Below are 144,179 nucleotides of genomic sequence, written 5' to 3'. Positions count from 1 at the left end.
AGATGTGAAGTATTGGGCCGCATCTGGGTTATCGCAGAAGCGTGGATGGGGCGCAGGAGCGGACGTGTGCAGATGCACGTTTGTTAATGCACCTGCGATGTCGCAGGATCGGATGAGTTTCCGCAGGTGCGAAGAGCTATTTCTCCAGTTGATTCCCAGAAGCAACGCCGCAGAAGTGGGTAAATTATTTCCATAAGCAAGCACGCCTGGGCAGATCTATATATTGAGGTTTTGGAGTCTTTTACCATATTTGGAGACGTGAGACTCGGATTGAGACGATTATTGAAGCAAAGTACATCACAAGGATTGGGGTAAGTGTTCTACACTCGGTTTTGATTATATTTCATGATGTTATCTTCATTTTTGGTAATTGGTTATGAGTTTTAAAAAGTAAATTGGGGATTTAGCCTAAAGTTCCATGTAGTCAATTTTTGAGTTTTGAACATCGATTTGGAGTCGGAATTGAGTGAAACTAGTATGGTTGGACTAGTAATTGTATGGGTTGTCGGATTTTGTGAGTTTTGTTGGGTTCCGAAGCGTGGGCCCGAGTTTTATTTTTGGGTTGATTTTGGGCTTTTGATTAAGATTCGATCTTTATCAATTGGGTTCGCTCCCTTTGCATTAATTGTTGTATTTGAGTTTCTTTTGACTAGTTTCGAGCCGTTTGGAGGTCGGTATGCGCGGGATGGCATTTTTGGAGCATTGCTTGGCTTCCTCGGTATTGGATTTGGCTTGTTCGAGGTAAGTAACACTTCTAAACTTGGTGCTGAGGGTATGAAATCCCGAATTACGTGTTATGTGTTATGTGTTGAGGTGGCGCATATGCTAGGTGACGGGCGTATGGGCGTGCACGGGTGAATTGTAACTCAGTAATTTTTGGGGTACTGTGTAGTTACCTGATCTTATCTGTAACCATGAAATCTCTACGTACTAGAGCTATTGAGTTGTTATCCATGTTAGAAACCATGTCTAGGCTACATGTTTATTATGTTGGGACCCACTGAGGTCATTTTTTATGTTAAGTTATTTGCTTACTTGCAATTTCTGATGGTGGTTTCGGTAAAAGATTTGCGTTTTCACTGATATACTTGAAAAGCAGGCCTATTTTTCTGGAACTGTAAACAAGCTGAGCATTTTATCTCTGAGCTACTTCTTTTATTACTTCCATTATGTTATTATGAATTGTTATTGGCTATTGGTGTAACGACCCGACCGGTCGTTTTGAGTATTAGCGCTCTGTTCAGTGACTTAAGGTCTCGATCAGCTCCGTATTATGTGTTATGACGTGCGTGCGTAGTCGAGTTCGGACTTTGAACTTCGGATGATTCGAGATTGATGTGGAAGAAGAATTCATGTTTTAGAAGCTTAAGCGGTAAGAGTTGACTGAAATTTGACTTTTGTGTAGATGACTCCGAAATAGTATTTTGATAATTCCAATAGCTTCGTATAGTAATTTTAGACTTAGGCGTGCGTCCGGATTTGTATTTGGAGGTCCGTAGAGTAATTTAAAGCATTTTCGGCGAAAATTTGAAAGTTGAAGTTTTTGGAAGGTTGAGAGATTTGACCGAGAGTTGACTTTGGATATATCGGGGTCGGATTTTAATTCTGAGAGTTGTATTAGCTCCGTTATGTCATTTGGGACTTGCATGCAAGATTTGACATCATTTCGGGTTGATTTGATGTGTTTCGACATGAGTGTTAGAAGTTGGAATATTCGAAAGTTCATAAGTTCGATTCATGGTGCGATTCGTATTTCCGACATTGTTTGATGTGATTTGAGACCAGGTAGGTCTGCATTATGTTACGGGACTGGTGGGTATATTTGGATGGGGTTCCGAGTAGCTCGGGTGAGTTTCGGATGAGATTCGGATCGAATAGAGCATGTTGAATGAAGCTGGTTCTAGGCAGAACCTAGTGCAATCGCACCTGCGAAATTTTGACCGCAGATGCGTGGCCGCTTTTGTGATATTCTGGCCTCTTCTATGACAACTGCAACGTCCATGTCTTACCGCTTATGCGGAGATTTTCACACAGGCGCGATGCCGCTTCTGCGGCTAAAAGATCGCACATGCGATGAGCCTCGCTTCTGCGGCTTCATTTGCGCTTCTGCGCAGTCGCAAATGCAACGTGAAGTTCCACAGGTGCGGTTCTTCGCCTGGCTACCTTGCATCGCAAATGCGAGCTTGCAGATGTAGAACTTGAGTCCGCATATGCGAAAGTGCTGGGCAGAATCACATATATGTCGAGGGTTTGATATTGTTTAACATATTTTGAGTTCTACACCTCAGTTTTGGGAGATTCTTTATGCTTATTTCAAGCAACTCATTGCGTATTTCATGAATCCATTGTTATTTTCATCATTTAATTAGTGAATTAAGTTGGAAATTTTGTAAATTTTATCGGGTTCCGAGGTGTGGGCCCTGGGTTTGACTTTTTAGTTTTAATTAAAAAATCAAAGCTTTATTATCCAGAATTATTTCTATGAGTTTAATTTATGAATTGAAGTTGTTTTTGCTAGATTTGAGTCGTCCGGAGGTTGTTTCACACAAGCAGGTTATTGTGCTATTGTTGTTGTTGTTGTTGTTACTATTGTACTCAGTTTGTTGAGCCGAGGCTCTACGCGGTTGTGGTATTGACACTGCTTAGATAAAATGTTGTGGTATATAGGTACATGTTGTGAAAGTCATTTTATCGTGATGTTGTATTTTTGACACGTGATATTGTTGGGAGGATTGTTCGGGTGTTTGCACGAGGTTTCTGCCATTCTATTGTTACTATTGATATATGCACATGTGGCGTGATAAGGCGGGCTATATATGTGGGTTTGCACATATGGCGAAACAAGGTAAAAATATAATTATGCGTGTGAGGTGAGACAAGGCGGGCGTTTACTTTATTATTGCGCACGCGGCGAGACAAGGTGGGCTATGTCGGGGATTGATTTGTGATGACTTGTGATGGCCTGGGGTAGTGTTATTGTTGTTATTTGTATAGTGGTGTGTCTACCCTGTGTGAGTTATACCGTGTACATTTCATGGTGATGGTTTCTTAGGTGCTATTCATTGTCTCTACTCTTACTTGTGACTTGAGTTGTGGCAGAACACTTGCATAAGCATACATGTACTTTATCACCCTATAGGTTTAAGAATATGAACACTGATGTTATCGATCATTTGTACGTACTCCGTCTACTTATCTTATATGTAAGAATTGTTCTATTGGCACGTGAGTCGTTCGTGCAGTTATCAGTTGTAATGAGGGCACACGATGCCAAGTGATTAGAGTTCATAAATTGGGACCCATGAATTGTGTGAGTTTTGAGGTTTGGTACCTCGTGGAGATTATTGAATAAACCTAGTGCAAAAGCAGTTATTCTTATCAAGTTGCTACTTGTCTTTCCTTTATTTGTCTTTCACCGGATTTTAACTTTGTCCAGCTTACTCTACTGTGTTATTACTTTTGGTGTGCTCATACTATACTTCTGTATATTTTTGTGCAGATCCAGGTAATTCGAAGTCAGTCGATCGCTAGCTAGTTGTACGGATCTTGCTTTGGAGACTCAAGGAAAAACCTATTGTTGCGTTCACAGACCTCAGAGTCACCTTCTGTTATTGTACTTACATTGTTCATCTTTATTTCAAAATAGTTGTATTTAGAGGTTTTTATAGCAAAATTCAGTAGAGCTTATGACTTGTACTACCGGTTTTGGGAATTGTAAGTTGTGTAATAAGGTTCTATTTACTAATTATTAATTGTTGGTCAAATTCTTCTATTAATTCAGTAAGTGTTAGGCTTACCTAGTATTAGAGACTAGGTGCCGTCACGACATCCTACAGAGGAAACTTTGGGTCGTGACAAGTTGATGTCAGAGCTCTAGGTTCATAGGTTCTACAAGTCATAAGCGAGTTTAGTAGAGTCTTGCAGATCGGTACGGAGATGTCTATACTTATCTTCGAGGGGCTACGAGACTATTAGGATAGTTTCACTTCTTTCATTCCTATCGTGCAAGCTTATTGATCTCGGAGTTTGAGCTTTTATCATTCTATTCTCTCACAGATGGTGAGGACATGAGCTGCAGTTACTGATGACGCTACCCCCGGAGCAGGTGTCGATAGGGGCAGAGGCAGGGTCCGAGGAGGAGCACGTGCTACAGCTAGAGCACCTGTCAGAGCAGCAGTTGAGGAGCCTCTAGTAGCTCATATTGGGGGAGAGGTACCGGAGGCGCCTACTGTTACCCCCAAACTCCAGGAGACTTTAGCATAGTTCCTGAGCATGTTTGGTACATTGGCTCAAGCGGGGTTGATTCCGGTTGCACCACCTACTTCAGGGACCGGGGGAGGAACTCAGACTCCCGTCGCCCGTATTCCATAATAGCGAGTCCACATTGGTCAAGTTCTAGGTGTCATGGTGACTCATCCTGTGGTCCCAGTTTAACCCATGGTTAGGACCGCAGCATCTGAGGAAGAACAGCTCAGACTTGCAAAGTTCAAGAAGTATGACCCTCCTACTTTCAGTGGTTTGGCTTTAGAGGATGCACAGGGTTTTCTAGAGTAACAACGCATTCTCTGCACTATGGGTATTGTGGAGACGAGTGGGGTTGCTTTTACTACGTTCTAGCTTAAGGGAGTGGCATATCAGTTGTGGCGAGCATATGAATTAGGTAGCCCGGCCTATGCAGCTTCACTTTCATGGGTTTGGTTTTCAGAGATGTTCTTGAGAGAGTGTGTTCCTTAGACAGTTCGGGATGTATGGCGCACGGAGTTTGAGCAGCTACACCAGGGTACTATGTCCGTGTCAGAGTATGCCGTTAGATTCAGGGATTTGTCCAAACATGCACCCGCTTTGGTCTTTACAGTTAGAGAGCGAGTCTGTAGATTCATTGAGGGGCTCAGACATGATATCCGATTCAGCATGGCTCGGGAGTTGGAGTCAGATATTCCATTTCAGAAGGTGGTAGAGATCACTCGCCGATTAGAGGGCATGTGGGACAAGAAGATAGAGTACAGGCAAGGCCAGGAGAGAAAGGACAGGGGGGTCAGGAGAGAGAGGACAGGGAGGGTAGGAGGTCTCGGAGACCGGAGAGATCTACTGGTCCTTATTTTGGAGGCAGGGTACGACATGGTAGAGGTTTGGTGGGTCAACCAGTTCAGTTTGTACTTCAGAATTCGCATGGTATTTCAGGTACCCATGGGTCTTAGAGTACCCTTACCACATAGTTTCCACAGCCACGTCAGCAGAGAGGTTTCTTTGAGTGTGGAGATACCATCCACATGGCGCGAGATTTTCCCACACTCCGGACAGATATGACAGAACGGGGTAATCAGGCTAGGAGTTCGATTTCAGCTGCTAATATCCCTACACCGTCAGCTTGGGGTACAGGTCAGGCGAGTAGAGGGCTCCCAAGAGGGGGAGGCCCGGCCCGTTGATGTGTTTCCTATAGTAGGTTTGAGGCCGCTGCACCAGATGATGTCGTACAAGTATGGTTTCGATTTATATAGAGGAGCATCATCTTATTTTATTTTGGTTCTGTTTATCGGGATGAGTCCTCCTATATTGCTTCACATGTGAGTGAGTTTCATGATTTAGTACTCTGCTTATATGTTTATCCCTGCTAGGAGATTCTATAGTGGTAGCCTGTGTCTAACAGTTTGTTTTTATTCATTATTGAGAGTTATGAGATTTTGAGTGACTTTTTGTTCCTTATTTCGGTAGTTTTGATGTGAATTCTGGGTGATGGGTTATGACTTGTGATTTAGATGCTCTACCGGTGTGAGAATTCAGTATGTGTGGTGATTTCGTCGGCAGAACTGAATTAGCGAAAGGTTTCAGTTGGTATGATGTGTATTCGACTTATGCTTCAGAGTTGAGGGTGAGACCCTCGCGGTGTCATGTGTTTCGAGGTATTTGAACCGGGTTGCGTGCCGCAGTGGAGTTATATCATGATGAGATCCTTTTGATTTGTTCATATACTTTGATTCTTCCTTGTTAAATTGTTTCGTATAATGGTACTGATAGGGAGTTGTGTATGTCGGGCTTGTTTGATATTTCTCTTATGTGTTCCTCCTTGCATATTTAGCTGTATTCATGTTGTGCTTATTGAGTTTTAGCTTGCGAGGTGTATGCCCCGGTGGTGTTATATGTGACTTGTTGATTCAGGTGAGTGGTGATTAGGTCTTCATATTTATTGCATCGTTGTCAGTGTTGTAAAGATTTGACACTAGGTTCTAACGGATGTTAGGCTAATTGCCGGTGTTGGATTTGATTATGGGCAGCTGTTGTGGCTAAGGTTATTTATAAAGGGCATATGTATGATGTTTTACGTCATGTGGTTATACCTGGTGGGTGTAAGCATAACTCGTTACAGCTGGTGGAGGCTGATACCGGGTGTGGATGTAAGAATGAGGTCTTTAGGAGATGATCGGGTGGTGAGAATTTTGGTTCTAAGGCTAATTATTGATATTGGTGGGAGGGGTAAATTTCAGTTGAAGAGGTATCAGTGGGCTTATGTGGATTGGGGTGACGTGGGGTCACCGCGGGTGTATGTATGGTAAGTTCACTCAGTGATTTGATGACTTCGGAATGGGTCCTGACACGTTCGAGGACGAATATTTGTTTAAGAGGGGAGGATGTAATAACCCGACTGGTCATTTTGAGTATTAGCGCTCCATTCAGTGGCTTAAGGTCTAGAGCAACTCCGTATTATGTGTTATGACGTGCATGCATAGTCAAGTTCGGACGTCGGATGATTGATGTGGAAGAAGGATTCGTGTTTTAGAAACTTAAGCAGTAAGAGTTGACCGGATTTTGACTTTTGTGTAGACGACTCCGAAATAGTGTTTTTATGATTCCAATAGCTTCGTATGGTTATTTTGGACTTAGGCATGCGTCCGGATTTGAATTTGGAGGTTCGTAGAGTAATTTAAAGCATTTTGGCGAAAATTTGAAAGTTGAAGTTTTTGGAAGGTTGAGTGGTTTGACCGAGAGTTGACTTTGCCGATATCAGGGTTAGATTTAGATTCAGATAATTGGATTAGCTCTGTTATGTCATTTGGGACTTGCATGCAAAATTTGACGTCATTCCAGGTTGATTTGATGTGTTTCGGCATAGGTTTTAAAAGTTGGAATATCCGAAGATTCATAAGTTCGATTCATGGTGCAATTTGTAGTTCTGATATTGATTGATGTGATTTGAGACCATGAGTAGGTCCGCGTTATGTTACGGGACTGGTGGGTATATTTGGACGGGGTTCCGAGTGGCTCGGTTGAGTTTCGGACGAGATTCGGATTGTTTAGAGCGTGTTGAATGAAGCTGGTTATGGGCAGAACCTAGTGCAATTGCACCTGCGAAATTTGACCAAAGATGCATCGCCCTTTTTGTGGTATTCTGGTCGCTTCTGCGACAATGGCAATGGCCATGTCTCACCGCTTCTGCGTAGATTTTCACACAGATGTGATACCGCTTCTGTGGCTAAAAGATCGTACATGCGATGGGCCTCGCTTCCGCGGCTTCATTTGTGCTTCTGCGCAGTCGCAAATGCGACGTAAAGTTCAGCAGGTGTGGTCCTTTGCCTGGCTGCCTGGCATCACAAATGTGAGCTTTCTCTCACAAATGCGAGCTCGCAGATGCGGAACTTGAGTCTGCAGATGCAAAAGTGCTGGGCAGAATAACATATATGTCGAGGGTTTGATATGTTTTAACGTATTTTGAGTTCTACACCTCGGTTTTGGGAGATTCTTTGTGAGTTTTTCAAGCAACTCATTTGGGTAAGTATTCTCTATCCGAATCTTGTTATATTTCATGAATCCATTGCTATTTTCATCATTTAATAAGTGAATTAAGTTGAAAATTTGGGGAACATTTGTAAAACCCTTTCAAAATGTAAAATGATGATTTGAAGGACGAATTGATGTCGGAAATTGATAATTTTGGTATGGTTGAACTCGTATCGGAATGGGTGTTTGGGTTTTGTAAATTTCATCGGGTTCCGAGGTTCGGGCCCAAGGGTTGAATTTTGGGTTGTCTTTTTAGTTTTAATTAAAAAATCAATGCTTTATATCCGGAATTATTTTCTATGAGTTTTATTTATGAATTGAAGTTATTTTGGCTAGATTTGAGCCGTCCGGAGGTTGTTTCACTCGACCGGGTCATTTAGAGTAAAGGCCTAGCTTCTTTAAGATAAGTATCTTGCCTAACTTTGTGTGGGAGAAACTACCCCTTAAGTATTGAGTCTTTGGTGCCAATTGTGTCATGTGAATTCCGTGTGCGCGAGGTGACGATTACGTGCTCGGGCTTATTTGGGGACAGTTGACCTTTTAGGGCTCTTAGGTTCTTATGCTCATTAGATATGAAGTTGTTTTGTTATGTTATGTTCCCTATTTACTAGTTTCATCTCTATAGGTTGTAATTAAAATTAATTGTTTCATGTTTGACCCTTATTGCCTATTTGACTCTTGTGTGCCTTAATTGAAATTGTTGTCCCTTCGACTACCATGCTATCCTTTCCGTTGCTTATCCTTAATTGAGTTTGTTGCATCTCTTCGTAATTGCTCAACCCTAGATGAAGTTTAGTTATCCTTTGTCGTAGTTGCCTCATCCGTATTTAGAATAACTTGTTACATATAATTTCCCCCCTGTTAAGCCATTCTTATTGAGGCTACTATTCTCTATTGTGTTTATTCTTTGTAAGCTCGTTCTATTGCTTCTTTGTGATCCAAAGCTCTTGAGTTGATCTACTTATCGTATTCTCGTGCTATTGTTGTTGTTATTTTGGATTACTGTTGTACTCAGTTTGTTGAACCGAGGGCTATGCGCAGTTATGGTATTGACACTACTTAGATGAAATGTTGTGGTATATGGAAACATGTTGTGAAAGTCATTCTATCGTGATGTTGTGTTTTTGGCATGTGATATTGTTGGGAGGTTTGTTCGGGTGTTTGCACGAGGTTTCTGTCGTGCTATTGTTACTATTGATATATGCAAATGTGGCGTGACAAAGCAGGCTATATATGTGGGTTTGCGCATGTGGCAAGACAAGGTGAAAATATAATTATGCGCGTGCGGCGAGACAAGGCGGGCATTTACTTTATTATTGCGCACATAGCGAGACAAGGTGGGCTATGTCGGGGATTGATTTGTGATGACTTGTGATGGCATGGGGGTAGTGTTAATGTTATTATTTGTGTAGTGGTGTATCTACCCTGTGTGAGTTATACTGTGTACATTTTGTGGTGATCGTTTCTTATGTGCCTTTCATTGTCTCTACTCTTACTTTTGAATTGAGTTGTGGTAGAACACTTGCACAAGCATACACGTATTTTATCACCCTATAGGTTTAAAAAGATGAACACTGATGCTACCGATCATTTGTACGTACTCTGTCTACTTATCTTATTTGTAAGAATTGTTCTATTGGCACGCGAGTCGTCCGTGCAGTTATCAGTTATAATGAGGGCACAAGATGCCAAGTGATTAGAGTTCATGAATTGGGACCAATGAATTGTGTGCGTTTTACGGTTTGGTACCTCTAGGGGATTATTAAATAAACCTGGTGCGAAAGCGGTTATTCTTATCAAGTTGCTACTTGTCTTTCCTTTATTTGTCTTTCACCGGATTTTAATTGTGTCCTTCTTACTCTATTGTGTTATTACTTGTGGTGTACTCATACTATACTTCTGCTCATTTTTGTGCAGATCCAAGTAATTCGGAGTCAGTCGATCGCTAGCTAGCTGTACGGATCTTGCTGTGGAGACTCAGGGAAAAACCTCTTGTTGCGTTCACAGGCCTCAGAGTCACCTTCTATTATTGTAGTTGCATTGTTCATCTCTATTTCGAAACAGTTGTATTTAGAAGTTTTTGTAGCAAATTCAGTAGAGCTTATGACTTGTACTACCGATTTTAGGAATTGTAAGTTTTGTAATAAGGTTCTATTTCCTAATTATTAATTGTTGGTCAAATTCTTCTATTAATTCAGTAAGTGTTAGGATTACCTAGTCTTAGAGACTAGGTTCCATCACGACATCCTACGAAGGGAAATATGGGTCATGACAATTAGTGTAGGACCCCAACCTGTGTTCTAGCTCGTCACTACTTTCAACCTAAGGTTAGGTTTGTTACTTATCGAGTACATAGGGTTGGTTGTACTCATACTACACTTCTGCACCTTACGTGCAGATGTTGGATAATTGATGTTGTTATGATCAGCAGGAGCTAGATTTGAAGATATACCTGCGTTCCGATTGTAGATACCTCTTGTTCATGGTAGCCTTAGATTTATAAAAATCTGTTTATGTACATTTTGAATAGATGATGTATTTATTTCATACCAGCTTTGTAAATTCTAATCTTAGAAGCTCATGATTTGTACTACTAGTCCTTGGGAAATTGTTTATATAAAAGCGGTGTATTATCATTTCTTTTTTTAATAAATCTCATTAAATTGGATAGTTGCTAATTGGCTTACCTGGCAGGTTGGGTTAGGTGCCATCACGACTTGGTGGATTTTGGATCGGGACAAGGTGGTATCAGAGCTCTAGATTCATAGGTTCTACGAGTCATGAGCAAGTGTCTAGTAGAGTCTTGCGGATCGGTATGATGACGTCCATACCTATCTTCGAGAGGCTACAGTGCATTTAGGATAAACTTCCCATATTTCTTTCCTTATCGTGCGTCATTGATTCAGCTTGAAATGTAACTCTTTGAATTCCTTCCACGCATCTGTGTGCGCATGTGAGCTATCAGTATCAGCTATGCATCGACGGCTTGTGATTCCATGGATGATGTGCGAGATGTGATTTATGTGTGCTGATGATGGGCCGGTCTGGAGGATTTGAGGTCGGGTTTTGACCGTAGCTTGAGCATGAGGATTTCGGTTGTGTGAGCACGTGCTTTTGGACTTATAAGTCCGGTAGTGTCCCTATTAATGAAATTTGTGGCTCGATGAGTAGTTGGATGACCATATGGTGAGTATGACGTGATAGCGGGATGTGTTCAGATGGTTTGAGTGTGACGGGAAGAGTTTGGTTTGAGTGTGACGGGAAGAGTTTGCTTGGGATGTGAGAAGGACTATTGGGTGCTTGATTTCCGTCTTGATATGACATATAGTCTCGAGTTATGAGTGTGTTGAAAGATTTTGCATGCTGTTTAATTGTGGAACGAAGTACATTTTCTGTCTTATTGTGAGTTCAGGCTCAGGAAGATTAAGTGTTGGCGTAGTAATCGTGGCTGCATAAGGGTATAGCAAGATGCCAATTTAAGGCTAAATAGGTTGGTTATCTCCTACGAAGTAATATATGGAGGTGTGATCCTTATGATGTTGTGTGGGGAGTTTCTTTTCTACTAGCGGGGTCTATGTGTTGAGCTTTGAATTTGAATTTGGTTGAGAAAGTTGACCTGATCGTCATGTGGGTGTCTGCGAGCTTAGTAGATGATTTGAGGTACTATATGGTTTGTGTTGTGTAAGCTTATGAAGGATTTAGTTGAACTTTGGTGCTGGATTATGGCAGTAATAGAGTATGGGTATTATGAGTTATAGAGTGTTTGGTTCTATGTCTTTGAGCCAAGTGGGAGAGTCTGCTATCGACGATATGATTGTGTGGTTATATGTTGTACTGGTTTCGGTTTGTGGCATACTTGTGAATCAGATATGACTTGCAGAGATTAAGATCGAGGGTGACTCGAGTAAAGGAATTTTGGATACGGGTTATATTATACTGTATGGGTATATGGAAATTATGGAAATGATTGAGTTGTTATGTGTGAAGGATGTAGTGTGCATGGAGTATGAATTTAATCGGTTGTGTTGAGGCAAGGTTACTTCCTTGGGTGTTGTTGTGCTAATGGGGCACATGTTGTTTGGCCCGTTTGGGCAGCACAATTGAGATTTGAGCAGAATAGATGACTCTCGAGAAGGTTCTAATGGATTCAAGATTAATATGTAGCAATTGAGAATGTTGCGGATTTGTATGTCGCTAGAATCTGAGATTTAAGTTGAATGGTGTCGAGACTTGTATCATTTCTATATCGATATGGATTCTACATTTCAGCATCAGTAAGGTGAAGGATACGACTTTAGATTCATGGGAGGTCTTTTCAGAGTGGGTGTCTCGGTTGTAGTACTTTTGCGGTGCTTGGGAGGGAATACAACGGCTTATGGGCCTTTGGGCAGTGTGGTTTTATTTTAGGATCTCGTGGGGTGAGGTTTGGCTAAGGATCATGGTGTTCTAGAAAGGAGAAGTATCAACTGGAAGGCAATTTAGAGGAAACTCGGAGAAATAGGACAGATTGATAGTAGGTTGGATCAGCACAATAATGGATACAATCGGTTCTTTGGGTACTTACGATGTGGTGAGTCTCTACAGGTGTTTTGTGGCAATACTCTTGGGTTTGGCGACCGGCGTGGCTTGGTTGAGTTAAAGAGACTCAATTTTGATGGTCTGGTTATGTGCAAATGGATTTCAAAGTGTTCTCAATGGTTTCTACCACGGTTCAAGGTGTATATTTCCTACTGGCATGAGGAGCATGTTGCGTGTTGTGATTTTCTCCTGGGTGAGAACAAATGGAAGGTTTCTGCTGATCGGGTATGTATTTTTCTTGTGACTTAGAGTTGATTATGAGATTCTCCTACATTTCATATGATGGCATGATAGATGCGGTGTGTTATGTAGGATTGAGTTTTGCATGTGCAAGGTCACGGTTCATAGTTGGAGGGAAGGTTATGAATTTTGGACAGCATGGACAGTTTCAGATATATAGATGTATGTTATAACCGCTTCGTAATTCCTGAGAAGGGTGCGTATTTCAGAAGGCACACTCAGTGTTGATTTACGGATGCTTCATTGGGTATTGTGATACTCGCCCGGTTGACCGACTGCTGATATTCAGATTTTTCTATGTAGCACGAAAGAATTATAGAAGTATTACTCATGGGGTGATCGTTTATGATAGATTTGTTAGACATTCAGGCGGTGGAGATGGGACCAGATATGGTGATTCGTGTGTTCTACGGATTTGGAGACCAAAAGTTCTCAGAAGCAGATTGTTTCGTGGTTGTGGACTGTGAAAAATGTGGCCAAGGCTAGCCAGAGAATAGTTTGTGTTATGATCCTGTCATTGTGGACTTTCGGAGGGTTAGTGACTAGAGTTGATTTGGGGTCCATTGGTAGGCCTAATAAAGATGTGTATTCTACACCGGGTCGAATTGGTTGACTTCGTACTGCTATCGTTGAGGGATGTGCCATTCAGTTTGAGTGAAGCTTATTCGATTTTTGATAGGATCCATGTGTTGATCCTCTATACTATGAGGGGTTTTGATTTGTCGGTTATAAGAACACATGGTGCGGTTCTATTGGGCCTTATAGCAGAATTTGAGCGAGATGGGTATTTGGGTGATGCATTATTGATTTCGCCTTGGTTTTGTTCTTTCGGGTTTGTGTGGTATTGTGTCATTTTTTTCCCCGTGGTTATGGTCATACACTTAGGGTATTTGATGTCGAATTGCATGTAGTTATTGACTTTGAGCATGGTGGCTTGAGGTATTGCATACAAACCCCTGCCTGGGTGGGGTGGGGTCATGCATTGCAGCGGGGGCTATGTTGCGATGTGATCCTTTGTGTTATATTGTTGTTTCTTGGTTATACTATGTAAGATGGCTTTGTAGCATTGCGATTGTGGTAGTACTTGCTGAACTTGCGTGATGGTTCTCTCGTTTGAGTCATTTTCCATTTTTTGGGGTACATTTAAATTGTTGCTTATTGGTGCATAGATTGCACGGTTTGTTGCTCTAGCCTGAATTGGTGTGACATGTCATTAAAGCGGCTATATTTGATAACGTGAGTTCGTTGGACCTAGAATGGGTGCTATCGAATTTGTTTGCAGTATATTTGCAAGGATAATGTCGCTGATCGACTTAGAAATTTGGCTTTAATTCTTGTCGAAGGAGAGGGAGCTCCATGGCTTGTTGATCTGATAAGTGGGTATGAGTTTTTGCGTGTTTCTTCCATCATTGGCAGTGTACAAAGGTTTTAGAATGAGGTTTTGTTTGATACGAGGTTTATTACCAGTACCAGGTTTACTTCGAGCAGTTATTGTGGTCAGAATTTTTGTTATGAGTATTTGAGTTATGTGGTATATCATGTGATTCCATCTTGGGTTATTGTTGTGGATTAATACAACTTGTTCACACTTATACATTGTGTAGATGTGAGATTCAGATCTTATAGAAATTCTAGTTGTTGGGAATTTGATTGTGTGATTCAGATCTTAAGTTATGCTGCTTTGTCGGGCCTATATAAAATAGGGTGACGTGGGATCACCCCCGGGTATGCGCATGGTAAGATTACACGGTGATTTGATGGCTTGGGAACAACTCTTGGCACGTTCGAGGACGCGTTTGTTTAAGTTTTGGGGGGGAGGGGGATGTAACGACCCGACCGGTCATGTTAAGCATTTGCACTTCGCTTAGTAGTTTGAGGGCATGAGTAGCTCCATATGATTTATTATGACTTATACGAATCATCGGTTTTGGTTTTCGGGTTATTCGGAATCGACTTGGAAGAATGTATTTCATGGTTTAAGCTTTAAGTTGGAAGAGTTGACCAAGTTTGACTTTTGGTGAATTTGATCCCGGAAGGGAGTTTTGATAGTTCCGTTAGGTCTGAATGGTGATTTTGGACTAGAGCATATGCCCGAATTTGCATTTGGATACTTCTAGAAGGTTTCGACGCTAATTGGCAAAAGTTAGAAATTTGAAGGTTTGGAAAGTTCATAAGTTTGATCGAAAGTTGACTTTGATGATATCGGATTCGAACTGTGGTTCCGGGAATTGGAAAAGCTTCGTTAAGTCATTTGGGACTTCTATAAAAAACTTGGGTTCATTCCAGGTTGATTTAATATGTTTCGCCGCGAGTTTTAGAAGTTGAAAGTTCAATTTCATTTAAGTTTGGTTTGAGGTGCGATTTGGCGTTACGATTTTGTTAGGTGTGATTTGAGGACTCGAGTAGGTCACTATTATGTTATGTGACTTATTGGTATATTCGAACAAGGTTCCCAGTGGCTCGGGTGAGTTTCGGACGGGGTTCGGATCGATGGAAGCCTTGTTAAAGTTGCTGGAAATTTTGGGTTACTGGTGCAACCGCTTCTGCGGAAGCTTGAACGCAGAAGCGACTTCGCAGAATCAAGCAGCCCATCGTAGAAGCGGAAAGGGCTATGTTTGAAAGCATCGCAGATGTGAAGTTTTGGGTTGCATCTGCATTATCGCAGAAGCAATGGATGGGGCGCAGGAGCGGACGTCTGCGCAGATGCGCGTTTGTTATCGCACCTGTGATGTCGCAGGAGTGGATGAGTTTTCGCATGTGCGAAGAGCTATTTCACCAGTTGATTCCGCAGAAGTGTGCTTCAGGTCGCAAAAGTGATACCGCAAAAGCGAACACGCTTGGGCAAAACTATATATTGAGGTTTTGGGGTCTTTTACCATATTTTGAGATGTGGGACTCGGATTGAGATGATAGTTTCATCAAATTTCGTCACAAGGATTAAGGTAAGTGTTCTACACTCGGTTTTGATTATATTTCGTGATTTTATCTTCATTTTTGGTAATTGGTTATGAGTTTTAAAGAGCAAATTTGGGGATTTAGCCTAAAGTTCATGTTACACCCTATATTTTCGTACGTAAAAATGCATCGTAAGCAAACTAATGTAGGACCAAAAATGAGATAATATTTAAAAGTATATAAATTAAGTTAATCATGTTACCTCTGAGGTTACAAATATTGAAGATCATGAACAACAAGTACAAAGAGGGTTGGACAGTTCAGAAGCTAAAGCAATTGAATGAAACAATGTTTCGTCGAAAGTCGACAAGTTGGGAATGTTATAACATGTACCTTTGGGGTGAGACTAGGGTGCTTAACATGATAAGGAGATTATGTTATGATTTATATTAGTCGTATGACTTCCGTGTGTTATGTTTTGAAGTCAAGCGAGTTGTGGAACAAAAGTCGATGAAAGTCATCACAAGTTACATTCATAAGTTTTACTGAAATATTGGGTCAAATGTAACTGCAATTTTCTCCCAATATTCTTAGAGTTATGGGGTGTTCCACCCATCAAATTAAATATCTATGAGTCTATTTTCCAACTCATTAAACCGTTTGTCAATACGACATCGGAGTAGAGAGATATGGGCATTTTGCGATACTGCGCAAGCTGCTAGGTGACAAGTAGGTGTGTCACCTACTTGCTTAAATGAAAGCCCAAAAATGGGCCATTTCGGGTCTTCCAAAGAGGCCTTTTAAAGGCCTATTTTCTTCATATATTAGACATAAAATAGAGCATAATAACTAGACATAAGCTCTGCAAAAAATCCTCCCAAAAATTTCCCACAAACCCTAATTGATTTTCTCTCCCTTTCAAGTTCTAATTGGAGGTAAAACCTAGAGTTTGAAGAACCAAGAAAGGAGCTGAGTTATCCAACAAATAAGGTGAGTTTACTGCTCTCTTTCATCCAGTTTTTCTTCTGTAAATTCATGGTAAGTCGTTCTATACTTGTAAGAACTCACGGGACGGTGATCGGAAGCCGTGAGTTCGAGTTATTCACTTGTAGCGGACTGTTTTGTGGACTGTTTTGTGTTGCTGTTGGGCTGCGTGTTTTACTACTGTTTTGTGGAGTTTTGGAGGAGGAAGGGGGTGTAGAAACACCATATAAATGTAGGGTGGTTGGCTGGTCGTTCGTCATAACATTTCTGGGTCGTTTGACACTACTACGGTGGTCGTTTTGTGTATGAAGAGATTGGGGTGTGTTGGGCTGTTTTTAGTATTTGATGGCGTATATAGGGCTGGAAAATGATGTATATATGTTGTTATTGTTCTGTTCTTGTATTGTTGGTGTTATCTTGAATTTGGAGGAGGTAAGGATTATAGGGGAGATACTGCCCGTTTTAATACAAAATAAGTTTGTCGTTCGTTGTGCGATAGTTGTACCTTTTGTAACTTAACGATAGTATTATTATCATTCTTGTAGATTAAGGTGCGAAGAGGTGAGTTCAACTTGGTGATTGGAAAGATTGTGATAAGGTATGTTAAGGCTAAGCCCTTCCTTCATTTCGGCATGATCTCGTAGCTACATGTGTTAATAATGAGACATAAAGAGAAGTTCGTATTCATGAATTTATTCACATTATTCTAGTCTCATAAGTTACAATATTATTCCTTATCTGACTTCATATTCAGTTTAGTTTTGTCTTTATTCAGTCAAGAGAGCAGAGGGTCTATATATATATACAGTATTGCACTATTTTCACCACCATCGAGCTATAATCGGTGGGCAGGCCCCTATTGGGCAACCTCTGATCAGATGGTAAGTTATATATACCGAGCCTACTGTGGCCGAGCGCCTATGAGCGAGCCCAGGATGGCCGATATACAGAGCCTAGTATGGCCGAGCGCCTATGAGAGAGCCTACTACGGCCGAGCAGTTACACGTACCGAGCCTTATAGGGCCGAACATTTATTTTACTTACTATATTGAAGGAGTTTAGTCACTATCAGTAGGTAAGTATATCTCCAGATCATCTTTGACTCCCAGTTACTTCCAGTTATTATATTGTCAGTTCAGTCTCAGTTTTCAGTTATGTTATTGCCTTACATACTCGGTACATTATTTCGTACTGACGTCCCTTTTCCAGGGACGCTGCATTTCATGCATGCAGGTTCAGATAGATAGACGAGTAGACCTCCTCAGTAGGTGTTTCCAGAGTTTAGCCTGATCGATAAGCTCCACATCCTTCGGAGTTATCGGGTCTAGGTTTCCGTGTACATCTTATGTATGTATTTATATATATATATATTATGTGTAGGTTGGGGCCCTGTTCTGATCACAATATATCTATCAGTAGAGGCTTGTAGACATATCCTGTTGGTTAGTGCAGTATGTTGGGTTTGTAGGCCTGGTATGTATAATTTGGTGGTTTGTCAGCTGTAGTAGCTATGACGGCCTTGTCGGCCTAGCTTTATATTGATGTTTAGTTAGCGCTAGTCTCCATTCAGTTTTATATTTTGCTTCGCAAATTGTCTTGCAAGGTGGCCCCATGGCCAAAGTATGACATTATATGTTAAGAGTCCCTTAGTCGCAATTTGGTACGCCAGATTAGGTGAGGCACCGGGTGCTGGTCTCGTTCCTAGGTTCGGGGCGTGACAGTTCAATGGAGTGAGTTTTTTGAGTTTTGAACATCGATTCGAAGTCGGAATTGAGTGAAACTAGTGTGGTTGGATCGTAATTGTATGAGTTGTTAGATTTTGTGAGTTATGTCGGGTTCCGAGGCTTGGGTCCGGGTTTGATTTTTGGGTTGATTTTGGACTTTTGATTAAGATTTGATCTTTATCAATTGGGTTCGTTCCCTTTGGCATTAATTGATGTATTTGAGTTGCTTTTGGCTGGTTTCGAGCCGTTCGGATGTCGGTACGCACGAGATGGAATTTTTAGAGCATCTCTTGGCTTGCTCAGTATTGGATTTGGCTTGTTCGAGGTAAGTAACAACTTTAAACTTGGTGCTGAGGGTATGAAACCCCGAATTACGTGTTATGTGTTTGGTATTATGGTGACGCACATGCTAGGTGACGGGCGTGTGGATGTGCACCAAGTGAATTGTGACTCTTATTTTTGGGGTACTGTGTAGTTACCTGATCTTATCTGTAACCATAAAATCTCTATGTACTACAGCTATTGAGGTGTGATCCATGTTAGAATCTATGTCTAGGCTACATGTTTATTCTATTGGGACCCGCTGAGGTCATTTCTGTTGTTAAGTTATTTTCTTACATTGCAATTTCATACTCAGTCATGTTCATTCATTTCATATCATATCTCAGTCTTCGTTGCTATATATTGACATATCATATCATCACTGCTGGGCTAGTTTCATGGCATTGTGAGCCCAAGAGACTGGAGAGATTGATGACTGAGTGAGACATAGGGACTTATTGTGAGCGATATTATGGGATCGGGCTGCACGCCGCAGCATGTTATATTGATTTATGCCTGGATCTGGCTTATTATGGCGCTTGGGCTGAAGGAGCCCCTCCGGAATCTGTACACACCCCAGTGAGCACAGTTGATTATATTGAGGGATGGATCTTGCCCGAAGCATTTATATTTGGGGATGGATCTTCCCCGGGTTGGATTGGCCTTATACAGTACTGAGCGACTTACTGTCAGTCGATATATATAAATATTTGGGATGGATCTTCCCTGGGCTAAATTGGCCATATATAGTACTGAGTGACTGAGCGTGTCGAGTGATTTAGCTTGATGAGTGAAAAGTGTGAGACAACTAGATTGAGTATTCTGAGAGTGTGAGTACATGAGTTCATCACTGAGATACATTGCATTTGACATACATACTTGATATTCATGCTTAGAGATGCATTTCTTTCTACCATTGGGGTTATTCATGATTTCACCTGCATATTGACATGTAGGGATAAAGATGCATTTTCCTCATGTCGTTTGATAATGAAACATCTTATCTATTGTTGAAAAGTTTTTTTGGGAAAAATCACAGTTTTCAAACATACTCATATATTTGGTGGTTTCGATAAAGATTTGGGTTTTTACTGATATACTTGAAAAGAAGGCCTACTTAACTGTGAACGAGCTGAGCATTTTATCTCTGAGCTACTTCTTTTATTATCGATTATGTTGTTTTGAACTGTTGTTGGCTATTGTTGTGGGACCTCAACTTGTGTTCCAGCTCGTCACTACTTTCAACCTAATGTTAGGTTTGTTACTTATTGAGTACATGGGGTCGGTTGTACTCATACTACACTTCTGCACCTTGCGTGTAGATGATGGATGTTGATGTTGCTGTGATCCATGGGAGCTGGATTTGAAGACACACTTGTGTTCCGGTTATAGCTGCTTATTGCTCATGGTAGCCTTAGATTTATAAAAATTTGTTTATGTACATTTCGAACAAATGATGTATTTATTTCATACCAGCTTTGTAAATTCTAATCTTATAAGCTCATGATTTGTACTACCAGTCCTTGGGAAATTGTTTGTATAAAAGCGGTGTATTATCATTTCTTTTCTCAATAAATCTCATTAAATTGGATAGTTGCTAATTGGCTTACCCGACGAGTTGGGTTAGGTATCATCACGACTAGGTGGATTTTGGGCCGTGACAATACGGGGCCTAAAGCCAAAGTTTAATATGAGGCCTAAATTTTTAAAAGAAAGTTATAAGATATGTTTTTATTTGAAGTCTGTTCTTCTAACTTTTTGAGATATAAAGTTGTTAATAATTTTTTGTTATAGTCGATTTTCTCTAATAATTCTTGCTCGATTGATAATATAGCCAACCTATCTAATTTTCTTGAGATATTGTTGATCTTATATATATAAGATTTTACAAGGCAATAGAAGTAAAGAACTATTGGAAGCTTAAAAGTATTGATGAACACTTGAACTAGTGAAATCTTGGAGAAAGAAAGTGAGTAATGAAATCTTAGAGAAAGAAGTGAGTAAGAATATCAAAGTGAAACACAAAAAATATGTAGGGTTTTCTAAAATATAAAAAAATTGAAGAAAAAAGAAAGAAAGATTGACGTGGACAAATTAAGGAAGAGAGAGCAAATTTTATAATGAAAGAGTAAAATATGAAAAACTAAAGGTTATGAAAACTATTCATCTACACATTTTTAAGTAAGTCAAATTATTATTTTATTTATATATCTAAAAAGTTTTCTTTCCTTTATATTAAAAACTCTAGTTTTATATTAAAAATACTAAATATTATTTTTTAAATACCTATAAATGTAATGACATGACCGGTCGTTTGGCTTTCTAGAATCCTGTTCCCTTTAATAAGACTCTCCGTATATGCTTTTACTATTTTATGACTTGCGGGGATGGTTAGATTGGGTTTTGGAAGGGTTCGGGTTCAAATCAAAACACTTAGTTCCTTAATATTGACTTAAAAGGGGTTAAGTTTGACTTGGGTCAATATTTTTAGTAAATGATCACGGAACCGGGATTTGATGGTCCCAATAGGTTCGTATGATGATTTTGGATATAGACGTATGTTCGGATCGGGTTTTGGATGACTCGGGAACGTTTAGGCGCTTAATATTGGAAGTTGGCACATTGAAGGTTTTTCAAGTTCGTTAAATTTGGTTTTGGATTAGATTTTGGTGTTATCGAGGTCCGTTTGGGATTCTGAGCCAGGGAATAGCTCCATATGGTGAATTAAGACTTACACGCAAAATTTGGTGTCATTCCGAGTAATCTAAGTATGATTCGACGCATTCCGAGCAAGTTGAAAACTTGAAGTTCATTATTCTTTTCAATTTGGTTTTGGGGTGTGATTCTTAGTTTCGATATTATTTTATGCGTTTCGAGAGTCCGAACGCCTCGGCAGTATAATAGATGCATCTATGGTTCGTGCCTCGGTAGTGTACACATTATTTTGGATCGGGTCGTATGACCTCGGTATAAATCGTGCGTGTTAATGCTTGAAGCCCGAATACACATGATATTATTTTTGATGAATTGAGAGGTTATAATTTATCTATTCATTCAGAATTTATTTGGAAATAGCACAATGTTAGTGAAAGACTTTTGGAATTTCCTATTAGTTAGAGAATCATTTAATCATTGTTGCTACTGTGTAAACATTATGATTCACATATTCTATTTCTAGTTAGCATTCCTGTATTTTATTGTTTGTTAGCCCATAGTAAGTGTCGACGTCGACCCCTCGTTACTACTTCTTCAAGGTTAGACTAGATACTTACTGGGTACATGTTGTTTATGTACTCGGGCTACACTTCTGCACTAATCGTACAGGATCTGAGGCAGATGCATCTGGTAGTTATCCCGGTGTGCACCCCCATTACCCAGAGGCCTAGTGGTGAGCTGTTTCCTGAGCCTGTTCTGCAGCACCTAGAGTCTCTCTTTTGCATATATTTTATGTCTACTCTATTTCAGACAGTAGTGTAGAGTTTTGTATATTTCACTAGTTGCTCATACACTATATTTCACTAGTTGCTCATACACTTGTGACACCGGGTCTTGGAAACCTGCTAGTAGACACTTTAGGGCTTTTGGATATTTATTTCACTGTATTTGCACTTTCATGAGTTTACGCTTTACTTATTAAATTTTCCCACTTCTTATTTTCTTAATAAATAAAACTCAACTATCTTAGAAATTTATTAAAAAGAATAATTACATGATTAGTTCACCGTTGGCTTGCCTAGCGGCGACGCTGGGCGCCATCACGACCTATAGGAAAAATTGGATCGTAACAATGAAACTATTATTTTTTAAAAATGGGCCCCCCTAAATTTGGGGCCTAAGGCACACGCCTTACTCCACATAAGGTTGGAGCCGGCCCTGGATTAAGGTTTCTTTTGAATCTAATAAGGTCGTGTTGACCAAGAATAATAATTTTGTTGGCCAGGGGTATTATAACCATCGCTTGTTTGTACTCAATGTTACGAATGAAAATGCTAGTTCTTCTGCTAAGTTGATGTAACGATCCGAACTATCGTTTTGAACATTTATTCTATTTTCAATTATCTAAAGTCTTAAATAGCTCCATATGATGCATTATGACGTGTATGAATCGTCGGTTTTGATGTTTTATGTGTTTCGGGATTAGTTCGAAAGAATAAATTTCATGTTGGAAGCTTAAATGAAAAGGGTTGACCGAAGTTAACTTTTGTGAAAATAACTCCGGAATAGAGTTTTGATAATTCCAATATCTCCGTATGGTGATTTCAAACTTAGGAGCGTGTCCGAAAAATTATTTGGAAGCCCGTAGCTAAATTAGACTTGAAATAGCTAAAATAGGAAATTTAAGTTGGAAGTTTGGCCGGGGAGTTGACTTTTTGATATCGGGGTCAGAATCTAGTTTTGAAAATTGAAATAGGTCTGTTATGTCATTTATGACTTGTGTGCAAAATTTGAGATCAATCGGACTTGATTTGATAGGTTTCGGCATCGAAAGTAGAAGTTGGAATTTCTTAGTTTCATTAAGCTTGAATTGGGGTAGGATTCATGGTTTTAGCATTATTTGATGTGATTGGAGATTTCGACTAAGTTCGTATGATATTTTAGAACTTGTTGGTATATTTGATTGAGGTCCCGTAGGCCTCGGGTGAGTTTCGGATGGTTAGCGAATCAATTTTTGGACTTAGGGATGTGCTGAAGTTTTCTGGTGCACTGTCTGGTTTTCTTATACGCGATCGCATAGGCTTAGCTGCGCAGTGGAGGTTTTGTGCTATGTGGTCGCTTGGGGAGGTACGCGATCGCGAAGCTTGGAATGCCACTGCATCGCGAACGCGTGAGACATGTCGCGTTCGCGAAGAGGAATTGGAGCAGGAGCTGGTCACGCGAAGTTATTCTTAGCGATCGCGTGGACAAGCCCGCGATCGCGTAGGTCTGTGGAGCCAATGCTTCACGATCACGTGTAGTTATCCGCGATCGCGTAAGGTTAAAATGGTCAATGGGGAATCTGTTCTTCACGATAGCGTGAGAAGGTCCGCGATCGCGTAGAGTAAATGACTAGGCAGCAGAACTTAAGTTCTGAAAATGGGACATCATCTCATTTTCCATTTTTGGCGATCTAGAGCTCGAGAGAGGCAATTTTCGGGAGATTTTCAAGGGAAACATCGGAGTAAATGTTCTTAACTCAATTTTTGTCAAATTACCCGAATCTATTGATTTTTTTAGCATTTAATTGGTGTTTTAAGTTGGAAATATTGTGAAAACCCTTAAGGTTAAATTGAAGATTTGAGGGTCGAGTTGATATCGGAATTTGGTAAATTTGGTATGGTTGGACTCGTGGTTGAATGGGGCTTCATATTTTTTAATTTTTTTTGGGTTCCGAGACATGGTCCCCACTGGCAATTTTTGAGTGTAATTTCAGATTTTGTGGGAAAATTAGTATTTTCATATGGAATTAATTCCTATAATTTGTGTTGACTATATCGCATTAATTGTGACTAGATTTGAGGTGTTCGGAGGCCGATTCGCGAGGCAAAGACATCTTGGAATAAAGAATTATACGGCTTGACGTAAGTAACATTTCTAAACTTGGAGTTGACGGTATGAATCGCTAAATTACGTGTTAAATGAATTGTTTGGAGGTGACGCACATGCTAGGTGATGGGAATGTGGGCGTGCACCGTGGAAATTTGTGACGTAATTGATTCGGTAGAATTTTGTAATCAAATAATCTTGGCATTATCCATGTACTTTCATATGTTAAAGAAATTGAGCTGAGAATCATGTTAAAAATCATGTTGAGGCTATATGTCGTTATTATTGAGACCAACTGAGGTCATATTATTGTTGAATTATTTGTTTAAATTGTAATTTAATACTCAGTCATGTCCATTTATTTCATATCATATCTTAGTCCTGTTGCTAATTATTGATATATCGTATTATTATTTTTGGGCTGATTTTCATGACATTTTGAGCCCGAGAGACTGGAGAGATTGATGATTGAGTTAGGCCGGGGGCCTGAGTGTGAGGATATTTATGAGATCGGGTTGCACGCCGTAGCAGGCCATATTGGCTTTATATATATTATTATTATATGGATCCAGGCTACACGCCGCAGCATGCCTTATAGACTTTATTATTATGGGATCGGGCTGCATGCCGCAGCAGACCAGATTGGCTTATTATAGCGCTTGTGCTGAATGAGCCCCTCCAGAGTCTTCACCCCCCACAGTAAGCGCAGTTGATTTTATATTGAGGGATGGATCTTCCATAGACATGGATCTTGTCCGAATTACTTATATTTAGGGATGGATCTTCCCCTGAGCATGGATTTTGCTTAAATCATTTATATTGAGAGATGGATCTTCCTTGGACATGGATCTTGTCTGAATCATTTATATTTGGGGATGGATCTTCCCCTGGGCTGGATTGGCCCTATACAATACTGAGTGACTGAATTCCAGTTATTATGTATATATATTTGGGATAAATCCTCACTGGCTGGATTGTCCATATACAGTACTGGGTGACTGTGTGCAAGTTGTCATTTACATTTGGGCTGGATGTGCCCTGTACAGTGCCGAGTGACTGAGTGTGTTGAATATTGAGCATGATGAGTGGAAATGTGAGACAATGAGATTGAGTACTCTGAGAGTGTGAGTACATGAGTTCATCACTGTGTTGCACTGCATTAGACATGCATACTTGATATGTAGGCATAGAGAAGTATTTTTCCTCGTGCTATATGATAATGAAATTTCGTGTCTGTCTTTAAAGTTTTGAGAAAAAATAACAGATTTCAGACTTACTCATATTTTCGGTGACTTTCGGTAAAGGATTTGAGTTTTACTATTATATTGAAAAGGAAATATTTATTTTCTGGAATCTTATACGAGCTGAGCATTTTATTATTGAGTTATTACTTGTGCTGCTTTATATAATATTGTTATGAACTATTGCTGGTTAATAGAGTTGGACTCTTACCTGTGTACAAGCTCGTCACTACTTTCAACCTAAGTTTAGGTTTGTTACTTATTGAGTACATGGGGTCGATTGTACTCATACTACACTTCTTTACCTTGCGTGCAGATTTCTGATGCTGATGTTACTGCGTACGACGGGAGTTGGATCTAAAGATGTACCTACGTTCCAGTCATTTGCTGCCTCTATATCATGGTAGCTCCAGAATTATTAATCTGTTCATATATATTTCAAACAGATGATGTATTTTTATTTCACACCAGCTTTGTAAACTCTGAATCTTAGAAGCTCATGATTTGTACTACCAGTCCGTGGGGAGTGTATTAGAGTCAGTTAAATGTTATTGAATCGGATATTTGTAAATTGGCTTACCTAACGGGTTGGGTTAGGTGCCATCACGGCTAGTTGAATTTTGGGTCGTGACAAGTTGGTATCAGAGCTCTAGGTTCATAGGTTCTACAAGTCATGAGCAAGTGTCTAGTAGAGTCTTGTTGATCGGTATGATGACGTCCATACTTTTCTTCGAGAGGCTACAGGGCATTTAGGATAATTTCCCATATTTCTTTACTTATCATGCGGAATTGATTCAGATTTAAACATAACTCTTTGAATTTCGTCCACGTATTCGTGTGTGCATGTGAGCGCTCGGTATCAGCTATGCATCGCTGGCTTATGATTCCATGAACGAGGTTCGAGATGAGTATTCTGTGTTTTTGGTGATAGGCCAGTCTGGAGGACTTGAGGCCACGGTTAGACCGCAGCTTAAGCTCGGTAGTTTCGGTTCTGAGAACTTGTGCGTTTGGACTTATGCGCCAGGTAGTGTCACTATGAGTGAAATTTATGGCTCGATGAGCGGTTGAATGACTATGTGATGGTTTGAATGTGACGAGAAGAGTTTCTCGAGATGTAAAAAGGGCCATTGGGTGCTTGATGTCTTTCATGATTTGATGTATTTTCTCGAGTATGAATGTGTTGAAGGATCTTTCACGTTGTTGAATTGTGGGACAAATTAAATTCTCATGTCTTGTTAATGAGTTTGAAATCGGGAAGATTAAGTGATTGCGTAGTAATTGTGGCTGCGAAATGGTATAGAAAGATGCCAATTTGAGGCCATGCAGGTGGGTTATCTCCTGCAGCGTAATCTACATATGTGTGTCCCTTATAATGTTGAGTAGAGAGTTTCTTTTCTACCAACGGGGCGTATGTGTTAAGATTTAAATTTGAATTTGGTTGAGAAAGTTGACGTGACTATCAAGAGAATAAATGCGAGCTTAGCGGATGATTGAGGTACTTTATGGTTGGTGTTGCATGAGTTTGAGAAGAATTTTTATTGAACTGATTGCAGTATTATGGCAGTAATAGAGTATGAGTATTGTGAGTTATCGAGTGTTTTAATCTATGGCTTTGAGCCAAGTGGTGGAGCCCGCTATTGACAATGCAATTTCATGGTTATATGTTAAATTTTATTTTTGGTCTGAGACATACTTGTGGATCAGTTATGACTGTAGAGGTTGAGATTGAGGATGACTCGAGTAAGGAAATTCTTGGATACGGGTTATATTGCACTTTATGAATATATGAAAATCATGGGATGATTAGGTTATTAATTTGAAGGATGTAGTGTGCACGAAGTATGAATTTGATTGGTGGTGTTGAGGCAAGGTTACTTCTTTGGGTGTTGTTGTGCTAATGGTGCATGTGTCTTTCGGCCCATTTGGGCGGTGCAATTTAGATTTGAGCAAAGTGGTGACTTCCGAGAAGGTTCTAATAGATTCGAGATTTATATATAGCAATTGAGAATTTTTTCGGACTTGTGTACGGATAGAACCTGAGATTTACAATTGATGGTGCCGGGACTTGTGGTAATTATGTATGACTGTGGATTCTACATTACATTATAAGAAAGGTAAAAGGAACAAATTTTAAATTCACATAAGGTATTTTCAGAGTGGGCGTTTCGGTTATGGTATTTATGGGGGGTTAATTATGATGTGGTGAGACTTTACAGATGTTTTGGTGGAAATAATCTTGGGTTTGATGACCTGCATGGCTTGGTCGAGTTAGAGGAATTCAGTTCTAATAGCTTGGTTATGTGCAAGTCTATTTCAAAATGATCTTCATGCTTTCCACCATGGTTTGAGCCGAATATTTTCTACCGGTGTGGGGAACGTGTTGTGAATTTTAATTTCCTCATGGAAGGAAGCAAATGAAAGGTTTCTAACTGACCAGGTATGTAATTTGCTAGCTACCCAGGGTTGATAATGAGATTCTTGTGCTTGTCACATGATGGCATGATAGATGTGGTATGTTGTGCGGGATTAAGATTTACATGTACAAGGTGGCAGTTCATTCTTGAAGGGAAGGTCACAAATTTGGACAGAATGGTCAGTCTTAGATATTTAGATGAATGTTATAACTGCTCGTTAATCCCTGAGAAGGGTGCACATTTCAGAAGGCGCATTATGTTTTGACTTACTGATATTCATTGGTATTGCAGTACTCACCTGTTTGATAGACTGCCGGTATTAAAATTATTTCTATGTGGCATGAAAAAATTATGAAAGTATTCCTAGTGGGATGATCGTGCATGAAGGATGTGTTAGTCATTCGAGTGCTGGAGTTGTGATCAGTTACGGTGGTTCATGTGTTTTATGAATTTGGGGACTGGGAGTTCTCAGAAGTAAATTATTTCGGGGTCGCGGACTGTGAAGATGAGGCCAAGTTAACTAGATAATAGTATATGTTATGGTTAAGTCATTGAGGACTTTTTAGAGGGCTATTTATCCATGCTCAGATTGCGTTTAGGCTATAATAAGCCTAGAATTGACTGTTAAGCTTTAAGCTATGATGTTTGTCATATCTATAACATTGCGTGAGCAATTTGAGCCGTGTTTGAGGCTACATAGGGGTTAAAATCCCTGAACAAACTTGATAAATGCCTCGGTGATGAAAGATTTCCGATTTGAGCTACGATGGCACACTTTGTACATGCCTACACTTTAGCATATCATTTATACCAGTTCAGGAACATGAGAATATTATCTCTCTCATCATATAACTGTATACCTGTTTAAATTCTCCCATGTGATATGTTTAAACTGGAGGCCTAGGACGATACTGGGCGGATTATGTTATTGGCACGTGAGTTATCCGTGCGGATTCATATATTGATATTATTGGCATGTGAGTTGTCTGTGGGGGTTCTATTGTTAGCACGTGAGTTGTCCGTGCAACGTGTGGAATTTGCGTTTCCTTGATCGTTTATCTGATTAATTGTTTCTTTCCACTTCATGCTATGATATTGCCTGATCAGGGCAATTTGAGAAAATTGTGCACATGTACACACAGATATTCTTCTCACGGAATTTGATGAGTTGGTTTTCAATAATGTTCTGTGGCAGTTTTTTTAAAAAGAAAAAAAAGGGCAGGATTACACCGGAATAGCTAGAATAGTTGTGTTTGGTGATATAAGGTCATTGGACCTAGAAAGGATACTATCAGGTTTGATTACAGCATGTTGAAAGAATAATTTAGAATTCGGCTTAAACAATTGGCTATGGTACTTGTTGAACGAGTAAAAGCTCTGTGACATGTTGATCTGGTGAATGGTTGTCAGTGGTAAGGTAGAACAGTTATATAAGGGCTTAGGAACAACTCCTGCCACGTTCGAGGATGAATGTATGTTTAAGTGGGGGAGAATGTAACGACCCGACCTGCCATTTTGAACATTTATGCTCCTTTCAACTATCTGAAGTCTTGAATATCTTTATATGATGAATTATAACATGTGTGAATCGTCGGTTTTGATGTTTCAGATGTTTCGGGATTAGTTCAGAAGAATAAATCTCATGTTGGAAACTTAAATGAAAAGGGTTGATCGGAGTTTGACTTTTATGTAAACAACTCCAGAATAGAATTTTGATGATTCCAATAGCTCCCTATGGCGATTTCGGACTTAGGAGCGTGTCCGAAAAATTATTTAGAAGCCCGTAGCTAAATTAGGCTTGAAATGGCGAAAATAGAAAATTTAAGTTGGAAGTTTGACCGGGGAGTTGACTTTTTTATATAGGGGTCAGAATCTAGTTCTGAAAATTGAAATAGGTCTGTTATGTCATTCATGACTTGTGTGCAAAAGTTTAGGTCAATCGGACTTAATTTGATAGGTTTCGGCATCGAAAATAGAAGTTGGAATTTCTTAGTTTCATTAAGCTTGAATTCGGGTAGGATTCGTGGTTTTAGTATTGTTTGATATGATTTGAGGTTTCGACTAAGTTCGTATGATGTTTTAGTATTTATTGGTGTATTTGGTTGAGGTCCCAGGGGACTCGGGTGAGTTTCGGATGGTTAATAGATCAACCTTTGGACTTAGGGATGTGGTGAAGTTTTCTGGTGCACAGTTTGGTTTCCTTCTACGCGATCACGTGAGAAGGTCCACGATCGTGTTGGCTTAACTAGGCAGTGGAGGTTTTTTGATATGCAGTCGTGTGGGGAGGTATGCGATCGCGAAGCTTGGGATGCCAGTGCATCGCGAACGCGTGAGATATGTCGCGTTCGCGAAGAGGAATTGGAGAAGGAGCTGGTCATACGAAGTTATTCTTTGCGATCGCGTAGACAAGTCCGCGATCACGTGGGTCTGTGGAGTCACGATCGCGTGTAGTTATCCACGATCTCGTAAGGTTAAAATTTCCAATGGGGAATTTGTGCTTCACGATAGCGCGAAAAGGTCCACGATCGCATAGAGTAAATGACTATGCAGCAGAACTTAAGTTCTGAAAATAGGACTTCGTCTCATTTTCATTTTTTGGCGATTCAGAGCTCGGGATAGGCGAATTTCGGGAGATTTTCAAGGGAAACATCGGGGTAAGTGTTCTTAACTCAATTTTGGTCAAGTTACCCGAATCTATTGCTATTTTTAGCATTTAATTGGTGTTTTAAGTTGGAAAAATTCTGAAAACCCTTAAGGTTAAATTAAAGATTTGAGGGTCAAGTTGATGTCGGAATTTGGTAAATTTAGTATGGTTGGACTCGTGGTTGAATAGGCATTCATATTTTGTAACTTTTGTCGGGTTCTGAGATGTGGGCCCCACTGGCGATTTTTGAGTGTAATTTCGAATTTTGTCGAAAAATTAGTATTTTCATATGGAATTAATTCTTATAATTTGTGTTGACTGTATCGAATTAATTGTGACTAGATTCGAGGCGTTCGGAGGCCGAATCGCGTGGCAAAGGCATATTGGAATAAAGAATTACACAGCTTTAGGTAAGTAATATTTCTAAACTTGGAGTTGAGGGTATGAATCCCTAAATTACGTGTTATATGAATTATTTGGAGGTGACGCACATGCCAGGTAACGGGCGTGCACTGCAGAAATTTGTGACGTAATTGATTTCGTAGAATTTTGTAATCAAATAATCTTGGCATTATCCATGTACTTTCATGTGTTAAAAAAATTGAGCTGAGAATCATGTTAAAAATCTTGCCGAGGCTATATGCCGTTATTATTGAGACCAACAGAGGTCATATTATTGTTGAATTATTTGTTTAAATTGTAATTTCGTACTCAGTAATGTTCATTCATTTCTTATCATATCTCAGTCTTTATTGCTAATTATTGATACATCATATTAATTTTTTGGGCTGATTTTCATGACATTTTGAGCCCGAGAGACTGGAGAGATTAATGACTGAGTGAGGCCGAGGGCCTGAGTGTGAGGATATTTATGGGATCGGGCTGCACGCCGCATCAGGCCATATTGGTTTTATATATGTTATTATTATATGGATCGGGGCTGCACGCCGCAGCACGCCTTATAGGCTTTATTATTATGGGATCGGGTTGCACGCCACAGAAGGCCATATTGGCTTATTATAGCGCTTTGGCTAAAGGAGTCCCTCCAGAGTCTGCACCCCGCACCCCCCACAGTGAGCGCAGTTGATTTTATATTGAGGGATGGATCTTCCCTAGACATGGATCTTGTCCGAATCATTTATATTTTGGGATGCATCTTCCCCTGGGCATGGATCTTGCCCAAATCATTTATATTGAGGGATGGATCTTCCCTGGACATGGATCTTGTCTGAATCATTTATATTTGGGGATGGATCTTCCCCTGGACTGGATTGGCCATGTACAGTACTGAGTGACTGAATGTCAGTTATTATGTATATATATTTGGGATGGATCTTCCCAGGGCTAGATTGGCCATAAACAGTACTGGGTGACTGAGTGCAAGTTGTCATTTATATTTGGGTTGGATCTTCCCTGTACAGTGTCGAGTGATAGAGTAAGCTGAATATTGAGCGTGATGAGTGGAAATGTGAGACAGTGAGATTGAGTACTCTGAGAGTGTGAGTACATGAGTTCATCACTGTGCTGCATTGCATTGGACATGCATACTTGATATGTAGGCATAAAGAAGTATTTTTCCTCATGCCATCTGATAATGAAATTTCTTGTCTGTCGTTAATGTTTTGAGAAAAAAATCACAGATTTCAGACTTACTCATATTTCGGCAAAGGATTTGAGTTTTACTGTTATATTGATAGAGAAAATATTTATTTTTCGGAATCTTATACTAGGTGGGCATTTTATTATTGAGTTATTACTTGTGTTGCTTTATATAATATTACTATGAACTGTTGCTCGTTAATGGAGTTGGACTCTGACCTAGGTACAAGCTTGTTACTACTTTCAACCTAAGGTTAGGTTTGTTACTTATTGAGTATATGGGGTCGGTTGCACTCATACTATACTTCTTCACCTTGCGTGCAGATTTCTGATGTTGATGTTGCTGCATACGGCAGGAGCTGGATCTGAAGATGTACCTGCGCTCCAGTCATTTGCTGCCTCTTGTTCATGGTAGCTCCAGAATTATTAATCTGTTCATATATATTTCAAACAGATGATGTATTTTTATTTCACACCAGCTTTGTAAATTCTGAATCTTAGAAGCTCATGATTTGTACTACCAGTCCTTGGGGAGTGTATTAGAGTCAGTTAAATATTATTGAATCGGATATTTATAAATTGGCTTATCTAACGGGTTGGATTAGGTGCCATCAGGGCTAGTTGGATTTTGGGTCGTGACACTTGATTGATTCTTTTAATTTATAGAATGCTAGATTAGGACATATTAGTTTATCTTATATTAAGAAAATGGATCTCGTAGATCTCATTTCAAATATTAATTATTCAAATATTGATAAGTGTGAAGTTTGTACCGAAGCTAAACAAACTAAGAAATCATGTGCTTCTGTGTTTAGAGAATCTGAATTGTTAAGTTTAACCCATACTCATTTAGGAGACTTGAAGCAAACTATGACTAGAGGAGGGAACAATATTATTTGACTCTTATAGACGATTTTTCTATATATAAATAAGTTTATTTGTTGAGAAATAAAGATGAAGCTTTTGATAAGTTTTTATTTATAAATCTGAAGAAGAAAATCAAAAGAGTTAGATCCGATAGAGGTGGTAAATTTATTTTGTTGAATGATTATTGTGTCTCCACAATCAAATGGTGTAGCAAAAAGGAATAACAGGATATTAAAGAAAATGATGAATAGCATACTTGTTAGTTCTGGTGCCCTGGATAATCTCTGGGGTGAAGCCATTTTATCTGCTTGTCATTTATAAAATAGGATTGCCTATAAGAAAACAGGTAAACCGCCTTATGAGTTGTAGAAAGGCTATCCCCCTAACTTGAAATATTTGAAAGTGTGGGAGTGCCTTGCTAAAGTTATGTTACCTGATCTTAAGAAAAGAAAAATAGGATCTAAAACATCTAATTATATGTTTATTGGGTATGCTGAAAGTAGTGCAGCACATAGATTTTTAGTAGTCAAAAGTGATGTGCTTGAACACAATACTATTATTGAAACAAAAAAATGCTGAATTGTTTTGAAAATAGTTTTCCTTTAAAATTTGAGAATATTTCTGATGGTCCTATTATTTCAAGTCATAATATTACTTAGGTTCCTATTATTCAAAATGATTCTTAAAGTGAGGAATTAAGAAGAAGAAAAAGACAAAGAAAATAAAAATCTTTTGGTAATAATTTTTATACTTATCTTGTGGATGACATATTTTGAAGCAATTTCTTTGTCTGATGCCTTATTTTGGAAAAAGGCTATTGATGTAGAAATAAATTCAATTTTACAAAATAAAACTTGAATTTTAGTTGATTTACCTCCGGGAGCTAAACCCATTGGTTGTAAATAGATTTATAAGAAGAAACTCAATCGAAATGGTTCTATTGACAAATACATAGCTAGACTAGTTGAAAAAGGTTTTACTCAAAAGTAAAATATTGATTATTTTGATACTTACGCTCTTGTAATTAGAATTTCCTCAATTCGTATTTTACTTGCCTTGCTTCTATTTATAAACTTTTTATTCACCAAATGGATGTTAAAACTGTATTTTTAAATGGTGATTTAGAAGATGAAATATACATGGAGCAACCTGAGGGTTGTATAGTGTCTGGCCAAAAAAACAAAGTATGTAAATTGCTAAAATCTTTGAATGGTCTAAAGCAGGCACCTAAATAGTGGCATGAAAAATTTGATCAAGTATTGATTAATGATGGTTTTTTAACAATTGAAGTAGATAAATGTATTTATACAAAATGTGTACATGGTACATGTGTTATTATTTGCCTTTATGTGGATGACATGCTATTTTTAATTCTAGTCTTGATTTGGTACATAAAAAACCTAAATTTTCTTGTCTTCTTATTTTGCGATGTAAGACATGGGAGAAGCTAGTGTTATTTTAGACATGAAAATTATAAGAGATGGCAATAGCTTGATGTTGACTCAAGAACATTATATTGAAAGAATTCTTTAAAAAATTGATAATTTTGATGTGGTACCTGTAAGCACTCCTTATGATGCTAGTAGTCGATTAAAAAAAAATAAGGGAGATGCAGTAGATCAAAATAAATATGCTCAAATTATTGATAGCCTAATGCATTTGATGAATTTTACTAGACCTGATATTGCATATGTTGTGTATAGATTGAGTAGATGAAATGACACGGCCGGTCGTTTTGAGAGTTAAAACCCAGTTTCCCCCATTTCTTCTTCCTTTTGTGCTTTTCAGCTATATTATGTTATACCGGATTATTTGGTTCGGGTCCGGAGTAGTTTTGGAGTGGATTGAGACACTTAGTCTCTAAAGTAGAAGCTTAAGTTGGAAAAAGTTAATCGGATGTTCATTTATATGTAAACGATCTCGGAATTGAATTATGATGGTTCCATTAGCTTCGTTAGGTGATTTTGGACTTAGGAGCGTGTTCGGGATGTGATTTGAAGGTCCGTAGTGGAATTAGGCTTGAATTGGCGAAAGTTGAAAATTTGGCGATATCGGTCGGCAGTGAAAAATTTGATATTGGGGTCGGAATGGATTTTCGTAAGTTGGAGTAGGTTCGTTGGTGTCATTTGTGACGTGTGTGTAAAATTTGAGGTCATTCGGACGTGGTTTTGTTGGTTTCGGCATCGGTTGTCGAATTTGGAAGGTTAGAAGTTCTTAGGCTTGAATACGAGGGTATTTTAGTGGGTTTTGATGTTATTTTGAGTGATTCGATGATTTGTCTAAGTTTGTATGTTGATATATGACTTATTGGTATGGTTGGTTGAGGTCCTGAGGGGCTCGAGTTGAATTCGGGTGGTTAACGGACTTGGAAGTAAGTTCAGGAAGCAGCTAAAGTTTTGCTGTTGCTGTAGTAATCGCACCTACGGAGTGGGAACCGCAGGTGCGAGCCCGCAGAAGCGGGAAGTAGCCCGCAAAAGCAAACAGTAGGAGGCTTGGCAGTGGCCGCAGGTGCGAGGTTCTTTCCGCACCTGCGAGGCCGCAGATGCGGACCTATTGCGTAGAAGCGTTTTCGCAAAAGTGAAAATGAGTACGCAGGTGCGGTAGCTGGAGAAGTTAGTGATTTCCGCAGAAGCAGACTTTCAACCATAAAAGCGGGACCGCAAAAGCGGGATTTAGGCCGCAGGTGCGGAAGACCTGGGCAGAACACATAAATACGAGATTTCGTGATTTTTCACCATTTCTAACATTTTGAGCTCGGATTTTAGAGATTTTGAGAGGGTTTTTCAAGGGGAATTCTTAAGGTAAGATCCTTGTGTCTATTTTTCTTCAATGATTATGTTTCCCCACTGAATTTACACATACTCTATGAGTTTTTGAGGTGAAATTTGGGGGTTTGAGGCTAGGGATTTGGAGAGTTAATTTTGGGGAATTGAATGGCCATTTAATGTCGGATTTTGGTAAATTTGGTATGGTTAGACTCGTGAGAAAATGGGCTTTCGGGTTTTGTGACTTTGGTTGGATTTCGAGACGTGGGCTCAGGGGCCGGGTTTGAGCCAATTTCGGGTTTTGAGCCTAATTTGGTATTTTTCTTGTGGAATTCGTTCCTTTAGCATATATTGATGGTATTGTACTGATTGTGAATAGATTCAGAGCATTTGGAGACCGAATCGAGGGGCAAGAGAATTCCGGAGTAGGAGTTCTACGCTATTGAGGTAAGTAACATTTTTAAATCTAGTTTTGAGGGTATGAAACTCGGAGTTTGGTATGATGTGACTGTTTGGAGGTGGCACCCATGCCAAGTGACGGCGTGTGGGTGTACGCCGTGAGGGATTGAGACTTGGTCCGTCCCGGGAGACTGTGAAGTCTAATAGCCTTTAATTGTGTTTATATGCATTCCTCTCTACTAGAACTTGACTGTTTTCATGCTAAAAATCATGCTTAGGTTATATTCCTGCTCATGGTAGTTATATTCAGTCATGATGATTCCTGTACATGTTTACCTCGGTCTCTGTTATTTGTTTTCCCTGATGATATACTGTAACACTTTGATTTGGGCTGCTTTCCCTTTCTTTATTGAGAGCTGTGAGACTAGAGAGGTTCATGACTGAGTAAGGCCGAGGGCCTTATTGTGGGGTATTGTTATATGGCACGTGAGTTGGCTGCGCGGATCCTTATGTTTATACTATGGCACGTGAGTTGTCTGTGCGGATCCAGATATGATATTATAGCATGTGAGTGGTCTGTGCAGCACGTGAGTTGTCCGTGCGAATTAGTGCTTGGGCTGTAGGAGCCCCTCATGAGTCTGAACACCCTCAATGAGTGTAGGTACCTATTGAGAGTGTGTGTTGAGGGCTGAGAACCGAGAGTGTGAGCTGTTAAGATGGGTTGAGTGACTGCTGCCTTGAGAGGCTGTATTTACTTTTATTTATTGTTGTACTCAATTGTTATTTTTTGTTGTTGCAAAATTTCTGAAAGATTCATATATGTTTTACATGAGCACGAACTGATTTGACTTATACCATAGGATTTGAAAGCATGTTCACTCTTTACTGAAAACTTTTAAAATGAATTGTAATGTACAGCTCGTCACTGCTTCTCAGTTCCTTATTTATTTCTGTTACATGATGAGTTGGTTGTACTCATGCTATATCCTACACTTCATGTGCAGATCCAGGTGTGTTTGATCACGGAGGTCGTTGAGTTCGGGCGTGATCGAGTACCGGAGAGTATGAGGTAGCTGCCGGCGTTCGCAGGACCTTGTCTCTCCTTCTATATTTCTTTTTGTCCTGTATTGATACTTAGACACTGGTTGTATTAGTTTGGTTATCTAGTTGCTCATGAATTAGTGACACCCCGATGTCGGGCTATTTTTCCGCACTTATGTTTTTCTTTGGGTCTTACCCCGTATTTATGAAAAACTCTGGATATTTTAAATATCTTAATTCACTTATGCTAAATTTTGAAAGTGTTTTGGAAAGGTCGGCTTGCCTAGTACCACGATAGGCGCCATCACGACGGGTTAGGTTTTGGGTCGTGATAAGTTGGTATCAGAGCTCTAGGTTACATAGGTCTCACGAGTCATGAGCGGGTTAGTAGAGTCTTGCGGATCGGTACAGAGACGTTTGTACTTATCTTCGAGAGGCTGCAGAACCCTTAGGAAAATTTCACATTCTTGGATTCTTGTCATGCGAGTCTGTTTATTCTGGTAATTAAACACCTATTATTTTATTCTCTCACAGATGGTGAGGACTCGTGCTACCAGTCAGGAGGGCCAGCCACCAGTACCACCAGCTAGGGCCGCAATAGGCCGAGGCCGCGGTAGAGGCCATGGTAGGGGCATAGGTGCAGCCCGTACAGCATCTGGGGCAGTACCTTTAGATCCACCAGTTGTCCCAGATCAGGACCAGGTTCCAGTTGTTGATGCACTAGCTCAGGCACCACCTGTGCCTATTGTGATTCCAGGCCTTCAGGAGGCCCTAGCTCAGATTCTTACAGTGTGTACCGGCCTTGCTCAGGCAGTCTCTATCTCGATAGCCACAGCCACTTCTCAGGCCGGGGGAGGCACTCAGACTCCTGTCGCTCGCATACTCGAGCAAGTTGTTCAGGGACTCCAGACACCGGAGGCACCACTAGCCCAGCCGATTGTAGTTGCTCAGGATTATGTGGTTCTTGTTATGCATGAGGATGATCAGCGTAGGTTGGAGAGGTTTGGGAGACTCCGACCTCCACCTTTCAGTGGAACAAAGAGAGATAATGCCCAGGACTTCTTGGACAGACATCAGAGGATACTCAATACAGCTGGTATTCTGGAGACTTGTGGGTCTCATTCACTACTTTTAAGTTTTCTAGGACTGCAGTCAGATGATGGGAGACTTACGAGAGGCGTAGGCCTGTTGGCGCAGCACCCTTTACTTGGCAGCAGTTCTCCGTGGTCCTTTTGGAGAAGTTCGTGCCTCAGTCCCGCAGAGAGGAGCTGCACAGACAGTTTGAGCAGCTTTGCCAGAGCGATATGTCTATGATGCAGTATGAGATGCGATTCTCGGAGTTGGCCCGTCAGGCTATCTGGTTGGTTCGCACAGACAGGGAGAAGATCATGAGGTTTATATATGGTCTCACTTTTCAGCTATGGTTGCTCGTGACTAGAGAGAGGGTGTCTGGTGATACCTTTGATGAGGTTGTCGACATTGCTTGGCATATTGAGATGGTTCGCGGTCAGGAGAGGGTTGAGAGGGAGGCAAAGAGGCCTCATGGTCAGGGTGGATTCAGCGGTGCTCCTTTTGGGGCTCTATTCCAACACGGTAGAGGTCATCATTTCAGACAGGCTCAGTCAGCTCGGCCATTTCACCGTGGTGCATTATCTGGCCATGGTTCACACAGTCATCAGTAGGGCCAGTCATCATTTAGTACACGACCAGCGCAGAGATCTCATCATGCCCCGCCTGCTCAGGTGTCCTCGGGTAGTTCTTCTGGGCATCAGGAGTAGCCATTTCATCAGAGGAGGGGTTTTTTCGAGTGCGGATATTTTGGTCACATTATGAGAGATTGCCCTAGGCTATTGGGTGGGACTCCACAGTGGAGCACTTGGCCGATGGCACCAGCACCAGTTCCACCACCACCCGCCCAGCCAACTAGGAGTGGAGCTCAGTCAGCTAGGGGTCGCCCGAGAGGGGGAGGCAGATCAGGGGGTGGTCAGGCCCATTTCTATTGCCTCCCTGCCAGACCAGATGCTATTGCTTCAGATGCTGTGATTACAGGTATTGTCTCAGTTTGTCACAGAGATGCCTCTGTATTATTTGACCCTGATTCCACGTATTCATATGTTTCCTCGTATTTTGCCCATTTTCTGGATATGCCCCGTGGGTCTTTAGTTTCATCTGTTCATGTATCTACTCCTGTGGGCGATACTATTTTTGTGGACCGTGCATATCAGTCATGTGTGGTGACCATTGGAGGTCTGGAGAGCCGAGTGGACCTTTTGTTACTTAGCATGGTTGACTTTGATGTGATATCGGGTATAGATTGGTTATCTCCATGTCATGATGTTCTAGATTGTCACGCAAAGACCGTGACGCTGGCGATGCCGGGATTTCCGAGGGTTGAGTGGAGCGGTTCTATAGATTATGTACCTAGTAGGGTGATTTCATATTTGAAGGCTCAGCGTATGGTTGAGAAGGGTTTCCTATATTATTTGGCGTTTGTGAGGGATGTTAGTGCAGAGACTCCTACCATTGATTCTGTTTCGATGGTACGTGATTTTTCGGATGTGTTTCCTGCAGACCTACCGGGCATGCCGCCTGACAGGGATATTGACTTCGGTATTGACTTGGTGTCGGGCACTCAGCCTATTTCTATTCCCTCGTATCGTATGGCACCGGCGGAGTTGAAGGAACAGCTTCAGGAACTCCTTGATAAGGGGTTTATTCGACCTAGTGTGTCACCTTGGGGTGCACCGGTTCTATTTGTAAAGAAGAAGGATGGTTCCATGAGGATGTGAATTGATTACAAGCAGTTGAACAAGGTCACAGTCAAGAACAAGTATCCTTTGCCTCGTATTGATGATTTATTTGACCAGCTTCGGGGAGCGAGGGTGTTCTCCAAGATTGATTTGAGGTCCGGTTATCACCAGCTGAAGATTCGGGATTCGGATATTCTTAAGACAGCTTTCAGGACCCGATATGGCCATTATGAGTTCTTGGTGATGTCTTTTTGGTTGACCTATGCCCTAGCAGTGTTTATGCATTTGATGAACAGTGTATTCTAACCCTATTTGGACTCATTCGTTATTGTATTCATTGATGACATCCCGGTGTACTCTTGTAGCTAGGAGGAGCATGCCCAGCATTTGAGGGTTGTATTGTAGAGATTGAGGGAAGAGAAGATTTATGCAAAGTTCTCTAAGTGTAAGTTTTGGCTCGGTTCAGTAGCATTCTTGGGGCACATGGTGTCCAGTGAGGGTATTCGGGTGGATCTGAAAAAGATAAAGGTGGTGCAGAGTTGGCCTAGACCGTCCTCAGCCACGGAGGTTAGGAGCTTTCTTGGTTTGGCAGGTTATTACTGTCGCTTTGTGGAGGGATTTTCATCTATTGCATCGCCCTTGACCAAATTGACCCAAAAGGGTGCTCCATTCAGGTGGTCGAATGAGTGTGAGGAGAGCTTTCAGAAGCTTAAGACTGCCTTGACCACAGCTCTAATGTTAGTTCTGCCATCAACTTCAGGTTCTTATACCGTGTATTGTGATGCCTCGAGGGTAGGTATTGGATGTGTTCTGATGCAGGAGGGTAGGGTGATTGCCTATGCCTCGCACCAGTTGAAGACCCATGAGAAGAGCTATCTTGTCCATGATCTTGAGTTAGCAGCCATTGTTCATGCCTTGAAGATTTGACATCATTATTTGTACGGGGTTCATTGTGAGATCTATACGGATCACCGGAGTTTGCAGTATCTGTTGAAGCAGAAGGATCTTAATTTGCGTCAGCGAAGATGGTTGGAGCTTCTTAAGGACTATGATATCACTATTTTGTACCATGTGGGGAAGGCCAATATGGTGGCCGATGCTTTGAGTCACCGGGCGGAGAGTTTGGGGATTTTAGCGTATCTTCCGGCAGAAGAGAGACCTTTGTCATTGGATGTTCTGGCCTTAGCGGGCCAGCTTGTGAGATTGGATATTTCGGAGCCGAGTCGGGTGTTGGCTTGTGTGGTCTCTAGGTCTTCTCTTTATGACCGTATTAGGGAGCGTCAGTATGATGACCCCAACCTGCTCGTTCTTCAGGATAGGGTTCGAAGAGGTGATGCTAGGGATATGACCATTGGTGATGACGGCGTGTTGAGGATGCAGGGCCGGATATGTGTGCCTAACGTAGATGGGCTCAGGGAGTTTATTCTTGAGGAGGCCCAGAGCTCGCGGTATTCCATCCATCCGGGTGCTGCGAAGATGTACCAAGATTTGAGGTAGCACTATTGGTAGAGGCGGATGAAGAAGGATATAGTTGGTCTTGTGGCTCGGTGTCTCAACTGTCAGCAGGTTAAGTATGAACATCAGAGACCGGGTGGCTTGCTTCAGAGGTTAGAGATTCCAGAATGGAAGTGGGAGTGGATCACCATGGACTTCGTAGTTGGGCTCCCATGGACTTCGAGGAAGTTCGATGCTATTTGGGTTATTGTGGATCGGCTAACCAAGTCCGCTCACTTCATTCCAGTTGGTACTACTTACACTTCAGGGCGGTTGGCTGAGATTTATATCCGAGAGGTTGTTCACCTGCATGGTGTTCCCGTTTCCATCATTTCAGATAGAAGTACTCAGTTTGCATCGCAGTTTTGGAGGGCCGTACAGCAAGAGTTGGGTACTCAGATTGAGTTGAGCACATCTTTTCACCCTCAGATGGACGGACAGTCCGAGCGCACTATTCAAAAATTGGAGGAAATGTTACGCGCTTGTGTCATTGACTTTGGGGGTTCATGAGATCAGTTCTTTCCGCTCGCGGAGTTTGCAGATAACAATAGTTATCAGTCAAGCATTCAGATGGCTCCGTACGAGGCTTTATATGGGAGGAGGTGTAGATCTTCGGTAGGATGGTTTGAGCCGGGTGAGGCTAGGCTCTTGGGTACAGACTTGATCCAGGATGCATTAGATAAGGTGAAATTGATTCTGGAGCGGCTTCGCATGACACAGTCTAGGCAGAAGAGCTATGCGGACAGGAAGGTCCGTGATGTGTCTTTTATGGTTGGGGAGAAGATTTTGCTAAAGGTATCACCCATGAAGGGTGTTATGAGGTTTGGAAAGAGGGGCAAGTTGAGCCCCCAGTTCATTGGGCCTTTTGAGGTACTTCAGAGGATAGGGGAGGTGGCTTATAAGCTTGACTTGCCACCCAGCTTGTCGAGTGTGCATCCAGTGTTTCATGTTTCCATGCTCCGAAAGTATGTTGGCGATCTATCCCATGTTTCGGACTTCAGCACAGTTCAGTTGGAGGGTGATATGACTTATGATATGGAGCTGGTGGCCATTTTGGATCGGCAGGTTTGGAAGTTGAGGTCAAAGGACATAGCTTCGGTGAAGGTGCAGTGGAGAGGTCAGCCTGTGGAAGAGGCCACCTGGGAGACCGAGCGGGAGATGCGGAGCATATATCCACGCCTATTCAAGACTCTAGGTATGTTTCTAGATCCGTTCGAGGATGAACGGTTGTTTAAGAGGGGGAGGATGTAATGACCCGGCCGGTGGTTTCGAGAGTTATAGTCTCGTTTTCCCTATTTCTGCTTCCTTTTGAGATTTTCAGCTATATTATGTTATATTGGGTTAGTTGGTTCGGGTCCGGAGTGGTTTCGGAGTGGATTGAGACACTTAGTCTCTAAAGTAGAAGTTTAAGTTGGAAAAATCCAACTGGATGTTGACTTATATGTAAACGATCTCGAAAATGAATTCTGATTGTTCCATTAGCTTCTTTAGGTGATTTTGGACTTAGGAGCGCATCTGGGATGTGATTTGGAGGTCTGTAGTGGAATTAGGCTTGAATTGGCGAAAGCTGGAAATTTTGTGATTTCGGTCTACAGTGAAAAATTTGATATTGGGATCGGAATGGATTTCCGGAAGTTGGAGTAGGTTCATGGTGTCATTTGTGACGTGTGTGTAAAATTTGAGGTCATTCGGAAGTGGTTTGGTTGGTTTCGGCATCGGTTGTCGAATTTGGAAGGTTAGAAGTTCTTAAACTTGAATACGAGGGTAATTTGGTGTTTTGATGTTGTTTTAAGTGATTCTATGATTTTCCTAAGTTTGTATGTTGATATATGACTTGTTGGTATGGTTGGTTGAGGACCTGAGGGGCTCGGGTTGAATTCGGGTGGTTAACGGACTTGGAAGTAAGTTGAGGAAGCAGCTGAAGTTTTGCTGCTGCTGTAGTAATCACACCTGCGGAGTGGGAACCGCAGGTGCGAGCCCGCAGAAACGGGAAGTAGCCCTCAGAAGCGAAAAGGAGGAGGCTTCGCAGTGGCCGCAGGTGCGAGGTTCTTTCTGCACCTGCGAGCCCACAGATGCGGACCTATTGCACAGAAGCGCTTTCGCAGAAGCAGAAATGAGTGTGTAGGTGCAGTAGCTGGAGAAGTTAGTGATTTTCGTAGAAGCGGACTTTCAACCGCAAAAGCGGGACCGCAGAAGCGGGATTTGGGCCGCAGGTGCGGAAGACCTGGGCAGAACACATAAATAGAAGGTTTCGATATTTTTCACCATTTCTAACATTTTGAGCTCGGATTTTAGAGATTTTGAGAGGGTTTTTCAAGGGGAATTCTTGAGGTAAGATCCTTGTGTCTATTTTTCTTCAATGATTATGTTTCCCCACTGATTTTACACCTAGTTGGTGAGTTTTTGATTTGAAATTTGGTGGTTTGAGGCTAGGGATTTGGAGAGTTAAATTTGGGGAATTGAATGGTCATTTGATGTCTGATTTTGATAAATTTGGTATGGTTAGACTCGTGAGAGAATGAGCTTTCGGGTTTTGTGACTTTGGTCGGATTTCGAGACGTGGGCCCGGGGGCGGGTTTGAGCCAATTTTAGGTTTTGAGCCTAATTTGGTATTTTTCTTGTGAAATTCATTCCTTTAGCATAAATTGATGGTATTGTACCGATTGTGAATAGATTCGGAGCATTTGGAGACCGAATCGAGGAGCAAGAGCATTCCGGAGTAGGAGTTCTACGATGTTGAGGTAAGTAACAGTTTTAAATCTGGTTTTGAGGGTATGAAACCCGGAGTTTGGTATGATGTGACTGTTTGGAGGAGGCACCCATGCCAGTGACGGGCGTGTGGGTGTACGCCGTGAGAGATTGAGACTTGGTATGTCTCGGGAGACTATGAAGTCTAATAGACTTTAATTGTGCTTATATGCATTCCTCTCTACTAGAACTTGATTGTTTTCATGTTAGAAATCATGCTTAGACTATATTCTTGCTCATGGTAGTTATACTCAGCCATAGTGATTCCTGTACATGTTTACCTTAGTCTCTGTTATTTGTTTTCCCTGATGATATACTGTAACACTTTGATTTGGGTTGCTTTCCCTTTCTTTATTGAGAGCTGTGAGACTAGAGAGGTTCATGACTGAGTAAGGCCGAGGGCCTGGTTGTGACGTATTGTTATATGACACGTGAGTTGTCCGTGCGGATCCTTATGTTTACACTATGGCACGTGAGCTGTACGTGCAGCACGTGAGTTGTCCGTGTGGATCCAGATATGATATTATAGCACGTGAGTGGTCCGTGCAATACGTGAGTTATCCGTGCGGATTAGCGCTTGGGTTATAGGAGCCCCTCATGAGTCTGAACACCCTCAGTGAGCACAAATACCTATTGAGAGTGTGTGTTGAGGGCTGAGAGCCGAGAGTGTGAGCTGTTGAGATGGGTTGAGTGACTGCTGCCTTGAGAGGCTGTACTTGCTTTTATTTATTGTTGTACTCAGTTGTTATCTGTTGTTGTTGCGAAATTTCTGAAAGATTCATATCTGTTTTACATGAGCGCGAATTGATTTGACTTATACCACAGGATTTGAAAGCATGTCCACTCTTTACTGAAAACTTTTAAAATGAACTGTACTGTATAGCTCGTCACTGCTTCTCAGTTCCTTATTTATTTCTGTTACTTGCTGAGTTGGTTATACTCATACTACACCCTGCACTTCATGTGTAGATCCAAGTGTATTTGATCACGGAGGTCGTTGAGTTCGGACGCGATAGAGTACCGAAGACTATGAGGTAGCTGACGGCGTCCGCGAGACCTTGTCTCTCCTTTTATATTTCCTTATGTCCTGTATTGATACTTAGACATTGGTTGTATTAGTTTGGTTATCTAGATGCTCATGACTTAGTGACACCCCGATGTTGGGCTATTTTTCCTCACTTATATTTTTATTTGGGTCTTACCCCATATTTATGAAACACTCCAGATATTTTAAATGTCTTAATTCACTTCTGCTAAATTTTGAAAGTGTTTTGGAAAGGTCATCTTGCCTAGTACCATGATAGGCGCCATCACGACATATTAGGTTTTGGGTCGTGACAGTAGATATACTCAAAACCCGAGTCATGATCATTGGAATGCATTACTAAAAGTAATGAAATATTTGAGAGGTACCATGAACTATGGTATCAAGTATAATCAATTTCCCATTGTATTAGAAGGATACAGTGATGCTACTAGATCTCTAATTTAGATGAGAAAAAATCCACTAGCGGTTATGTGTTCACCCTTGGAGGGGGTGTTGTGGCATGAAAATCAGCTAAACAAACAATAATAGCTAGATCTACCATGGAATCTGAGTTTGTAGCATTAGAATTGGCTGGCAATGAGGTCGAGTGGTTAAAGAACCTTCTGGCAAGTATTCCACTAGGAATAAAACTGACACCTTCTGTGTCGATGCATTGTGATTGTCAGGCTGCAATAGCCATTGCTAAAAGTCATAATACATCATACTGTATTTTGAACTCACGTGTATGCCCGGATTTGCATTTGGATACTTCTAGAAAATTTCGGCGCTAATTGGCGAAAGTTGGAAATTTGAAGGTTTGGAAAGTTCATAAGTTTGACCGTAAGTTGACTTTGATGATATCGGATTCGAACTGTAGTTCCGGGAATTGGAATATTTTTGTTAAGTTATTTGGAACTTGTATGCAAAATTTGGGTTCATTCCAGGTTGATTTAATATGTTTATGTGGGAGTTTTGGAAGTTGAAAGTTCAAGCTCATTTAAGTTTGGTTTGAGATGTGATTCGTCATTTCGATGTTGTTAGGTGTGATTTGAGAACTCGAGTAGGTCAGTGTTATGTTATTTGACTTATTGGTATATTCGGACGAGGTCCCGAGTGGCTCGGGTGAGTTTTGGATGGGGTTCGGATTGATTGAAGCCTTGATTGAAGCTGCTGGAAATTTTGGGTTGCTGATGCAACCGCTTCTGCGGAAGCTTGGTCGCAGAAGAGAGCAGCCCATCGCAAAAGCGGAAAGGGATACGTTTGGAAGAATCACAGATGCAAAGTCTTGGGTCGCATCTGCGTTATCGCAGAAGCGATGGATGGGGCGCAGGAGCGGACGTCTGCGCAAATGCGCGTGTGTTATCACACCTGCGATGTCGCAGGAGCGGATGAGTTTCTGCATATGCAAAGAGCCATTTCTCAGTTGGTTCCGCAAAAGGGGGCTTCAGGTCACAGAAGCGACGCCGCAGAAGTGGCTAAATTGTTCGCAGAAGCGAACACGCCTGGGCAGATCTATATATCGAGGTTTTGGGGTCTTTTATCATATTTTGAGATGTGGGACTCGGATTGAGATGATTTTTGAAGCAAATTTCATCACAAGGATTGGGATAAATGTTCTACACTTGGTTTTGATTATATTTCGTGATTTATCTTCATTTTTGAGATAATTGGATTATGAGTTTTAAAGAGAAAATTGGGGATTTAGCCTAACTTTCCATGGAGTGAGTTTTTGTGTTTTGAACATCAATTAGGAGTCAGATTTTTCTGAGACTAGTATGGTTGGACTCGTAATTGAATGGGTTGTCACATTTTGTGAGTTTTGTTGGGTTCCGAGGTTGCGAGCTCGGGTTGGAATTTTGGGATGATTTTTGGGATTTGATTAAAGATTCAACCTTTATCGATTGAGTTTGTTTCCTTTGGTATAATTTGATGTATTTGAATTACTTTTGGCTAGTTTCGAACCGTTTGGAGGTCCGTACGCACGGGATGGCATTTTTTGAGTATCGCTTGGCTTGCCCGGTATTGGTTTTGGCTTGTTCGAGGTAAGTAACACTTCTAAACTTGGTGTTGAGGGTATGAAACCCTGAATTACGTGTTATGTGTTTGGTGTTGAGGTGAAGCACATGCTAGGTGACGGGCATGTAGGCATGCACCGTATGAATTATGACTCTGTTATTTCTATGGTATCATGTAGTTACCTGATCTTATCTATAACCATGAAATCTCTACGTACTAGAGCTATTCAGTTGTGATCCATGTTAGAAACTATGTCTAGGCTACATTCTTATTCTATTAGGACCCACTGAGATCATTTCTGCTATTGAGTTATTTGCTTACATTACAATTTCATACTCAGTCATGTTTATTCATTTCATATAATATCTCAGTCTCTGTTTCTATATATTGACACATCATATCATCATTTTTTGGCTAGTTTCTTGGCATTGTGAGCCCGAGATACTGGAGAGATTGATGACTGAGTGACGCTGAGGGCCTGATTGTGAGTGATATTATGGGATCGGGCTGCACGTCGCAGCATGTTATATTAATTTATGCCTGGATCCGGCTTATTATGGCGCTTGGTCTGAAGGAGCACCTACGAAGTCTGTACACACCCCCAGTAAGCGCAGTTGATTATATTGAGGGATGGATCTTCCTTGGGTATGGATCTTATCCGAAGCATTTATATTTGGGGATGGATCTTCCCTGGGCTGAACTGGCCATATACAGTACTGAGTGACTGAGCGTGTCGAGTGATTGCACATGATGAGTGGAAAGTGTGAGACAATGAGATTGAGTACTCTGAGATTATGAGTACATGAGTTCATCACTGAGATATATTGCATTTGACATACATACTTGAGATACATGCATAGAGATGCATTTCTTTCTTCCACTCCGGTTTTGGTGTCATTCATGATTTCATCTGCATATTGACATATAGGCATAGAGATGTATTTTCCTCATACCATTTGATAATGAAACATCTTATCTGTTATTGAATAGTTTTTGGAACAAAACACAGTTTTCAAACTTACTCATATATTTGGTGATTTCAGTAAAAGATTAGGATTTTTCACTGATATACTTGAAAAGCATGCATATTTTTCTAGAACTGAGCATTTTATCTCTGAGCTACTTCTTTTATTACTTTCATTATGTTGTTATGAACTATTGTTTGCTATTGGTGTTGGACCCCGACTTGTGTTCTAGATCGTCACTACTTTCAACTTAAGGTTAGGTTTGTTACTAATTGAGTACATGGGGTCGGTTGTACTCATACTACACTTCTGCACCTTGCGTGCAGATGTTGGATATTGATGTTGTTGTAGCTAGATTTGAAGACGTACCTGCGTTCTGGTTGTAGCTGCCTCTTGTTCATGGTAACCTTAGATTTATAAAAAAAATTATTTATATACATTTCGAACAGATGATGTATTTATTTATATACCAGTGTTGTAAATTCTAATCTTAGAAGCTCATAATTTGTACTACCAGTCTCTGGGAAATTCTTGTATAAAGGTAGTGGTATTTTCATTTTTTTCTTAATAAATCTCATTTAAAATGGATAGTTGTTAATAGGCTTACTTGGTGGATTGGGTTAGGTGCCATCACGACTAGGCGGATTTTGGGTCATGACAAGGTGGTATCAGAGCTCTAGGTTCACAGGTTCTACAAGTCATGAGCAAGTATCTAGTAGAGTCTTGCGGATCGGTATGATGGCATCCATACCTATCTTCGAGAGGCTACAAGGCATTTAGGATAAACTTCTCATCTTTCTTTCCTTATCATGCGACATTGATTCAGCGTGAAACATAACTCTTTGAATTCCTTCCACACATTCGTGTGCGCATGCGAGCGCTCAATATCAGTTGTGCATCGACGGCTTGTGATTCCATGGATGATATGCGAGATGTAATTTCTGTATGCTGATGATGGGCTGGTCTGGAGAACTTGAGGCTGGGTTTTGACCGTAGCTTGAGCGCAAGGATTTCGGTTGTGTGAGCACATTCTTTTGGACTTATAAGTTTGGTAGTGTCCCTATTAATGAAATTTGTGGCTTGATGAGTGGTTCGATGACCATATGGTGAGTATGATATGACTACGGGATGTGTTCAAATAGTTTGAGTATGATGGGAAGAGTTTGCTTGGGATGTGAGAGGACTATTGGGTGTTTCATTTTCGTCTTGATGTGATGTATAGTCTCGAGTTATGAGTGTGTTGCAAGATTTTATATGTTGTTTAGTTGTGGAACGAAGTAGATTTTTATGTCTTGTTGTGAGTTCAAATTCAAGAAGTTTAAGTGGTGGCGTTGCCAGTTTGAGGCTAAGCAGGTGGGTTATATCCTGTGAAGTAATCTATGGAGGTGTGATCTTTATGATGTTGTGTGGAGAGTTTCGTTTCTACCAGCGGGGTATATGTGTTGAGATTTGAATTTGAATATGGTTGAGAAGGTTGACCTGATCGTCATGTGGGTGTCTTCGAGCTTAGTAGACGATATCAGGTACTATATAGTTTGTGTTGTGTGAGCTTATGAAGGATTTAGTTGAACTTCGGTGCGGGATTACGGCAATAATAGAGTATGAGTATTATGAGTTATTGAGTGTTTTGTTCTATGGCTTTGAGCCAAGTGGGTGAGTCTTTTATCGACGATTTGATTGTGTGGTTATGTATTGTACTGGTTTCGGTTTGAGGCATACTTGTGAATCGGATATGACTTGTAGAGATTAGGATCGAGGGTGACTCGAGTAAAGGAATTTTGGATACGGGTTATATTATACTGTATGGGTATATGGAAATCATAAAAATGATTGAGTTGTTATGTGTGAAGGATGTAGTGTGCATGGAGTATGAATTTACTCGATTGTGTTAAGGCAAGGTTACTTACTTGGGTGTTGTTGTGCTAATGGGGCACATGGAGTTTGGCCTGTTTGGGCGGCACAATTGAGATTTGAGCAGAATGGATAACTCTCGAGAAGATTCTAATGTATTCAAGATTAATATGTAGCAATTGAGAATGTTGAGGATTTGTATAGGGATAGAATCTAAGATTTAAGTTGAATGGTGTCGAGACTTGTGTCATTTTTATATCGCTATGGATTCTACATTTCAGCATCATGAATGTGAAAGAAACGACTTTAGATTCATTGGAGGTCTCTTTAGAGTGGGTGTCTCGGTTGTGGTACTTTTGGGGTGCTTGGGAGGGAATACAGCGGCTTATAGGCCTTAGGGAGGTGTGGTTTTATTCTAGGATCTTGTAGGGTGAGTTTTGGTTAAGGATCATGGTGTCCTGGCAAGGAGAAGTATCAACTGGAAGGCAATTCAGAAGAAACTCGGAGAAATAGGACAGCTTGATAGTAGGTTGGATCAGCACAGTAATGGATACAATCGGTTCTTTGGGTACTTACGATGTGGTGAGTTTCTACGGGTGTTTTGTGGTAATACTCTTGGGTTTGATTGAGTTAAAGAGACTCAAATATGATGGTCTGGTTATGTGCAAATGGATTTCAAAGTGTTCTTAATCGTTTCTACCACAGTTAGAGGTGTATAGTTCCTGTTGGCATGAGGAGCATGTTGCGTGTTGTGATTTTCTCCTGGATGAGAACAAATGGAAGGTTTCTGACTGATCGGGTATGTATTCTACTTGTGACTTAGAGTTGATTATGAGATTCTCGTATGTTTCATATGATGGCATGATTGATGCGGTGTGCTGTGTTGGATTGAGTTTTGCATGTGCAAGGTCACGGTTCATAGTTGGAGGGAAGGACATGAATTTTGGACAGCATGGACAGTTTTAGATATATAGATGAATGTTATAACCTCTTGGTAATTCCTGAGAAGGGTGCGCATTTCAGAAGGCGCACTGAGTGTTGATTTATGGATGCTTCTTTGGGTATTGTGATACTCGCCTGGTTGACCGACTGCTAATATTCAGATTTTGCTATATAGCACGGAAAAATTATAGAAGTATTCCTCGTGGGGTGATCGTGTATGATAGATGTGTTAGACATTCGGACGGTGGAGTTGGGACCATATATGGTGATTCGTGTGTTCTACGGATTTGGAGACCATGAGTTCTTAGGAGCATATTGTTTCGTGGTTATGGACTATGAAAAATGTGTCCAAGGCTAGTGAGAGAATAGTGTGTGTTATGATCCTGTCATTGTGGACTTTCGGAGGGTTATTTATCTATTTGTGGGTGACCAGAGTTGATTTGGGGTCCATTGGTAGGCCCAATAAGGATGTGTATTCTACACCGGGTCGGATTGGTTTACTTCATACTGCTATTGTTGAGGGATGTGCCATTCAGTTAGAGTGGAGCTTATTCGGGTTCTGATAGGATCCATGTGTTGATACTCTGTGCTACGAGGGGTTTTGATTTGTCGGTTATAAGCACACATGTGCGGTTCTATTGGGGCCTTATAGCGGAATTTGAGCTAGATGGATATTTGGGTAATTCATGTTTGATTGCTCTTTGGTTATGTTCTTTCGAGTTTGTGTGGTATTGTGTCATTTGCTTCTCCGTGGTTATGGTCATACACTTTGGGTATTTGATGTTGAATTGCGTGTAGTTGTTGACTTTGAGCATGGTGGCTTGAGGTATTTCATACGGACTCATGTCTGGGTGGGGTCACGCATTGCAGTTAGGGCTATGTTGAGATATGATCCTTTTTGTTAGATTTGTGTGTCTTGGTTCTACTATGTAAGATGGCTTTGTAGCATTGCGGTTGTGGTGGTACTTTTTGAACTTGCATGATGGTTCTCTCGTTTGAGTCATTTTCTATTTTTTTGGGTACATTTGAATTGTTGCTTATTGGTGCACGGATTACATGGTTTGTGGCTCTATGTTGAATTGGTGTGACATGTCAGTAGGGCGGTTGTATTTGATTAAGTAAGGTCATTGGACCTAAAATGGGTGCTATCGGATTTTTTTGCGGTATATTTACAAGGATAATGCCGATGATCGGCTTATAAATGTGGCTTTAGTTCTTGTCGAAGGAGAGGGAGCTCCATGGCTTGTTGATCTAATAAGTGGTTATGAGTTTCTGCGTGTTTCTTCCACCGTTGGCAGTGTACAAAGGTTTTAGAATGAGGTTTTATTTGATACGAGGTTTATTACTGGTACCGGGTTTGCTTCGAGCAATTATTGCAGTCGGAATTTCTGTTATGAGTATTTGAGTTATATGGTATATCATGTGATTTCATCTTGGGTTATAGTTGTGGCTTAATACAGCTTGTTTACACTTATACAGTGTGTAGATGCGAGATTCAGATCTTATGGAAATTTCGGATATTGGGAATTAGATAGTTGTTAATGTGCATACTTTGACGGATTGGGTTAGGTGCCATCACGACTAGGTGGATTTTTGGTCGTGACAATTGCCAATTTAAGTTATATCAACAATGATGGTAACCCAACCTATGTGATTGGAGAACCCATGAAGTAGGTTCATATGCGTAATAACAAGTCATTAGTTGATCATATGAGCACTATTAAATTATGTCCTTTTCTATGGTATGTGTGTATAGTGCTAGACTGCAAGAAATGGGAGGCTGAGTTATTAAACTCTTAATCCAATAATCCATAGTCTTTTATAGGTGGTGTATTGCACTGCAGAATACACTTGATGGATGGACCTATATGAGTGTGGAGTGGGGCCGCTCCTATGAAATTTATGGAAAACAATTTCTAGAGCACTCATGTAACGACCCGACCGATCGTTTTGATCACTAGTGCGTCGTTCAGTTGTTTGAGGCCTTGAGTAGCTTTACTTTGGGTATTATGACATATACGTGTGGTCGGAATTGAACTCGGAAAGTTCGGAGTTGATTTGGAAAGAAAATTCTAATTTCGGAAGCCTTAAGTTGGAAGAATTGGCTAAGATTTGACTTTTGAGTAAACAACCACGGAATCGGGATTTGAAGGTTCCAATAGGTTTGTGTGAGGATTTCGGACTTGGGCGTATGTTCAGGTTGAGTATCGGGTGGTCCAGGAGTATTTCGGCGCTTATTATGGAAAATTGGCATTTTAAAAGTTTAAGAATTTCTTAAGTTTGACTTGAAGTGAATTTTAATGTTATCGATGTCCGTTTGGGATTTCAAGCCTTGGGAATAGGTTCGTATTGTGATTTATGACTTGTGCGCAAAGTTTGGCGTCATTCCGGAATGTTTTGATATGAATCAGACAAGTTCGTCGAAGTTTGTAAGTTTGAAAGTTTAAAGAAGGATTTTGATCATCGATTCGTAGTTTCGATGTTGTTTGGCATAATTTGAGGCCTCAACTAAGTTCGTATTGTGCATTTTGGGACATGTTGATATATTTGGTTAAGCTCCCGAGGGCCTCAGGTTGATTCCGGATTATTAACGGATCGATTTTGGACTAAGAAAATGCTAGGATTTTTCTGGTTGCTGGTGCGGTCGCTTCTGCGGAAGCTGGGTCGCAGAAGCTACATCGTAGAAGCGAGGATCGCGCCGCAGAAGCGGCTGGGAGTAGACTGGGCAGAGTTCGCATGTGCGAAGAAATTCCTGCACCTATGTGATCGCAGATGCCACCACTGGAGCGCAGATGCGGATTTTGATGGGGAAGGCTGGGACCGCAGATGCGGTCAAATTCCACAGAAGCGAAACTGCAACTGCGGATGAACATAGCAGAAGCGAAGGCGCAGAAGCGCTGGAGGGACCGCAGATGCGGAGGTTGAGGGGCCTGAAGGGAACCGCATAAGCGAACTTTATGCTGCAGAAGCGGATATTGGTTTCGCAGATGCGAAAAGGTCGCTGGGCAATGTTGTTTTAAGAACGGGATTTGGCCATTTTTCTTGCATTCTCTCTTGATTTGGGCGATATTTGGAGAGCTTCAAGTGGATGTTTTCATAACCTATGGCAAGGTAAGTTATTCCCATATATTGTAAGTTAAATACATGGATTCTATAAGAATTTAAAGATGGAAATTAGTAAAAATTATGGGGGTTTTGGTAGGAAACCTAGAATTTGGTATTTTTGGAATTTGACCACGAAAGTGGACATGAAATTAGGAATAAATTATATATTTGAATTTGTGGTATTATGGGTAAAGTTTATCTTCGAAACGTTTCGGAATCTGGGCACTTGGGCCTGAGGATTGACTTTGTTGGCTTTTGAGCGAAACTGGGAATCATTATAAATTATTAAATTATATATATTGGGGTATATTTTGATTGGTTTACACGTTATTGACTAGGTTAGAAGAGACGGGCATCGGGTTGAGGTGTTTCAGTGGCGATGGAGCCGGTTATGAAACTTCGGAGCGAGGTAAGTCTCTTGTCTAACCTTGTGAGGGGGAAACTACCTCCCCTAGGTGATATTTATTGTTTTGTGCAATTTGTTGTGGGTGCTACGTACGCACAAGGTGACGAGAGTCCATACGTAGCTAAAGCATATTTATGTCCGGGTAGACTTAGGACCTTGTCATATAATATTTTAATTATTTGAACTCATTCTGCTGGCTTAATTAATTTAAGTTATAATTGAAATTGATTTAGAAATAAATATAAGTATACTAGGCCAAGCCTTAACACTTTGAGTTGTGGGCGAGTTATTTGAGAAATGGTAAAGATTATATTCATTTTGTACTCATGTGTAGTATTGTAAGCACGTGTTTCATAATTCGGTAACTTCCTTTCTTTCTTGTGGAGCGGGCCGAATGCCTCGGCAGTATAATAGATGCATCTATGGTTCGTGTCGCACGACCCTCGACAGTGTACACTTTATTCCGGATCGGATCGAACGACCTCGGCTGAATCGTGCGTTATATCGCTAGTAGTCTGAATGTTCATAAGATAAACCTTCCACTAATGCCCAGCATTTTATGGTATTCCTTATTTATTTGATATTGACACTTAGCATTTTATGAGCTATTAAGGTAGAATACAAGATCGAGAAATTTATGCTTTAAAAGAAATAATTAGAAAATTATGAAATTATAGATTTACTCCACTATTGTTGTGCACTTTATATATGTTATGAATTATCATATTATTTATTTGGACTTCTAGTAAGTGTCGATGTCTACCCCTCGTCACTACTTCTCCGGGGTTAGCCTAGATACTTACTGGGTACGCATTGATTTACGTACTCATGTTGCACTTCTGCACTAAATGTGCAGGATCTGACAGGTCATTTGGTGATCATCTTAGCGCATAAGCGCATCTGTTGAGGAGGCTTTACGTGAGTTGCAACTCAGACTACGCATCGCAGTCTACCGAGTCTCCATCATACTATTTATTTTATTCTGTCTTATTTACATTCTGGACAGATATTGTATTATTATTGTACTCCTTAGAAAATGCTCATGTACTTGTGACACCGGATTTTGAAATTCCCACGGGTTGATCGTTATTGTAGTTGTGTAAATATTATCATGTACCTTGTAAATTCTATTCCATACGATTTAATTAAGAAAAATTTTGATTTCAAAATACTAAAATGAGTAATTAAGTTAATCAATCATCGTTGGCTTGCCTGACGTCTGTGTTAGACGCCATCATGACCTTTAGTGAATTTTGGGTCGTGATAACTCATGAAAACCAAGCGCGTGCATGGCCTGCTATTAGCACAAAACCGTGACAAACAACAAAGTGTATGCGAGTAGAATGTGATAGATAAGACACTAAACTTACAAAAGAATTCTTAATTCATAGAAGTTCTAAACTTCACCAATTGTTCGGTAAGTTTAATCTTATTTTATCTAGGTCTGGTTCATAGTCAAAGAGACACCAGATTCGACGTATTATGCTCATTTATGAAAACCCAGCAAAACTTCATATTTTATTCTATTCCTTAATATTCTTTTTGAGTTACGTGGGGGATTGTTAGAAAAAAAATTTGATAACTCAAAAAAAAATATTCAAATTAATGTCTAGGTTCATTTTTTTATATTATTTTAATAGGTCTTTATTATACCAATCAATTGAAATATTTTAATATCTATAACTAAAAATTTGAATAGCTTTGAATATAATAATTTACTAACCTTGAATGGCTATCACTATGGCTGTAAGAAAATTGTTGTTTATAACGTTTTTGGCTTAATTGCCTTTAAAGTTAGTAACGTCTCTTACCGGGAAGATTCCTTAATTTTGTAACGTTTTTGGCAACAATCAGATGTCCATTTTTTGGACTATATATAAGTATATGCTTGTGTTCATTTGGAGAGTGAAAAAGTAAAACTTTTCTTCCCCTTCTTTTGTGTTGGTTTTTCTTTCAATCAATCTTTGTTGTTTCTTCTCCTAATTTATACTAGAAGAGTTTGTTGAATTCTGAGGTATACGCCTTATAATATTCATCACGATGTGAGCGAAATATCATTAAGGATAATATCTTTAACACGACACAACAAAAACAACAACAACCCAATAACCCAGTATAATCTCACTAGTAGGGTCTGGGGAGGGTAGTATGTACGCAGACCTTACCCCTACCCTGGGGTAGAGAGGCTGTTTCCGATAAACCCTCGCCTCCCTCCCTCCAAGAACTCTCTACCTTACTCTTGGGGTAACTCGAACTCATAACTTCTTGGTTCGAAGTGGAGGGTACTCACCACTAGAACAACTCACTCTTGTATAACCCAGTATGTATTTGACACGCTTCAAGCTCAATCTTATTCTCCATAATCCAATATTTTTACGACATAAAAAAGATTAGTATTCTAGGAGAGAAAACTAAATATTAAAATGTTAGGTACTTTATAGATTTTACCATTTTTGTCCATTTATATATTTTTGAAGTAAACGTATCTACTAAATCTATGTTAATTAAGTTCATTTGCAGAGTAAAAAAATTATTATGAGATAAAAATCACTATCCTTATTCTCAAAGTTATTAGTTCTATTGCATCTGAATTATTTATTTTATTAAGTATTTATAAAATTCTATTTATAGTTAACGAGAACCACCTTCATTATGTGTTTCATGTTTAACTTGTCGCATGTTTATTAAAAAAATTTAGATAAAATAAAAATAAAAAGAGAAGAGGGTTCTAGTCTAGTTTACATACATTAGTCTAGAATACTTTTGCGATTCCCACTCTCATCATGCAATGAATAGGAAGTACTAGCTTTTGTATGTTCGAGAAGAAAATTGTTTTTTTCTAAATATTAAAAAGGAGAACTGCTGGACCTCTTTACTAAAATGATTGGGTTATATATGATGCATAAAAGTGAAAATAGTACGGGCTAATCAGTTTTCGCATTAGAAATTAAAAAATAATCAACGTTTGCAAAGTCATTGAAAAATAGTCACTATTTTGCTGCAACACGGAAAGTTCAAGCATAATATATTGGAGATTGGTGCACCTATGTATGAACTTTCAGCATATTATACTGGAACTCCAGCACACGGAAAGTTTCACCATAATATACCGGAGATTGGAGCACATTTATATGAACTTCCAACATATTATGTTGGAACTCCAGTATAATATGCCGGAAGTTCACATGTAAAAAATTCGAACCCCAGTATATTATGGTGGAATATTTTCGGATTTTGAACAGTGTTTTCGTTCAGATTTATCTTTACATAAAAAGTGACTAAATTTAAATTACTTTTGAAACTATAACTATTTTTCAATTACCAATTGTAAATCTGCTTATTTAAAAGGTACCTGATGCAAAAAGTATTCTGCATTCACATAAGATTTTGGAAAGGATCGTATCCCAAGGAGTATGATGTAGACAGGCAATCCTAGATGTAGGGGTAGGCGTTCAGGAAGTTCAGATTGGATATGAAAATTCCGGTTTGGATTTTCGAATTTCGGATTAAAGAAATGACAATCCAAATCCAATCCAAATAAGCTCGGATTGGATCGAATTTTTTAAGTTCGGTTTCGGATTAATCGGTTTGGATATTTTGGATTTCGATTTTGAGCTTATAAATTCAGTTGTTTCTTCATTTTATAAAAATGAATATCCAAATGAAGTACTCATGTTAAATTGCCTGAAAAATTCCTCATTCTCACCGCAATCATCCAAATAAAGTATTTTAATTATAAAATTATTATCAAGAAAATGCAACAAAGACATTAATAAAGCTGATAAGAAGCAGCAAGCAATGTTCAAATATAAAGTATTCTGTCAGTAACTTAGTAATTAATATTGAATATATTAGATAATATCTAATATGTAGGGTATTTAATTTATTATTATTGAAATATGGATAATAGATTAAATATAAAGTATAAAAACGGATTTTCGGATATCTAAAAATCCGAAGTACCAAATCCAATATCCAATCCGAAATCCAAAAATTTTTAAAATTAAATCCAAAATCCAATCCATAATACCAAAAATCCAAAAAATTCAAATTTCGATTTGGATTTCGGGTTTGCCCAAACTATGTCTATCCCTACCTAGAGATATCAAATGGGCGGGGTGGGCCGATTTTAGGTGGATCAAAATATGTTGAGTTGATAAATTTGACTCGCCCAAAAGTTACTTGGGCTAAGATGGGTTGGATCAAGATGGACTAAAATTTGGATCATAACCCAACCTGTCCAACTCTTACCAAGCTTATGAATTGTATAATTACTAAATAAGACTTTTTCTAGCCATATATAACATATCAAACCAAAAAAAATTAATAAAAGGACGGTTCAATAACCAACCCAATCTTGGACGGGTTGGGCGGGTTATTTGGGCTTGGGCCAAATTTGATAGCCCTAGATTATTCTAATGCAAGCATTGGTGACTACTTCCGTAGCTCGAATTCATGACCTACAGGTCACACGAAGACAACTTTACGGTTGCTCCAAGGCTCCCCTTAAAAGTCTACTTATTTTGACTATTTTTTTTTTTGTTAAAGTGAATGCTGTATAAATTGACACAGTTGATACATGTTTTTCGTGATTTTGTTAATTACTACAGTAACTAATTTTTGAGGTTCTAGGTCTATTTTATCTTCTCCAAATCGGCCATCTTTTCTAGGAAGGAGGGAGTACCTTTCTTCTTGTTAAGTCAATAGTCAATATATTAAATCTACCTCTTTACCATGGAAGTTTAATTTCCTATTAATTTAGCAGATGATTATTCAATTGACTCGAATATTGATAAACAAAGCCGGCACAAAAAGAAAAAGGGTAAAAGAACAGAGAAGGGGAAGAAATGGAAGTTAATCTTTTTTCCTTGTTTTTTAGAGAAAGGAATAAGAATTGAAAATTGTGTAATGAATCTGGATTTTCTATCCCCACATGTATCTTAGATTTTCTCATGGATCCATTGAATAAAACTAGTAAAACGAACAGTTTGTTAATACGAATTGAATCTTTTGCCGCCTAATCTTCGCTAGAAATTGTGGATATGCAATTTTATTTTCTAATGCCCACATGTTTTATGGTTGATCTTTATTTTGTAACATCCTTTGGCTTTATCAAAACCTTAATTTTTGACTATTCTTAAGATCTAGATTCAGGTCACGAGCTGCTCAATTGCCTGGTTGTATTTGATGTTTATCACTAATCAAAATCACAAGTTACTTTGTTTTATTTTAGTTGGCCCTATTGGAATGGATATCGAATTCAAGATGTTAATTATTTCGACTTTTGCATGATATCATATATATAAATAGAGGTTGAAGAGAATATATAAATACGTTATTTTGATAGAGAAAACACGAATTAAATAATTTTAATAAGTTTAAATTCTTAGAAAATTAAATAAAATGTTATACTCTATTATGAGTAGAATTCGTCTCAAGCATGTTGAAACATCATAACTTAAAATAGAATAAAGAATATCTATATGTCATATAAATTTGAGATAGAGGAAAAGGTTCAACTCCAAACAAAAACAAAAATTTTAGGTGATATCTTCTTATTTATTTAAATTTCTGTGAACTTACAGAAGTATTCAATAATTATGCTCGTGGAAAATAATAAATACTTCGATTGAAATTGTCGAAGTATATATAAGTAATTAATCTGAATACCATCGTTCATTTTCATAAACTAAAATTAAAAACATTGAGATGGAGATATATATATATATATATATATCTCTTACGTTGACTCAAGGTGAAATTTTGGATTACCTCTGATCTTTTCTTTCCTCGTCTTTAAGAAATTACCAAACAAGAGAAAAGACAACCTTAAAAACTCTTTTTTTGTTTCACCTCCTTCTTTGAAAAATTATGTTGGATATATAGCTAAGTTCTTTGAACACACAAAAGACCGCAACAGTACTGCCATGCAAATGAAGATATATACAACTCATACAAGGTCGGTCACCTAAATAAACATTAATTTAAAGATTATAATGGTAGATCAAGAAAAACAAAAACATAAAAAAGACGTTAACTTCAAGCCAAACTATTATTCAACGTTGTCCATCAAAGTAGACCACCCTTACCAAACAAAACCACTAATTGTTATTCTTAAAAACCTATGTACGCGTTCGTAGAATCTGCTAATTGAACAAATCTTATCTGTACCAATTAATCATATACTTAAAACATCTTCTATATATACTTCACACACCACTCTTTCATATGATCACAAACCCTCCTTGATAAAATCTTGACTAGGTCTACTCAGCAGTATCAACACTGAACTTTATCAATCAACTTGATCTGACCTCCGAAACTCTGTTCTCATACTTTTACGGTCTTTAATGACCTGAAACACGAACTTTATCAATCAACTCGATCTGACCTCTAAAACTCTGTTCTAATAGTTTCTCGTTCCACGAGTACTACGTATATACCAATGGAGATGTTATTGAAGATGAATAACTATAAGGTGGAGATTTTTCCTATATTTATTCATGAAAAATATAGGAAAAACAAACTCATTAAGGGTGGCCATCAAATGAAAATCAAGGCAAATATGCAGACGAAGAAATCCAATAGTAATTTCTATGAAGTGCTTTCTCTGCGTTCATCAAATGTAGGGTTTGAAGAGATAAAAAAAGCTTATAGATGCATGGCTCTTCAATACCATCCTGATAATTGCCATAATTCAAATAAAGAAGAATCCACGAGACGATTTATTGAGCTGAGAAAAGCATATGAGACTCTTTCTGATCCAATTTCTCGTCAAATTTATGATTCTGAGCTGAGTTTAATAGATTCTTTTGAGAATGAAGTGATTTGGAGACAATCTAAGGAAAATAGGAAGACAGTTTTGACCAAGGAGGTGTGGGAAAGACAGCTTGATGGGTTGAGAAGACGATCTTGTAATAGAATGGAGAAAAAGAAAAGTATGTTCAGCTAGAAAATAAGTTAAATTTGTATTTTTTTTAATTTTAGTACAGTTCACTTGCACTACTTGTTACCAATGTAAGGCCATGCACTGACAGAATGGAGTATAAAATATAGACTTGTAAGTTTGATAGTGAAAAGTATTTATACAATTAAGGTTACTTCAAAAATAATTGCAGATAACTTTATTAGACCACATTAGTTGGTAATTTAAAATAAACTATAAGTAATCTATTATAAATGTTAAATAACACTGATAGTTAAAAAAATCATTACACTGTCAGTGGATTTAAATCCTAAAAATATTGACCTAATCAGGTCATGTATACGAGATCTACCTATGTTTTGTAAGGAACATGTTAAGTTTAGCTTCCAATATTTACTTTTAATACTAATGCCTTTATTGAATGTGCTCTTCTTATTTCACTGTCAGTGGAGTTATTGGACAGTTTAATGAATGTACTCTTCTTATTTCACATCTTGACATTCAACATAATAAACCAATTTGATTAGTGTGACCAAAACCTCTCTCTAGTTCAGTTTCTTGTAGTTATATAAATGCACCAAAAGTTCCACAAGTCAAACAAGTGGACACCAATGATTTATGCATCAGCAAAAATTAGCTCATTTCTAACTCCGGCCCATTGAATCGTGAGTTCTTAATTTTAAGTCTATTATTTAAAATATATTCATAATTTACAATATCTTTAAAGATTAGCCAATTCATCAAAACTTTAGGAAGTATTACGAATATTTGTATCCTAAATTTTTGGGCTGCTAATATAGAATTCAGGAATTTGTGTCCCATATTTTTGAGCTGCTAATTTAAAATTCAGGACTAAGTGTTTTGAATTTCTGAATTGTTAATTTAAAATTCAGAACATAAGATTTAAATTTCTGGACACAATACTTGAACTTTAAGACACGATATCCTGAAGTTTGTACTTTGAGGTTTAAATTTCAAGACGTCATGTCCTGAAGTTTGAACGAATTGGTTTTATCTTTAAATACATTTTAAATTGTGGATATATTTTAAATAACATGCTTAAAAGTGGCTACCTTGTGTCATTTCCACATGAATTTACCCAAGTTATATTCGCAAAATTTGCACTGGCGCCCTATTTGGTTACCCCCATTTAACCTGTACCCACTTTTAAAATTTTTTTTTATAACTTGTACGCACTTTTTAAACAACTTCAACCATTCTTCTTCTTCTTCGGGTGACAGTGATTTTATATAGTGTTTGTGAATATATTTTAAGGTAGTTTATAATATTTTACAGTGGTGAGCTGTTGTGGCGCTTTATTTTTTATTATTACTTAGGGTTTCTTCTTCTTTTTCTTAATTACAAAATGAGTTCATTAAATTTATTGTTCTTTTGACAAATTGATGACTGCGGTTTGTTCTTGATAATATTTGGATGTTACGTTTTAAATTTGAGCTCATTTGAAGTAGATTTAGGTATTAAATCGAATATTGGATTGTTAAAATTCGAAGAACAAATTTCTGTTTCTGGGCAATGTGCACTGCAGGCCTATTTACCTTAAGTGCATAAAAATGTTGGTTGCACTTCAGACCGTTTGGCCTTAAGTGCATCCGAAGTGCAATTTTCACTTCAGACTTCTTGGCCTTACGTGTAGGAAAATGTTTGTTGCGCTTCAGACCTTTTGGCCTTAAGTGCATTTGAAATGTAATTTTTCACTTCAGATTTATTTGCCTTAAATCCATGAAACCATTGGTTATACTTTATACTTATTTGGCCTTTAAGTATATCTGAAGTGTAATTTTTCACTTCAGACTTATTGGCCTTAAATGTAGGAAAACGTTTGTTGTACTTCAAACCTTTTGTCCTTAAGTGCATCTGAAGTGCAATGTTTTTCACTTCAAACTTATTGACCTTAAGTGCATGAAACCATTGGTTGCACTTCAGACCTATTTGGCCGTAATGCATCTGAAGTGCAATTTTTTCACTTCAGACTATTTCTTTTTTAACTTCAGACCCGATAAGTCTGAAGTTGATCGTAAAGTGGGTAGGCTTGCAAATGTTTTTGCAAAGTGGGTATAGGTTCAATTGTGACCCAAAACCGGGTATAGATACAAAAGCCCCATTATATTCACAAATCATTTGATGGTTAAATTGTTTCCTAGTGAATTAAAAAAACAAAAGAAAGAAAAATGGTTTTGATGATAATGATCCATATAGTCATTGATATCATCTCCAAAAATTACTTTAAAAGGTCACGAAGATATAAAGAAGAACGGCCTCTTGTAAGCAGTTAATCAATTAGCACTACTACTGACCAAAGATGTGTTTTGATTTGAGACATACTCTGAAGAAAGCAAAGATCATAACAAAGAAAGGAAATCATGAAAAAGAAGGAGATTCCAAAGGCTTATTGGCTGAGGAGATTGAGAAATGGGAGAAGCAACAAAAGGAGATGATAACTGAAGGAGCTAATCATGATCATGTGCAGCCCTTGGATTCATCATCTGCAAAGAACCAATAATTCTCTTCTATTAAATTCCTTTTGGTACTTCTCTTTGTTAATAGTATTTGATACAAAAGTAAGAAGCCTATTGATACTGGCCATTGATTTCATGTTAGTACCTCTCTTTGTTGACAGTGTTTGACATGTTAGCCTATGTATGAATATCAATTGTGTTCTATTTTCCTCTCTTTTGCTGGCTTACAACTAAGAGATTACTCTGTAATTTTCCTAACCAGGGCTATAATAAAGTGCTAACAATCTAGAAGAGGGAATATTGCTTTTCAGAATAAATTTATTCCGGGAAAAAAGTGAGCTACATAACAAGATCGAAACCAATTATTAGCAGATAAACGATTATCAGCTGATAAAATGAAAAGATCACCAGCCAAAGAATTCACATTATTTAGGAGGCCTGGAGTTCAAAACGTTGAATCAAGCAGAATTCAGATAAGATCGTTTTTCGCCACCAAGTACAAATCCAACCAAACTGCAACATATCTTTTTCCTACAAATTAGCCAAACTGCAAGAAGTCGTTTCCAGATTATCCTAGAAGACTATGGTCTGAACCCCTTAAAGAGGTAGAGAATATTTGCGACAACTTGCAGATCGCAACAACATTCTGAAATAGATCCAATGCATGCCAGTACATAAAAGCCTTTCTGCAAACTGAGCTTTGGCAATAGAAATATCAGATTGGATCCAAAGAGCAGCGGATCAGAAAGGCCAACAGAAGTCTTTAGGAAGGTTCAACAGGAAAATCTTAAACTTCTATAAGCCAAGCAGCAACAACAACAACAACGAACCAGTGAAATCCCACTAGTGGGGTCCGGGGAGGATAGTGTGTACGCAAACCTTACCCCTACCCCGAAGGGTAGAGCGGTTGTTTCCGATAGACCCTCGGCTCAAGAAGACGAAAAGACGACGAAAAGAGATAATATATCAGGACCAACAATAAAAACCAAACTTCTATAAGCCAAGCATGTTTACATAATCGTAGCTCGTCTGGATAGATTAATTAAACTTAATCTCATAGAGCATCTTGGTGTTAATTCCTCGTCAACCACTTCAAATCAGTACAACCTCTTCCTTCTTTGAGTGAAAGCGAATATTGGTACTAGCGTATCCCTCAAATGCATCTTTAAAATTACCCAACAAAAAGAGAAATTTCTCAACTGCAAAGATCAAACTTTTAGCTCACCAACTACACCACATAAAAGCAACGGCAAGCTAGTACTTAAAGCTCTTTCCAAGAGCAGAAAATTTAACTTCACCAAATACTGCGGGCAGTGTTTTAAAAAGCGATCACTTCGTCGCTTTAAGCGAGAAGCGACACGAAGCGATGGCTGCTCGTTTTTCCATGCCTGAGGTGACTCGACCAGATGAAGCGCTCGCTTCAGTCGAAGAAGCGTGAAGCGCAGAAGCGCTCGCTTCAGTCGAAAGGGGTCAGTTTGTTTAAAAAAAAAGTTTGGGTCTGTTTTTTATTATACAAAACAGACCCCTAAGACCAAATTGATCGACCATTTCTCTCTTCTTCCCAAAATCAATTGCTGCTGCTAGGGTTTCATTCGCCAGAGACTTCCTCCAGGTAATTTTTCTTCTTTCTTCTTCTTGTCCTTTCTTCTTCTCCTTTTTTTCTTTCTACTTTCTTCTTCCTTCTTTCTCCTTCTTGTTCCCATCCAGGCGTCTGCTCACCCTAAGGCATTTTATCTTTTTTTCTTTCTTCTTCCTTCTTTCTTCCTTCTTCTTCTTCTTCTCTTCTCTTTTCAGTTTTTCTCGTCCAGCGTCTGCACAGCTAGGGCAGGGTTTTCTTTTTTTTTCCCCTTTTATTTTTCTTATTTATTAATTTTAATATGTATTTTAGTTTATAAAATTAATTACTATTATATATATATGCTATATTTTTCAGTTTATTTGATTTTTTTAATGTGTAGTTCTTTATAAAATTAATTATTATATATATATATATATATATATATATGTTATATTTTAGTTTATTTGATTTTTTTAATGTGTATTTCAGTTTATAAAATTAATTATTAAGAATTGCGCTTCACTTCAATGAAGCGTGCGCTTCGCTTTTGAAGCGAGGCGAGCCCCTGTCGCTTTTTTGCGCTTCTCGCTCTCAAAAACACTGACTGCGGGACATTAAACGGGTTCCATTAACATAGGCAAGGCTAGGATTTGACGTTTATGGGTTCTGGATTTGTCATGGAACCCATAGCTCGTCTTTGTTATTGGTTCACAGTTAAATATTTATACATATTTAATAAATTTCCTAATATAAATATTTATACATAATGAATATTTATACATATTTAATGAATTTCCTAATACAAATACAGTGTCTTAGCAAAAGTGACTGGATTCGGCTGAACCCGCACCTAATAGGCTCGCTCCGCTCCTTGTTCAATAGCTTTTGGAGCCAACAGATGCACTATGCAGCTATTAGCAGAGAACAACCTAACATTCAGTTTTAGAAACCACAGAAGCATAACACTCTGGTTCAGATTGTCCTCCAACTACAAGGAATATCAAGAGATTGATGTCTCATTTATAATATACTACTTCCACACATTACGAATTTTATGATGAATCTTGATAACATTTTAGATTAATGGGGATGTGATCTAGCTAATGCTGGAACATCATGAGCAGAAACCAGCTTTCTGGACATATCAAAATCTTCCGTAGTCAAAAAATTGTGACTGAGAATAACTTCATTATTTCTTCATTTCTGGAAAGAATACAAGTAGTCAACTCTTTCTAACACCAAGGCAAGTGTTGATCTATTCTAAGACAACAAAAAGTGCATCACAAAATACAATATCACAATTAGAAAGAGGAAATGAGATTACGTAAAACGTAATCCGAATTCTCATTCTCATTCTCAATTACATCTACAAAGAACAATCAATACCTCATGTTCGAGTACATGTCGAGTCAAAGTCATCAGGAGCAACTCTAGCAATCCAATTATTAAGCGTCCTCTTAATATCCGAATGATTAACATAAGCCAATTCATACATACTACATAAATTCACCACAAGAGTCTCGTTCAACGCCACAGTCGGAACCCTCTCTAAAGCATTCTCCAAAACCTTAATAGCATCGGATAAATCCCTCGAATACATCAAACACAAAGCCTTATTATTCATTGCCACCATATCCATTCCATCCCTTTCAATACACTCTTCATACTCCCTAACTGCAGAAACATAATCTTTCTCCACTACATACATTAATGCCTTATTCCTACCCACCAAATTCCTCAACCCCGCTTCACTTTCACTCCCTACCATCCCCTCCACCGAATTAAACGCCTTTTTCGCGCCCTCCACATCACCATACTGCATTTTTACATACCCTAATTTCGACAACACGTTCGGATCATCATTCCCACATAACTCAATCAACATATTCAACAACTCCAAGCACAATTTAAAATCTTTTTGACTCAAATGGTGACTAATTATCGTGTTCAACACCAAAATTTCCCTCCTTTTCCAAGATTCCTTACTGGGGTTGGTTAAAGTTTCAACCTTTTTCGATCTAATGTAATCAAGTAGGGTGTAAAGCCGGTCGAGTGACTTCACGCGCTGGCCAAGCGCCTGGGGGAGATAAGCATGGAGCCAACGGAGAGCGAAAGGGACGAAATTGCCCTTCATGTTGGGGTAATGAGAAGGGTAATTTTGGTAATGGAATTGTGGGGAGTTGAAATCTTCTTGGCCATTTTCGAGGAGGGTTTCGAGCTCTTGATTAGCATCGACGGGGCGGCGGAGCTTGGTGAGAGCTAAGGCGTTGAAGGTGAGGTAGGTGAGGTGTTCGTGGGGTTTAGTGAGGAGATTAAGGGAACGCGCGTGGCCGACTTTGTCGAGGATTGATTTCCACGCGCCGCGAGTTGCTAGGTCTTGGAGATCGGAGAGGTCGTGGCAGAGGATGTTTAGGGAGGTGTATGGATTGTTTAGTGGATCGTCGACGACGGTGGTGGTGGTGGGTTGTGGTGGATTTGGGTCGGGTGAACCGGCGGTGTCCATGGCGGAGAGGAGTTGTATACGGCGGAGGAGTGGAGGAGAGAGACTGCGGAGGAGTGGATCGAGGAGCTACCTTGATCTGGATGTTTTAGGTGTTAATGGTGTGGTTTTGAAAGTTCGGGTCGGGCTCTCGAGTGGGCTCGATTTGAGAGGGATCTGGTCAAATTTCTTTATTTTTATTTTTTCATCATGGATCTGGTCAATTGAATTTAGGAAATTTCCACTCAATTATTTTTTGAGGTATTTATTTAATTTTATTTTTTTGTAACTAATTATTTCATTACCAGGAAAATTATTTATATGTTGGAATTTGGCCTTGATTTAAGAGAACAACTTCTGATCGTACTACTTCTATACTTCCTATCCTTCAAGCATATAAAATATACAATACATATTAAGGACCCGTTTGACCATAGATTTTGCCAAAATAAATTTGGATTTTATTTGGCAAACACATATTTGGCCATAGATTTTGCCTATATTTTGGCAAAATCCCAAATCCCAAAACCAACTCAATAGCTGGTTTTGGGCCAAAATATCATTATTATATTTTTTAAAAATTAACCCAAACTTTTGTATTTTATAAAAGAGCCCACCATTTATTATTTTGTAACAATGTTGTTTCGTCTTCTCGGTCACCTGATAGTGTATCATGTAGTTCATTATAAAAATAATAATTTTATATCAAATTTATTTATGTTAGGACTATGGTTTGCGATAATATAATGAATGTTATTGATAATGGTTATGTTGGGTATTTGTGATAGTTTTTAGAACTTGTGGGTATAAGTCATGTTTCATGTTTTTTCAAAATAAATATAGGAAATATGTTTTGAAAACTGATGTCCAAACACATTTTCATCTTCAAACCAAACTTCACTCAAATCAGATTTTTCAGAACAAATTTAGGAATCTATGGCCAAACGCTAGTTAAGAATAAAAGTTTAGAGTTTGCACTATCTGGCTAGTCTTGGACACAATTTCCCCCTGCAGTGCATTTCTTGGATGATCATACGAATTAGAGCTTCACAGCTTCTTTGTTTCTCTTGAAAATATTTGCAATTATGCTCCAGCCTAGTGATGGCAAAATGGATAAAGAAAAATAGTTATGCACTCATATTATCCATTAAAAATGAATTAGATAATGAACTTTTTAAAAACGGGTTAAATATGGATAAAAATCATATTATCCGCTTAGAAAATGGATAACTAATGGGTTTAACTTTTACATTTGTAAAGCCTCCAATTGGGGATTCCTTAAGTTTTGAAAACTAGGAATTCTCCTAAAAGTGATCATATTCAAGAAGTCATGGATAATAGGGATATCCATATTATCCGCCGGTTAACCTATTTTTTATTAGTACTAAATATGGGTCGGGTTGGATAATTTATCCATTTTTGTATTATCATTTTTGACCGGTTCATATCTGACCTGACCCCGCCTGTTTGCCACCCCTACTCCTGCCATATGTGGTAGATGGTTCTAGGCAAAGTCATTTTATACACTACTCCTTCCTTTAGCATGTGAGATTGCCCATTCTATTTGCTCCGTTCAGTTGTAAGAATTCCTTCTAATGCATTGCCATTATAACATCATATGCCATATGCTTGTTGAAAACATACATTTGAAGAAAAGACGTTGATGGCCTTCCACCTTTGATGCACATAATGGACAGCTTGGACTAATCTCAGAGCTCTATTTTATTAGTGTGTCCTTAGTATATAGTCAACATTAGATTGTTAGGTATAATGTGAATACCCATTTTGGATTCCCCAAATTGTTGCAAGTCAATCTCCTCCGAGCCACTTTAGGAAATGTCCCTCTAGTTGATTATGCATTATTCTAATATAGCATTTCCCTATTCATCAGAACTTCATCTATCTTTAGCTCAACTTGAGGGAGATATTTGTGTGCTTTAATAATTTTCTGGACTATCTAAGAAGCTTATGTTGGGTTCATATTCCATGCTTCTTTTCCTCTCATATAATATATGCGAACCCATCTAATTTAGAGTCTGTCAGTTTATGTAAATCATAAATTGCAGAATTTTCTTGAGGATTGCTGTTTTGTTTCAATTTGGATATGAGTTATGTTCAAGCCACCTGTTGATTTAGCCAAGTCATGTTGGACTTATTCTTCGAAACCCATATTTATTTTGTTATTGGTCCATATCAGTAGTCATTTATTTGTAACTGGGTCAAGCCTAATTTTTCTTTACTGATTAATTATTTGTACCTGGGTCGGGTCTTTTAATAATATAGCCTACTTCCAAATATTTCCATTAATAGTTCAATAAAAGTTTCTCTCTTTCTTCTCATTCTCTCTCGAACCCTAGCTCAAGTTTTATCTAAATTTGTGTTGATTTCCGCTGCTAACATGGTACCAGAGCTAGGGTTCCACGTAACCCAGATTGATTTTATTATTGGTCCATTTTAGTAGTCATTTATTTATAACTGGGTTAAACCTAATTTTTCTTTACTGATTAATTTTTGTACCTGAGTCGGATTTTTTCATAAAGTAACCGACTTTCAGATATTTTTAGAGATAAATTTATTTTGTATTTTTCATCAACAGTTCAATAAAAGTTTCTCTCCTTTTTCTCATTCTCTCTCGAACCCTAGCTCAAGTTTTTCTAAATTTTGTGTTGATTTTCACTGCAAACATGATATTAGAGTTAGGGTTCCCCGATGCCCAGATTAATTTTGTATTTGGACCATTTTAATAGTCATTTATTTGTAACTGGGCCAAGCTCAATTTTTTTTTACTGATTAATTTGTACCTGGGTTGGGTCTTTTAATAAAAGAACTGACTTCTAGATATTTTTAAAGACGAATTTATTTTGTATTTTTCATCAATAGTTCAATAAAAGTTTATCTTCTTTCTTCTCATTCTCTCTCGAACCCTAGCTCAAGTTTTTTCTAAATTTGTGTTCATTTTCGCTACTAACATGATATCAGAGCTAGCGTCCCCGAACACCAAATTGATTTTATTATTGGACCATTCAATAATTATTATTTATAATTGGGCCAAGCCCATTTTTTCTTTACAAAATAATTATTTCTACTTGGTTCGGGTTTTTTAATAAAATAACCGATTTCTAGATATTTTCGGATACAGATTTATTTTGTATTTTCATCAACAGTTCAATAAAAGTTTTTCTCTTTTCCTTCTCATTATCTCTCGAACACTAGCTAAAGTTTTTCTCAAATTTGTGTTGATTTTCGCCGCTAATATGATATTAGAGCTAGGGTTCCCCGAAGGCCAAATTGATTTTGTTATTGGACCATTTCAATAGTGATTTATTTATAACTGGGCCAAGCCTAATTTTTCTTTACCGATTAATTATTTGTTCAGAGACGAATTTATTTTGTATTTTTCATCAATAATTCAATAAAAGTTTCTCTTTCTTCTCATTCTTTCTTGAACCCAAACTCAAGTTTTTTCTAAATTTGTGTTGATTTGTGCTACTAATATGGTATTCGAGCTAGGGTTATCCGAAGTCCAGATTGATTTTATTTTTGGTCTATTCAATAGTCATTTATTTATATCTGGGCCAAGCTCAATTTTCCTTTACTGAGTAATTATTTGTACATGAGTAACTTTTAATAAAAGAACCTGTTGATATCCAATTTTGTCCCACTTTTCTTTCGATTAATCTCCTTGAGCTTCAAAGTTATTAATAAACTAAATACCTTATTTTTACTACTATTTTTTTAATCACAATGATTACTACTACTATATCATGATTATTAGTATTAGTACTAGAATTATTAGTATTAGTATGAGTGTTATTACTACTATTATTAATATAAATCACTCTTATCATATTTTATGAAAAGTATATTACTTTTCTTTAGTTAATCAAATAATAATATTATTTTTAAATTCTATACTTTATACATATTTGTTCTTACAATGGCGTTTTACTTAACAATTAGTGTAAGTTAATTTGCAAATTTAAATGCTAGCTATTATAATCATTTCAAGGCATATTAAATAGTTTAATTCACATTAACATTATGTAATATGGTTAATAAAATTGCTTTAATCTAAATTAGAAGCCCAAATAAATAAGAGGAAGAAAAGAAATCCAAACAAAGTCTAAAAGGCCAAAATTTCATCCAAATTAATTGACCAAAGATCCCTTTACAAGACTTAAACGTGGTCCAAAGTAAATCTTAGTAACAACCCATTTTACTACACAATATATATATATATATATATATATATATATTCGGATAGGCAATCACTCCGAGCCCAATCACTCTGAGCCCAATTAAATGAAAACTCAAAACACACATTAATCAAAATAGGTTTTCGTTTCTCTCGCCCTCTCAATACCAGCAACCTCCCCTTCCTTTTCTTTGTTTGATAGATTCTCCTCGTCTTTTTCCCACTTTTGATGAAAAATTTGATTCTCAAGAGCTTTAGCTAGTTAGCCTTATGCCCATTTTGGTGCAAGCTCCTACTCCAGCGCTCCTCATGACTCTGCTCTCTCCAAATCGTCTGTCCTTGAAAGATTTGGTCAAACAAAAAGGCCAATCATACTTTTGAATCCTTGATACTCTGGACACAAAACGAATCGACTTTTCAGAGATATGATTCCTTCTCCAACGTTTGAATTTCAAATGGGTCTTTTGACTTGATTTTGAAAGCTTAGGTCTTAAAAAATCTCGCACAATCATCTCTCAAAGTACCCTAAATTTTCTCTATAATTATTCCCTTTGGCTCTCAGCCGAAACCCAGGTTCTAGAGCACGAAAACACCACAAAAAACTCTAACTTTCAGATCCTTGAAAACCATTTTTACATAGTCAAAATCGAGCGAGTTACTGAATATTTACCCTCTCTTTAGTGGCTTATTTTTCTTTTAATTCTTTCTTCTCTGTTTGGCTTCGACCATAATAGAGGTCACATTTCTTAATCGTTCGAGTCAAATTTGATATTGTCCGTGAGAAACGAGTAGATCTGGACTCGCCCCTGTTCACTGCCCCACAAAAGGTAATATCTGACCCTGCTTTTGATTCTCCTCTTTGGTTTAAAATACTGTTGTTTGCATAGAATAATTATGTTTTGGGTTTCCTTTTCTTTAGTTGTGCTTAAATATGTTAATAAATTTTGTAATCACGTCCTCTAGAAGAACCTCATTGTTTAGGGATTCTGTTTTACGTTGGTTTACTTGGAAAAGTATTAAGTTGTTGGTTCTAATTTCAATTGTGAAAACACGATTTTAGATCTAATCATTGTTCTACTTACCTATGTGTTGAACAAAAGAGAAAGTGTTGGTTGTTACATATTCGTATGTATTATGTTAAGCTTAGTCGGAAACTTAGAAACCATGGCTTTAGGACTCTATCTTTAGTTTGATTGAGTTTGATGTTAACAAACTGTGTTTAAGTTCAATATTTTAAATTGGTAGGTGCATCACATTAATAGAAATCCCGTATAACAACTATATTGTTATCATTTTTTTTATTTCTCCTTTTCTTCGCATGTATGCTCTAGTGCAAACTTGGAGTCTTAATGCAAGACTCCCTCATACCCGAGCATGGAGTCATCATATAACATCTTCCTTAGAGTGCACCCGACGAGAAGAAAACAAGCGAAAATTTGCTTGGGGGGAGCCTATGGCGTATTTCTTACCTTTCCTTCTATCATTTGTTCTATTTAGTCTTTTATGATTGTTGAGCTATATATTCAAGGTTATCTCAAGTCTTGAGATTTTATGTTAAAGTTTTAGTTGATTACTTAGTCTTTCCTCTATTTCACGATAAAAACCCTTTTATCACTAATTATTTTCTTACAATGTTCGATCTAGTGTCCTTTTAAATCAATTCAAACCTGGCCTTCTTTTTCAACAATACAGAACATATTTTGTCAAGAAACCGTTTGCAAACTCTTAAGTTAGAAAAATTGATATTACACGTAACCACTTCATTATTTGTTGCCTTGTTCATATTTTAATCATTTCACAATCTTTATATTTAGCATTAACTAATATTTTCTAGAGGATTTGTTACTCTGCCTTAATTTAAACTAATCTAAGTTTGGATGGTTAACCATTTAAAATGAATCTTAAAGAATACCTTAAAAAACCTTCATTTTAGATTAATTGAACCTTTACCTAGAATCTTTAGGTTAAGTAGGCCATTAACCGAGCTATACTTTATTAAATTACTTTAGGTGTCCTAATTAGGTGGCGACTCTTTTACTTTAATCAAACTCGGATTTGCCTATATATTGTACCTTATTTTAACCAATTTAAAATGGGGTATAACAGAACTGACTTCCAGATACTTTTAGGGACAAATTTATTTTGTAGTTTTCATCAACAAACCAATAAAAGTTTCTATCTCTTTCTTCTCATTCTCTCTCGAAATCTAGCTCAAGGTTTTCCTAAATTTGTATTGATTTTCGCTGCTAACATGGTATCAGAGTTAGGGTTCTCCGAAGTCCAAATTGATTTTGTTATTGGTCCATTTCAGTAGTCATTTATTTGTAAATGAGCCAAACCCAATTTTTCTTTACTGATTGATTATTTGTACTTGAGTCGGGTTTTTTAATAAAAGAATCGACTTCCAGATATTTGCAGAGACGAATTCATTTTGTATTTTTTATCAACAGTTCAATAAAAGTTTCTCTCTTACTTCTAATTCTCTCTCGAACTCTAGCTCAAGTTTTTCTTAAATTTGTTTTGATTTCCGCTGCTAATATCGTATCAGAGCTAGGGTTCTCCGAAGCCCAAATTATTAATCTAAAATCAATACATAAAAAGATTAGAATCTTCATAAGTTTTATAATAATATATAAATACGAAATATTGCAAAGACACTATATAAATTATTATTCACCGTATAACGTTAGTCATTACCCACATTATTATTTACCATAATAATAATCTTTTACACTAGTCCATTATTTATCCAATAATTTTTTTTATATTACAGGACAAACCATAAATTCTAGTACAATACGTCATTTGATTAAAAACTCCTATAATTGACTCTTAAGTCTCTTCGATTCTTTCTATCCACATGCAACTCTTTGCGCGACAAATTACCTAAAAGGTAAGCTGGTTATCTTTTATATCTCTCAAATCTCGAGAATTTTAGCTATTCAATTGAGTATGTGCCTTGAGATGGTAAGTTAACTTCACACCAATATTCTCTCTGTCAAGAATCCTCATGCATTAATCAATTAAGAATTTTGTACCCATCAATTAATTGACTATGCTTAAACTAATATTTTTGCAAAGAAATCATGTATATCTATTTCACTATGCTCCATGCAGCATGTGTCTAGATGAAAATTTTCTGTTATGAAGTTGGCAACTTTTGATTATGTCTGAGGTCGAGTTTCTTTTTCATTGATCTATGTATTATTTTTTTTTTCTCTCTTCTTATTAGTCCTTTTGGTTTATTATGCCCTAGCCATTTTTTTGTTGTTCGTGGGAAAAAAGTAGCATGCATTTTGAGTGTTCAGCCTAATTTTCTGTTGTTTTTATGGTCCATATTTGATGCATTATATTGATCTCATTTTAGTTGATTAACTGTCTAATTGTTGTAGAAGTCATGTAATAAAAGTTATATTGTCTAATATTAATCCTTTTAGAAATACTCCCAGTAATGTTTGCAGCTTAAAAGTACAACATATTCTTTGGACTTTGAACTGAAAAGTTGAAACAATAAGGTGATTTCTAAGATTTCACCAAAGGTTTTGTTGCTTCTTTGATGCTTTAAACAACCTTACCATAGCATTGTAGTCCGAGGAATTGTAGAGGAATTGTAGGTGAAAATTGGAATTACAAAGTGTTCCACTTTGTATTACCATGCTCAGTCCAAAACATACACTAATTCCTTAATCCCAATTCACAAAATCTGCATTCATCTTTTCACTGTTGTAAGTTGAATCCCACTGGTGCTTTATATCTACTGCTACCCAATTGTAAGTCGGCGAACCCTCAACTATTCTGTAACAACTCGACCGATCGTTTTGCTTTTTAGATCCCTATTTTCCTAAATAAGACTCCACATATGTGCTTTTACAATTTTATGACTTGCGAAAATGGTTAGTTCGAGATTTAGAAAGGTTCGGGTTGAAATCGGAACACTTGGTTCCTTGGTTTGGCCTTAAAAGGCTATGTTTGACTTTGGTCAACATTTTGAGTAAACGACCTCAGAATCGAGATTTGACGGTTCTAATAGGTTTGTATGATGATTTCAGACTTGGGCATATGTTCGTATCAGGTTTTGGATGACCCTGGGAGTATTTCGGCGCTTAATAGTGAAAGTTGGTACATTGGAGGTTTTAGAGTTCTTTAAATTTGGGTTGAAGTAGGATTTGGTATATGTCACACCTCCTTTTTTCCGAACGAGATATGGGAGTTTTTTCAATTTAAGTGACATTGTTCGAAATGGGATTATTTATTTGATCAGAGTCGCCACTTGGAATAATTTATGGTGTCCCAAGTCACCGGTTTATTTTAAATCCCAAATCGAGGAAATTGACTCTATTTTTACGGTCCGCGAACACAAAAGACAGGGTAAGAAATTCTATTAATCCGGAAGAAAGTGTGAGGCACTTTCGAGTTCCGTGGTTTTAGCACGGTGGCTTAACAATTTATACTTGGCCTAATTATCTGATTTAATACATGTTTAAAACCTATTGTGCATTCTTTACTTTTAAATCGCATTTAGTATTTATGAAATTTATTTGAATAAGTCGCGATGTCGCGCACTCATTTGTTTTTGTACACATTGCGAACCGCGCCACGTGAAACGCACCCGCGATTTACAACGTGTTAATTTTATTATCATTTGAAGTTACGGTCGGGTCACATGAAATGTACACCCGAATGTGAATTTACGTATCGTGACTATGCCACGGGAACCGTACCCATAGTCACAATGATTAATAATTAATCGCGCCTAAAGCAAGCTACGATGATCATGAGTTATTTTCCTAAACTAATTTGAGATTTTTGTGATGGTCAAAATTAATGGATATAGGGGCATTTGGAATTCAAGAAATATTTTATTTATTTAGAGTATTGACAAGTTATCTACATTTAGAAATATTTACAACTATTTTATTTTTTGTCATTTTGATATCTACTAGCTATTAGGGACGGACTAGCTTATGAATAACTTCTTACTCTAAACCATTAAAATGATCCCTTTGAACCAAATATTTTCTCGACCAAATACTATACCGAAGGCCCAACTCTGTTTTGTTCTTTAAAAGCAAACCACAACCCACTTGATTGAGCCATTGAAGGCAAAGCTCTATTTACACTTCAATAATCACTAAATTAAACCTCCAATTTAGCTACCTAAATCAATTAATGGAGGCATGACAAACACATGAAAATTTGTGCATCTTTTTCAAGGAAATCAACAGAACGAATTGATATAATAAATATGGAATCTCGGTATTCACTAACACTTGAGGACCATTAGGACATGAAATATACAACAATGATACGAGACAAAATTTTGGTTAAAAATAGAGGTAAACACCAAATCAAAATAATAGCAGAAGTCACTAATAACCTGAGGAATGAGCATCCATTACACATAAGAATAACAAAAATCAGGAATCGAGCGAATCTTCAAATTTACGCAAGAACTCAATTATTTAATCATTTACTAAAAAAAAAGCATAATACAGAGAAGTTTCAAACTAACCTGGTTGAACAAAGAAAACTCGAATAAACCGACTAAAGGCAACGGCAAAACTCGATCGAAGCTCAGCAAAACAGAAACAGCTACGACAGTAATCTTCGGCAGCTTTAAAATCTCAATAATATTAATAAGAACTCAGTTACAGCGAGCTCCGGCAGACCAGATCTGACCGGAAAATGAGACAGTAGTAGGAGCATAGACCGCGACCAAAATCCACGATCGGGCTTCGAATCGGCACCGGAACTAGAACTCAAATCCAAACAAACTCCAGCGATAAATTCAAACCAACCTCAAATTCAAACGACTAACTAAATCGAAATCAGAAGAACGAAGCAGGAGTGTATATTTTTTGTGTTTTTCTGATTTTTTTTCTTTGAAACTTGATTAAAAATTAACCAAACTACAACAGTATTTTTGTATATGTTTTTTTTTAATCTTAAAAAAAAAAAACAACGAAAATCAAAGATGAAAAAAGAAAGTTGAAAGTCTGCCTTCTTTTTTGGCTTTTTCTCCACCGTTTCCTCACTCCCTTTTTTGTTTCTATTCCTTATTTTCTAGCCCTCTTTGTTGTCTAATCCCCTTTTGTGTGTTATACTTTATTTTACAAAATAGGGGTTGTTGGAAATTGGCTTATCAAATGAAATAGTGAAAAAAGCTTGAGAAAAAGGTGCAGTGGAGATGGTTGAAAGGTTTGGTGGTGGCTGGTTTGGAAATGGAGCGGCAGCTATTTTTGTGGTGGGTGTTGCTGCTAGATTTTTAGGAATTTTAGAGGCTGCCGTTTTTTGTCTCGAAAATTAGGTCTAGTCTCTTCCCTCATCTGTTTTTAAAAATGAGAAAAGAATTGGGTAATTAAGGGAGAATTTAGGGCAAGCTTGTGGAGAAACTGGGCCGCCGAATTTGTTTGGCCCAATTCGAAAAGATGTGCACCAACAACCCTTTCTTTTCTTCTCATCTTTCATTATTAGACTTTTTTGCAAAATTAGCCACTATGAACTCAAATTTTAATTAAAACCAATTTGTGTGGCTAAACTATTTATATATTTCACTTACTGATTAATTAATGACCTAATTAATTAACTAGCCTAAGAATGTATTTTTTTTTGGTTTTTATATATTTAAATAATACATTTAACAATGTAATTAAATCCTAAAAATGCAATTCAAAAACTAAAATGCTATGAAATTAAGGTTTGAATATTTTTATGATTTTTATGATTTACGATATTCCTAACATGCATAAACAATGCGAATAAATGCAAAACAAATAAAGAAAAAATTCTGAAGTTCATAAAATAATTAAAATTATTTTTGGATTATTTTTTAGGAGTAGTTTCATATTAGGGCAAAAATTAGGTGCTCACAGCTGTCCCTCTTTGCTCGAAAACATGAAGAGTTTTCGGGCAAAGATAAAGTGAGCAATTATGAGCAATTTTTGCCCCGTTTGACACTCCATGGGAAGCCTTTTGAAAATGTTTGACCGAACCGTGCTTCAGAGGTTGCCTACATATTCTTGGCTTTAAAGGAATCAGGTAAGTGTAGTTCTGGAAGTTTAGGTAGCTGGGAGTACCGAGAAGCTGTGATTTCACTGTTGTTGCTGCTGTTTACTGCTTGCTGAGCTTTTTTTTTACACCAAAGTCAAAAATGAAAAAGACTAACTAAGCCTATCAGCTACGAGTTACAAGATTTCTATCTATGAGTCCTCTGAAGCTTGATCTTGAGTCTTGAAGGGTTCTTCATGCGGACTTTTGATTTGAACCTTGATGCTTGCTAACTGCAGGTGCTAGTTTTTTCTTCTTCAGTTTTTCGGATCAAGACAGGACATGCAAAGCTTGCGACTTCAATTATATCTTGAGCAGCCCATATCTTTTCATCTGCTTCTGCATTTTGGATTCACTTTTTTTTTTTTTTTTGGATTGAGACTTCTTCCTTTGGTCATCTCGGACTGTCAGCTCGCATTCTTGAGGCGAGCTTCTGCTACTTCTAACTTGAATTGAATTCTTAAATGACTTCCCTTGTTCTCCAGGTTCTCCAGGTGGACGCCTGATGACTTAAAACTCGAAATAATTTCCCTCATTCTCCAGGTGGGCACCTGATGTTGACTTAAAACTTAAAATAAATTCCCTCGTTTTTCAGGTGGGCGCCTGATGATTTAAAAACTTGAAATAAATTCCCTCGTTCTCCAGGTGGGCGCCTTAAATTAAAACAAATTCCCTCATTCTCCAGGTGGGTACCTGATTACTTTAAAACTTGAAATTAATTCCCTCGTTCTCCAGGTGGGCGCCTGATAACTTAAAACTGAAATGAATTCCCTCATTTTCCAAGAAGGAGTTCCGTGGTTTTAGCACAATGGCTTAACAATTTATACTTGGCCTAATTATCTGATTTAATATATGTTTAAAACCTATTGTGCATTCTTTACTTTTAAATCGCTTTTAGTATTTATGGAATTTGTTTGAATAAGTCGCGATGTCGCGCACTCATTTGTTTTTGTACACATTGCGAACCGCGCCACGTGAAACGCACCCGCGATTTACAACGTGTTAATTTTATTATCATTTGAAGTTACGGTCGGGTCACATGAAATGCACACCCGAATGGGAATTTATGTATCGTGACTATGCCACGTGAACTGTACCCATAGTCACAATGATTAATAATTAATCGCGCCTAAAGCAAGCTACGATGATCATGAGTTATTTTTCTAAACTAATTTGAGATTATTGTGATGGTCAAAATTAATGGATATAGGGGCATTTGAAATTCAAGAAATATTTTATTTATTTAGAGTATTGACAAGTTATCTACATTTAGAAATATTTACAACTATTCTATTTTTTGTCATTTTGATATCTACTAGCTATAAGGGACGGACTAGCTTATGAATAACTTCTTACTCTAAACCATTAAAATGATCCCTTTGAACCAAATATTTTCTCGACCAAATACTATACCAAAGGCCCAACTCTGTTCTATTTTTTAAAAGTAAACCACAACCCACTCGATTGAGCCATTGAAGGCAAAGCTCTATTTACACTTCAACAATCACTAAATTAAACCTCCAATTTAGCTACCTAAATCAATTAATGGAGGCATGACAAACACATAAAAATTTGTGCATCTTTTTCAAGGAAATTAACAGAACGAATTGATATAATAAATATAGAATCTCGGTATTCACTAACACTTGATGACCATTAGGACATAAAATATACAGCAATGATACGAGACAAAATTTCGGTTAAAAATAGAGGTAAACACCAAATCAAAATAATAGCAGAAGTCACTAATAACCTGAGGAATGAGCATCCATTACACATAAGAATAACAAAAATCAGGAATCGAGCGGATCTTCAAATTTACGCAAGAACTCAATTATTTAATCATTTACTAAAAAAAAAAAAGCATAATACAGAGAAGTTTCAAACTAACCTGGTTGAATAAAGAAAACTCGAATAAACCGACTAAAGGCAACGGCAAAACTCGATCGAAGCTCAGCAAAACTGAAACAGCTAGGACAGTAATCTTCGGCAGCTTTAAAATCTCAATAATATTAATAAGAACTCAGTTACAGCGAGCTCCGGCAGACCAGATCTGACCGGAAAATGAGACAGTAGTAGGAGCATAGACCGCGACCAAAATCCACGATCGGGCTTCGAATCGGCACCGGAACTAGAACTCAAATCCAAACAAACTCCAGCGATAAATTCAAACCAACCTCAAATTCAAACGACTAACTAAATCGAAATCAGAAGAACGAAGCAGGAGTGTATATTTTTTGTGTTTTTCTGATTGTTTTTCTTTGAAACTTGATTAAAAATTAACCAAACTACAACAGCATTTTTGTATATGTTTTTTTTTAATCTTAAAAAAAAAAAACACCGAAAATCAAAGATGAAAAAAGAAAGTTGAAAGTCTGCCTTCTTTTTTGGCTTTTTCTCCACCGTTTCCTCACTCCCTTTTTTGTTTCTATTCCTTATTTTCTAGCCCCTCTTTGTTGTCTAATCCCCTTTTGTGTGTTATACTTTATTTTACAAAATAGGGGTTGTTGGAAATTGGCTTATCAAATAAAATAGTGAAAAAGGCTTGAGAAGAAGGTGCAGTGGAGATGGTTGAAAGGTTTGGTGGTGGCTGGTTTAGAAATGGAGCGGCAGCTATTTTTGTGGTGGGTGTTGCTGCTAGGTTTTTAGGAATTTTAGAGGCTGCCGTTTTTTGTCTCGAAAATTAGGTCTAGTCTCTTCCCTCATCTGTTTTTAAAAATGAGAAAAGAATTGGGTAATTAAGGGGGAATTTAGGGCAAGCTTGTGGAGAAACTGGGCCGCCGAATTTGTTTGGCCCAATTCGAAAAGATGTGCACCAACAACCCTTTCTTTTCTTCTCATCTTTCATTATTAGACTTTTTTGCAAAATTAGCCACTATGAACTCAAATTTTAATTAAAACCAATTTGTGTGGCTAAACTATTTATATATTTCACTTACTGATTAACTAATGACCTAATTAATTAACTAGCCTAAGAATGTATTTTTTTTTGGTTTTTATATATTTAAATAATACATTTAACAATGTAATTAAATCCTAAAAATGCAATTCAAAAACTAAAATGCTATGAAATTAAGATTTGAATATTTTTATGATTTTTATGATTTACGATATTCCTAACATGCATAAACAATGCGAATAAATGCAAAACAAATAAAGAAAAACTTCTGAAGTTCATAAAATAAATAAAATTATTTTTGGATTATTTTTTAGGAGTAATTTCATATTAGGGCAAAAATTAGGTGCTCACAGCTGCCCCTCTTTGCTGGAGAACATGAAGAGTTTTCGGGCAAAGATAAAGTGAGCAATTATGAGCAATTTTTGCCCCGTTTGACACTCCATGGGAAGCATTTTGAAAATGTTTGATCGAACCGTGCTTCAGAGGTTGCCTACATATCCTTGGCTTTAAAGGAATCAGGTCAGTATAGTTCTGGAAGTTTAGGTAGCTGGGAGTACCGAGAAGCTGTGATTTCACTGTTGTTGCTGCTGTTTACTGCTTGCTGAGCTTTTTTTAACACCAAAGTCAAAAATGAAAAAGACTAACTAAGCCTATCAGCTACGAGTTACAAGATTCCTATCTATGAGTCCTCTGAAGCTTGATCTTGAGTCTTGAAGGGTTCTTCATACGGACTTTTGATTTGAACCTTGATGCTTGCTAACTGCAGGTGCTAGTTCTTTCTTCTTCAGCTTTTCGGATCAAGACAGGACATGCAAAGCTTGCGACTTCAATCATATCTTGAGCAACCCATATCTTTTCATCTGCTTCTGCATTTTGGATTCACTTCTTTTTTTTTTTGGATTGAGACTTCTTCCTTTGGTCATCTCGGACTGTCAGCTCGCATTCTTGAGGCGAGCTTCTGCTACTTCTAACTTGAATTGAATTCTTAAATGACTTCCCTTGTTCTCCAGGTTCTCCAAGTGGGCGCCTGATGACTTAAAACTCGAAATAAATTCCCTCATTCTCCAGGTGGGCGCCTGATGTTGACTTAAAACTTGAAATGAATTCCCTCGTTTTTCAGGTGGACGCCTGATGACTTAAAAACTTGAAATAAATTCCCTCGTTCTCCAGGTGGGCGACTTATAATGAGTTGAAAATTAAAACAAATTCCCTCATTCTCCAGGTGGGTACCTGATGACTTTAAAACTTGAAATTAATTCCCTCGTTCTCCAGGTGGGCGCCTGATAACTTAAAACTGAAATGAATTCCCTCGTTTTCCAGGTGGGCGCCTGATGACTTAAAAACTTGAAATAAATTCCCTCGTTCTCCAGGTGGGCGCCTGATAATGACTTGAAAATTAAAATAAATTCCCTCATTCTCCAGGTGGGTGCCTGATGACTTTAAAACTTGAAATTAATTCCCTCGTTCTCCCGGTGGGCGCCTGCAACTACAACAAAACGGAAACAACAAAAGAAACTCTTTCTGCCCCAGTTTACATTAGGAAGATTTGTGAGTTATTAGCAGAACTATAAATTACCTATGCTATTGATGAATGATACAATGATGAGAGCAAAATTGAAGACTCGACTAGGATGTGTGTCTCCTTAAGAAATAAAAATCTGAAAAACCCAAACTAGGAAGTGCATCTCCTAAATTTGAGATTGAGCTTGCATAAAACTATAAACTAAGCTTGACTAAACTAAAAACTGATCCTATTCTCCAGGCGGGACCCTTGACTTCAAGAAAACTAAAGATTGATAACTTAAGAAAACTAAAAATTGATCTTTGTTTTTTTTTTCAGACTTCCCTTTTTTTAAACTTATTATCCTAGGAGAAAATTCATCAGACTAGGTCTTTTTTTTTTGTATCTTAGGAGAAAGATTCATCAGACTAAGATTTCTATCCTAGGAGAAAGTTCATCAGACTAGGTTTTCTAATCTTAGGAGAATGATTCATCAGACTAAGACGTTTATCCTAGGAGAAAATTCATCAGACTAGGTTTACTATCTTAGGAGAAAGATTCATCAGACTAAGATTTTGATCCTAGGAGAAAGTTCATCAGACTAGGTCCTTTTTTTGTTATCTTAGGAGAAAGATTTATCAGACTAAGATATTTTATCCTAGGAGAAAAATTCAGCAGCCTAGGTTTTCTTATCTTAGGATAAAGTTTCATTAGACTAAGATTTTGATCCTAGGAGAAAGTTCATCAGACTAAGTCCCTTTTTTGTTATCTTAGGAGAAAGATTCATCAGACTAAGATTTTGATCCTAGGAGAAAAATTCAGCAGCCTAGGTTTTCTTATCTTAGGAGAAAGATTCATCAGACTAAGATTTTGATCCTAGGAGAAAGTTCATCAAACTAGGTCCTTTTTTGTTATCTTAGGAGAAAGATTCATCGGACTAAGACGTTTATCCTAGGAGAAAATTCATCGGACTAGGTTTTTCTATCTTAGGAGAAAAATTTATCAGACTAAGATTTTTATTGGGAGAAAATCCATTAGATTAGGACGTTTTATCCTAGGAGAAAAAATATGAAGAGCAATGGCAATATTTTATGCACACTAGCAAGACAAATAAAGACAAAGATTTGAGAAACTTCCCTTTTGTCGGCTCTTCTCTTCTTTTTTTTCTTTTTATTTCCTTTCTTCTTTTTTTTTTTTTTGGAAACCCAAATTCCTTGCACTGCTTTGTTCCTGTTTCAAATAGAGAAAATTTTGTCAGTTTTAAAAGTGGTGGTTGGTTTGTGGCCTTAAGTCTTGGGCAGCTTGGCTTTTGCTCAATCAGCTTGAGTCGGTTTCAAGAGACTTTTTGCTTTACATCAACCCTGATCGTTTCACACCCAGTACCATTTGTATTTGTGGCTCAATCAGCCTTATCCCAACTGGAGACCTTTGCTTAGGCGACCTTTTCTATGTCTTGAATGTCTTTATGCTTTTTGAGCAATTTGTCTGTCAGAGAGAATCACAACTGGTAAGTGACTTTTGCATGATGTGCACACTTCATAGTTCTTGTTCAGTACTAAAGAGAGCCCGAGCCCCTGATTAACCTCGAGGTTATCTTTGCTTGCTTTAGCCAAGTAGGCTGACAAGGGTATTTTGGGGGGAAGCCTTTGCATGAATCCTCAAGGCATGTTGACTGTAACACCTGACTGTGCTTGCCAAATTTACTTTGTGCAACTGAAAAGCTGGTAGCAGATTTTGAAATCTTTTTTTGCTTGTTTTGACAAGGACTGACTCAAAGTGAAGGGACCCAATGGTGCGAAGAAACAGTATTAACAAGAAATGCCCCTGTCGGAAGGACAGAAGGAAGAGTTTTTTTATTTTTTATTATTATTTTTTATTTTGCGGTAACTAGCCTTAATGATCATGACATGTATTTTGGACTTAACGGCCTGATCTATCAAACTGATCCAATCTTCCCTTTTACCATTCTTATGACCTTTGAAGTCGGGCTTGTTCGTGCCAATCCTTTGCATCAGCTTCACGACTCACTATCGACTAATGATGCCCCGAGGGGTTTTCACCAACAAGTCTCTCTTCTTTATTTATCTCTGCTTACCGTCGCCTTATAGTGCCTGTGAGGGTTTTCACTAGTAAGACTCTCTCATTTTTCTTCTCTTTTTCTTTTTCTTTTGCTTTCTTGTGTGAGCAACTTGACAGTGTTCTATGTCACGTGACAACCGTTGCTCATTGCATGCTTCTCTTGACATTCTTGAAGGCATATCGGGAGGTCTTTATTTGGAAGAATTTTGGATAGGGTTGGAAAAGAGGGACGTCATGAAGGCTCAAAGTAGACTCAAAATAAGGGATAGTAGACTTACAACTCTTGGAATCGACTCTTTCAAAAGTGAAATAAAATCATTGCCCCAGTTTCAGATATTGGGGATTTTTGGATTTTTTTTTTAAATTCTTATTTGGTTGGACCGAACCGTGTAAGGCTGCCTACGTATCTTTTTCAAAGGAATCAGGTCTAACGTAGTTCAAACATCTGACCTAACTATTATTTTTTCATCTTTCTTTCTGCTCTTTTTTTTTCTTTTTTCCCTTTTTTTTTCTTTTTTTTTTTTCAAAACAAGTTGCCCAACTTCTATTTTCTGGGACATGGACCTTTGACTATTCTATTTTTTTTTTCACTTGTACTTTCTAAGAGTCTCCCCAGTTTGTACTCTTGGGACATGGACTTTTTCTTTCATTTTTCTGTCATTTCATCATTTGTTTTTACTTTTGACTCTAAACTTGATTCCAAAAGAGGGTGGTCAAAGAAAATAACGCAGGCTCAAAAGGGGTAACAAATGGTATAAAGTATTTGGGTAGCAGAAAAATGGCCTCCTAGCCTCGAGAATGCCAAACATGGTTTCCTTTCGCGACACAACATTGATGAACATGTCTGTCTTCTTGGTGTGTCGTGGTCGGAAGACACTTTTCACCCATTAATGTCAAACTTACCAATAAACTTCAATTGATTCTTCCTCAAACCCGACCTTCACAATGATTTGAAGGTAAAGATCATTAACCTCCACAGGTCATTTTATTTGAGCTTAATTCCAAAGTGTTTCAACTCTTTATTCATCCTCAAAAGTTTCCTTTTCTCATTTATCCAATTCAAGCTTAAATCAGTTTTCTAAGATCGGGCCAAAAATTCCGCATGCATGCCATATCACTAAAACTAGCGGGAAAAGAACTAAGCATGGAATGACACAAAAGGACAAACTGTATTTCATTGAGTAAACAACAAAACAAACAACCTAAAATCCGAGTTACAACCCTAAAATAACCCGGCTAATGAAAATAGCAACAAAACGGACAAACAAGACTCACACAAACCAAATAGAGGGATAGAAGGGTTTGACTCAATAAAACAAATAAAATCTGGATCACACCCTGGAATAACCCATATAATAGAAAAAATATCAAAACAAACCACCAAGATTCCTTCCTAGTGAGGAGGGAATGACTTTTCAATTGCTAAGCTTGACATTTAGCCAAAATTTTGCTCATTAGAATCACCATGGCCTTTTCCAATTTCAGTCGGCAAGTTCCCGAGAGGATTCTCATACTCCATGTCACCACACATCATTCCCACAAAGTGTGCATCATCATGTGCATGTAAAGGATTCTGCGTGATATTCTGGGTGTCATTATCTTGGATCACAATCAGTTTTTCCTTGATCATCCTTTCTATTTCTCTTTTCAAATCCCGACAACTTTCAACATTGTGCCCCTGAACATTGGAATGGTATTCACACCTTTTAGAAGGGTCATAGCTTCTTGCACGTGGGTCCATATGATTTGGAGGAATAGGTGCAATCATGTCATAATGCTTTAATTTCTCAAACACACTTGCATAGGACTCTCCTATTGGTGTAAAATTATCTTTCAACCTTTGTTCCCCTCTATACCCCTGGCTTGGATATGGGTTATAGGGCACTTGAAAATTTTGTGGAAGCTGGTGGAAATTTTGTGGTGCTGGTGCTCGCCTTCTGGGGTGTCTTGATGGCTGGACAACATACTGAAGTGGAGCAATAGAGTATTGTGGGTTCTGAGGTGGATAGTAGTGCTCAGGGAAATCATCGGAAACCTGATGAGGCTGCTCATACCTTCGAGATGTTCTCCTAGGACCTCTTCTCGACCTTATTGTCATCATGGTTTCTTCATCCTTCTCATTCGTGTCACTAAAATTACCAGATTCAATCTGGACAGCCTAAGTTGCAGCTTTGAGAACTGCTTGACTTATAATTTTGCTTGTCTTAAGGCCATTCTCAACCATTTCCCCAATTTTGATTGCTTCCGAGAAGGATTTGCCCACTGCGGACATCATGTTTTGAAAATAATCTGGCTCTTGAGCCTGAAGGAAGACAGTGATTAACTCGTGGTCATCCATTGGTGGCTTAACTCTAGCCGCTTGCTCTCTCCATTTAATGGCATATTCCCTGAAACTTTCAGTTAGTTTCTTCTTCAGGTTTGAAAGGGAATTGCGGTCTGGGGCGATATCGATATTGTATTGGAACTGTTTGGCAAAGGCCTGGGCCATGTCATCCCAGACATGCCAGTGAGAGGTTTCTTGATCCATAAACCATTCAGAGGCTACCCCTGTCAGGCTTTCCCCGAAATAAGCCATTACTAGTTCTTCTTTTCCCTCCACACCTCTTAGTTAATTGCAATACCTTTTCAGGTGGGCTATGGGGTCTCCGTGTCCATCATACTTTTCAAATTTGGGAGTCTTGAAACCAAGTGGCAAACGAACGCCGGGGAACATACATAGATCCTTGAAGGCAATACTCTTCTGACCTGTCAACCCTTGCATGTTTTTCAACTTTTGTTCTAAGATTTTCACTCTTTGGGTCATTTCTTCTTGTGCCATCTTTCGGGTAGGCTTCTCAATCTTTAAAGGAGGATCAAATAGGTACGAGTGGTACTCAGGAGAATGGTATTGTTCTTGCTGGGTAGCAAATTGTGACTCATGACTTTTCTTTTGTACCACTGTTGGCTGTGGGATAGTGAAAACGGGCATAACAATAGTGATTGTCTGATTGGTGGTCAATGGCACACTTTGGGAGCACGCAACAGAAGTTTCAGCTGTAGTCGTACAGTTGGGATAAAGACTGAACCCAAATGGATAGGATCGATCAGACAGTGAGACATGAGTGGTAGTAGTCGAGATGGGTGTGAATTTTGGGAAAACATAAGAAAGGGGTGGTCCTTGACCATTGGCCGATGCTTGACACATTTAAGTCATTTGCTGTTTCAGTATTCTATTTTCCTCAACCATAGTAGACTCTTGTTGAACCCTCTGACCCTGAGTCTCTTGACCGCTCTTAACAGCTTCAATGTCAGTTGTCAATGGTATTTTTCCTTGGATCTTGTGTTGATAGCTTACCACAAACAGACCACCTCAAACTTTCATCTATGATTCAAAACAAGAGACACGTTAGAATGGACTCAGTCGGTCCTTATTATCATCATCATTTTTAATTTTGTTTTTCATTTTCATTTCATTTTTTTTGGTCGATCGAACCTGATGTGGGTTGCCTACGTATCATGTGGGAACATGAATCAGATCGTGCGTAGTTCGGGAAGATCAAGAATAAAGGAAATAAACTAATTCTTTTTTTTTTCTAATTTCCGAAAGAAAGACTTATAAAGAAGAAAGAAAATATTTTTGGATTTCGATTTATTTATTTTTTTTAATGTTTTTTTAAAGAAAGACTTCTAAAGAAGAAAGAAAATATTTTTTTTGAATTTCGATTTTTGTTTTCTGGAATTTCGAAAGAAAAACATCTAAACAAGAAAGGAAATATTTTTGGATTTTTAGAATTTTATTTTGAATTTATGAAAGAAATACTTCTAAAGAAAAAAAATATATTTTTGAATCTTGAATTTTCTTTTCAATTTACGAAAGAAGAATGAAAATACTTTTGGATTTTTAGAAGAAATTAAAAAGAAAATGTTTTTGTATCTTTTTAAAATTGGGGTCTAAAAGAAAGACTTTCTACAGAAGGAAGTAAAGGAAAATATTTTTGGAGTTTTTTGAAAATTGTAGTCTAAAAGAAAGACTTTCTAAAGAGGAGGTAAAGAAAAATATTTTTGAATTTTTTGAAAATTGTGGTCTAAAAGAAAGACTTTCTAAAGAGGAGATAAAGGAAAATATTTTTGGATTTTTTGAAAATTGTGGTCTAAAAGAAAGACTTTCTAAAGAGGAGGTAAAGGAAAATATTTTTGGATTTTTTGAAAATTGTGGTATAAAAGAAAGACTTTCTAAAGAGGAGGTAAAGGAAAATATTTTTGAATTTTTTGAAAATTGTGGGCCAGAACCGATGAGGTTTGCCTACGTATCTCACATCCGGTGAGAATCAGACCCGCGTAGTTCTGCCATTTTTGACGGAACAGGGGAAACAATGACTTTTGAAAGTATTGGCTTATTTTCTCTCTTTTGTTTTTCAAAATTTCCGCAGAGTTTCGAAATGTTTCAAATACCTACCTCACTCTTATTTTTTTCTTGATTTTCTTTCCCTATTCTAGAAGCTGGTCAACATACAAGCCGAAGCAAATGAAAACACAAGTAGCACGTAAAATGCATCAGGATGGTCTTTTAATTTTTTGGGTACACCTGTCCTAGACGGACCCAACCCCTGTGTTGAGTCCCCTAAGTCAAATGCACGTGATGCAAGAAAACGTACCTAATAGGAATCCGGCATGAGGTTGTGTTATTCTAAGTTTAAATCCTGGGTGTATTGTTCTAGACCTGGCTTACCCGAGCGGACAACTCGAGCCGGGGGGGAGGGCAGCGTACCGGAAATATAGAAGCTTTACCGGCTTTGCAACTTGTCCGAACCTCGTTCTAAAATTAGGATATGACTCTAACAGAAAAGAAGCCGCGCGAAGCGCACGCTTCCCAAAATATTTAGAAGACTCAGAGAGAAGAGAAGTTTTTGTAACAGTTTATATACAGCTCACAACAATATCAAAGCGGTAAAGAGAGGCAGTTAGCACATTAGGCTCAAACAAGTAATATCAGACAATCATGAAAGCCAAGCATAACAGTTATTCTAAGCTCGAATTCTGAACCCTGAACCAGAGATTCTAGGTTCGTTCCCCAGCAGAGTCGCCAGAGCTGTCACACCTCTTTTTTTCTGAACGGGATATGGGAGTTTTTTCAATTTAAGTGACATTGTTCGAAATGAGATTATTTATTTGATCAGAGTCGCCACTTGGAATAATTTATGGTGTCCCAAGTCACCGGTTTATTTTAAATCCTAAATCGAGGAAATTGACTCTATTTTTACGGTCCGCGAACACAAAAGACCGGGTAAGGAATTCTATTAACCCGGAAGAAGGTGTGAGGCACTCCCGAGTTCCGTGGTTTTAGCACGGTGGCTTAACAATTTATACTTAGCCTAATTATCTGATTTAATATATGTTTAAAACCTATTATGCATTCTTTACTTTTAAATCGCTTTTAGTATTTATGGAATTTGTTTGAACAAGTCGCGATGTCGCGCACTCATTTGTTTTTGTACACATTACGAACCGCGCTACGTGAAACGCACCCGCGATTTACAACGTGTTAATTTTATTATCATTTGAAGTTACGGTCGGGTCACATGAAATGTACACCCGAATGGGAATTTATGTATCGTGACTATGCCACGGGAACTGTACCCATAGTCACAATGATTAATAATTAATCGCGCCTAAAGCAAGCTACGATGATCATGAGTTATTTTCCTAAACTAATTTGAGATTATTGTGATGGTCAAAATTAATGGATATAGGGGCATTTGGAATTCAAGAAATATTTTATTTATTTAGAGTATTGACAAGTTATCTACATTTAAAAATATTTACAACTATTCTATTTTTTGTCATTTTGATATCTACTAGCTATAAGGGACGGACTAGCTTATGAATAACTTCTTACTCTAAACCATTAAAATGATCCCTTTGAACCAAATATTTTCTCGACCAAATACTATACCGAAGGCCCAACTCTGTTCTTTTCTTTAAAAGCAAACCACAACCCACTCGATTGAGCCATTGAAGGCAAATCTCTATTTACACTTCAACAATCACTAAATTAAACCTCCAATTTAGCTACCTAAATCAATTAATGGAGGCATGACAAACACATGAAAATTTGTGCATCTTTTTCAAGGAAATCAACAGAACAAATTGATATAATAAATATAGAATCTCGGTATTCACTAACACTTGAGGACCATTAGGACATGAAATATACAGCAATGATACAAGACAAAATTTCGATTAAAAATAGAGGTAAAAACCAAATCAAAATAATAGCAGAAGTCACTAATAACCTGAGGAATGAGCATCCATTACACATAAGAATAACAAAAATCAGGAATCGAGCGGATCTTCAAATTTACGCAAGAACTCAATTATTTAATCATTTACTAAAAAAAAAGCATAATACAGAGAAGTTTCAAACTAACCTGGTTGAACAAAGAAAGCTCGAATAAACCGACTAAAGGCAACGGCAAAACTCGATCGAAGCTCAGCAAAACAGAAACAACTACGACAGTAATCTTCGGCAGCTTTAAAATCTCAATAATATTAATAAGAACTCAGTTACGGCGAGCTCCGGCAGACCAGATCTGACCGGAAAATGAGACAGTAGTAGGAGCATAGACCGTGACCAAAATCCACGATCGGGCTTCGAATCGGCACCGGAACTAGAACTCAAATCCAAACAAACTCCAGCGATAAATTCAAACCAACCTCAAATTCAACCGACTAACTAAATCGAAATCAGAAGAACGAAGCAGGAGTGTATATTTTTTGTGTTTTTCTGATTTTTTTCTTTGAAACTTGATTAAAAATTAACCAAACTACAACAGTATTTTTGTATATGTTTTTTTTTAATCTTTAAAAAAAAAACACCGAAAATCAAAGATGAAAAAAGAAAGTTGAAAGTGTGCCTTCTTTTTTGGCTTTTTCTCCACCGTTTCCTCACTCCCTTTTTTCTTTCTATTCCTTATTTTCTAGCCCCTCTTTGTTGTCTAATCCCCTTTTGTGTGTTATACTTTATTTTACAAAATAGGGATTGTTGGAAATTGGCTTATCAAATGAAATAGTGAAAAAGGCTTGAGAAGAAGGTGCAGTGGAGATGGTTGAAAGGTTTGGTGGTGGCTGGTTTGGAAATGAAGCGGCAGCTATTTTTGTGGTGGGTGTTGCTGCTAGGTTTTTAGGAATTTTAGAGGCTGCCGTTTTTTGTCTCGAAAATTAGGTAGTCTCTTCCCTCATCTGTTTTTAAAAATGAGAAAAGAATTGGGTAATTAAGGGGGAATTTAGGGCAAGCTTGTGGAGAAACTGGGCCGCCGAATTTGTTTGGCTCAATTCGAAAAGATGTGCACCAACAACCCTTTCTTTTCTTCTCATCTTTCATTATTAGACTTTTTTGCAAAATTAGCCACTATGAACTCAAATTTTAATTAAAACCAATTTGTGTGGCTAAACTATTTATATATTTCACTTACTGATTAACTAATGACCTAATTAATTAACTAGCCTAAGAATGTATTTTTTTTGGTTTTTATATATTTAAATAATACATTTAACAATGTAATTAAATCCTAAAAATGCAATTCAAAAACTAAAATGCTATGAAATTAAGATTTGAATATTTTTATGATTTTTATGATTTACGATATTCCTAACATGCATAAACAATGCGAATAAATGCAAAACAAATAAAGAAAAACTTCTGAAGTTCATAAAATAATTAAAATTATTTTTGGATTATTTTTTAGGAGTAATTTCATATTAGGGCAAAAATTAGGTGCTCACAGTATTATCGAGGTCCGTTTTGGATTTTGAGCTGGAGAATAGTTCCGTATGGTGATTTAATACTTGCACGCAAAGTTTAGCATCATTCCGAGTAGTCTAAGTATGATTTGGCATGTTCGGAGCGATTTGGAAACTTGAAGTTCAAAAATTGATTCAATTGAATTTTGGGGTGCGATTCTTAGTTTTGTTGTTATTTTACGCATTTTGAGAATTTGAACAGGTCCGTATTATATTTATGTACTTTTTGGTACATTCTGATGGGGTCCCGAGTAGCTCGGGTGTGTTTCGAACCACCCAGAGCTAAGTTGGAAAAATCAGATTTTCTAGTTTTGGTTTCGTTCTTCGAGAACACGGAAGGACCCTCGCGTTCATGATGAAGGAATTGGACTGGGGGAAATTTTTTGCTTCGCGTTCACATGATGAGGTCCACGTTCGCGAAGGGTAAGGCGAGCTGGGTAGGGTGGCACCGTTGTTCTTCGCGTTTGTGAAGGTGCCTTCGCGTTCGCGTAGGGCAGGGCAGATAAGCCTCTGCGTTCGTGAGGCCCTGGTCGCGTTCGCGATGTCCACGTTTTATGGGCCTGGGCCGTTTGCGTTCGTGAACGCGAGGCCCTTTCCGCGTTCGCGGCAGCTGGGCAGTGTCTTGTTTTAAATCGAAACTTAGGCTATTTTGAGCTCATTTATTACACTCTTGGGCGATTTTGGAGTTTTAAAGAGAGGGATTTCAACTTAACTTTTGAAGGTAAGTAATTCCTACCCAATGTGAGTTTAATACATAGATTATGGGTAGACTTTAACATGTAAAATTGTGGAAATTATGGGTTTAGATAAAAAATCTAGGTTTTGATAAAAAATGAGATTTAACCACGAAAAGGGTTATGGAATTGAGTGAAAATTATATTTTTGACTTTGTGAGGTTATGGGTAACATTTATCTTCGAAAATTTTCGGAATCCGGGCACGTGGGCCCGGGGTAAATTTTAGGAATCTTTCAATTGGGGTTGGGTAATCACTCTAATAGTTAGAATATGAACTTTTGAGCATATATTGATTAATTTATATAATATTTTACTAGTTTCGGAGTGTTCGGCACCGAGTTGAGGCATGTTAGTAAATTTGAGGCCGGAAAGTGATCTTTGAGACGAGGTAAGTCTCTTGTCTAACCTTGCAAGAGGGAATTTACCCCATAGATAATTTGAATTAATGTTTGCTTCTAATTGTGGGGGCTACGTACGTATGAATGAGGTGACGAGAGTCCGTGCGTAGCTACTAATTATGCTTATGTCCGGGTAGTTTTAGGACCCAAATAATGAATTATTTGAAATGTTTGCACCTACTTGTTAATTAAAGTGCTTAAATTATATTAGAACTTGTTAGAGGAATTGTGAAAGGTCGTTAATGGAATTTGTATTTCATTGTGTATTAGCCTTTAGATAAGAGTGAGTTGCTCTAGTGGTGAGCACCTTCCACTTCCAACCAAGAGGTTATGAGTTCGAGTCACCCCAAGAGAAAGGTGGGGAGTTCTTAGAGGGAGGGAGCCGAGGGTCTATCAAAAACAACCTCTCTACCCAAGGTAGGGGTAAGGTCTGTGTACACACTACCCTCCCCAGACCCCACTAGTGGGATTATACTGGGTTGTTGTTGTTGTTGTTGTGTATTAGCCTTTAATAACGTTTAAGTCAAATGCTTATAAAGTATCCTCTCTTCTTGTGGAGTGGGCCGAATGCCTCGGCAGTATATAGATGCATCTATGGTTCGTGCCGCTCGACCCTCAGTAGTGTACACATTATTCTGGATCGGGTCGTACGACCTCGACATAATCGTACGTGTTAATGCTCAAAGTTTAATTATATATTTGATATCATTTCATGGCTTGAGAGATTAAAAGTATACTTGATGGAATTAATTTAGGACTTACCATATGAGAAAGAATTATTTACTTCTTGCTTGTTATTTAGTGATTATTTTGATTACAAAACCCTTGCTTATTTAGAACTTCTGTACTTTATTGGTAGCCCATAGTAAGTGTCGATGTCGACCCCTTATCACTACTTATTCGAGGTTAGACTTGATACTTACTGGGTATATGTTGTTTATGTACTCACGCTGCACTTCTGCACTAACCGTGCAGGATCTGAGGCAGGTGCATCTGGTGGACATACCGGCGCACACCCCCGTTACCCAGAGGCCTAGTGGTGAGCTGCATCCTGAGTCGTTCTGCAGCACCTAGAGCCTTTCTTTTGTACTTATTTTTCTGTCTATGTTATTTCAGACATTAGTTAGAGTTTTGTATATTCTACTAGTGCTCATACACTTGTGACACCAGATCTTGGCATACACTTTAGTAGACTTTATAGTTTTTGAGTATTTACATATTTATGCTTGCATTCAGAAGCTTTCATTTTATTCATTTGACTCTCTATTTCTCAAAGTTCTAAATAAATAAAATTTAATTACCTATAAGCCTATTAAAAGAAGTAATCTCGTAGTAAATTCATCGTAGGCTTGCCTAGCAGCGAAGTTGGGCACCATCCCGACCTATAGGAGAAATTGGGCCGTGACATGTCCTATATCACCAATGTCTGTTCAGGGTTTTGGTTTAGCATATGGACTAGTAGAGTGAAAATGTTGTAATTTTCAAAATGTGGACTGTTAATTTGAGTGCCAGTGTGAATTACTAAAGAACTTGGTTCTTTGTTGCATTCCTTAAATGTGAATTAAATAAGCAGTAAAGTAAACACATAGATTTTTATGTGAAAATCACACAGCTCAAAGGTGTAAAAACCATGACCTACTACGTAGGATTTTCAACTTCAACTTTACTAGAACAATGTGCAAAAAATATCTCACTTACAAGACTGTAATTCAATACTCTTCAGTACTCCTACTACGACTATTTGATTTATAAGTTACTCTAACTTGTAAAGAAAATCACTCACTCTAACTCACTAATTATTTATGACGCTTGATTACAACTCAATTTTCTAAAGCACATTCACTAGACTGACTCAAGAAGAATACAATGCAAGTACTCGACTCGAGTAAACGACTTCTGACTCTTTAGTTAATGTGTAAAATGATAGTTCATACGTCCAAAGTCGATCATATTTAAACGCTTCAACTTGATATCTTCTAGGAGTCTTATTTATAGTTAGCTTCCTCTTTGATAAGACTCCTACTATTCTAAGGATTCCACAAGCTTTGGGACTTTTGTTTATGACTGAATTATCCGTATCTTCTTGAGCAATGACCCTTATCAAATATAATAGCCTTTTTCCACCAAACTTGGACCTGAGTAACTTTGAGATAAAGTTACTATCTTGTACAGATGTACAAGTATCAACATGAGGAGATGGTCCTTTATCTTTAAGGGCTGGTTCTTCAGAACAATTAAGCAACTACGTTGATGACCTGATTCTTTGAGCATTTAGTCATACTTTGTTAATCATAAAAACTTCAATACTTAACAAATTCCCCCTTTTTGATGATGACAAACTTTGTACACAACAGAACCAGGTAATCACATCAAAGAATCAGGTAATCACATCAAAGAACCAAGTAATCACATCAAAGAACCAGGTAATCACTTTAAAGAACCGGATAATCACAACAAGTGACAGGTACTATTGACAGACATGTATGTTCACAACCCACAACCTTCCAACCTTAAGAGTGAGAACGAGTGAGCGTCTGGAGATGAGAAGGAGAGTGATATAGATGATAAGATAGGTGAACAAGTTAATGATTCTGCAGAAGAAAATCATAGTGAAGAAGGGGACGACTCTGAAAGTGAGGGTGAGGATCAAGAAAAGGTAAGTGAGAGTAAATGAGGTGATGAAGAGAGTGAGGAAGAAGATGAGAATGTGAGTGAGGAATCTGAAGGTTCCATGAACATTGGGAACACTGTTATAGCTGCTTCAGAAGAAACTGGTGAAGAGACAAGGGCTTAAGAACCTGGGTCTCTGTTAACTCATTTCACTGGAGATGAAGAAGTTAGTAGTAATGAAGATGATGTGCCACTATCTGAAGTAGGGAAGAAACCCAGGAAGACTCTTGTGAAATCTACAAAGTCAGCAGTCCCAATAAGGAAATGAGTGGCTTCTCCTGCTAGAACTCCTCTTACAAGGAGTAAAAGAAAGGATATTGATGCACAAGTCATTAAGGAGTCTAGAAGTGCAAAGAGGCCAAAGAAGGTCTCAATTGTGGAACCTGTTGTTGAGCTGGATGGAGAAGATGAGCCTGACTCTGCATTTCCAGCAAAGTCCTCTACACCAAAGAGAAAGGGTGCCAAAGTTACAAAACTTGCTACCCCTTCTGCAAGGTCCAACGGGGGTAAGATAAGAAAGAATGTGCAATTGCAGTTGGCCCACTCATAAAGTCCAGGAATAGAAAAATGCTAAATGGGAAGATTCTTGCGAACACTAATGAGAAGGGGATGGCTCAACTGGTTGAAAAACTCGAGCTACATGGGTGGAAGCACATGTTTGTCAAAGCTTTCCCCCCAGTGTGTGTTCCTTTTGTGGTGGAGTTCTATGCAAATTTCAACTTTGATGGGAAGGTAGTCAAGAGTAAGGTAGGGGGCTTTGAAATGGAGTTTGATGCTGAGGAGTTGAGGATGCTTCTGAATATCTCTTCCTTGGGATTTGACAATTACTTGAAGAAAAAGTGGCTAGCCATAGACAATGATGTTGGCACTGGCATTGTGGTCACAAGGAAGTTCTCCCAAATGTTTGAATTAGATGCTACCCAAAAAGTGTACAAGACTAATATGACTCCCTTCCACAAGTTATTGTTTTATTTTTTCAATCCCTGCATTCTTCAGAGGTCCGAGAGTAGGCATGAAGCTACTCTGGTGGACATGGCTGTGATGGAACTACTTGACACTAGTAGACCTATCAATCTTCCTAACCTGATGATTCAGCATATGGTAAGAGCTGCAGACACCTCCAAACCTAAGCATGATATGCCTTATGGTTTCATGTTGACTGAGTTGTTTGACAAGCTCAACATCCTTACCTGAGCTTAAGTTTGGAAACCACAATGACATTTTGGATTCTGTTACCCTCAAGTAGTGTGGGTATGAGAAGATCAAGGCTAGAGTACCCACAGGATATGCTACTCTACTTAGGAGAAGTAGGGCTGCAGAGCTCAGCAAGCGGTTGGAATTGGCTGTTGAAGAGAATGCCAAGCTTCGTGAAGACAATGATAAGCTAAGAAAGGAAACAAGGCAACTTAGGGAAGAGCTCAGAAGAGATAGGGAGGCTCATGCCTAACAGATTTACACCCTAGTGAAATCTTTGACCCCCTCTGCTTCTCACCCATGAACCTGTTCCTTCCCAGTGTCCTTAGTTTCTTTTGCTATTCTAGTGATGCCTTATCTTTTTTCTTTCTTTTGTCTTTAGTTTATTTTATTCTAATGGTGAAGAAGGCCCTGATCTTATTTTGGCACTACTTAATGTCTCCTCTTGCTATGCTATACTACTTTGTACTATATTGTATCTTCAACCTAGTCTGTTTGCCTTGATATTTCTTAAGCTTGTGTTGTAGACTGTTTGACCTTGAATCTTACACTATCTGTGCTTAATGTCTAATATGTTTTTGTGTGTTTTCGATGATGCCAAAAGGGGGAAGATAAGGTTGGAGGGTTGTGGGTTGTGAACATACATGTCTGTCAATAGTACTTGTCACTTGTTGTGATTATCTGATTCTTTAATGTGATTACCTGGTTCTTTGAGGTGATTACCCGGTTCTGCTGTGTACAAAGTTTGTTATCGTCAAAAGGGGAAATTTGTTGAGTATTGAAATTTTGATGATTAACAAAGTATGACTAAATGCTCAAAGAACCAGGTCCTCAACGTAGCTGCTTAATTGTTTTGAAGAACCAGCTCCTCAGGATAAAGGACCAGCTCCTCATGTTGATACTTGTACGTCTGTACAAGACAATAACTTTATCTCAAAATTACCAGGTCCCAGTTTTGTCATGCTCCTTATGACTGTTCACAACTCCTTCTTCTATTTCACCCCATCATCATCCTCATCCTCATCCTCAGTCTAACTAAAAGAAAGGCCATCAGAAGCCTCCTTTTGCACATGTTCTTTACTTCTTACCCCCTCAACCACAGGCTCCACAGTAGTATCTACATCTTTCCCCATATTACCTACACCTTTTTCTACAGTGAATTTCTCCACTTGTGGCTTCTCACCCGTAGGTGGGAGAGTATCTAAGGGTGGAACATCTATAGCAGACACCAAAACATCTAATTTAGAATGAGGATGTTGTAACTTATCAGTAACGACTGGCACTGATTCCCCTTGAACCACAGACTCCTTGGCTACTGTGTCTACATGCGTAGCAACATCAGGCACTTTTTTGACAGATTTGTTTGGAAAGGCCTTGACCTTTGTTGACTTAGAGGTATTTTTTGCAGTAGGCTCAGGTGCATGGGTGGTTGGTTTTGGAGGAGGGGGTACAATGGAGGTGAGGATGGTAGGAGCAGGAACAGGAGATGATGATGTAGGTATAGTGGAAAATATCGAAGGAGAAGGATCAGGTATGGGTGTGGGTTCCCTTGATGGCTTGGCACTAGAGGGGGTTTGACTAGCTTTAGGCATGGTGATCAGATGAGATACTCGAAGAAGAGAAAAGGGAGAATTAGTTCTTGATAATTGCTCTTAATTTTTGCTTAGGGTTTGAGAGAAACAATGAGGTTTGAGAAGCTTATCATAAGAGCCTTTTAAAGACGTTACTCCTGATTTGACTGGAAGAGAGAATATTACCAAATTTCAGTTCTAACGGGACTCTTATAACTGTTACTTTGACTGTTAGGATTTCAGGAGTAATTGAACTCTAACTGCACTAGGATTCCCCCTTACTCTTTGACTTGAAGATGACTGGAAGTAATGCCAACAGAATTAGAAGTCTGAGCATAACAATAATTTTAGGATATTAAGTCCTAGTGACTTAAGACAGTATGGAACGTACTTGAGTCAAAGAACTAACTCGTTAGCAACTCCTTATTTATTTCTGCAATAAAGCTTCAACACATCATATTAGTATCATACAACACAGTTATCAACTAGATTTTCCAAGCAAGCGTGTGAGCCTAATACAAGCACAAAGCTGAATCAAACACATTGTACTTAATTATCTACATCTAATTATGCCTTTTCTAGCCAATCACTGGGATTTAATTTAGTGGGAAGAGTTGATTAGACCTAGTTCTAGTCTATTCCTTTCAATGTGATCCCTACTCAGAGCTTTAGTAAAAATATCAGCAATTTGATCTTCAGTTTTACAAAAGTTAATTGAGATATTCCCCTTTTCAACATTGTCTTTGAGAAAGTGATGCTGAATGTCAATGTGCTTGATTCTTTTGTGCTGACATGGATTTTTAGCAATGTTTATGGCACTTGTGTTATCACAGAAAATGGGAACACAATCAATAAATATAACATAGTTCCTTAGTTGTTGTCTTATCCATAGCAACTGAGCACAACAGGATGTTGCTGCCACATATTTAGCCTCAACTGTAGATAAGGACACCGAGTTTTGCTTCTTGGTTCCCCAAGACACCAGACAAGAACATAGAAAATGAGTTATTCCTGAAGTGCTTTTCCTGTCAACATGAAAACCTGCATAGTCAGCATCAACATAACCAACTATATCAAAGCTATACCCTCTAGGATACCATAGATAGAGGTTAGGGGTCCCCTTGAGATATCTTAGTATCCTTTTGACAGCCTTCAGGTGAGATTCCTTGGGATTTGCCAGAAATCTTGCACATAATCCCACATTGAACACTATATCAGGCTTGCTTGCTGTGAGGTACAACAGTGACCCAATCATTCCTCTATATAGTTTATGTTCCACACTTTTTCATTCTTCATCAAGGTCCAGCTTTGTTGCAGTTGCAATGGGTGTGTCAATGGACTTAGAGGAGTCTATGTTGAACTTCTTCAGTAGTTCTTTGAGTATTTCTGTTGATGTATCATGGTTCCAGTAGGTGTTTGCTTGATTTATAGCCCCAAAAAAAAGTTCAATTCACCCATCATGCTCATTTCAAACTCATTTTCTATCATCTCAGCAAATTCCTTGCACATTGCTTCATTGGTAGCCCCAAATATAATGTCATCCACATACACTTGCACAATTAGAATATTCTTCCCTCTGCTCCTTAGAAATAGAGTGTTGTCCATCTTTCCTCTTACAAAGTTGTTGGCTAAGAGGAATTTTGAGAGCCTTTTATACCAAGCTCTTGGAGCCTATTTCAGTCCATAAAGATCTTTATCCATTTTGAACACATAGTCAGGAAATTCTTCATTTTCAAATCCAAGAGGTTGTTTGACAAACACTTCCTCCTTCAGATAACCATTCAAAAAGGCACTATTTATATCCATCTGATATAAGGTGAACTCCATGTGGTCAACAAAGGCTATCAACATTTTTATAGCCTCCATTCTAGCTACATGTGCAAACGTCTCATCATAGTCAATGCCCTCCTCTTGATTGTATCCCTGAACTACCAGTATAGCCTTGTTCCTAGTGATATTTCCTTGTTCATTTAGCTTGTTTCTGAACACCCATCTAGTACCTATTATAGTTCTAGTCTTGGGTTTCTGTACCAAGTGACAGACCTTGCTTCTCTCAAACTGATTTAGCTCCTCTTGCATGGCTATGATCCAGTCTGGATCCTTTAGAGCTTCTTTGATGGTCTTAGGTTCAACCTGCGAGAGAAATGATGTGAGTGCACATAGATTTCTTAGAGAAGACCTGGTTTACACCCCTGCATTTGGATCAGAGATGATATTCTCAAGAGAATTTGAACTTTGATGCTTCCATGGTCTGATCTGTATACCCAGAGAAGATTCACCCAAGGAGTGACCCAAATGAATAGGTTCAGTGGGTGTGGCTTCATTAGTTTGGTCAGCAGTTAGAGTAGTTCTTTCTTCTTTGTGTTCCTCGTGATCAATGTCAATTTCCTTGTGGTCTTCGGATCCATCTTCATACTGGGGTTCAGATTCCTTTGTAACTCCATCACCAGTGAGTCCTATGTCATAATCTTCATCCTGCAGACCTTCCTCAGCCAAATTGTTAGATTCATCAAAGATAACATGAATATTTTCTTCTACACACATAGTTTTTTTATTAAACACTTTATAGATCTTACTATGTGGAGAGTAACCCAAGAAAATTCTCTCATAACTTCTATCATCAAACTTACCTAGACATCACTTCTCTCAGGTGAGTATTGTTGGGTTTTCTTCCTTGAAGTAACTTATAGGAGTTTTCTCAAGAATGAGTTTAACTATGCATCTATTTAGCAGGTAACATGCAATGTTGACTGCCTCAGCCCAGAAACTCTTAGGCAGTCCACTAGCAATCAACATGGTCCTACCCATGTCTTATAATGATCTATTCTTTCTTTCTACAACCCCATTTTGTTGTGGAGTTCTGAGTGCAGAGAAATTATGGTCAATTCCATGTGAGCTACATAACTCAAGAAATTTTGAATTTTCAAACTCAGTACCATGGTCAATTCTTATACTTAATACATTGAACCCAGTTTTTGTTGAATCATTCTAACAAATACACAGAAAATATCAAAGGTTTTATCTTTAGATCCCAAAAATAAAGTCCAGGTATACCTAGAGAAGTCATTAACAATCACAAACACATACCTCTTACCTCATCTGCTCCTTATTCTTATTGGTCCACATAGGTCCATGTGAAAGAGTTTCAGAGGTTTAGAAGTGCTGACAACCTTTTAGATTTAAAGGATGACCTTACATATTTCCCTCTAGCACATGCATCACATACCCTGTCGGAGGTGAACTTAACTTTAGGTAGCCCAAGGACCAAGTCCTTTGCTGCCAACTTGTTGAGTTGAGAGAGACTGGCATGTCCCAGTCTTCTATGACATAGTAGTGGATCATCTTCCACTACACTCAAGCATGTGTGCTCACTCTGGGGAAGTGACATAATTGATATCTTGTAGACATTGTTATGTCTCTTACCCTTTAACATAATTTCATCAGTATCAAGCTTAGTGACAGTGCAAATTTTGGAATTTAATTTTACCTCGTTTCCTTTGTCGCACTTTTGAGAGATGCTAAGACGATTTTGTTTAAGACCTATCACATAATATACATCTTCTATAGTATGAGAGAGTGAATTACCAACCTCGTCAATACCTGTTATCTGGCCCTTTTTCCATTTCTAAATGACACACTCCCTCCTTGGAAGGCTGTCAATGAGAGGAAGTTTTTCTTTTCTCGAGTCATATGTCTTAAGCATCCACTGTCTAGATACCAATATTAATTGTTCCCTATCACCTTAGCATGTACCAGAGTTCACAAGTTAGTTTTGGGAACCCAGACAAGCTTGGGTCCCTTTATGTTGGAAAAGGGATGAATCAGATCCCTCCTTGCCCAGAAGAGGAGAGTATTAGAAACTATTTTCTTATTAACCTTAATCCACTTAGTATGGACAAGAGGATTGAAATTTGGATCCTCTTCATTCTTCACATTTTTATCAATACCAAAGGTGCTTCTAAACTGAGCATGAATTAAGGCAGGACAAGTATCTCTAAAGTGTCATACCTTTCCGCAATGAGTGCAAATGTTATTGTCAGAGATTCATACATACTTTGGGTCAAACTTAGGAACAAGTTTTCTGTAGCCAATTCCGGATTTGTTAGGGCTACAGTTTTCATTCAGCCAATTCAAGGCATCAGAAGATCTATGCTATTTACTTAATCTAGTGAGCTCATAATTAGCATTTTCTAGATTTTCCTGCAGGATTTTATTTTTACATTCAGCATCACAGGGATTATCTTTAGCACTTTTCAATTCCTTTACAAGCTTATCCTACAGATCACTCATTTTTCCTTTACCATGTATATCAGAGGACTTCTTATTCTTAGAAGTAAACTCAAGAACCTGGTTCTTGAGTTCTTTGACCTATTCCTCTAAATTGACTTTGTCAGATTCAAGCTCTTTGATACCAAGTTTGACACATGAAAGATTGTTTATTAACTGATCATTTTCAGAACTCATTTTATCCATTTCATTCATCAAGATCACAATTTTGGCCATCAGTTATTTTTTTTGACATAACATGAATGTTTTCTTTCAAGTTAGATATAGTTACCTGGTTTGTTTCATTTTCAGTTTCTGAATCGCTCATGGCCATCATTCCTATCACTTCTACCTCTGTTTTGGATTCTTCAATCGCCATCAATGCCACTTCGATGTCTTTATCTCCAAAGTCAGATTCCAAGGTCCTCCATATATCATGAGCAGAGATGCAAGAGGACACTCTGAAGAGAGTGTTTCTGGACAGGCTTCTATAGAGCAGGTCCTTTGCTTTAGCATTTTTCTGAACTAGCTTACGATCTTCCTTATCATATTCCTCTTCTCTTTTATTGCACTTGTTACCTTCACTATCCATTTTAGTTGGGAGAATTGGTCCATGACTGACAATTACCCATAGGTCAAAGTCAGTGGCTTGAAGAAATATTTCCATACGAAGCTTCCATTTATCATAGTGGTTTTCATCGAGCAAAGGAGGTCTTCCAATGTGCATTCCAAGATATACTGGGGGCTCTGTCAGCACATCCGGTGTTCATCAATTACAGCATAGAGACGTATAGCCTCATCCTCCTTTTCTTCCTCTTTATCACTTCCATTATCCTCATATGCTGCCAAAAAATCCTGCTTCATTACTTCAATGAGTCCTTTGCCTATGATTTTTCCTTTCTTTGAACCCTTTTCTCTCATCTTCTCCCGTTTCTCCTTTTCAGCTAGTTCTTTTCTCCACTCAATTTCCCACATTGGGAAATCCTTGACCATGTGATTTATCTTGCTATACTTGTAGCACTCATCATAGTTAGCTTTGTCGATCTGCTTAGGCTTACCACTGGCCTCTCTCTTGGATGCATTTTTGGAGTTCTTCATGAACCTCTTGAACTTGGCAAACATTGCTAGATCAGGATCATCATTGTCAGATTCATCATCCTCAGAAGCCTTAAGAACTAAGGCCTTATCCTTCTTTGGTTCTTCCTTGCGCAGTTCTATCTTTCTCATTGCATAAGTTTTTAAGTTTCAACCAACTCATTAAGTGAGATTTTGTCCAGCTCCTTGGCTTCCTGGATTGCAGTGACTTTTGATTCCCATGAAACTGGAAGGATTCTTAGAACTTTGCTAACCAACTCTTCTGAGGTAAACACTTTTCCAAGTGATTTCAGTTCATTGGTTACTATAGTAAACCTAGTTATCATATCCTGGATGTGCTCAGACTCCTTCATGGAAAAAAGCTCATAGTTTCTCATAAGTAGCTCTATCCTTGGTCTCTTCACTTGGTTTGTTCCTTCATGAGCAGTTTGGAGTGCATCCCATATTTGTTTTGCATTAGAGCATGCAAAAATTATATTATACTCATCAGGACCAAGTCCACAGATAAGGATTTTCTTAGCCTTTGCATTCTTCTCCATCATTCTGAAATCTGCTGCCACAAATTCAGACGGGTCCTTAGGAACTGTTTCACTGTGTGCATTTTGTTTAGTAGGAGTCAATGGACCTGGTTCACTATGGTCCATAGTTCATAATTTTCAGCTGTTAGGAAGTCTTCCATTCTTGCTTTCCACCAATAGTAATATTTTCCATTGAACAGGGGTGACCTCATAGTTGATTGTCCTTCATTAATTTTGGGTGGAGCACTCACCTTGCTTCCAAGATCTCTCTAGGTGCTAGCCGTGTGTGAATGAGAGAACTTGCTCTGATACCAATTGTTAATTTGAGTGCCCGTATGAATTACTAAGGAACTTGGTTCTTTGCCGCGTTCCTTAAATCGTGAAGTAAAGAAGCAGTAAAGTAAACACAGAGATTTTTATATGAAAATCAACCGGCTCAAAAAGGTGCAAAAACTACGACCTACTACGTAGAATTTTCAACTTCAACTCCACTAGAACAATGAGCCAAAAATGTATCAATTACAAGACTATAATTCGATACTCTCTAGTACTCCGACTACGGCTATTTAATTTATAAGTTACTCTAACTTGTAAAGCAAAACACTCACTCCAACTCACTAATTATTTATGACACTTGATTACAACTCAATTTCCTAAAACACATTCACTAGACTGACTCAGGAAGAATACAATGCAAGTACACGACTCGAGTAAACGACTTATGACTCTTTAGTTGATGTATAAAATAATAGTTCAGAAGTCCAAAGTCGATCATATTTAAACGCTCAACTTGAGATCTTCTAGGAGTCCTATTCATAGTTAGCTTCCTCTTTGATAGGACTCTTACTGTTCCAAGGATTCCACAAGTTTTGAGACTTTTGTCTCTGATTGAATTATCTGTATCTTCTTGTATAACGACCTTTATCACATATAGAAGCCTTCTTTCACCAAACTCGGACTTGGGTAACTTTGAGATAAAATTATTGTATTGTACAGACGTACAAGTATCAACATGAGGAGCTGGTCCTTTATTCTGAGGAGCTAGTTCTTCAGAATAATTAAGCAGCTACGTTAAAGACCTGGTTCTTTGAATATTTAGTCATACTTTGTTAATCATCAAAACTTCAATACTCAACATGGACGAGGGGTTTAACTTACCTGCAATAAGGCGGTGGAACAACATCAAGATTCAGGTTGATTTGGTTTTCGTTGGTAATTACAACAACATAACATGTGCGACTAACAATGTCCATGTTCTCTACACATATGCAACCTGCAGATTACGCTTGGATGGTCCTGCTATCCTTTACCTTTTGCATAGTATCTATTGTTTGTAACACACCTTCCGTGCCTTAGTATATGCAATTTCTTTTTGTGTTTTATATCTAACAATAGAATCTCTTCGATCAAGGTGAATAAGAGATCATCTTGTATGCTTCAAACATATACTTTCTGTTGCTCATATGAGCTTGTTATTGATTTGTGATCTAATGTCATGAAAATCCTATGTGCTCCTAATGTCATGAAAATCCTATGTGCTCCTATGATAGAAAAACGAAATATGCATCTAATATTTAACTCGAACTTAGGGGAACTCCCTCCTGTGACATCTTTTCAGTTGTTGACACTGTAGTAAATAGAGTCAACCCATAAAGGGTGCTCTTAGGGCTCACTAGGGTAAAAACCAGTCATTTTAGTAATTATTACAACCTTAGTATTCCCCATATAAATACACATATAGTGTACAACTAAATATATAGAATACGCAGTATTTATCCCATACTTAGTCTTCTCCTACAATTATACTAGGGTTTAAACTGTGGTTTAGGGAGTTGATCCAATACAATGTGACAACCACCACCGACCAGTAATTCCAGCCGCGATTTATCCGTCTTTCGCTTTCGCTACAAAGAACAAGTAAGTTCTCTGTTTATGATTTACGCGCTAACTAATGTAATAATGTGTTTAGATTTATCGCGTTCGTTCATTGGTATCAGAGTCCTAGGCTGGTTTTCTGGTCCAAAACAAAATATAGAATAGTTTTGATTTACTATGTGAATGTTGAACTATCCGTATTTTTCTGTGCTATTAGACGGATTAATTTGTATAATCTCAACGAGATAATTATTTTATCAGTTTAATTAAAATTAGTTTTCGTATCTGAGCAATTGAGTATTGTAATTCAAGTTTCATTAAACACTGATATAAAATCGATTGTGAATCAGTTTTAGTTCGACTATTATCGAAAGTGATTAAAAAAATTAGTTTTTTTAGTCAAACTCTCTGATTAGCAACCCCATCTCCAGTTGCCGCTGAAACCCATTGTTAGGTGTCTGCTTTTAGAAGCTACTGTCAAACTAGAAAAAAAAATTAAGAGAATGAAAAACTTTTTCCTTTTTCACTGATAGTCGAACTAAAATTTGTGTTAGTACTCTAATAGCCATGATAAAGAACAGAATATAAGAATTTATCCACAAATCTAGCAACGACAGTGATGAAAAGGAAAGAAGAAGGAGAGTGGATTTCTCTCCCCAAGTTCTGTAATTCGAATTTTTTTAAAACTGTATGCTTACGGCGACAAAACTGTATGAAGGAAGAGAAACACGTTTCTCTCTTTAAATCCTACAGTATGCTTATTATTTAAAATATTTTTAAAAAAGGAAAAGAGAGTACATAGATACGGAAGATGAGGCGAAAAAGTTTAATAGTTTCTCTGCTCTATTGTTTAACATAATATTAAAGACTTGGGATATGATGCCTAAGAAGCTGGGCTTCTTATTTTGTTTAGAGAAGATGTACTTCTGAAGCCATTGGGCTTATTTCCTTAAAATTTGCAGAACTAGTTAGATGGGCTTAAGAGGTTGCTTGGGCGTTTTTTTTCGAAAGGCAGATTTTTTTAAAAGATTGGGCTAAAGGCCCATTTTAAATGCCTTGTAATTCTTTATAGGCTAAAGGCCTAATTACAAATTACAAACAAGTTCTCTTATTTTAAAAAACAAATACAAATTATAAAAATTGGTTATATGGACCTAATGTTTAAGAACAATAATTGTTGACTGATGAACAAAAAATCCAAGTTGTCATACGCTCTTTACCTAGTTCTTGAGATCATATGAAAATATATTTGAGCCATAATGAGCGAATCACAACTCTAGAAGATGTACGGATGCATATTGAGTTAGAAGAGGAACGACTTGAGGCGGCAAAGCCAATAATTGAGTTGCACATGGCAACAACATCCAAAACCGAGAGTGATTCAAAGAAAAGGAACGGGGGAAAGAAGAGAGGGCCACGTTAACTTCAGCCAGCTCAGCATGAAAAAAGGGCAAAGACTGAAAAAGACAAGAATAGACGTCCCAAACGTGTCAAAGTTGCTAAAGTGAAATGCTATAATTGTGACAAAAAGAGTCACTATGCCAGATATTGCTCTGAGACTCTTAGAAAGGTATTTCACGATGCTCGAGTTAGTGAACTTTGTGTTTCTAGTTCTATTTTTCTAACTGAATCTAATCCTTTGTGGATTGTAGACTCAGGAGCAACATACCACGTAGCCTGGGAACACAGTGCCTTTGTTGAATTTCGGTGAGTTCCACGTGGAGTAAAGTGGATATATGTGGGCAACAATAATAAAGTTGTTGTTGAAGGGATCAGTACATTCAAGTTAGTCCTGTGTGGTGTTCAAGACCTAATACTACATGATGTTCTCTTTGCACCAACAATTCGCCAAAATTTTATTTCAGTTTTTCCTTAAGTTAGGCTTTGACTTATTTTGCCATGGCAATTCTGCCAAGTTGACTTTTGGTTCATCTTTATTTGGTTTTGGTCATGTGACCGAAGGTTTAATTATTATGAATTTGGATTATGATTCATTTAATAATAATGCTAGTTTTTCTATGTTTGTTTCTTCACATAAATATGATAGTGATGTAAACATATGGCATGCTAGACATTGGCCAAAAAGAATGCAAGGTTAGAAAAACAAGGTTTTCTTTCCAACATTGAACATATGGAATTGTCCATTTGTGAAAATTGTCTAGCTGGAAAATCTGCCAGAAAACCTTTTGGTCAGGCGACTAGAGCTGAATATCCTTTGCAATTAGTCCATTTGGATATCTGTGGGCCTATGAATATTAGGGCTAGGCATGAAGCAAGTAATTTCATCACATTTATTGATGACTTTACCCATTTCAGTTATGTCTATTTAATTTCCCACAAATCAGATGCAATAAGTTGCTTCAAACGCTATATGAGCTTAGTGAAAAATCAATTAGACAAGAAGATAAAAGCTCTTCGAACTGACCGTGGCCGTGAATATTTATCAACTAGTTTAATAATTTATGTGATGAAAATGAAATATTTTATCAGTTGACTATCTCAAATACTCTACAACAAAATGATGTTGCGGAGAGAAGAAACATAATGTTCCTAGAAATGGTTAGGTCAATGATGGCAAATGCTAACCTCCCAATTAGTTACTGGGGTGAAGCGTTGCTTACTGACACCTATTTACTTAACCGAGTGCCTACAAAATCAGTTACTACTACTCCATATGAGTTATGGACTGAAAAACAACCCGACCTGAGTGTATTAAGACCTTGGGGTTGTGCTGCCTATACACATGATTTCTCTTACAAATATGGCAAATTTGGCCCGAGGGGAAAGAAAAGTATCTTTATAAGATACTCTGAAACCTAAAAGGGTTATGTATTTATAGGTCATCAAGACAGTGGGAGTGTAACTGAGTTTGAATCACGAGATGTCACATTCTTAGAGAATGAGTTCCCTAAGAAGGGAGAGGTAGGTCAAGACCTAACCTTATTTGATATAATGGATCGAGAAGTACAAGGATCACTTCATTTGAGTGGGAGAATTTTAGCAGATGATGAATTAGTTTGTCATCAACGACCTCCGTCATCATCAGATGCGAATGAAAGTAATCCTTCTACATTTAGTGGAAGTGACCACATGGATCTTGTTCCAAGTAGGAGCGAGATAGTCACAAATCTTATTCCAAGTGGGAGCATGATGATTGTTCTTGATCCGAGTGGGAGCAACATTGATCCAAATGGGAACAATGATGAATCACAAATAATATGTGATTCTTGTAAAATGATTCTCCGTCGATAATTTGATGTTGAAGGCGGTGAACTATTTATGATGCTCTTATAAGAAGAAAACGAGCCTAAAATTGTAAAAGAGGCTCTCTCATGCCCTTCTAAGGATAAATGGACAAACCCAATGGAAGATGAACTGGAGTCTATGAGAGTCGACAAAGTTAAGAGATATAAGGCTCGACTGATGGCGAAATGGTATAGACAACATAAAGGAATAGACTATGAAGAAATTTTCTCACCTGTTGTACGATTTATCTCTGTTCGCTAGTTCTAGTTATTGTTTCAAGCTTGGATCTTGAATTATATTATATGGATGTAAAGGATGCCTTTCTCAATGGAGAACTAGATGAAGAAATCTATATGGAACAATCAAGGTGTTTCATTGAAAAGGGCCATAAAAAAAAGGTTTATAGACTTTTGAAGTTTATTTATAGCCTCAAACAATTTTCAAGGCAGTAGTATATACGCTTTCAAAAAATTCTTGTATCCAATGGTTTTACCATGATGGATGAAGACCATTACGTTTATACCAAGAGATCAAGAATCAAGCTCGTAATTTTAACATTGTATGTAGATGGCATACTTATAGCTGGAAATGATAAGGAGTTTATCACCGAGATAAAGTCATGCTTATCATCCCAATTTGAGATGAAAGATATGGGTGAGGCAGCATATATTCTTGGAGTTAAGATTTCAAGATACCGTCCAAAGAAACTATTGTATTTTTCACAAGAGAGTTACATTAGAAAAGTTCTTGAACGATTCAAAATGCAAAATAGTATCCCAGTTGAAACTCCTATCAGTAAAGGCCATACCTTGGGAAGTTAGATGTGTCCTAAGACTCCTGAAGAGACAGAAAGAATGAGTCGAGTTTCTTATAGGAGCGCACTCGGAAGTCTAATGTATGCTATGATGTGCACTAGACCTGATATATGTCAAGCAGTTGGCTTGGTAAGTAGATATCAAACGGACCCAGGTTTAGAACATTTACAAGCAGTAAAGAGGATCATGAGCTATGTGAAGGGAACTATTGATTATGCGCTTTGTTATCAAGGCGGAAAAGATCTATGATTAGTTAGATACAGTGATGTTGACCATGCAGGAGATCTAGACAAAAGGAAGTCTACCTCGAGATATGTTTTCTTACTTAGTGATGGCATCATATCATGAGTAATAAGAAACAATCATGTGTATTACTATTTACGATAGAAGATGAATACGTGGATCTCGCATTAGTAGCACAAGAAGTTGTTTGGTTGAAAAGGTTCTTGGAACACTTGATGGATATCGTAGAAAATGTTGAACCAGTATTAGTCTACTATGACAGTGAAATTGCAATATCCTTCACCAAGGACTCTAAGTTTCATTGTAAAACCAAACACATAGATATCAAGTATAACTTGTGAGAGACGTGGTTAGACGCAAGGTAGTGAATGTGATGTATGTGTCTACAAAAGATATGTTAGCAGATCTATTGATCAAGCCTTTATCTAGAGATGCATTTGTGATACACACTAGATCTCAAGGATTGCATAGACTTTGCTTTACTTTATTTTGTTATTATTTTCCCTTGTTCACAAAACTAATGTTCTTTGATTGTCAATAAAGTTGATTTACATACATGCATATTTTATTATTGAATGTTATGTACATTCTTTGTTCATTATTTATAAGTATGTCGGGTAGACAAAAGGTTGGCCTTCTCACACAGGCAACCACCTCCTTATCTTATTCTCTTAAAATCAGAATATCGCTTAAATAATGACATAAGTTCATTAGGGTGAAAAACGTTCACCTAGTCTATGTTGTGAGCCAAATGTGAGTTAAATATGATATTGTAGATCAACGAACTCAAATTTAGATACGTGTGGTGTTTAAATATCATTTTTACAACATTCGAGATAAAGACATATGCTCTTTGGGAAAAAGGAAAAAATGTCGTAGCACATGTTTCATACCATGTGTGCTAATGTCGACCAATTGGGTTAACATAAGTCTATTTTTAACTTATTGTTGTGTGAGACCTAGAGATTTTATGATGGCTTAAGATTTTGTACCCTCAAAGACTCCGATCAGATACTTGAGACTTAGTGTGATGTTAGCTATCTTAGTATGTTTCCAAAAGACCATGAACACAAATTCTGTCTAGCAGTCATACTAATGTTAAGGGGATCGTGAGAAGAGGAAGATCATTGATGGAATATCATTTATATGTATTCACTGGTGCATCAATTATAACTTATGAGTTATAGTTCTGAATATAAGAAATAATGATATATGAGATTTTGAGATTATATCAAATATGATTTATTTAATCTAGGGTATTGCATACTTTATGATCTACTTGCAGGTTTGCACTCGACGAGAGGCTATATGCTCCTAATAGATGTATAGCACTTAGCTCTCGCAGAATGCTGGCCGCACAGTCTACTTCCCTGTATGAATGATTGAGGAGATGAGATGAGAATGTTTCTCAAACTAGATGAGCACTCCTATTATGTGTGAGTAGGAGATGTAGGAAATAAAGTCCATACATAATGGATTCTCTTAGGTCCCACTAGGGGAAAACCCAGTAATTTTAGTAATTATTGTAACCCTAGTATTCCCCATATAAGTACACATACAATGTACAACTAAATATACAGAATATGCAGTATTTATCCTACACTTAGTCTTCTCCTACAATTATACTAGGGTTTAAACTGTGGCTTTGGGGGTTGATCCAATATACTGTGATAACTACCACCGACCAATAATTTCAGCTGCGGTTTATCCGTCTTCCGTTTCCACTACAAAGAACAAGTAAGTTCTCTGTTTATGATTTACGCGCTATCTAATGTGTTTAGATTTATCGCATTCCTTCAGACACTTAAGGAAGCACAAGAAATAACTCTACAAACGATTGCTGCCTTTTTTTGGTTGACATGGTTTTCGGGCTAGCTTGCGCGCGCCCAACTATTCTACCGGGTACCTGCCAGTGGCGGAGACATGATTTTCGCTAAGGGGGTTCAAAAAAAAGAAAAAGTTAAAAGTATTAAAAGAGACAGTGGCCAGTGAGAATTGAACCAATGACCTTACAAAAGTTTTGAACCCCTTTGACCACTAACCTATGCTTTTGGTCTATATATGTCGAGGGGGATTCAATTATATATAGAGGTACAAGCAGAATTTTATCTTATATGTATAATATAATTTTCCGGCAAAAGGGGTTCGGGTGTGTTTGCAATAAAATTTGTGCAGAAAATAAAAACTGCAATCACAAACAATAATAAAGAAATAATTATTTTATTGATAAACATTGAGGGTTACAAGACTGTTTATCCCTTGATTCTTCCCTCCGATTTATTCTACGTGATTCGAGAGCCTTAGCGGCATATTTATCAAACGTAGTACTTTGAGTAAGATATATTTGACATGAATATTCCAAGAGTTTTATGGAATTTCGGAGATCTCTTATTTGATCTCCTTGTGCATATTTCGAGAGTTTATGAAATTGCTGAGATATATAGCCTTATTTATAGGCATGAATTAGGGTTTGGGTGGAGTAGCCACCAAGTAACCCTAATAGACTCATAATATTTCAAGAGTCGTCTTGAATTTAGGATTTATCTTGACCTGTTAAAATTCAGTGTCTACAAGATACTATGTCTTTCGCCGGAACTACACGAATCTGAAAGTTTCCGCAGCTAGGTGGAATTTAAGAATTTACTATTTCCAGATCGAAAGGAGTTCTGCTGTGAAATACGTATGTGTTGTAGCTCTATTAGTTTACTTTCTAACAGCGTAAACGGATTACAATTTGGAGTCTCCTAACTCGAGATACGAATTTTTCGACAGGAGTGCACAAAGCTGGATTGCAAGTGCTACAGACATTAGGAGCATATTCGGAATATTATTGTAGCCATTCTGCGGGGAATCCTGCTATGAAATTTTTCAAGTGTGACAGGTATCAGAGCTTTCTTTCCAATGGAGCAAATGGATCGCTATTCGTACACTCCTAGCTCGAGATATCAATCTTTTGGTGAGACTGTACAATGCTGTAAAGTTAAAACACTAGACACGTTTATCAATTTCAAAAGAATATTGCGGCTAATCCTCAAGGAATTTGGTGCTAAATTTTTGATATGTTCCAGCCCCTCGAGTTATGATTCTTTAGGAAGAAGCGGCTTGTGATTTTATTGCTCCTACCATGAGAAATAAATATTTTTGCAGAGATGCGCTAAGTGTTTGCTCGCCGACGTTGGAAAGGCCTACTCCAGTCGTCTTCCTTGTCAACCTACAATGATGCGATGTGGTACATGTTGGCTTGCCAATGATGAAATATTGTATCTACAAGCCTCCAAGAGTAGAGATTTTATCGCCAGGATTGAAAGGACACTTCATATGTCTCTCTCGCCAAGCCACAACAAAGAGACGAGAGGTTCGCTAGCAATGCATCTTCTTAGGGATATCAAGATCGCTGGAACTATCGCAAAATCCTACAAAATAAAATATCTTGAAAGTCCTCAGTGCCAATAGCACGACGTTTCAGCAACACGACACTTCAACTATACTCATAAATGTCGATGCAGATGACATAAAATTTTTGATTTCACATGATTGATTGGTATCGACGGTGCAAAGCTCAGTTTAGCAATAAGTATCAATGTTGACGACATGACGCTTCTCAAGCACTCGATAAATATTTTCATCCTTTTAATCTCTTGACAGTGATGTATCAGATCCTTGTAGCATTGAAGCAATGAAATATCTATTTTGGCTCGACACAAATTGCCTTCTTTCTTTCTGCAATATGCGCATATTTGAGTAATCAACGTGATGCTTCAGCTCGAATTTTGATGATCATGTCACGTTGAAACACTTTTTTTAAAGCTTATGCGACTGAACTTAGAATAAAACTCTAAGCTACCTACGTACCTCGGTGAAGAGGATCAAGTCATAACGTAGTTCAAAATAAGTGAGTTTATTTTTTATTTTTTTTATTTTTTTATGTCCTAACTTTTGCCTAGGCCGCCTCTTTCGAGGTTTTCAACCAACCGGACCTTTTGTTTTTTGCCTAGGTTGCCTCTTTCAAGGTTTTCAACCTAGCGAATTTTTTTTATGTCCTAACTTTTGCCTAAGCCGCCCCTTTCAAGGTTTTCAACCTAGCGAACTCCTTTAATTTTTTTTTGCCTAGGCCGCCTCTTTCAAGGTTTTCAACGTAGCGATTGTTTTTTATGTCTTAACTTTTGCCTAGGCCGCCCCTTTCGAGATTTTCAACCTAGCGAACTCCTTTTTTATTTGGTATCGTTCGCAGTTTAGGCTCATGCGGTCCAGGAGCATAGCAATATGCAGTTTAGACTCGTGTGTTAAGGACTCCGTTGTTACGGGTTAATTTCCGGAAAGAACTCCGTTGATCACTCCTTTGTTGAAGAACTATGCACTTGGTGATTGATCTCTCTGTTTGTGGATGCCTTCACCAATTGCGGAATGTTCTTCTCCAACTCTGAATCTCCTCTGAGAGTTATGTAACCCCTCTATTTATAGTTGTAGAAGATGGACAGTCCAGCTACATATGAACTCTCTTGCTTGATTCTGATTGACTCATGTGAGTCATCAACCCTATCATATAAGCTATGTCATAATCTTGCTTGTGATTTTCCACGACATGACATTTTAGACACTTGGCAACTCTTGATGGTCACTGTTTTGGTCTAGGATTGCCACATCTTTTAACACGTGGCCTCATCTTGTTAGCTTGGAGTTTGACTGGACATGCCATGTCACTTGACACATGGCATGAGTCTGGGTCTTAAAATGAATAGACCTTGGGCTTAAAAATAATAAAATGGACTGATTTAATTTGTAAAGTCTAAATTAATTATTTAACCCAAATAAAATTAAGATTCAATCCAAATTTTGTATGGATTAAACTTAATAAATTTTATACGTCTACAGGGTGAACCCCCTTCCGTCCCCCTAAATCAGCCCCTAGTACTTGCTCTCTCCTGCCATCACAGGCAAATGCGGACCCAGGATTCGACGGTCGCGGGAGCAGTATTATATTTTAATATAAATTTATCACTGCTCATAAAGATTGGTACATGTCCTATGCTAATATCTAACTATTTCTTGAAGATATTTGTAAGTATACATTGAGTTTTTGTCGAAGTTTTCGGGTGCTGGTGACCCCTCTCCCTATAGCGTGTGTCTGCCTATGATCACAGGTACCAGGTAATTTAGCCTACCAAGGCTTAGGCAAACAAGAAGAAAATACCTAGTAATTGTAATTGTTTTTCTTTTTTTTTAGCCGCTGAGATTTGAACCTAAGACGTCATGGTTCTCCTCTCACGTCACAAAAGACAGCAGCCACAAATTAGTATAAAGAGCTTCTGTAATACCACATTCAAGGTGATGGTTTTCTAATTTTATGTTCTTCTGCTGTGCGCTGCATTTTTGTGATCGTGTTCTTTGATAACTCTGTTACATGTACTTTCTAATGTGGCGCTAGATTGTTTGCTCTATGAGGACGGTAGACTGTTGAACCATTGCATTTATATCCTGTCAGCTAGTTTATGTTTTTGTTGAACTTTCTGATAGTTGCATCACGAAATCAATCTGGTATCTATTGTTTGCAGACCTAGTATAGCTCTTGAGATATAAAATTCAGAATAGTAGCGTCTTCTTGATATGAACCCCGTGCTACTAAATTTTAGTGATCTAAACTGTCTTACATCCATAGTTGGAACTAAGGTTTTGAGTTAGAGGGCATGGAGTATCATTACATTTACTAATCATTTGTGACAATAGAATATGAACTTAGTATAATCATACACATTTTAAAACATTTCCAACTCCATATGTATATATGTTGTATATGTATGTATATTTACATATTATATACAGTCAAACCTCTCTATAACAGCTTAATTTGTTCCGATATTTTTTGGTTGCTATAATAAAGTGTTATAGAGAATATATATTACAACATAACATAAAAATCAATTCCGAGTAAAACTTGACTTTTATAGTGAATGATTGTTATATAGAGATATGACTGTAATTTGAGCCGGAAATAGTGAGTGTATCTGCATTCTTTGGCAGAAGCATGGATAGGTGTACTCGTCCATGCTTTTATCCATTGTTATTTAAGCTAAATGATGATACTTCAACTTTTTCATTTTAGGTTGAAGCCAAGAGATTTCATAGTTCTCTTCTTCAATATTACTAGAAGGTAGTTGCTGGTTAGGTGATGCTGCTGCTTCAGCCTGTAGATATGGTGCCGCCGGCCGCAATGCTGATGTCGGAGTTTCCATTTCAGTCTGCGGGCATAATAAACAAGAAGATATTGTTACAGGTTTGATACATACTCAATTCATACTCTATTGTAAGATTTTATACACGCTTTAACAAACATGAAAAAAGGGCAGGCCAGTGCAAAAGCTAAGGCATCTCGCGTTCATGCAGGGTTCGGAGAAAGGCCGTGCGATGTAGACAACCCATCCTAATACAAGCATTAGTGGCTACTTCCACGTCTCAAACTCGTGACCTATAGGTCACACGGACACATTTTAAGAGAATAATATGAAAGAGAGTGTGAAATTACCGTGGCAAATGAGAATGATGTTTGTAATGGAGTGATAGGTGGGAAGATCGTGGTTGAACATTGTAATTGCTTAAAGTTTTCATCAGTTAAGGAACTAAAACTTCCTTCTGCAGTACTTGTTTGGGACATTTGATAGTTAGGCGTTGTAACTTTAGGTTGAAATCTGCAGTCGAGTTCATTGTTCTCTTTATAATAATTACTTGAAAGTGGTTGCTGGCTAGATGCTGCTGCTGTTTCAGCCTGCAGATATGGCGCTACCGGCCTTAGTGCAGATGTGGGAGTTTCCATTTCAGGCTGGTATAACAAACAACTAGTCACATTACTTGTATTTGTTTAATGCTGGTCTACTAAGTACTTCCTCCGTTGTGGTTTTATACATGTCATAATGTTTGTGTGGCAATAAAAAGCTTCCAGTAAAGGTAAAATGAGAAGTTTAAAGTTAATTGTTATTAAATATAAAAATTTACTAGTCTTCTTGAAACTGATTAATAAGGAAACTAGCACCTAACAAGTTGGAATAGAGGGAGTACTTTATAGAGTAGGGTAATGTACTCTAAGATCCAATAATAACTGTATGAAGTCTGTAGTTTTTACTATTGCCAAATGAAATGTTTTTATTCATAGAGATCTAAGTTAATTCATGGACTAGCCCGGTGCACGAAGCATCCCGCATTTACGCAGGGTTCGGAGAAGGGGCGCACCCTAAGGGGTGTGATGTAGAGAGCCTACCCTGATGCAAGTATCAGTGGCTGATTCCACGGCTCGAACCCGTGACCTATAGGTCACACAGAGACAACTTTACCGTTGCTCCAACGCTCCCCTTCAATTCATGGACAACACTTATACTAATATAACTGCATGACATAAAAAGAAAGAAGGTTTCTTTTTTTGGTTAAATCAAATTACACTGGACTATTGATGTACAAAACCAAATTAAAAGCTCACCTTGGCAAATTTGAATGAAGTTTGTAAAGTGAGAGTTGGGAAGGTTCTGGTTGAATGTTGTGATTGTTTAAAATTCTCATCAGTTAGAGAACTAAAAGTCCCTTCTTTATGATAAGTAGTCACACCACTTACACTTGTTTGGGACACTGCATCATATATAATTGGAGATGGAAGGTTCATAGAACTGCAAACAAGTCATTAACTTAATTATTGAACATAATTAATGCCTAATTTAATACTTAAACTGATAGGAGAAAAGGTCCAAACCTTTGAGTAAGAGAAGATGTTTCTGAGGTAGCATAGAGATGACTATTGTTGTTCTCATTAATATAGTTTGTGTAACTATAATCTTCAAGCTCTAGCCATAAGTCATAGGGGGATTTCTCCAATGAGGGCATTGTGTCCTCAGCTTGTGTGTTGTCTATGTATTGAAGAAGTGCATTTATTTGCTATGACAAACCAAAAAAAAATATTTAGTTCCTAGAAATGGTATACATAATGATGTAACATACAAGATTGCAGTCATTTTGATAAATCAAGTGACATTGCTGAAAAGAAAAGAAGGTTTGTATGGCTTAAACTCATGTATTGGAGATACCTATCATATCAGTTTTTCTTCTCTTTGATTGTTTTATTGACACACGCGCGGAGACGGACCTATGTTATACAATGAGCGGTCATCGGCACCGGTAATGTTCGCCAAAAAATTTATGTATATATGTATTTGTCTTTAAAAAACGATATTTTTGTAGTGACACCTTATATACAAAGCAAATTTTGATTGAATACAAATGTGCACCCGCTACTTCTAAATTCTGGGTCCGCCTCTGCTAAGGGTGGCACGTGGGTTGGGCCCGGTCCTAAGTGGGTTTCGTGGGCCCGGTCCTAAGTGGGCCGGTCCTAAGTGGTCCCGGGGTTCGTGGGCTTCTTGTTGGAACCGGCCCGGGACCGGGACCACGAACTAACGGTCTCGGTCCTAAGTGGACCCAACAAATACTTTCTATTTTTTTATTTTTTTTATAGAAATTAGAGGGGAAAAAATGGTAATAAAAATATCTAAGTCAATTCCTTGTAAAATATATTATAGAATTGTGACCTAAGTTTTTTAATTCAAATTTAAAGACAAAAATAAGCTATATTCGATATATACTATACTATATATACATATTAAGATATATATATATATATATATATATAAAAACAAAAAGCTATATATAGCTTATATATATATCGAATATAAGTGTATAATATATAAGCTATATTCTATATATATATATATATATATATATATATATATATATAGTATATATATAAGCTATATTCGATATAAGATGTATATATAGTATATATAAGAAAAAGTGTAATTATAAAAAAAATGGGGTTAAAACAAAGTTGAGGGGGTTAAATGCCTATTTTATAAATAGCCAACGACTATTTTGGCAGGTAAAACAGCCATATTTTAAATGCCATAAAGACTATAATGTGGCAGATTTGTTTTTTTAAAAAAATTAGCCGTTGGGCCCGGATAGGCCCGTTTAGGACCGTTTGAACCGGCCCACTTCCCAACCGGTCTCGATCTCGCGGGTCTCACCTATGGGACCGGCCCACTACCCAGCCCATCTCCCCACGGTCCCGGTCCTATCCGGTTAGGACCGTTTAGGCCCACTATCCATTTGGGCTTGCGATCTTGGACCGGGCCCGGTCCTAACCGGCCCGCATGCCACCCTTAGCTTCTGCATACGCCCACGTTGCACACACATTCTTCTCATTTGTGTGCTTGTGTATGCACGCGCATGTTTGTGTTTCTGAGTGCATGTGTGCGCGTGTGAGTTATATAAAAGGAGATAACTTTATACTTTATGGTAAGATATGTCAATGACTAGTATTAACCTTCCAGAATTTAGTGTTAACCATATATATAAGCATCTCGACCTTGAGCAAAAGAAATGCATATTCAAATATCTTATCCTTTTTATTTCTTATCATAAACTTAAAAGAACATAAATATTTTTAAATTATCTTTACCTCCATATTATCTTCATAGCTTGATGTATGATTGGTCGAGAGTTGTTCCTAAAAAAAAATTAAATTATTAAAATTTGAACACAAAAAATTAGTAGATTGTAATCTTGGTTATTTGGGCAAAAAATAACAGGTATGCAGTCATACCATTCTTTGTCTAACTTGGTTTAAGGCAACCTGAAGACGTTTTTCACACAAATCTAGCTCATGGAGTGATGTAAGTTTTTGTGTATCTGGTTCAAATATTCTTTAAATAAAGTCAAAATGTGAAAGGAGAATATATCAGATAACAATTCAAAGAATTAAAAAGTAATTAAGAAAATAAAATAAAATCGTATCATATGAGTAAAGAATATGATTAGCTCAAAGGAGTGTTTCTTCCATTTCTTTAATTACCTTAATAATCCCTCAGCCTCATCGAGTTTACAATGCAAGCCATTGATTTCTTCTTGAATTTTCTAAGAAAAAAACAAAAGAGAAAACAATTAATCTTAAGGTTGATAATACAAAAATGAAATGTAATATGGAAACAACAAAACAGAGAAAATTAATTAGTTAAGCACCTTTGCCGTGTCATTTGTGTTGAGGTATGCAGGACTTATCCTAATAAATTCAGTAAAAAGAATTATGATAAATAATATACGCAAAGAGTTGATCCAAAAAAAAAAAAAATCATAGATGTAAGAAAACATACCTTTCAATATCGCAGAATTTATCTTGAATTTCAATCTTCCTTAGGTTCCAGAGTACAGACTGCATGTAGAATGCAGTAATTAAGATGAATTGCCTTTTAGTTTTTCTTTTAGTTTTTCTTCCCTAGCCCCTATATTCCTGATTTATAAGAGTTTAACTTTTGTATATTACACTATAAGACGATATATTATAATAGGTTAAGATATATTAATATAAAATTCTTCATATGTCATTGTGTATAGAAAAATCCTATTTAGAAAGCATAGAACATTACTCTCTCCGTCCTTTAATTGTCTCTTTAGCTCAACAAACTGTCCGAAATTAACTGTCAATTTAAGATTTCAAGACTAAATTTGTGAGTTGTTTTCAATTATACCCTTAATATTAAAGGAATAATAGTTCTTTTTAATATTCTCAAAAAGTATTTAGGGGTTATTTAGTAAATTATATTTTGTAATTATTATTTTTCTTAATGAACTTAAAAAGAGCTAAAACGACAGTTAAAATGGGATAGAGAGAGTAATCACGACCATAAAAAGTAAGTAAAGCTCACCTCTTTATTATTGATATAGCTGCAATTGACAAAGAAATTTTGAGTTAGATAGTGTAGTTTATAAAATACATAAAAGATGAAAAAGAAAAGAACTCAACTAAAAGAAACAAAGAAGGGGCAAAGTTTCATAAACTAATAAATGAAAAACTTACAATCCTCTTTCACTATCCGGGAGATTGACGAGTTCCGAAAGAACATCTTCAATTCTGCCTTGATAAAATCAGCTTATTAGTAATCAAATTTGATTTTTTATATATTTGTTTTTTCTGCAGTTTTCTAAATTTATATAAATAGAATTTTTTGTGCTTAATAAAAAAATTATGTAGAAACTAACGACGCAATAAAATACTACTAGTATCATTATTACAATCATATATAGACAAAATATCAGCTATTGTATTTGTCTGAAAATATATTGCACAGGTGGCCCTCCAAAATACAATGATTTGCATTCTGTTATGTCTATATAATTCTAAAATCTCTAGAATTTTACTTCTTGAAATAAATCAATCTTTTTTTAATTCAATTTTTGCAACAATTTAATTGATCTCAATCAACAACACAACACAGAGATTTCAGACAATTCAATTTCTTCTCGACTGGCCTATTATGCGACTGGAAAAAATCTAGAACATGTTCTTATGAATTTCATCTCTTCTTATAAAATTACAACAATTATATATTTATATGCATGGGAAGAGTTTCATTACCTTCTTTTACGTGAATAATGTGTGAGACGACCAGAAGGAGAGAACATGATAATAGCAACATCTACATCACATAAAACTGATAATTCATAAATCTTTTTGAGAATTCCATTTCTTCTCTTGCTAAATGTGACTTGTCTGTTTGTCAACCTCTCTATCTTCAACAATGGCAACTTACTTCGTCCCATTATAACTTTTTTATCTTTCTATAATTTAGAAAGATATATACACGTATAACGTAATAATCAATTAAAAAATCCATGTTCCATTTTTCCGATTGATGTAGACATTACATTCGCACATATTTTGCATTCATTTTGTTGCTAGAAATGATCCATTCCATCCCATTAATGTGAAGTTTTTATATATGGTCAATGGAATATAAGGAAATTAAGGAAGATTATAGGGATGGATGTGATGCTAAATATGAGGGAAAAGAAATTGACGAGATTTTACATTTGTGTTTTTAGGGTAATGAAAATATTGATTCCCATATACGAAGGGATAAAAAGAGATCATGGTTTTTAAAGAAGAGAAGGAGAAGGAAAAAACTTAGAAGTTGAGAAGGTTAATGGTGGGAATAATTGATTTTGTCCTAAAAGAATGGGGAAGTTGGGGTGGACGGAATATACTCGAATTATACAGGAACGAAAAAAAATTATTTGGACTCTTGAACAAAAATATGTTAATTTAGTTAAATAATAAATTGAGATAAGAAAATGCATTAATTATCTTAAATCTCGTATAAAAGACGCATGTCATGTACATATTATATATAATGCATAAGATACTAGTAAGTCTTTTTTGTATGCAAGGGTATGCTAGTGATTAGATAATAAGGGCTTATTAGGTAATTAAGTTCTTTTATGGTGATTTATGGCTGAGATTTTTGAAAATAGATGAGACTTGGACTTTGGATTTTTTTTTTTAATGACCGAAAAATTTGTCCAGAGCTAATTCTTTGGACCAACTACCGCTTTTGAAATTGGGGAATAATGAGACCGCCCTTCTATCGTTCTCCATTTAAATATAAGAGATAGTTTATTTGGTATAGGATTTGAACTTGTGATCTAAGACACAAGTCCATCAACCGTTGTCGCTGACCTTGGAGGCTGGACTTTTGAGATTCTTTCAAGAAGTATATTTGAAAAAAGAATTGTGAGTAGATTTTAAATTTATCTAAACAAAAAGTTTCTTTTTTGTTTTTCTTCTGAAAAGAAGAAGAAGAAACTAGTGGGGTTTATTGTCACATAGGATGGACTATAGTGCGGGCGCGGATTTACTGCAACAGTTACGGGTTCACGTGAACTCAATAATTTTTGTCTAAACCTTGTAGTTATATTAAGAAGAAAAAATTATGCGATACATTAAACATTTACCCTGTATTTATCATTCGTAGTTATACTTTCAGTAAATTTATCATTCGTAGCTATATTTGAATTTTATAGCAAATCCATGAAATAAGAGATTAATTGCTGGTTAGAGTGCAAGCTTAGCTAGCGAAGGTCTTGAGTTCGAATCTCAACAAGAACATTTTATTTTTCTATATTTATTTATTTCGCCTTAGTTGTATTTGTTGAGTGAACAAATACAGTCGATACATGCTATATCCTTTGTATATACACATGTATACGATACAAGTTGTATCCTTTTGTATACACCTTGTATTTCACTTAAGTTACAGTTGATACATATTGTATTCGTTGCACTTAGGCTTTAAACTATAGTGGTTTATGAAAATTATTCCACTAAGTATGTAAAAATATATAACTCAGAATCCAATTTAGTAGCCCGATTATTATTGTATATTAACTTGAGATAGTTGAAAGAACATATAAACTTAGGACTCGTTTGTCCATGAAATTTTGTGAGTTTTTGAAATTTTTTTGAAAATGAGTTCAAAATTTTCAAAAAATTTCTTTCCCCACTCATTGTCACACCTCCTTTTTCCCGAGGGGGATATAGGGAGTTTTTTCAATTAAAGTGACATTAATCGAAATGGGATTATTTATTAAATTCAGAGTCGCCACTTGAAATAAGTTATGGTGTCCCAAGTCACCGGTTTATTTTAAATCCCCAAATCGAGGAAATTTGACTCTATTTATGGTCTGCGAACACAGAAGACCGGGTAAGGAATTCTGTTAACCCGGGAGAAGGTGTGAGGCACTCCCGAGTTCCGTGGTTTTAGCACGGTCGCTCAACTATTAATAATTGGCCTAACTATCTGATTTATTACATATTTAAAGCCTATTGCGCATTTTTACTTTTTAACCGCTTTTAATTATTTATGAAATTATTTCTGAAACAAGTCACGATGTCGTACACTTGTCATTTTGGCACACACCACAAATCGCGCCACATGAAATGCACCCGCGATTTACGACATGCTTATTTTATTATTGTTTGAAGTTATGATCGGGCCACATGAAATGCACACCCGAATTAGAATTTACGTATCGTGACCATGCCACGAAAACCGTACCCATGACCACGATGATTCATTATTAATCGCGCTTAAAGCAAACTACGATGTTCGATGTTCATGAATTATTTATTCGACTATTTGAGATCGTCGTAAGGTCATGGATTATGGAAGTTGTTGTGGATAAATGTGCATGTTTAACTGCTGATTCATTAACAAATTCAAATACCTGCGACCTATCAACAATTGTGCATTCAGCACCACTAAAATCTTAATAAACTTTCACTTTAAACTTGACAAGAGAACAAAATTAATGCATAAACAAAATACACTCTGTGTAGATATCTATAAGAACTTTCCAAATATAAGAACCCACTATCCAAAACTTCGTCATCCATATTTTAGTAATTACCCAATAGACTCTAACACATCTATCTTATAAGAGCAGATGAAAATTAATGCAGAACGAACAAAATAACTTAACATAGCTAAAGCAAATGTCACGGGTATAAACTATATATACAGTTTTTCAACACACGAGTGACAACTAAAGTATTGCAAAGCAAATACTACAAAACGGCAAGATGCTTACTCAACAAATCCATTCGACAATTGACACCATTAAGTCTATATTTATTCATGAAATCAGTCAACAGTTATACATGAGCTCGGAACGTACCTTTATATTGATGGATAAAGCTGAAAATTTGTAATTCAATCGGAATAACAAAGCAACAATCGTTGGACTGAAACGCCTAAATTGTGAATCGGAACCTCGAATCGGCACCAGAAAACTCAAAATCCAAACCCGACTTCAATTAAACTCCGTCGGATTTCATGGTTTCGAAATCAAAAATCAAAAGAAGAAGCTAAAATCTGTTCTGGCGGAATGAGCTGCGAGCGTAGCAGTCATCGGATGTTTCACCATTTTGTGAGTCCTTTCCTCAATAAATCAACGTTCTCTTGAACCTTGGCTAAAATAGGGACCTTGAACGGAGAGCTCAAAAGGTATCGACTCGCCGACTCAAAGGGTGACAGCTTTTCAAATTATAAGAGTGGTGGTATGACTTATGAGAAGCAACCGGGGTAGGAGACCACAGACGAAACCGCGTGCAGCGAATTCAAATGTCTTCTACACCCCCAACTCCGATACAACTTGGCAAAAATAAAATCTGGTATTTCGGAAGAAGAATTGACGGAGCTTTTAATAACTGACTCAAAAACTCAAATGATCTGAATGGCAAAACGGGGATGATTTTGGCTATAGTATTTTAATTTGTGGCTGCTGAACCAGAGGAGCTTAGTTTTGGCTTATGGAGTTCGGTGACTTTATTGCTAACTAAAGGACGATGGCCTAACGCTAGTGGTGGAGCTGCTGCGGCGTTAATGGAGGAAAGCCGGGGTAATTGGTATATGAAGAAGAAGGCGACGACGTTCTTAATCCTAAGCTGCTGGGGTTCGTCCGTCTCTGTTCAATGAGAAAATAAGGGAGAGCTCTCTCCTCTGAAGGGGAGGGCCTTGTTAGGGTGTAGGAAATTAGGTTTTATTTTCATTATAAAAGGGTTGTGGTTTAGGGAATGGGTAAATGGGCTGAATGGAGGAGTGGGCTGTCAGAAATTGGGCCAAATTTGCCTATAAAGGTGGCCCTTTAACTCTACAAAGCTAAAATATTAATTTCTTTTCCTAAAATATCATGCCATAAAAAATGTAAAATCAATCCTAATTAATTAAAATATCTATATTATGACATGAAACTATTTTTGTATTTTTAAATATTATACTAAAATAAAAATGGGTTAAAAGTGATATCTTTCTAAAAATACCTAATACCTATATTAAATAGAAAAAAAAATGAAACTATTTTTGTATTTTCAAACTTATGTTTTAAAATTAAAACTAAAAGTTTATTGAAATCCTATTAAAAATAAAAACAAACAAATATTTTTTGAAATATTCTTTTTAAAAGTTACGTGAGTCAAAAATTACGTGCTTACACTCATAAAGCTGCAATATTAATTTTGTGAGTTTTTGGAATTTTTTTGAAAATGAGTTCAAAATTTTCAAAAAGTTTCTTTCCCCACTCATAAAGTTGTAATATTTTTTCAAGTGAAATGTATGTCCAAATATAATTTTAAAATTCAAATATCATTTTTTAACTTAACTCTAAATACTAATTTTTTTCAAAACTATAATTTTTATCTCTAAACGCCTACTTAACATCTGTCTAGAAGAGGGATCGTTGAAATTAGACCTCAAAAGAGTCTAGAAACAAAAAGCTAAAGCCTCAATCATATGAGAGAGACATTGTTGTATAATTTGACTTGAAATAGGAGACCAACAGTTTGCCCCTATCAATAATGGTACCAAAGTAGTCCTTCAGTTCATTTTTACTTGTCCGCTATGAACTTTGCATCCCCTAAAAAAATAATAAATGAAATACATAATTTATCTTGATACCCATATTAATTGATGTATATTTTTAATGGATTTGAGAAAATGATTTGAAATGAGTAATTAATACTGTGGGTATAATAGAAAAAAAGAAATTATCTAAAAGTGACAGGTAAAAGTAAAAATTTATTTTTAGAATATTAGACAAGTAAAAGTGAACGGAGAGAGTATTACAATCTTATGCTAAGAACCATTATAGTAGTAGCTAGAGGAGGGAGGGAAATATTTTGGTCCTTTCATGCGTTATACAACATCAATCAATTCGTGAATAAATGCACTAGAAAAATTATTGAGAGAAAGAATCTGAATTAATTACAAGGTACTATCGGAAATTTAAAAAGAAGTAAAGACTTTTAATCGGTGATTTTAAATATGCCATAATGTGAGAAATTTAAATTAAATGTTTTCAAATTTAAAAAATAGACAATCTTTTTAACGGATTAAAATGAAAATATTACCATTCTATAAATCTAAATTAAATTATTTGCCTTTCCTATTTATAGAAGGTAATGATGTACGCCAATCTCTTTTCAGCTGTAATTCAGCTATCATTCATAAATGTGACATCAAAAAAGAATGATAAATCTAAAAAATAGTATGCGAAATTACATCCGATCTAGCAATAAAGTTTAATCTTGTCAAGCTCTGAAGTCTCTTCTTTAAGTGATCATTACTAGCAATTTTCCGTCATTTAATTTTCTTTGTTCAAAACACCAACAATTAAACTTTTGATGCGGACAACGACACCTATTATTACCTAAGAACACCACGTTATAATCCTTCTTCTTTTCCTGTACAGCTAAAAGTTTAAAAGCATTTATGGTTGCATTTGATGAATAACTAAATTAAAGATACAATTATCAATAAATTATGACTTAATTATTCTTTTGCTACGACTCATCGAGTCGAAGTAACTAAGAAATTTTTTGAACAACTTAATTTATAAGTTTTAAGAGGAGCTAATTTTTCTTTCCTTTTCTATGTACAATCAGATAATTGGACTCGAACTTTACAATGAACAAGTCATCTATATATCTTACGTATTCCCTCTTTAACATTTGTTGGATATTGGATCATGTGTTGCCTCATGTGAGCTGGCCGACCAGGTTAAATAAGAAAAGAATGGGAGAAGTTATTAGCTAGAGAAAAGTTACCAGGTAACTTAAAAAAAAGAAGAGTTAGGAACAGTTTTTCTCATAACTTCTATTTTTCCTAAGAACAGAAGTTAGTGCTCTGTCTAGGATTGAGGATTGAAAAATTCTCTTCGTCCTTCTTCTTCAATGTACATAGAACATGTGCTCTCATTCTCCACACGAACAAACACACAAAACAAAAGAGGACATTTAACTAGCGTTTTGGCATAGATTTTCAAATTTGTTTTAAAAAATCTAATTTGGGTGAAGTTTAATTTAAAGATGAAAATCTGTTTGGACATAATTTTTCAAAACATATTTCACTTTTTTTTTTGAAAAAGCATGACATGTGACTTATACCTATAAGTTCTAAAAACTAAAAAAAAATACCCAACAATACTAAACAAAAAAACTTGTTAATCCTTTATATGCAGAACCTTTATCGATGTCATTCATTATCATTACAACAAATCATAGTCCTGAACATAGATAAGTTTCTGTGATGACCCGAAAGGTCATCTTTAAATTTAATATTCACTTCTGTATTCTGAGACCTCAAATAGCACCATTCAACTTTCTCAACTTGCGTGCGCAGTCCATATAATTTTTCGGATAGCTTTTATGTAAAAAATTGATAAAAATGAGAATTTGTGCATTAAAACTCACTTAAGTTTACTTTGGTCAATATTTTGAGAAAACGGAGCCGGATCAGTATTTTGACAGTTCTGGTAGGTCCATATCGTAATTTGGGACTTTGGCGTATACTCAGAGTTTAATTTGGAGATCCTTAGCTTGAGTTATCGCCATTTGTTGAAAATTAGAAATCTAAAGGCTAAAGGTTTCCAAAGTTTGACCGCGAATTTGACTTTATTGATACCGGGGTCGGAACCCGATTCTCGAAATTGGAATAGCTCTTTTCTATCATTTATGACTTGTGTGCCAAATTTGAGGTCAATCGGAATTGATTTGATAGGTTTCAGTATCGAATATAGAAGTTGGAATTTCTTAGTTTCATTAGGCTTGAATTGGGGTGTGATTCGTATTTTTAGCATTGTTTGATGTGATTTGAGGCCTCGACTAAGTCCGTAATATGTTTTGAGACTTGTTGGTATATTCGAACGGGGTCCCGAGGGGCTCATGTGAGTTTTGGGGTAGTTTCGGACCATTTCTAGGCCATTTTTAGCTGCTGGTTTTTGGCTACAACAGTGTGCTATGCGATCGCGGATCGCGATGAGTAAAATGGGAGAAATTGGCCAGTGATTCGCGATCGCGGATGACTTTCGCAATTGCGTAGAGGAAACTTTTTGCTGCACTAACCCGACTTTGGAAAAACTTCTTATATATTGCAATCTATAAGGCATTTGGAGATGATCCAAAAATAAAAGTTGTAGCCCTTTGTGTTTAATTTTCAGAAAATTAAACAATTTGACATTTGGAGTTGTATACGAAACATTATGGTTGGTATACTACAGGCTGTCTGGGAAGATGTTTGGAAATTGCGAAGAAGCAATTTTTGTTACACAAAGCTCACTTTGGCAGCTTATATCTCGAAATCTATAAGGAATTGAAAGATAAACAAAGCATGAAAGTTGTATATCTTGTTGTCTAGTTTCCAGAAAGTTAAATCATTTATTATTCAGATTTTTGTACAAAACGTTATGACCATTATACTAGAGGTTATCTGGAAGAGCTGGAGAAGGCTGTTGGAAAACATTTGTTCTTCGCGGTCGCGGGAGAATGGTCGCGATCGCATAGAGTAAAAAAATGCCACAAATATTTTGTGCTTTGCAATTGCGGGAGTTGGCCGCAATCGCATAGGGTAAATGACTGGCCAATATATTTAAGTTATAAAAATGGGACGCGATGTTTTTTTATAGATTTTCAAGGGAAAACATTGGGGTAACTGTTCGTTATCCTATATTAATTATATTTCATAATTCCATACTTAATTACATCATGAATCAGTGAATTAATGGAAGAAAAATAAGATTTATATAAAATTTCCAAAAATATAAAATGAAGATTTGAAAGGCAATGTGATGTCGGAATTTGATAATTTTTGTATGGTTGGACTCATCTCGGAATGGGTGTTCGGATTTCGTGAGTTTTTCGAGATTCGAGACGTGGATCCCACTATTAAATTTTGAGATGAATTTTGAATTTTTATTTGGAAGATTAATAATTTCATATGAAATTAATTCCTACAATCCGTGTTGAGTATATTGAATTATTTGTGAGTAGATTTGAAGCTTTCGGACACCAATTCATGAGGTAAAAGTTTAGTGAAATCTTGAATTTGGTTACGAAGCGAGGTAAGTGTCGTGGTTAACCTTGACTTGAGGGAATAGAACTCTTGAATTATTTGTTACGTGAATTTCATGTGTCGTGAAAAGTGACGAGTGCCTATACGTCGTCAAATTGATTGTTTGCATAATTATCTGGAAATCATAAACTATTTTCTTTATCATGAGTTAATTATTATATTAATTATTTCTCTCACATTTCTTGCCAAATATTAATTCTTGAATTCATGTTATAATTGCTAGATGCTTATTTGATTTATGTGTCATAATTGCTACTTGACATTTAGCATATTAAATATTAAATTGTCTATTTTCTCCCCGGTTTTCCACAATTAATTTCTACTTGTCATGACTTGTTTCCTGAATAAATTGTAATCACTATATGCTTTGTTGCCTAGTAATTAATTATTAAATATGGTATTTATTAGAGTATTTTTATTACATTTAAGAGTTGTTAATTTATATTATTGGAGCGGGTTGCACGCCGTAACGGAAATGAAAAAGAATATATTGGGGGATAGGGTTGCACGCCGCAACAGAATATATTTTAAGTTTATATTGTTGGAGAGGTTTGCACGCCGCAACGGAAATTTATTGAAGAATTTTATTATTGGAACGGGCTGCACGCCGCAACAGAATGAGAAAGAAATAATTGATTGTGACTGCTGAAATGATTTCAATTATTGATATGATTTACCTGTCTTACCTCTATTACTACTATTACTACTACTACTACTACTACTACTATTATTATTATTATTATTATTATTATTATTATTATTATTATTATTATTATTATTATTATTATTATTATTATTATTATTGCGTACAGGTTAATGTAAGCGACCTGCCTTAGCCTCGTCACTACTTCGCCGAGGTTAGGCTCGGCACTTACAGAGTACATGGGGTCGGTTGTACTCATACTACACTGTGCACTTCTTATGTAGATACCAGTGTTGGTCCCAACGACGTACTATAAATTTTGCTCGGATTCAGCTATCAGAGGAGACTTGAGGTATAGTTGCATGACGTTCGCAGCTCTAAAGTCCCTTTCCACTTTATTTTAGCTGTGTGTTACTTTCAGACAGCTTTATTTTTATTCATACCCTTGTTTGTATTATTCAAGAAGCTCGTGTACTTGTGACTCCAATTCTAGGATGGTATTTAGACATCGTATTTATTTTGGTTTGTTCACTTAAATTCAGATATTATTTCAGTTGTTGGTTTACTTTACTATTTAATTAAGATGAATTGTTAAAAATGGTTAAATTATTCTAACGTTGGCTTGCCTAGCAAGTAAAATATTAGGCGCCATCACGGTCCCAAAGTTGGGAATTTTGGGTCGTGACAAGTTGGTATCATAGCACTAGGTTACTTAGGTCTCATGAGTCACGAGCAAGCTTAGTAGAGTCTGAAGGATCGGTACGGAGACGTCTGTATTTATCTCTCAGAGGCTATGAAGTTTAGGAACAATATCACTTCTTTCTTATTTTGTCATGCGATTTTATTATATCATCGATGATTGAACCATTCTATTCTTATTCACTCGAAGATGGCAAGAAAACGTAATACATCAACCGACGGACAGGGTCTAGAGCCCCCGGTGGCAACTATGACCAGGGGTAGAGGCTGAGGCTGAGGTCGTGCCAGAGGCCGAGGTAAAGGCATAGGCAGAGCCTAGCCTCGAGCTCGAGCAGTAACACCTGTTGTGGAGCCTCAGGTGGATTTCAAAGTGGAGGTTCCACCTCAGACTGTACCTGTTGGTCTAGTTGAGGTCCCAAAAGGATTCATAGCTACTCCAGTACTTTAGGATACTCTAGTCCGTTTGGTGAGCGTAATGGAGGGTGTGGCCCAGAATGTTACATTTCCAGTGGCACCAGCCGTCTCACAGGCTAGTGGAGGAGAATTTACTTCCTACTCCCGCTCAAGAGCAGATAGCTCCCCAGTATCAGGCTCCAGCAGTCCCGCCAGTTGGGATAGTTCACCCAGTTGTTGCGTCACAGGCCGGTGATAGACCCGTCATGTCTTTTGAGGCCTTATTGAGATTGGACAAGTTTACTAAGCTCTATCCAGTTCACTTCAGTGGTACACCTTCTGAGGACCCACGAGATTATCTTGACCGCTTCCATGAGGTGTTGCGGAACATGGGTATAGTTGAGACCAGTGGGGTTAATTTTGCTGTATTTCAGATGACGGGTTCCGCCAAGAGGTGGTGGAGAGATTTTATGTTGACCATACCAGCTGGGTCACCTGCACTGACTTGGGAGCAGTTCTTACGGTTATTTCTAGAGAAGTTCCTCCCTATCACATTGAGAGAGGATTACCGCAGGCAATTTGAGCGTCTCCAGCAAGGCAGTATGATTGTTACTCAGTACGAGACTTGTTTTGTGGATCTAGCCCGTCATAATCTCCTTTGGATCGGCTTGCACGCCGCAACTGATTTTATTCTAAGTTGTTTGAGCGAGTTGCACGCCGCAACGGAAATTAATTAAAGGTTTATGACTGCTGAATTGACTTCAATTATTGATATGATTTAACGATTTTATCTCTATTTCTGTTATTATTATTATTATTATTACTATTATTATTATTATTATTATTATTATTATTATTATTATTATTATTATTATTATTATTATTATTATTATTATTATTATTATTATTATTATTGCATACAAGTTAATGTAAGCGATCTACCTTAGGTTTGTTACTACTTTGTCGAGGTTAGGCTCGGCATCTACAGAGTACATATGATCGGTTGTACTCATACTACACTCTGCACTTTTTGTGCAGATACCAGAATTGGTCCCAGCGGCGTACTATAGATTTTCTCGGATTCATCTATCATAGGAGACTTGAGGTATAGCTGCACGTCGTTTGTAGCTCTGAAGTCCCCTTCCTCTTTATCTTAGCTGTGTGCTTTCTTTCAGACAGCTTTATTTTATTCAGACCCTTGTTTGTATTATTCTAGAAGCTCATGCACTTGTGACTCCAGTTCTAGGATGGTATTTAGACATCGTATTTATTTTGGTTTGTTCACTTAAATTTAGATATTTTTCCAGTTGTTGGTATACTTTACTATTTAATTAAGATGAATTGTTAAAAATAGTTAAATTATTCTAACGTTGGCTTGCCTAGCAAGTGAAATGTTAGGCGCCATCACAGTCCCAAAGGTGGGAATTTTGGGCCGTGAAAAGTTGGTATCACAACACTAGGTTACTTAGGTCTCACGAGTCACGAGCAAGCCTATTAGAGTCTGAAGGATCGGTATGGAGACGTCTATACTTATATCTCAGAGGCTATGAAGTTTAGGAATAATATCACTTCTTTCTTATTCTGTCGTGCGATTTTATTCTATCATCGATGATTGAACCATTCTATTCTTATTCTCTCGCAGATGGAGAGAACAGGTAATACATCTATCAACGGACAGGGTCCAGAGCCCCCGGTGGCAACTATGACTAGGGGTAGAGGCCGAGGCCGAGGCCGAGGCCGAGATCTTGCCAGAGGCCGAGGTAGAAGTAGAGGCAGATCTCAAGCTAGAGCTCGAGAAACAACACCTGTAGTGGAGCCTCAGGTGGATCTTCAGGATGAGGTTCCAGTTCAGACTGTACCTGTTGGACCAGTTCAGGTCCTGGAAGGATTCATAGCTACTCCAGTGCTTCAGGATGTTCTAGTCCGTTTGATGAGTCTTATCGAGGGCATCAGCCGTCTCACAGGCTGGGGGAGGAGCACAGACTCCCACTACTCCCGCTCCGGAGCAGGTGGCTCCCCAGTATCAGGCTCCAGCAGTCTCGCCAGTTAGGGTAGTTCAGCTAGTTGTTGCGGCACAGGCTGGTGATAGGCCCACTGTGTCTTCTGATGCTTTATTGAGGTTGGACAAGTTTACTAAGCTCTATCCAGTTCACTTCAGTGGTATACCTTCTGAGGACCCATATGATTATCTTGACCGCTGCCATGAGGTACTGCGGAACATGGGAATAGTTGAAAGCAACGAGGTCGATTTTGCTGTGTTTCAGATGACTGGTTCCACCAAGAGGTGGTGGAGAGATTATGTACTTGCTAGAACAACGAATTCACCTGCACTTACCTAGGAGCAGTTCTCACAGCTATTTCTGGAGAAGTTTGTTCCTATTACATTGAGAGAGGAATACCGCAGGCACTTTGAGCGTATCCAGCAGGGTAGTATGATTGTTACTCAGTATGAAACCCGATTTGTGGACTTAGCATGTCATGCCACCGTCTTTCTTCCTACTGAAAAGGAGAGAGTGGGGAGATTCATTGATGGACTCACTTATACTATCAGGCTTCAGATGGCAAAGGAGACAGGGAGTGATATTTCCTTCCAGACAGCTATGAATATTTCTAGGTGGATCGAGCTAGTTCGTGCTCAGGATAGAGGGCCGGTGTTAGATAAGAGGCCATGTCATTCCCGTAATTTCAGAGGCGCCTCATCTGGAGGCAAGGGTACTTATGGTAGGGGTCATCCTTACAGGCCATTTTATTCAGCACTTCAGGCATCTCACGGTGCTTTAGTGAGTCATGGTTGTATTATGCCTTATGTTGGGCAGCCGACATTTAGTGTATATCTAGCTCCTATCAGTGCACCATCGCCCCAGAGTCACTACAATGATTATCTGACCCGTTCGGGTGAGCTTCAGCTTCAGCAGCCACAATAACAGGATGGGTGTTATGAGTGTGGGAACATTGGTCACATCAAGAAGTATTGCCCTATGTTGTCGAGCAACAGATCTCAGCAAGATTCTCGTGCCATCATACCGGCACAGGCTGCTCCATCGCCCGCCTGACCAGCTAGGGGAAGGGGTCAGACAGCTAGAGGTGGAGGTCAGGTTATTAGAGGAGGAGGCCAGCCAGTTAGAGGTCGTCCTAGAGATGTAGCTTTGAGTGGTGGGGCCCACCCCCGATTTTATGCTTTTCTACCTAGGCCTGAGGTCGAGTCATCCGATGTCGTGATCATAGGTATTGTTCCACTTTGCCATCGAGATACTTCAGTTTTATTTGATCCAGGATTTACTTATTCTATGTGTCCTTCTACTTTGCTTCATAATTGGTTGCGCCTCGTAATTTTTTGAGTGCTTCTGTGCACGTGTCCACGCCGGTGGGGGATTCTATCGCTGTAGATCGTGTCTATTGTTCGTGTGTGGTTACTATTGGGAGTCTTGAAATTAGCGTGGATCTTCTACTTCTTGATATGGTAGATTTTGATGTCATCTTGGGTATGGATTGGCTGTCACCTTATCATGCTATATTGGATTGTCATGCCAAAATAGTGACCTTAGTCATGCCGGGGTTACCTCGAATAAAGTGGAAATGGACTCCTAGCCATTCTATCAGCAAGGTTATCTCTTATGTTTTATCTCAGTGTATGGTCGAGAAAGGGTGTCTAGCTTATTTGGCTTATATTCCCGATCCTAGTGCGGATGTTCCTTCTATGGATTCAGTCCCAGTGGTCCGTGAGTTTTCAGATGTATTTCCTGCAGATTTGTCGGGGATGCCGCTCGACAGAGATATTGATTTCTGTATTAATTTGGCTCAGGGTACCCAACCCATTTCTATTCTACCATACCGTATGGCCCCGTCAGAACTAAAGGAATTGAAGGAACAATTACAAGTCTTTCTTGACCAGGGATTCATTAGACCTAGCGTCTCGCCCTGGGGTTCACCAGTGTTATTTGTAAATAAGAAATATGGTTCAATGCGGATGTGTATAGACTATCGGCAGTTGAACAAGACTACTATCAAGAACAAGTATCTGTTGCCAAGAATTGATGACTTATTTGATCAACTTCAGGGTGCCAAGGTATTTTCAAAGATTGATTTAAGGTCTTGTTACCACTAGTTGAAGATTAGGGCATCCGATGTACCTAAGACAGCTTTTCGGACTCGGTATGGACATTACGAATTCCTAGTGATGTCATTTGGGCTAATAAATGCCCCAACATCATTTATGGATTTGATGATCCGAGTATTCAAACCCTATTTGGATTCTTTTGTGGTTGTATTCATTAATGATATATTGATTTGCCCCAGCAGTCGAGAGGAGCATGAGCAACATCTTTGAATTGTGCTTCAGACTTTGAAGAATAATCAGTTATATGCCAAATTTTTAAAAATGCGAATTTTGGTTATACTCAGTTGCCTTTTTAGGGCATGTTGTATCGGCAGAAGGCATAAAAGTGGATCCTAGGAATATTGAGGCAGTTCAGAATTGGCCTAGACCTACTTCAGCTATAGAGATCCAGAGTTTCCTGGGTTTGGCAGGTTATTATCGCCGGTTTGTGGAGGGATTTTCATCTATAGCATCTCCATTGACCAAATTAACCCAGAAGGGGCCCCATTCAGATGGTCAGATGAATGGGAGTTAAGCTTTCAGAAGCTCAAGACTGCTTTGACTATGACGCCAGTGTTGGTATTACCCACAGGTTCAGGATCTGATACGGTGAATCGTGATGCATCTCGCATTGGGTTTGGTGCAGTATTGATGAAAGATGGCAGGGTGATTGCATATGCGTCGCTGCAGTTGAAAGTTCACGAGAAGATTTATCATGTTCATGACTTAAAATTGGCAACCATTGTTCATGTGTTGAAGATTTGGAGGCATTACCTTTACGATGTATCGTGTAAGGTATTTACTGATCATCGTAGCCTACAGTATCTGTTCAAACAAAAAGATCTCAATATGAGGTAGAGAAGATGGTTGGAGCTGTTGAAAGACTATGGTATCACCATTTTGTATCACCCCGGAAAGGCCAATGTGATGACCTATGCTTTGAGTAGAAAGCTTGTGAGTATGGGAAGCCTTGCGTATATTCCGGTTGGTGAGAGGCTGTTAGTTGCAGATGTTCAGACTTTGGCCAATCAATTCCTGAGGTTAGATGTTTCAGAGCCTAGTCGGGTTCTAGCTTGCACAGTCACTGGGTCTTCTTTATATGAGCGTATCAGAGAGCGACAATATGATGATCCTCATTTGCTTGTCCTTAAGGATATGGTATGACATGGTGCTTCCAAACATATTGTTGTGGGGGAAGATGGAGTTCTGCGGATGCATGGTCGTATTTGTGTGCCTAATATAGATGGGTTTCGTGAATTAATTCTTGAAGAGGCCCACAGTTCCTGGTATTTTATTCATCCGGGTACCACCAAAATGTATCAAGATTTGCGGCAACATTACTGGTGGAGGAGAATGAAGAAGGATATAGTTGTATATATAGCTCGGTGTTTAAATTGTCAGCAAGTCAAGTACGAGCATCAGAGACCTAGTGGTCTACTTCAGAAGTTAGAAATTCCTGAGTGGAAGTGGGAGCGTATCACTATGGATTTTGTTGTTGGGATCCCAAGAACTTAGAGGAAGTTCGATGAAGTATGGGTCATTGTGGACAGGTTGACCAAGCCAGCACATTTCATTCCAGTGGCAGTTTCCCATTCTCCAGAGCGGTTAGCTAAGATTTACATCCGCGAGATTGTCCGCCTTCATGACGTGCATGTGTCTATCATTTCTGATCGAGGTACACAGTTCACCTCGCACTTCTGGAGGGCTGTACAGCATGAGTTAGGCACGCGGGTTGAGTACAACATTTCATCCACAGACAGACGGACAGTCAGAGCGCACTATTCAGATATTGGAAGATATGCTTCGCTCCTGTGTTATAAACTTTGGAGGTTCTTGGGATCAATTCTTGCCACTTGCGAAGTTTGCCTATAATAACAACTACCAGTCGAGTATTTAGAAGGATCCATATGAAGCATTATACGGGAGGCGATGTCGTTCGCCAGTTGGCTGGTTTGAATCGGGAGAGGCTCGGTTAATGGGTACTAATTTGGTACATAATGCCTTGGATAAGGTCAAGGTTATTCTATATCGACTTCGCACAACTCAGTCTAGGCAAAAGAGTTATGCCAACCGTAATGTTCGTGACGTTGCATTCATGGCAGGAGAAAGAGTATTGCTCCAGGTTTCACCTATGAAAGGTGTAATGAGGTTCGGAAATAAGGGCAAGTTGGACCCTTTGAAATTCTTGAAAGGGTGGGTGAAATAGCCTACAGGATTGCACTACCACCTAGTTTATCAGCAGTTCGTCGGTGTTCCATGTATCTATGCTCCGAAAATACCATGGGGATCCGTTCCATGTATTAGATTTCAGCTCAGTCCAATTGGACAAAGATTTGACTTATGAAGAGGTACCGGTAGCTATTCTATCCCGACAGGTCCGACAGTTGAGGTCTAAGAGTTATCCATCAGTTCGAGTACAATGGAGAGGTCAGCCGGTAGAAGCATCTACCTGGGAGTCCGAGTCGTACACGTGGAGTAGAAATCCACACCTTTTCACCAACTCAGGTAATTTTCTAATTCCGTTAGAGGACGAACGTTTGTTTAAGAGGTGGAGAATGTGATCACCCGAAAGGTCATCTTTAAATTTAATATTCACTTATATGTTCTGATACCTCAAATAGCACCATTCATATTTTTTCGACTTGCGTGCGCAGTCCGTATAATATTTCGGTAAGCTTTTATATGAAAAATTGATAAAAATGTGAATTTGTGCGTTAAAACTCACTTAAGTTGACTTTGGTCAACAGTTTAAGCAAATGGACCCAGATAAGTGTTTTGACAGTTTCGGTAGGTCTGTACGTAATTTGGGACTTGGACGTATGCTCGGAATTTAATTTGGAGGTCCCTAGCTCGAGTTATCGCCATTTGTTGAAAACTAGAAATCTAAATGTTAAAGGTTTCCAAAGTTTGACCGCAAATTTGACTTTATTGATATCGGGGTCAAAACCCAATTTTGAAAATTAGAATAGCTCTGTTATATCATTTATGACTTGTGTGCCAAATTTGAGGTCACACGGAATTGATTTGATAGGTTTCGGCATCGAATGTAGAAGTTAAAAATTCTTAGTTTCATTAGGCTTGAATTGGGGTGTGATTTGTGTTTTTAGCGTTGTTTGATGTGATTTGAGGCCTCGACTAAGTCCGTGATTGTCATGCCCCAAATCTAAAGAGGCGTGGCCGGCACTCGGTGCCATACTCGGTCCGAACGTACCACTCTGTAATTGTGAACTCTAGAGGGTAACCCTTAACTTAGGCCGACGAGGCCATATTCTGAATCATCTAAAAATAACGTCTACAATAACAAACCAACAATAGCAAACTAAGAATCTACATAGGGGTGGTAAAGCCACAATACTGATATAAAAAATGTACATGACTCGTCTACAAGCATCTAGGAATAACTGAATTGTATCATGGTTGGGACAAGGCCTCGACCTACTCATGAAACCTGTATATATAAAATGGACTCCAAGGTATCGACCTGGTAACTCCAAGGAAATAGAGCTTACCAACTAAACTGATGTTTGACTTTGTCTACTAGGAAGGTCTATCCAGCTGTCTATTAGTACCTGCAGGCATGAAATGCAGCGTCCCCAGCAAAAGGGACGTCAGTACGAAATAATGTAGCGAGTATGTAAGGCTACAAGATAACTAAAATCTAAAACTGAAATGATTATATAATAACTGAAAGTACCTGGGAGTCAAATATAATTTGAAGATATGCTTACCTGCTGATACTGACTCACCTCTCTCAATATAGTAAGTAAAATAGTTGTTCGGTCCTATAAGGCTCGGTATGTATAACTGCTCTGCCATAGTAGGCTCGCTCATAGGCGCTCGACCATACTAGGCTCTGTATCTCGGTCATTCTGGGCTCGCTCATAGGCGCTTGACCACAGTAGGCTCGGTATATAACTTACTATCTGAACAGAGGTTGCCCAATAGGGGCCTGCCCATTGATTATAGCTCGATAGTGGTGAAAATACTATAATATATATATATATATATATATATATATATATATATATATATATATATATATATAGACCCTCTTCTCTCTTGACTGGAAGAAAACAATACATAAACTGAATATAAAGTCCCGATAAGGGAGAACATTGTAACTTCTGAGACTAGGATAATGTGAATAAATTCATGAATACGAACTTCTCTTCTCTCTTGACTGGAAGAAAACAATACATAAACTGAATATAAAGTCCCGATAAGGGTGAACATTGTAACTTCTGAGACTAGGATAATGTGAATAAATTCATGAATACGAACTTCTCTTTATGTCTTGTTGTCAAACATGTGTAGTTACGGGATCATGCCAAAATGGAGAAAAGGTTTAGCCTTAACATACCTTATCACAATATTTCCAATCACCAAGTTGAACTCGCCTCTTCGTACCTTAATCTACAACAACAATAATAATATTATCATTAAGTTACGAAAGGTACAACTATCGCACAACGGACGACAAACTTATTTTGTATTAAAACGGGCAGCATCTCCCCTATAATCCTTACTTCCTTAAAATTCAAGATAACACCAAACACAACAATTTCAACATGTATACGTTATTTTCCAACATTATATATACCACAAAATACTACAAAACAGCCCAACACACCCCAATCTCTTCGTGCACAAAACGACCACCATAGTTGTGTCAAACGGCCCGAAAATGTTACGACAAACGACCAGCCCACCACCCTACATTTATGTTGTGTTTGTCCACAAATGTATTTCTCCAAAACTCCACAAAATAGTAGTAAATCACGCAGCCCAACAACAACACAAAACAATCCACAAAACAGTCCGCTACAAGTGAATAACTCGAACTCACGGCTTTCGATCACCGTCCCGTGAGTTCTTACTATTAGGAAACGAATTTATCAACCTTCCTTGATATTTAAGCACTTAAATACAGAAAGTACACATTTTCGTAACTATAAAGTACCTTTCAAAACTCAAACTACAAAGAAAAAAAGAAGCGATGATACTTACGTCGTATGGATCGTTTTAATGTTATCATTTCTTGATTCCGTGCCCGGGATGATAATATTATTTGAAGCTCTTGCAGAGAGCTTAAGAGTAAAGTTAGGGGTTTAATTTGGTTGTGTGTTCTGGAAAATTGAATAAAGAAACGAGATAAGGATATAAATATCCAGTTTTGTTTGAAAAGTTAAAAGGTGCTACTTGGCACCCTCGCATTGGTCCTTCTTCCAACATTTATAACCTTTTATCTGGGTGTCGTATGAAAGAACGGTTAAGAGCGTTGGAAACTAAATTTCAAGACCTTCAATTTTGTATATAATATGTCCCAAAAAAATCTCATATAGCTCACGAAATATATTTCTCAAAGAGTTCTGTTACAAGGCAAATCCTTAGTCGGTTTTTCCACAACTTTAATTTGATTTTTCCCAAACTTCATATTTTCTATCCAAACATCATATATAGCAATATTATGACTTTAAAATCATTTAAATAATGATTAACAAGTCTCATATTCATTACGTCACCTTGGGACGCACAGGGTGTAAAAATCTCCCCCCCAGAAATATTCGTCCTCGAATGTTAAACTCCCAGAAATCTATAGAAATTTTGGCAGAGTCTCCTCTGTAACAGTAGTACTACCAACTTGTCACACAGAAAACTCAATAATAAAAAAGACACACAGGGCCACAATCATCAATAACACCAATGGCCTCACACGGCCAATAACAATAACTAACATAAGAATCAAGTACCATATACATACCTAAAGGATGTGATGTCTCAGTCTGATCCTCCTCCGGAAGTGGAAACAAGTGAGGATACCTAGTCTTCATTTCTTCTTCATCTTCCCAAGTTATCTCCTCCACATTATTGTTAATCCAAAGTATTTTAACCGAAGCTATATCCTTAGTTCTTAATCTCCGAACTTGTCTATCTAGTATAGAAATGGGAGCTTCCTCATATGATAGTTGCTCTGTAACCTGAACATCGTCAACTGGAATGACTTTAAAGGGATCTCCAATACACCTATGGAGCATAGACACATGAAATACTGGATGTACAGACTCCTATTTGGAAGGCAAGTCTAACTCATATGCTACTTGGCCTACTCTGCGTATAATCTTATAAGGTCCAATGTACCGAGTGCTAAGCTTTCCTTTCTTACTGAATCTCATAACTCTTTTCATATGTGATACCTTTAGGAATACCTAGTCATCTACCTAAAACTCCAAGTCTCGTCGTCAATTATCTGTATAGGACTTCTGACGACTCTGAGCTGCTAATAGCCTTTCCCGTATAAGCTTAATCTTCTCAACTACTTGTTGTACTAACTCTGGTCCTACTAACTTAGTTTCCCCGACCTCGAACCATCCGATAGGTGACCTAAACTTCCGTCTGTAAAGAGCTTCGTATGGAGCCATCTGAATGCTGGAATGATAACTATTATTATATGCAAACTCAATAAGTGGAAGATGATCATCCCAACTACCCCTGAAGTCCATCACACAAGCCCGTAGCATATCCTTCAGTGTCTGAATAGTACATTCAGTCTGACCGTCTGTCTGGGGATGAAATGTTGTACTAAGACTTACCTGAGTCCCCAATCCTTTTTGGAAGGACCTCCAGAAATTACCTGTAAAATGAGCACCTTTATCTGAGATAATAGATATAGGTACATCATGAAGCCGTACTATCTCCCTAAT

General features: G+C 37.8%; 5 protein-coding genes and 2 long non-coding RNA genes across 10 annotated transcripts; 2 read left to right on the top strand and 5 right to left on the bottom strand.

The window, feature by feature from the left end:
* The first annotated feature begins 60,757 nt into the window (after positions 1-60,757).
* LOC104114253 (chaperone protein dnaJ 20, chloroplastic-like) lies at positions 60,758-61,264 on the top strand. Its single transcript, XM_009624644.4, has one exon. It carries the CDS (start codon positions 60,758-60,760, stop codon positions 61,262-61,264), a length of 507 nt encoding a protein of 168 aa, XP_009622939.2.
* Positions 61,265-66,429: 5,165 nt separating this feature from the next.
* On the bottom strand, positions 66,430-67,920 carry LOC104114251 (uncharacterized). The gene has a single exon (XM_009624642.4). It carries the CDS (start codon positions 67,773-67,775, stop codon positions 66,660-66,662), a length of 1,116 nt encoding a protein of 371 aa, XP_009622937.1. The 5' UTR covers positions 67,776-67,920; the 3' UTR covers positions 66,430-66,659.
* A 4,111-nt stretch (positions 67,921-72,031) lies between these two features.
* LOC104114252 (uncharacterized) lies at positions 72,032-76,512 on the top strand. 2 transcript variants are annotated; one of them, XR_011415938.1, is made up of 2 exons: positions 72,032-72,773; positions 75,996-76,512. It is a non-coding gene; the product is annotated as an uncharacterized lncRNA (long non-coding RNA). The 2 variants fall into 2 exon arrangements; XR_690352.4 differs by lacking the exon at positions 75,996-76,512 and adding an exon at positions 73,278-74,437.
* Positions 76,513-86,572: 10,060 nt separating this feature from the next.
* LOC108948004 (uncharacterized) lies at positions 86,573-89,076 on the bottom strand. The gene is made up of 2 exons (XR_011415937.1): positions 88,612-89,076; positions 86,573-88,386 (listed from the first exon to the last, which is right to left on the bottom strand). It is a non-coding gene; the product is annotated as an uncharacterized lncRNA (long non-coding RNA).
* An 11,345-nt stretch (positions 89,077-100,421) lies between these two features.
* On the bottom strand, positions 100,422-101,075 carry LOC117276483 (secreted RxLR effector protein 161-like). The gene has a single exon (XM_033655810.2). It carries the CDS (start codon positions 101,073-101,075, stop codon positions 100,422-100,424), a length of 654 nt encoding a protein of 217 aa, XP_033511701.2.
* A 4,249-nt stretch (positions 101,076-105,324) lies between these two features.
* Positions 105,325-105,825, bottom strand: LOC138891949 (uncharacterized). Its single transcript, XM_070175639.1, has one exon. The coding sequence runs from the start codon at positions 105,823-105,825 to the stop codon at positions 105,325-105,327; it is 501 nt and encodes a 166-aa protein (XP_070031740.1).
* Positions 105,826-117,629: 11,804 nt separating this feature from the next.
* LOC104095019 (agamous-like MADS-box protein AGL104) lies at positions 117,630-123,832 on the bottom strand. Of its 3 annotated transcripts, none has more exons than XM_009601052.4 (12): positions 123,322-123,832; positions 122,764-122,817; positions 122,612-122,630; positions 122,060-122,118; positions 121,929-121,968; positions 121,762-121,823; positions 121,513-121,612; positions 121,369-121,416; positions 119,611-119,792; positions 119,344-119,527; positions 118,399-118,692; positions 117,630-118,114 (listed from the first exon to the last, which is right to left on the bottom strand). In XM_009601052.4, the coding sequence occupies exons 1-12, from the start codon at positions 123,504-123,506 to the stop codon at positions 117,941-117,943; spliced, it is 1,401 nt and encodes a 466-aa protein (XP_009599347.1). In that variant the 5' UTR covers positions 123,507-123,832; the 3' UTR covers positions 117,630-117,940. The 3 variants fall into 3 exon arrangements, with proteins under 3 accessions (XP_009599347.1, XP_009599348.1, XP_009599349.1); XM_009601053.4 differs by having other exon boundaries at positions 118,399-118,638; positions 123,322-123,831; XM_009601054.4 differs by lacking the exon at positions 118,399-118,692 and having other exon boundaries at positions 123,322-123,829.
* Positions 123,833-144,179: the final 20,347 nt, after the last annotated feature.

Source organism: Nicotiana tomentosiformis, chromosome 5 (assembly GCF_000390325.3).
Source record: "Nicotiana tomentosiformis chromosome 5, ASM39032v3, whole genome shotgun sequence".
Classification (NCBI taxonomy): domain Eukaryota; kingdom Viridiplantae; phylum Streptophyta; class Magnoliopsida; order Solanales; family Solanaceae; genus Nicotiana; species Nicotiana tomentosiformis.
The sequence above is the reverse complement of the archived record's forward strand: the minus strand, read 5'-3'. Positions and strand labels throughout refer to the sequence as shown.

Coding starts and splice junctions, on each gene's coding strand:
- LOC104114253 (XM_009624644.4), top strand. CDS start 60,758: ATGGAGATGTTATTGAAGATGAATAACTATAAGGTGGAGATTTTTCCT.
- LOC104114251 (XM_009624642.4), bottom strand. CDS start 67,775: ATGGACACCGCCGGTTCACCCGACCCAAATCCACCACAACCCACCACC.
- LOC117276483 (XM_033655810.2), bottom strand. CDS start 101,075: ATGATTGGGTCACTGTTGTACCTCACAGCAAGCAAGCCTGATATAGTG.
- LOC138891949 (XM_070175639.1), bottom strand. CDS start 105,825: ATGGACCATAGTGAACCAGGTCCATTGACTCCTACTAAACAAAATGCA.
- LOC104095019 (XM_009601052.4), bottom strand. CDS start 123,506: ATGGGACGAAGTAAGTTGCCATTGTTGAAGATAGAGAGGTTGACAAAC. Junction 122,818..123,321: donor CATTATTCACGTAAAAGAAG/GTAATGAAACTC, acceptor TTATCAAGGCAG/AATTGAAGATGTTCTTTCGG. Junction 121,969..122,059: donor AAATTCTGCGATATTGAAAG/GTATGTTTTCTT, acceptor TGAATTTATTAG/GATAAGTCCTGCATACCTCA.